This window comes from Ammospiza caudacuta, chromosome 6, assembly GCF_027887145.1.
Source record: "Ammospiza caudacuta isolate bAmmCau1 chromosome 6, bAmmCau1.pri, whole genome shotgun sequence".
Classification (NCBI taxonomy): domain Eukaryota; kingdom Metazoa; phylum Chordata; class Aves; order Passeriformes; family Passerellidae; genus Ammospiza; species Ammospiza caudacuta.
The window spans coordinates 56,511,760-56,655,938 of NC_080598.1; the positions used below are offsets into that span (position 1 = coordinate 56,511,760).

At 42.1% G+C, this 144,179-nt stretch overlaps 1 protein-coding gene across 1 annotated transcript; it reads left to right on the forward strand.

Moving 5' to 3' along the window:
- Positions 1-4,706: 4,706 nt before the first annotated feature.
- Positions 4,707-99,399, forward strand: KIF26A (kinesin family member 26A). The gene is made up of 14 exons (XM_058806600.1): positions 4,707-4,931; positions 35,593-36,093; positions 52,227-52,384; positions 70,929-71,112; positions 82,985-83,194; positions 85,163-85,256; positions 85,747-86,009; positions 86,258-86,441; positions 86,736-86,895; positions 88,600-88,762; positions 89,319-92,703; positions 96,103-96,293; positions 97,167-97,317; positions 97,912-99,399. Exons 2-14 carry the CDS (start codon positions 35,728-35,730, stop codon positions 98,085-98,087), a joined length of 5,685 nt encoding a protein of 1,894 aa, XP_058662583.1. The 5' UTR covers positions 4,707-4,931; positions 35,593-35,727; the 3' UTR covers positions 98,088-99,399.
- The last annotated feature ends 44,780 nt before the right edge of the window (positions 99,400-144,179 follow it).

The following is a 144,179-nucleotide window of genomic DNA, read 5'->3' on the forward strand; positions in this document are numbered from 1 at the left end:
CAGTGCCTGACATTCAGGGCATATTTTAGACCCAGACCTTCCTAGGAACTTTGCCAAGAGTCAGGGAAGAGGGATAAACTGTGTTGGGGAAGGAAGTCATGGTGGGCTGTAGGTGGCATGAGGACAGGGAAGGCTTGGGCTGTCTTTGAGCATGGTGTGAGTGCTTAAGTTTGGTTGGTCTGAAAATGTGGGGGATGGAGACAGATGCCTCAGGCCTTCCCCAGAGCAGGCCACAAGCCTTCCTGACCTGGCTGAGTTTTTCTCTGCTGTTGAGAGTTTCCAAACCAAGGTGGGAAAGACTCCAGTGACTGGGAAATGACATTTAATGCTTCTGGTTCTGGTGATGGGCACTGCTCTACCTCATGCACCTGAACTGAGTGCCTGGGTGGGGACACTTTTTACCTGGACTGCTGATGTCCACACCACAATTTTGCTTGAATAGCTTTTCCTTCTGCACTCCTCTTCACCCACTTATTCCTACTCCCTTGGCAATGTGAGACCTTCCAAGCATGGGGATCTTCTGTGTCCAGGAAACATCCCACTTGTGCAGGGGAGGGTGGTGGAAGACAATGCATAGTGGTGCACAGCAAGACAGGAGGCTGAGACAGGGTTGGTGGGGGTTGAGAGGGTGAGTCTGGGCAAGGTGGCCCAGGGATTTATTCTCTGCAAACACCATTCCCAGATGGCTTCAGGGACCAGCTAACACACTGGCATGTCTGGTCTGATAGCTGGATATCAGGAAGGAATGCAGTGAGGAGCCAAACAAATCCTTGCACCTTTGCTGTAAGCATCTCACCACTCCCACCCTCCTCTTCTCCCTCCCAGCACTGCTTTAGTGCCTGCCTGTTACATCTGTACACTCCATCCTACAGAGACACCCATTAACCCACTTTCTTCATCTAACACACAGAATCATCATGAGCTGGGAAGGCCAGAAGAGACAACTGAGCAAATTCAGAATAAACTACAGTGTCCTTTCATGGCCATAGAGACTTAAGACTTCTCTCTTTTGTCTCTTCTCTTCTCTTCCTCTATTTCCTTGTTCTCCCCACCTCCCTCCTCCCTTCCCTCAATTCCCAGTCCCCTTCTTCATTTCTATCCCTCCTTCCCCCCCAATCCCCAGCAGCCGCTACGTCCCGTAGCTCCCTCCCAATGTGCCGGGCTCTGGCCAGGTTGCGGGGCAGGAGCTCAGCCCTCCTTTCCTCCTTCCCTCAGCCCCCCGCCCAGCAGCAGCCGGTGTCCGGGCGGGGCGGGCGGCGCGGAGCCGGGATAAATGGATTATTCACCTCCCTTTCACTGCGGGCCATATGAAGCGGGATAATGCTATTGTCGGGGGGGAATTATTTGTTTAGCGGGAAAGTACGCGGGAAGGGATTAGCGCTTTGCCCGGAGCCCCCTCCCCGCTTCCATCCATCCATCCATCCATCCCGCCCGCCGGGATAGGCCGCGCCTCGGCGGGGACCCCCGAGCCCTGCCCGGCCCCCAGGCTGGGAGAGGCGGCCTGCAGGGAGGGCTGCCCGATCCGGGAGCAGCCATCGGGCACCTGTGTCCCGGCCCCGCGATGAGGAGGAGCTCGCTCCCTGCTGCCGTCCGCACCCACTGCAAATACAATAAAGCAGTGGGGAGAAAAGAGGGGGAAGCTTTTTGGAGGAGTGAAAGACCGCGTCCCTTCCGGAAAGTGCTTTACTCTGCTCCCTCAGGCTTTCCTTATTTTTTACCTTCCCTTATTTTTGTGCGTGTCTCTCTTCCCTCCTAAACTGACTTTCACCGGCAGCTTTTCCCTCCTTGCGCTCAGCCCGGAGGAGGAGGAGGAGAAGGAGGAGGGAAACAACAACCCACCAACCCAGGCACTAAACCCACCCAGCAGTGGATGGGGGCAGGCGGGAGGCTCGCAGCGCGGGTTGCTGGCCAGCGGGCGGTGCGAGCCCCCTCGCTGATGGCCGGCGGCGGGGGAGCAGCGCGCTGCCGGCCCCGCGCACCCCGCGCAGCGGCGGCCCCGGCGCCTGCGGGGCGCTGAGGGCTCCGCGCCCGCGCTCGCTCGTCAGGCAAGGTGCGCTCAGAGGGGGATAAAACGGGAGGAGGGAGAGAGGCAGAGCGGCAGGGAGAGTGGCGGGTCTGCCCGGCTGCTGGCTACCGGCTACCTCATCCTGGCAGATGACGGAGTAACTCACCCGCGCCTGGCTTTTTTCCCTTTTTTTTTTTTCCTTTTTTTTTTTTTTTTTTTTTTTTTTTTAAGGGGTGGGAGGTGTTTGCTATTTTATCCCTGTTTTTTTTTTTTCCTTTCCCTCCGTGTGCGTGTGTGTATACAAATACATCGCCTCCGCTCAGGGAGCAGGAATATTTCAAACCCCAAACTATGGCTTTTCAAAAATCGCCCGATGCCTCCAACGCCACGAGGAAAAATCCCAGCCTCTTGGAGATAGGAGCCTTGTGCTTGGACTCGGAGATCATCTTCGGCTTCACCAGCCACCTCCTGCGGAGGAAAGCCAGGGTAAGGGCATCTTGCTGGGGCCCGGGAGGGGGTCGAGGGCCGGCTCACGGGAAGGGGGTGTCAAACTTGGCGGTGCGGAGTTGCGGGCGGCGGTGCCGGGCAGGTTTCAGCACCACGAACAGCTGAAACCGCGGAGCGGTGCGGAGGGGCGCGGGGGAACCGCGCTGCCGGACCCCGCCTGGGGCTGCCCCGTGGGGACCGCGGCACCTTGTGTGACCCCGGTTTCACATGGCGAGTGGTGGCACCGCTATTTCTGGGAGGGTTTTGTACTTACTAAGAAAAGGAAATTGCTCAGCCCAGCGTCGGCCGGGGAGCCCACCCCTTTACCCCCCGCCCCGTCCAACCCGAGCCTTGGAGCCGCGGGAGGGTTTGCAGACGTTGTTTGGGCACAGGAAATTTCGGAGCAACTTCCCGGAGAGCAGCAGCAGCATTACCCCGAGCGGGCGGCCGGGAGAAGGGAGCTGGGGCGCGGCGCCTGGTGCGTGTGTCTGTGCCAGTCCCGGTTCCCCGCCAGCCCCAAGAGGGGCACACGGCAGCCCCCGGGTACCAGCCCGTGTCCCCCGTGTCTCCCTTTCCTCCCGCACCCCAGCTTTCCCCGGAGTGCCGGCGGGCGGTCCGGACGGGCAAGGGCAGCGATCGCAGCGCAGGGGGGCTCTCTCTGTGCCCGCGGTGCGGGGCTGTGCTTGTCGCCCACGGCCCCAGGGCATGCACCCTTAGGGGTGGGGCCGGTGGGGCGCTTCACACGCGTGCCGGGAGAGCCAGAAAAGTTTAAGCGGTGGCGGAAAGATGCCTCCTGGGGCGGGATTATTTTTTCCCCCCCCACAGATGTGTTTCCCCACTCTTTGTGCTCGGCGATGCCCACTTCACCACAGACCCCACCCCAGGGGCCAGCAGCACCCACTCGCGCGGTGGCGGGGAACGGGCCCAGGAGCCGCGCTGGCATCTCCGGGGAAGCGCGGCCGTCACCCGGCGCGGCCCCGCGGGACTCGGGCTCGGCTCGGGCCGCTCCGTCCCGGCGGGGCCGGCAGGGGGCGCTCTGGTCACAGGGACGGCGGCGGCGCCGAACGCGGCCACGGCCCGGGCCCGGCCCCTGCCAGCCAGCGGCGCGCACTCCGCTCTCGGGGGGGAAAACTAAAAAAAGGAGAAAAGTGCTAAATATACGAGCCGGAGCGGCAGCCAAGTAGACAATTAGCTGCGAACGTTAATTTCTCCATCTGTCAGGTCAATTTTCGTGTGTAGGAGCATCCCGTCGTGCCCGCCGAGCGGCGGGAGACTCTGCCCGGGGGGCCCGTGCCCCGCGGCCCCGCGCATCTGCCCGCGGAGCGGGGGCACCGCATCCCAGCCCGGGCAGCCGCGGGGCGGAGCGGCCCCGGCCGGACCCCTGACCCCCAGCCTGGTCCGCGGCCCCAGCGCCGCTTCTCTGACTCCGCGCCCTGCGGCGGGACCGCACTCCGCGCCCAGCCCTTTTTCCGACTCCCGAGGAACTTGGGTCTTAGAGTGTGAAGGAAGCAACGACTTAAGTCACACTGATTTTGGCACTGTCCCGTAGGGTCAATATGAAACGGCATCTTTTTACCCCCACCGCTATCCCAAACCTAAACCCGAACCCCAGCCCGCCCCGGCCGCGGCTCCCCCGCCCCGCTTACCCCACCCCACCCACCCCCGCCCAGCCTAGCCCAGTCCCTCCTCCCCTGCCCTCGGAGCACTTTTCCAGCTTTTTTTGTCGGCGTGCTCCCGTGCTCTGGGTCGTTTCCCGTGCCGCCGTGGGGAGCTCACTCCTCCCTCTCCAATCCCAAACTTCGTTCCCGTTTCACTATGGGAGGCAACATCACCTAGAGCGGCAGCCCGGGCGGCGGGGAGCCGGCGCGATCACTGTTGGCACCGCTGACCCCGGCCCGCGATGGGCGCCCCGGGCCGGCCGCGCCGCCGGGCCCCGCGCCTCCCGCACTAACGGAGCGGGGCAGGGCAGCATCCCCCGCTACCATGATCGCGGCCGCCGGCAGGAAGGCTCTGGGACCTGATCCCCGGGCTCCGGGGGTAAGTTCCTACAACACTCATAACACTCATCTCCTCCCCGCGGTTGAGCTTTTCCTTAGTTTTTTCCTTTTTTTTTTTTTTTTTTTTTTTTTTTCCCTCGCGAGGAGGGTGGGAGCAGCAGCGTTGCCTCCGCGTCCTGCCGCGTTGCTGAGCTGTGCTGTCTCCGCAGGTGGCGGAGGGGAGCGGGGTGCGGGAGCTCTCCCCGCGGAAGAGGCCGCCGGCCGCGGCCGAGGAGGAGCGCTGCGCCAGCCGCCCGCCGCCCGAGGGAGCGGGAGCCGCCGCGGGCGCCGAGCCGCGGCCGCTGGAGCGGGGCTGGTGCCGGAGCTGCCAGGCGCAGCTGGCCGAGCTGAGGAGGCAGGCGGCCCGGCTGGCTGCCGGCGGCTGCCCGCCCAACGCCCCGCCGGTAAGTGCCGCTGCAGCGCCCAGCAACGCCGGGAGGGAGGGCGGGGGGCTGGAGCCTGGCCCCGGCCCGCTCGGGGTCACAGGTACATCCCCAAAGGATTTGGGAGGGGAGCGTGGCGGCAAAGCCGGAGATTTCCTACCCGGGAGGGTTCTTCAAAAGTTCAAGGGTTTTCCGTCCCGGACTTTTATCAAAAAGCGAAACTGTGCGGCTGGACGGTCACCCGGTGCTACAGCCGCTAGGAACAGCTAAAAATGAAATAGGGACTTTGGGAAGAGGAGGTTCTAATTTTGGGAAGAGGCGGCTGTGCAGGTGCCGTGTGGTTCGCACTCAGAGCCGGGTGCCGGGGGCGCTCCCCGGGTCGGTCCGCAGCTCCCCGGGCCGCCCAGCCCTGCTGACACCGCCCCGGGGATGCCGGCTCGGTGCTGCGGCTGGGATTTGGCTTCGTCCTTACTGAGAGAAGCTGCCGGTGGCAGGCGCTCAGCTCCTCCTTCCGAGAAGCCCACAAAGTGCAGCTGAGAATCAAACAGTTGTGTCTGTGGCGCTGGAGGAAACTTTGAGTGGGCTGGATGATTTTTGAGTGGGCTGTGCTTTTGCCCTCGGGGTGTTGAACGTGCCTGCCTGGCTGATGGGCTGACTCCTGTCCTTAATGTCCCTCGGGCAAGCACTGCCTGTGTCATTTTCCTCCAGTTTGTGCTGCACGGTGGCACTTAATACCTGGTAGGGAATGGAGAAAGTGCATGAGGATGCCAAGAGTTTCCCTCTTACACAGGTGCAGCTTTATTAGCATGTATTGTAATTGTCTGCACAGTTTTTCCTTTCCCTGTTTGTTTTTTATTTTCTATCAAAGGCCTTTATTACCTTGTTGCTTTTCCTTTGTCAGAGCAGGCACCAAAGATTTTGAAAGGTGAAAACAGACAGTCTTGACACAGACATCTAAAGAGATCCTGAGAATTAGCTGATAGGGCAAAATGCAACAGAAGGCCCTGAGATTCTGTTTCAGGACACACAAAACCTGTGTTGGGGGTTTGATAACATTTGGAAGTAATGTATTGTTTTCTAAACAATGCTTATCTGGATGTTTGCAAGAATGGGGGGGAGGGTCTGAAGAGGAAGCCAAACCCTACTGACCTTCATTTTCATTCAGAGAGTTCCTGTATGATCTACAGAATTCCCATTGAATCTAAATATAGTTTTGTTTGGAAGTGCATTGTGGAGCAGTGTCCGAATGCACAGTGAGGTTTGCATTTTCAGGCCAGATCCAAAGCCTTTTGAAATCAACAGGAGTCTTTCTTTTGGCTTGCTGGGCTATAGGAGTGGGCTCTTATTTCTGTGCTGTAAAAGGTCACGTATCTTATCTCATTGGATTCAGGATTGTGGACCTTTTGTTTTCTGGATTGCTGCAGATGGTGGAAATAAGTTTAATTTCCCTTGTGAAGTGCCTGAGATTGGCTGCTTCAGTGAGGGGCACAGAAACCCCTGTTCCTGTCTTGGGGTGGGCCTCTGCCATAAAGAATTGGGTCCTATCTGTGAGCGGATCTCTGCCATGGGAAAAAAGCATTCCCAGTGTAGGAGAGTGAGGGGCCTCAGCCAGGTGTGCAGGTGAGCAGAGCTGTGAGCAAAGGCCTGTTTGTGTGGTCTCCTTCCTGCAGCTCTCCAGGGACTTCCTTGGTAAGCACTCGATGACGGGTAAATGAATCCCCCTTTTCTGCAGGTTTTCAAAGCATGGAACGTAATAAAATAGGAATCATCACAGTGTCAGACCCTCAGCAGACCTGAGCACAGAGTTACAGATACCTGGAGTTTACTCACTGTGCAGCATGCAGGGAGGCTTGGTGGTTGAAATCTCTTGAAAACTGCACTCTCTGACACTTGTGAGACCTGGAGCCTAATTGCAAGCTCAGATTGCCTCTAATGCTGGTGTGGTGACCAGCTCCTCGGGAAGGAAGATGCAATAAACAGTTGTCCTTGCTGCCTTGTGAGTGTGAAGTAGCTTAGGGGGAGATAATAGGCAGGGGTTCGGCTACTCAGCTGCTGTGGATTGGCCTTGCAGTGGGAATCTGATGCAATATGCTGGCAGGGTGAGCGCTGTGTAATGTTTGTGCCAAAAAGGCAGCTTGCTCGATCCCCCCCCTCCCCCTTCTTGTTTAATTATATAACAAGACATTTGAAAAAGCAGCTCCTCTCTGTTAGAGTTTCATGCCCATACAATGCAAGTCCAAAGTTTCCTACAGGCTCTTCTAATGCACTGTCAAACTAAGCAGCCACTGGATGTGTAAACAGCAGAAGGCTACTGCTTACAGCATGCTGCTCTCAAAGGATTTGCCTCCTTTGCCATAATAATTAAGAGATCTTTCAGCACAGATTCAGAAAGGCTTCCACACCTGGTTGAAAACCCTTTGGAAAGGTGGGTGGGTGCCTCAGAGATGAAAGAAGGGCTAGTTTCCTGCTGTTGATATCTTTCCTGATGAAAGAGTGGAGGTGTATTCTCATGTGTGGGGCAGCTGACAAGGGATTGAATTCATATTAGAATAGAAAACCAAGGTACTGTTTGCAGTCTGCAGGGATAACAAATCTAATTACTTGAGAGGGCTATGATTCATACAGTTTGTGTTGCTATTCTTTCAATTAGGCATATTTAAAATATAGAAATAATTTAAAGTTTCATTGTCAGATGATGTGCATTGATTACAGAATACTGTTAGTTGTTTGTGTCTCTTCAAAGTCCTCCAAAACTCTGTGGACAGCTGATAAAAAGATACACCTCTTTGCTTAGGTTAAAACTCTTTAAACAGTCTCCCAAGCAAAAGATTTACTGCATCCTACACTCTCAATTCCCTTCAGTTTACTGCTGCTGCCTTTACAGTTTTCTACCACAGTGAGGCCTGTGTGTGAATCAAAATGTGATTTTCATTAAGTGTGGATGGGGGCCAAGTAAAGTTTAATCTGAAATTATCCCAGATTAACATTTTGGTATTGCAGTGTTGGCATCAGTTACTGGGTTATGTACTGAACTAATGTAGGAGGGAAAAACAAGGTGTCTTGGTTTATCCCTAATTGAAAGTTTTGCAGGCTGTGTCCTTGGAGAGTTGGTAATGGGATACAGCATCTCCTACTGCCAGAGGGGAGCAGGTTGCTGTGCTGGAAGTTGTTGCTCTTGGCAGCTGTGGGACAATCCATGGGAAATGAGTTGGTGGTCTGTGTTTCACTCCCAGCTGGCAAATAGCCTTGTCACAAACCACAATTACCACTAATTGGCATCATTGTTGGCAGTTTCAGGGAGACACTGAGGGCTGAATGGGATGTAAATTAAATTAGTAATAATATTTCTTAGCACCTAAATTCTTCGTTGTGTTTCACAAATGCTAATTAATCAATCTGTGTGATTGCCCTTGTTAGGTAAAAGCCAGACATGCTGTCATTTCTGCAGAGGTGATGTCAGACTGAGGTGTGTGTTTCCACAAGGAAGTGGAGAGGCAGGGAGTGTTCAATATGAGAGATGTGCTCCTGTAGCTGCATTTCTGGAGGTGAACTCTGTTGTGAGCCTCTGGCACAGGCAATAGCCTTAAGGATATACAGCTACTGTAAAATGGTTTTAGCTAATCTCTTATGAGCAGAGGAAAAAAGCTCTCCTGGTGTTAGGAATACACACATGGATACAACTACACCCACAGAAGGGATTTATGCTGGTGTAAATATTTTGGTTGTAGAAAAGTAATGCTTGTGCCCAGGTATACTGTATTGAAAGAATTTTTTATTGGTATTGAAAGGAGGCCAAGACCAGCAGAAGTTCACTTTGAAAGGGGTTAGCTTTGATCATGTTTCTCCCAGCCCAGGGATTCAGACACCACATTTCACTTGTTTCTATCCACTGACACCCCAGACAGCCCCAGTCTGAGCAGTTTATGCTGTACCTACTGCCAGTGCAGGCAGGTGCTAGAGGCAGCATTAAACAGGGCAGAAGCATTAATTTTGTATTACAGCTTGAGTTCAGGAAGTTCTTGCTGCCTTAGTTTTTAGGAGCTTCTTTTCTTCCCTGTTCTGTTTTGATTTAAATTTTTACCCCCATTGCATTATCTGCACTGTGTGTTACACAAGGCACACAACTGAACGGCTTCCAAGGGCCTGAAGGACAAAGAAGAGAGAGTGTGGCTCTATTTGTGGCTCTGTTGCTGGTGGAGTTGACAATTTTTTGTTCCTCAATACCTCAAAAGTCCTGTATTCCCAGCTGCCCAGTAAATGCAGCTGGGTACAAAGGATCTGCCAGATCTGGTGTGCAGGGAGCCTCAGTGACCAGGACAGGTTAAGCCTTTGTTGCTGATGAACCATGAATCATTGGAGGGAGCTAAGCAAGTCCTAGCCTGCTGTATCCATGTCAGGGCTCAGTGTTACACCAGCCAGAGCTGGAGGAAGAGCTTTTACAAGAGCTGGTGCTCTTGGAAAGAAAGGAAGACGGCGTTGGCTTCAGATGAACTGTTTGCATGGATGTGTCTTATCTGTGCACGTGCCAGGCAGTGCTGGAGTGAGCTCCCATCACTCCTCCTTCTGTCAAAGTGTTTATCTCTTGGTGGCACAGCTGTGTGTGCTGCTGATTGCATCACCTGGAGGGGAGATGAAGAACAGAGTTTTGGGATGGGCAGGCTCTTTGTTATGGGTTTCTCCTGTGTGCTAAATAACTCCCCCCCCCCCGTTCCCACCAGCAGCAGAATAGGGAAGGAGGGTCTGGTAGGATGGATGTTCACTGCATTTGTTCTCCCCATCCTTCTGCATTAATCCCAGTTGTTCCATCCTTGTCCCAGCTGACTCCACAAGAGGCAGCATCTTCTCTGTAGCTGCACACACTGGTTGGTTGACATTAAGCTGGTGCTTGGACATCTGGCTTCTACCAAGGAACTAATAACATGTGGATACTGCCCAATTTCTCTCACAGTTTGTGGAAGTTGTAGGAATTTGTTCTGAGCCTTGTACCTCAATTTTAGATCATTTGACAGGTTCAAAAGCTGTTGAGAAAGGCCCTAAGTAAGAAGGATGGAAAGAAGGACTGTGCAGTAGTTCTTAGTGCTTTGGAAAACCAGGCTGAGAGGACAAGCATGGGATTGAGGGCTGTAGTCTTTGATGTGTGAGAGTCAGGGATGCTTTGTAATTCCCACCATGGCCACTGTGATGGCCTGCTATCAGCAGGAATTGAGGCAATGTGATCCCTGGCTGCAGTACCTGTCTCCTCACTGTGCACTGTTGGGTGCTCCAGGATCCTGTGCTGCATGTGGAGGACCCTGGGAGAGGGCTCTGTGTCCTGTGTTTGCCTGCAGGGCTGTGCTTCCCTGAAAGAATGAGGATTCAGAGCATATGGGGGCTTCTTGCAGCACTTGAGGTGTATGTGGAGTTGGTCTAAGCTTTCAGGAGCAGTCCCTGCTGAGTTTTCCTGCCTGTGCTCATTGTTTTCTGTTAGTGTGTCAACCCTCACTGCTGGGGTAGCCCTTACTGCCTGGAATTTGGGAGTCACAGTGGTGACACAGCTGAGTCTTGGCTAAGTTTGGGGTCCTCTGTTACTTAGGGGCTCTTTTATTTTTGTGGGAGGTCTCTCTGCGTCTGGGTTGATATGGATAAGGGGAATAGAGTGGGAGAGCTGTCTTTTAAAGATTGCTCTCTAGAGGAACCCAATTTTCATGGCTCTTCACAAGCACTAAATGCACCCTTAAAATGTTCTATATTTAACATGTGAAAAATGTGTAAGTGGAAAAGCAATGTCTTAGCTAATAAATATGAAACTACGGGGCATTTTTTTAAGACGCACATTTAATATTTAATTTTGTGAGACTCTTGCAGAGACTTGGCTGTGGAGTGCTCCAGGCAATGAGCTCAGATGTGGATTTCAGGTAGGTGTGCAGTGTAATAACAGGGTTAGTGACAGCCCTGTGTCAGATGTGTTGACACGAGCAGTTCCCCTCTCTGGCTCAGTGCAGTTGTTCCCTGTGACAGCACAGGCTGCGGAAACCAATTGCAATCAGTTGGCTTGAGACACTCAGGATTTTCAGGCATGCCCTTTTAAAATACAGGTGAGAGGGATTATCTTGCAGTTTGGATGCTGGAGGCAAGAGACCTTCTCTCTGGGGGATCTGGAGTGGGGGAGTGGGGATTGCACGATTAGCTGAAGGTGCTGTGGTCTCCCCAGGAGCTGAGGGTAATTAGTGCTTCTCTGGCTCTTTCTCTGGCTAATTCCTTCAGCACCCTGCCCTATTAGGGGAAAGGGAGGAAACACATAAACCATTTCAAAATCCCAGGGGGTGGAAAAGAGCATCTGCTGCTAACATCTGAGGTTACTTTGAACCTGTTGAAATATGTAGTAGCTGCTTTATTGTTTTTGCCAAGAGTTTCCACCTACAGTGATCCCAACCTCTGACTTGTTAACAATGAGGTTGTTGGAGGCAATAGTCATCCTCCTCCTCATCCCTGGCTCACAGCAGCTGATTGTGGCTGCTGCTGTGGACCTGGCACTGCAGGGTATAGGAGTGGGGATGACTGAAACCACCAGGATTTTCTTTCCTTTTTTCCCCCCTCCATGACCAGGATTACCCACAATGTTCACAGCTGCTGCACGTGTCTCCTGCTGCTCAGGTACCCCAAAATAGCTGCACTCTTTGGGCCTGAGTTGTCCTTGCCACAGTGAAGATGCTGATGTAGGGAACAGCCAGCTAGTTTTTGGGTTTTCAGCTGGCAGATGAACGTTTTGTCATGAAAAGTGAGCAAAGCTTTTGCTTCACCTTGCTTAGACAGGGAGAACCTCTCCGAAAGTGTCTGCACGTCTTATGGAATATTTTTCCATGCCAGTGCTGTTTTCTTTCTCAGCATTGGATTACCTTCAGGAATAGATCTATTTGGATATTGGTCACACTGAGTATAGGCAGCTGTCCAGTTGGAAGTACTGTATCTGCTCTTTATTATTTACTGGAAATCAGTGGAATTTAACTTGTCTGGATTTGTCTCCTTGTCCTCTGACCACAAACCTGCAGCACTGGAATAGTTATTTTGTATTTACGTGTCCAGTACATTCCCAAGTAGAAGACATCATTGGAAAGGTGGGAATCTTGTCTTTTGCTGACTGGCCTTGTGATTGGAACCAGCCTGGCTTCTTTTATAAGTGTCTACTAATTTTGTATAGTGACTTAAGGGAGAAAAATGGGGCCTTACTTCAAGAAGAATCGTACCTCCTGCTGCCTCTGTTAACAGGAATTGTCCCACTGCAGGGATGCAAAATCTGAATTAATCCCTGCATCTGTCACTGAGTTTGTGAATTTGGCTAAGAAGTTTAAGGGGCTTAATTTCTCCTTTGCTCAGCAAAGAGAAAATGCTTCCATCTTTTGTTCACTTGCAGTGAAACTTTTTTTGTGGTGGGGACTCTCTCTTGCTTGTATGGCATTAAATATCATCAGTGCTGCTGTTAGTACAGCTGATTGCTCCTGTAATGTGCATAATAAGAATACATAGCACAGGGACACAGAAAATTGTGGGCTCTGACTTCCAACTGAGCTTTGAGGTCAGGTGTTGGGGAGGGGTTTCTGGAATTGGGGTCACTGCAACAGCAGAAAGAGCTAAAAAACGCAGAGACTTCAGGTAAACTGTAAAGACAGTAACAGGTAGTCCTGAAAATCTGCTAGCTTACCAGGAGAGGAGTGGTGAGGCTGTGGAAGGAGACTGAAGGTCTGTGGTGTGTGTTAAGTTGAAATGGAGCTTCAGTAAGCAGCAGGTGTCAGATCAGCTCAGGGAGCAGGGGTTAGAGCTGTGCTGATAGTACCTAAAAGGGTTTTATCTGCATGCTGTACAATGCCTCCCTGTGATGGAACTGGAAAGCTGATTGTGGAAATGTGATGTGGCCTTGTAAACTGGGGGCTCTCAGTGGCTTCAGTCCCTCCTACTGCTGTTGAAGTTTGTGCCAAGGTGTATTAATTATTAGTTTTTCAATAAAAATGTTTCACTTTTAAATGGAAAAAAAAGCTAAATTTTATAGAGGAACTTAAGAGCAAAGCTTCAAATTATTATTGCTATCATTTGGAATATGGTGGGAATATGTCACTTAGCTGGAGTAATGTGTTCTTCTCTAGGATAGGCTAAAGGGAATGTACATCTTTGGCATATAATTCTTTGGACTGACTTTGCTTTGAAGCTGCTTGAGCCTTTAAGACCTAGCTGGCAGATGTTCATTCTCACGTTGGACAAAAAATGTTTAGTATAAATATATCCACCTATTTTAGGCAGCATAATGCCATTGTTGTGTGCTTGTTTTATCACCAAGAGTTGGACTGCTGTATAGTGAATCAGAGAAGTCTCAGCTCTTGCTCACAAAAAGAGGCTTAGGTGAGCACAACCTCCTTCTTTGAGTCAAGTCTTACAGTTTGTCCTTGATCAGCATTCCTGGAGTTTGCAAGCTGCTCAGAGTTTTGGCTGGGGCTGGGCTGCTATTACCAAACATCAATACCTGGGCAGGATTGACTGGAACACTGGACAGCTGTGGGAAGATGATAAATTTTCACTTTGCTCTTAGCAAATCTTCCCCTGATATTGCTGAGGGATTTTACAGTGCTGGGTGAATGGGATGGGAGGCCTTCTGTACAAAACTGAAATGTGATACTTCTGGCTAGGCTGGGCATTGAGTTGGCTTTCAGCATGAAAGGTGAAAGAGAAGAATTGGTACTGGTTCTCACAGCAGTCAAAAGGTTATGTTTAAATGTGTTTCCTGCTTTATTGCAACATATAATTTGTTACAATATGGTTTTTGTTGCTGTCTGTGTGTATAAATTGATCAGTGCTGATTGTTCTGTACGTGGGCAGCGTTTGGCTTTGTGTTTGAACTCATTTGGGATGTTAAATCTACTCAGTTTGTATTGTATTCTGTTTTTATTGCCTTATGTTGTTCTCACTGTATTGTATGTTGTAGCACGTATTTACTCCTTTTGACATTGCTGCTTTTCTCCTTGATCTCAGAGTGGAGCAGTTTCCTGCAGCTTGCATATAGCTTTATCAAGTAAAAATTTCTTTCTAGGGGTTGCCTGGTGCTTTTGCATGGCTTTCATGTGGCTCCTGAGGAGTTCAGGAATGGTGTCTATGCCCAGGGTACGTCACATGGCCTTCAGCAGAGTGGTGCTGCTGGGTGTTTTGGAGGAGGTGACACTGCTGAAGTGGTTGAGATCAATGGCACTATGCCAGCCTGGTGGCACATGTCCAATTCCCACCCCAAAACAGGGCAGCAGGAGCTGTCTCTAGAGACTCTGTGTAATGTGACAGTCTTTACAATTGTCAGAAACTTGAGGACTAACGAGTGGCTTGTGTGATCAGGAAGTGTGGCCATCCTTGTTTCAATTACTCTGCTCCTTTTGGGTCACCCATGGTGTTCCCATAGTGCTGCCCTGGGAAACCTGGTTCCAAGGAAACACTCATTAATCACAAGACACAAATTTGCTCTACAAAATTTGGCCTTTGAAGGATGGAGGTGAGGGATAAATGTCTTTGCCACTGTCATTTCTGGGCAATACGTGGTGCTGCTTCTGGTCAGTGAGCAGAAGATGGAAGGGCTGGTTTGTCCCAAATACGCTTTCTAGATGATGTTCCTTAGACTTAGTATGATCCACAGGCACTGCAGAGCTTTTATAAGATGTCTTGAAAACTGTGCTGTGGGCCAGACATGGGGCAGGATTTGGCCTATAACTATTTTGCCTGTAGCTTGAAATTCAAAGTTGAACCCAGAATCTGCAGTTAAAATGTTCAGGTGTTAGTGTAACTTGTGTAACTGTAAGCTGTGAACTATTTGTCTTTCTCTGAAGATTTTGTTGCAAAGGCAGGCAAATACATTTGACATTCCTCCAACAAGCTCTCACAAGGGTAATTTTGTGTAGATGATTAAGTGGCATGGAAACGCTGTAAGATACTGTCCTTTTGTGGATTTTGTAAAGAGGAGATACAGCTGAAATAATTCATAATATGCACAGAATCTGAGCAGACTGCTGAGAGAGCTTCTTTCAGCAATTACCTGTAAGAATAAAGTAAAAAGCATTTATTATTGATACTTGCTTTTTACATATGAAGAAATATTTCTTCTGATACTTTTAATTTTTTATTTGTAGGCTCCAAATGAGTGTAGAGCAAGACAAATGTGTTCAAGGAAGAAAAATATATGAGTTAATGTATTAAGTTTACATATTTTTCGTTTGATGGATTTATGGTTTTTAATTACATCTTCATGTCTTGCATTGGGATCCCTGGGGGCTCTTTCTGAATTTCATACTTGTACTCTTGTACACATGAGATGCTTTAAACCTGCCACCTCGAGCAGCCTTACTGCTGCTTGACTGACCTCTGCTGAAGTTGCTTGTTATTCAAGTTTAAAATCTGAGACATCCACCAAGAGCTAAATGATTAGAAGAATATTTGTGTGCTTGAGAGAGTTTCTCATGCTGACATGTCGTGAAACACAGGCTGTGAATGGGTTTCTCTGATTTTTGTGTGGAAGGTGGAGTTTGCGCTCAGCGTTTGCTCAGTTGGTCACGAGGAGCAACACCCTGGCTGAGTGTTACTGGGTCCCTAAGGGCAGTTTGGCAGTGGGAAGTGGTCATGTCTTTGGTAACAACCCTTTGGGGAGCCGTGGCTGGTTTTAGGGAAGAGTATTTCCAGCAATACATTATCCTGAATGTACATCTCCCTACTTCTGTCTCCGGTTGCATGCGACACTGGATTTTCATTTCATAGCAGTTTGCATCGTGGTTCTTTTATTGACAGAGGAATCAATAACCTGTGTTAACAGGTGGAAAATGAAGCCTGTTTGCTCTGTGCAGTTCCAGTTGATTTACATGGGTGAATTGCAGAGGAAGCCAGGCTGCAGAACTGGTCAATGTCTGTGTTCCCAGTCCATCTCTCTGTGTTGGTATCATTACCTCCGTCTGCTTTTCTCCAGCACGTCCTCTTCATTTTTCTGTTCAGTGGGAACATAATTACCTGTTTATGTCTGTGTGTGGAAATAGTGCCAGGATCTATTTGTTGTAACTAAGATGCAGCTTACTGAAGAGGCAAAAACCTCTGGCTGACAATATTCAGGCTTTCCAAAAGAAACTTGCCTTTGGGACTGACAGGGAGTGTGAACATTCAGACACAACTTGAGCTCCTGTTCTCAGATTTGTGCTCTTTGTTCTTTTATTATTCTGGTCATGGCTGCTCATAAGCACATGCAGCTCAAGAGTAAAATAGCTCTGTTTATGCTGTAAGAATTTAGTTGGGTTTAAGCTTCTTATTGCCAAGTCTTTTGAAGACATGAAAGATGTGTTATATACAGGGTTGGCTTTCCTGACTCACCCTGAGTTCTTCACTGAGTGTTTTATTCCTGTGGGAGGGTTTGGCTCTTGGAGGATTGGGTGCAGTGAGAAGTGTGGAGTAGATAGTTAAAGAACTGAAATGCAGAACACTTAACTCTGGTAAGTGAACACAAGTGAGAACACAAAGACATTGTCCTCTGAGGTGATTCATTGGAAGTCCCTGCTTTTTTGTTTTATTTTTACAATTTTTATTTTAATTTCTCTTGCTAGAATCATAGAATATCCTGAGTTGGAAGGGACTCACAAGTCCCAACTCCTGGCCCTGGAGAGGATCACTCCAAGAATCATACTACACTGGTCCAGGCTCAGTCTGATTTTACCTTCTTGTGACTGGATCAACAGTCCTGTTTGCTAGTGTTAGAAAATTGCCCATGGCATTCTGTCCTTCCAAGAGGCTGTGCTTGTGCTTCCTTTGGGAAAGAAAATTGTCCATGGCAATCTGTCCTTCCAAGAGGCTGTGCTTGTGCTTCCTTTGGGAAAGAAAATTGTCCATGGCATTCTGTCCTTCCAGGAGGCTGTGCTTTCCTTTGGGAAAGCTGTGTCACTAAGCATAATGGTAAGAAACCTGCTGCTAAGGAAGTGAGCTGAAAAATGTCTGGTTATTCAACAAGAAAAAACATAGATTCACTGAGTGCAAAACATACTTCTTTCTGTACCTGAACAGGATTTCTGAAATCTGTGCAGCAACAGAGAATTAAGGTAATCCTGATCTTACAGAGTGAGTTAACCCAGGAGTGATTCTTGGAGTGATCTGTCCAGTGAGTTAACCCAGGAGTTTTGCAGCTCAGCTGAGCACAATGCAGGAGTGACATCAGTGAGGGATTAGAATAAGCTTTGTTATCTTCAAAGGCTGTTTACTCAGTGGCTGGGGAATCGCTGTGTTTGTAGGCAGAGGTAGGCAATGTCCTGGGGCAGGTGGGAGCTGACAGCACTGCAGAGAGCCCGTGGTGTTTCTCCTCCTGCATCCCTGCATTGCCTCCCAACCTGCTGGCTGCCACTCCTTCTGTGTACTCCACCCATACAGAGGCCTTTAAGAGATTGCCAAGGTTATTTTGGGTGCTAAACACTGAACCCAAGCAGTATCCTTATTTTCTGTAAATCCTGGAACAGTATCACTGTTGTATTTTTCTCAAATATAGGAAAACCTCTAAGTTTTCCTTAAAATAGTGGTTATATAGGTACTTTAAAAACCTCAGAGTTGAGTTATGACGATAGTTACCTACCCTTGGGTATTTCAGCTATTGCTTGTTATCACATGGAAGAAATTTGGATATAGGTTTTTGGAGGATTCTCGTGCAGCTCTAGAGTCTTTTCTGCAGAATTCCTTTTGACAGCAGTTAAGTTACATCTGATCTCCAGAAAGAGGACAACCTGATTTGCAGATTTATGTATAAAAACAGCTATAAACTTAATTTGAAGCCCACTGGGATGCACATCCCACATGCAAGTGTTTTGCAAGTCCTTTTTTCCTCAGGAAGACATCCCTGTAAAAGTGGTCTTGAAAGCGAATTTTCGCCCCATTGGCATTTTTCAAAAGACAAAACACAGATGCAGTGTTCCAGGCAGATATATTTTTGTTCCCAGCTGTTTTGAATGCTCATTTGATGTTAAGTCTTTGTTCAATCCAGTCCTATGTCATTAATGACTCTGGAGTAAGTAGGTATGCAGAGCTGGAGGAAATCCTGTTTTATGTGTTCCTATTTCAGGAGAGCCCCAGAAAGACTTAACAATAATGCAGCTCAGTGAGGTAATGGGTAAACAGTAAGAAATAAAAGGTGCTTGTTCCTTACTGAAGCAGAAAAATAGCTTATGAAGCATAATGTTGTCTTTGATAAGTGTAGATAATGTGACCTGCCTCAGTCTGTGGATTAAGACATGAACTGGGGAAGGTGAAACGGCTTCTCATAAAGAACCTGTCCCTCTGGTTGTGAAGGAGGTGTCAGCAAATGTTCAGCAGGAGCCCAGCAGAGTCACAGGAAAGGCTCGCCCTGCCCTCAGTGGTCAGTGAGCTCCCACCTGAGGTTGGGGTTGTGTTGTGCATTCAGCCTTACCCTGACTGCCAGGTGGGCTCTGCTTTCAGTGGTGCAGAGCAAAGGTCTGCTGGAGCTTGGATCTGTAGGTGTCCTCTTCATGGTCCTCCCAAGATGCTGTGGGAAGGAGAAAGCATCCCCCAGCTTTTCCTTCCCTTTGCTGAGTGAAGTTTAGGACAAGTGTTTGTTTTTAAGAGGAACCAGGGTTCTTCTAGGAATTTCTTCATCAAGTTCTTGAGAAAGTTAAGGCTGGATGTAGAGCTTCTGATCCTGGTCAGTGGATGGATAGCAGGTTAAAAAAAAAAAAAAACAGGATAACATTTTGTGGACTGTTTTTTTTTTTGAGAAGAAAATGTGAAATTGTTTCGTTTTCCCATCATCCAGCTTCCACAGCAGCATGGTGTGAATACAGCAAAACATCTGAGCTCCAGCCCACTCACGCTGTGCTGCAGGCCTTCCCTAGGGGCCCAGGGCAATTCAGCTAGCATTACATTTTTAGATAAGCTTACCCCATTTAGCACATGCATTTTGATCAGCCTGAGATTACAGACTGGTGGCTTGCATGAGCCCTGGCGTTGGTGTTCCTTAGACATGCACTGGTTTTATTAGCATTAATCTGGTGTGTGCACTTCAAGCCAATTTTGAGTCCCTCTCTATCTTCATCTTTTTGCTGCAAAACCAGAGAGATCCCCTTTCTTTGAGTGAGTAGGCAGAATCATACTTGTGACATATTTTAAGACTGCTTAGAAGATATAAACTTATTTAAGTGCTTGTGATTTATCTGGTTGTGCTTTATTTGATTCCTTAAATGTCAGCCACTCTGAGCAGTTCTAGGATTTTCCTCCTTTATTTGGGAAGTGTCAGTTGATGAGAAGGCAGCTGATGTGCTGAAAGCATCACTCCCTTAGGAATTTGGTGTGTGAAGTGTTTAGCTGGGAAGAAAGCCTTGTGACAATTACCCTTTTGTTTTTGTTTTCTTTGCTTTCCCCCCAACCCCTAAAAAGCTTGGGTTTTGCCCTGCTGGTTTAATGGTTAAAGAGTGCTGCAGCTCAGCTGTGCAGTGCCTTTCAGGTAGTGAGAGGTATCTGAGGAATGAGAGGGATCCCATGGGAATGCCTGGCTGGCCCTTGGTTGACCTAATCTGGTCTATAGATAGTCCCAGTTCCTGCCAAGGGAGCAGCTGCTGGGGTGTGAGCCCTTCTGCCGCGTGGGCATGAGCTCCCTACCTGCCTGAGGTGTGCCTGCCTCCAGCTCTTTGCTCTCCTCTGCTCCTGGAGAGGGCAGCTCCTTCAGGAGACCTTGGCAGAGGTGGGAAGAGCTGTTGGAGCCCCGATGGCAGGAGGGAACTGGGGTACTGTCCTGGTTTAGGGCAAATTTGGGAGAAAACCTCCAAAAGGGACCTCTCCAGAAAGCAAACCCACACGGCACTTACCACCAACCAGTTTGGGAAAGATTCCTCAGAGAGAAGTGAAAAGAACCTGTTTATTTAACAGTCACAGCACCCCCAGCACACAAAATGAGCAATACTGGATGACACCACTCTTTCACTGATCTGAAAAAAATGACAAATTCAGAAAGTCTCTCTGGGGGTGCTCGCTCTGTTCTCAGTCCCTCAGTGCTGGGGCAGCTGCTGCCCAGAGTAGGCCCCGCTGGGCCACAAGGTGCAAACTCTCGGGGTTTGCCAGGGCCCAGCCCGGAGCAGGTTTGAGTAGGTCTGAAAAAAGGAAAAGAAAACAGTCCAGGGAAAAATTCAGACTGCTTAGCTAAGCTAACTAATGAGCAGAAGCAAAAAGCAGGAGCAAAGCAGAAGCAAGAGCAAAGTGAAGAGCCAAGAAAAAGCAAAAGCAGCACCATGTACTGCCCCGTCTGTGTGTCCCACCAGATGTGGGGGAGCAGGCTGCAAACCAAACCAAAACATTCGCTCTTCAGAGCCAGTTGTGATGGCACAGAACATGATATCCAGCATAAAAAGAACACACAGATGGGGATACAAGCATCATAACGTCACCCTAGGACAGGTACCTGAGCCCATATTCTGTAGAGGAGCAGCTGATCTGGCTCCCTTATGCACACAGTGCTCCTTGGTGCAGTGTTTAGGGGAAGGGAGGGAAGGGCTGGGAATGCATTTGGCTCTTGTGGCTCTAGGTGGTCAGAGTAACCCTGATGTAAGTTAGAAAGTTTCTTTTCCCAGCCTGGCGGTCAAAGAAGGAGTCAGAGCTCTTAATTTCTCAGTCTTAAGGTTGTTTATTGTTTCTTATCTATAAAATTCTTGCTCCTGACCTGCTGAGGTCCGCTCAGCAGGACAGTCAGAGGCATTCTGGCGACCTCCAGGTGGTGTTATCTTTTTATACTAAAAACTACATGTACAGTATTTACAATTACTTTCTAATACCAATCGCCTATGTTGAGCTCAGTGAACTTCTACTCTTATCCAATCTGTAAGTGCCAACATCACAGCAGAAGATGGAGGCTAAAAAGAGGAAGGAGAAAGGCTGGACATGCCCAGGTTCCTCCATTTAGCCCCCTGAACCCCCATTCTAAAAACCCCAAAAATCTATTTTTCACTCTGTGATAAATTCACTGTCATTCTACTTAAACTTTTGTGGCTTGCAGATCTTCATATAAGGTTGGTAATTTGCTCCATGGGTCATAATCAAAACCACAGGGGTCTTGGGCTCTGTGCCAGGGTCTCTGAGCCCCCTGGCAGGGGTCCTGGCATTCCAGGACAGCCAGAGGGATGTCCTGAATTCTGACATTTGGCATCATGAGCTTGGTGGAGATGCCTGGTGGAACGTGCAAGGTGGGAGGTGGCTTGAAGCATCTCCCTCTCCTAGACCCCACTGGCTGTGTACCGGCTCCAAGAGGGGCTGCAGGAAGGATGGAAACCATCCAACTGCTGCTGCTTTCCAGAAACACTCGAGATCAGAGTCTTACGAGTGTGTATCACCTCTCATGTATCTTGCTTGTTTCAGGCTATGTTGTGATGGCGGTCCTGATCATTATCTCATTTTAATTTTCAAGAGCATGATGTATGTGGATACACCTACTGTGCTCAGAGATTTCTCTGTGAGATTAGAGACGTGTTTAGGAAATTAGTAATGAGAGAAAAACACATAATTAAAAATGATATCAGTTTGGAAGCTCATCCATCTTCAGGCAGCTTGCTGGAAGAGAAAGGAGTCTTACACAATACCTAGTGGTGGGAAAATGCATTTGGCTCTCTACATTTTAAACAGGAAGGAACTATTTAAGTGACAGACTTACAATAGTAATTGGGGCATTTACTTGAGAACACTGGATAACATTGTAGCTGAAAAATATTGCAGTAATTCTGTATAAAGTTAAAGTAAGTAGCTCTTGTTATATTTGTTTACTTTGAATGATGCCTTCACACCATTTTAAAAAACTTATTTGGAGGCTTTCTAAAACAATTGGGTAATTGTACTGAAAATAGCATTCATATTTTGAGGTAGTCATATTTACATATGCCAAATATTGTCTGCAACATAAGGATGCACACGTAACAATTAATTTGTTTCCTGAGATATGCAATTTTATGTGAAATGTCTTAAATTCAAAATATGCAGCAGAATTCTAGCTCTTCATCCCCAATGAGCATTATAAAGTTGCCATATGTCTTAAAATGTGCTCAGCACAACTGCAATTGTTCAGACTGTGAATTTCCTCTCATTTTATGATGAAATCCTTAGTTTAGAATAATTTTATTCCTTAGTAGGAGAAACACCATTTGGTCATATATGGTTCATTATAAAATGTGGTAACTTTTGAGCATTTCAAGCACTACATGTGCTTGATTTGAGTTTTTATGCCATTTTTCATGAACAATTAGCAGTACCTTGTCATTTTTGTCATGAAATGCCCATAAACTTAATTATCTTCCTGTTTGGTCCCACTTATAAACACAGAGAAAACTTAAGCAGATGTCAGAGCAATAACCAGGTGTACGTTGTAGTACTTTGCAAACTTTTAATTGCTGCAGGGATGTTTCCTAGTTAATGGTTGTGTTTAAGTGCTCCTATCTGTTGTGCCTTGTTCAGGGGTGTACCTTACATGTGGTGTGCTCAGGCTGGTTTATCCAGTGACAGCCTTGGAGTAACCTTGCAGAGGGATGTGCTTTTTCAGTTGTGTTGTTTGTAGTGTAGTTAGCAAAAGTGCTGAGTTGCTGGTGGTGTAGGGTCCTGCGTGATCAGGTACTCTGTGATCTCTGGGTGGGTGCTGGTGGTGGCTGATGAGTGTCCACCTCTCCAGAGGTGCTGATCTGGGAGTGTTGTTATCTGGGAGGATGGACAAGGAGGATGAGGATGGTGTGGCCAAAATGACTCACCAAAGGTCAGCAGTTCTTGATGGTGCTTGGAGCAGGGGGCCATTAGTTGGTGGCTGAGGGACCCTTTGTGTCTCAGAGCTGGAGGTCAGCAACTGACCTGAAACAGCCACCACTGGCACCCACCCAAAGATCACAGAGTACCTGATTACACAGGACCCTACACCAGCAACTGTGGTGGAGAGGGTGGGCAGCTCCTTGGCATTCCCTGTTGTGCTTACCCATGGAGAACTGGCCTTGCTGGAGGGCTGTGAGGGGAAGCAGAATCTTTCTTTATAGCCTCCTTGGGGTCTGTGCTGTTGTGCATCAATGGGGAGATAGAGATATGGACTGAGGATTTCTCCAGTTGCTCTGTGTTCACTGCCCAGAAGCAATGGCAGTGCAGGAAAAGGAGACCCTTGATTCATGACCCTGTGCAGTCCTGCAGATTTGTACCCTGCCCAGGCCAGAGTGCCAGGATTGGTTCTGAGATATATTATGTATTGATGAAACAATGACAGACATCATCTTTTCCCAGGAATTAAATAATTGCTTCCTGGATGAAAGGACACAACATCTGGCTCTTGGGTTTCATGTATTTTATCATGTAGATGTAACTGTTTGCTTTGTTCCTGCAATAATGTTAACCTACTAATGTATGGAGCTGTTTCAGGTCAGTGAAAACCTGCATATAAATCTTTATTATATGCACTTGATTGTCTTTAACTCTTTATAAGATATAATTAGCACCCAGTAATCATGTTGTGGTGCTGTTTCTGTGATTACCCTGGTAGTTAGTGTGCAGTGCAATCTTGGTTTTATAGATGGAGCTAATGCTAACTTGATTGGAATAAAGGACAAACAGAGGCCTGTGCTGTTGGCCAGGTAGTTTTCTCACCTTTCTGCTGCCCAGTTCCATTGCCTCCTGCAGTTCTGAGATGTGGCTTCTGACTCAAAAGCTGTGATCTTCAAAATGTGGTGCTTCAGGTTGAAGTGGGGTCACTTTCAGCAATGGTGTCTGTGGTGGGAGGGAGGAGGATTGTGGCAGGTCTTCAGGGCTGGTAACTTGGCAAAGCACTAGTGCCTAGAAATGTTTTGATCCTATTGTAGTGAATAGCTGCTAGTTCCTGTTGTTGTTTCTGTTTTGATTGAGTGCCCAGCTGGTGTGTGGTGCAGATAGGATGTTGGGGCAGGGAAAGGAAGTAACTGTCAAAAGTGCATCTCCCTCAGGAAAGCAAGAATGTGGAGGCATGGTAGAATTGGGGTTTAAATAGCACTTATTTTTCCTTGGTTTTCATAGTGCACTGACCATATGCAATTTTCCACATGCTGGGTAATGGAAAATTGGCCCCAGAGGAAGCCACTTTGTAAGTCAAGTTTGGGATTATAAAATCAATCACTCTTGGGTCACTAATTGATGTGGAAGATAGGAATTTCCTATACAGTATGATAAGTTCATTGGTTCTCTGGCAGGGTGTGTACAGTGCTCTGTTTAGCCAACGATATTCTTTCCTGGTTCTGTTGTTAACTCAGGAAAAGCATCAGGTCATTTACAGCTACACCCAAATTGTGGGTTTGTTTCTGAGTAGTAAGTGGAGGGTGGAGGGAATTTCTCATGTAGGATCTACATGTGCTTTATGCAGTTTGTTTTCATCTCTTGTGGCATAAAAGCAAAGCTTGGCAGCTGCGTGGGAATGATCAAGATTGATTGCTCTTGGTGTTAAGCATCTTGTATCTCTGAGTTTATATCAACACTACCCTTTTTCCAGCAGCAGCATCTGGCTCATTGGCAAGCTCTGTGGACAGTTGTTTTGACCACTCTGGAGATGCCTCTGGCTGTCATGTGGCTGCTGCCTTGGCTGGGCTGCTTTGTTATTCTAGCTGGTCCCATTTTCATTTATTTGATTCTGATGAATTGCCCCTGAGACTGTAGTCTTGGATAAATCTTGCCTAACACTCTCATGCAGGAACTTCTATGAGATGCTGATGTTAATTTATTTCAGTGACTTTGCTGATGGAGCTTGGAGCAGTAACATCCCAGCCTGTGCCTTCTGTGCAGGTTTTCCCTGTGAATCACAGCATCAGGCATGTGGTGTAAAACACACATCTTTGAGCATATCCTGCAAAATGGCTTTCTCTGAGACTGGAGCTGCAAGCATACATCAGATATTAAGAGTGCACAGTGAGTGCCTGGAATGGTGCTGAGTGTCCTGGAATCAGCCACTTGGATTTTTCAAGCTGACCATTGGGAGCAGGGTTTCTGGCCTGGCTGATATAAACTGTCACAGCAGCAAAGAGTAGTGTGTGTCAGTTCTGGATTTATATCTTCAATTGCTTTCCCTACCTGCTTGATTGTGTTTTTTATTCATATACCGTGTACTTTAAAAACATTATTTTTTTCAGAAGTACTGTGGGTCTGGAAGACACATGGGCTTAAATAAAAGTGAGTGTTTCTTAAAATATTAAAGCATCTATTTTTGTTAAAGAAGCCTGTCAGGTTCACTACTTCTCATGATTGAAATTAGCAGAGCTGTGATGTGCAGGAGGTGGGACAAGGTACTTTTCTTCACTGCCTTTTAACTCTGGTGATCTCTAGAACTGCTTCAGTGCTGTCCACAATGGGAGCTATTTGACAAACTGCAAGATTTTACAAGGATGTTAGCAAAGATTACACAGCTGGTTTTAAATGTGTATTTACATCTGTAATGATAATACTAAGGCAACTTGGGTGGCAGGGTTTTTTTAATGCTTTAGAAATGCTAGAAAACCTTCTTTTAAAAAGAATGGGGAAGTTTTCACACCAAGATTTAACTTAAGTCATCACCCATCAACTATAAACATGCATTTCATGGGCATTTTATGAAATAGAGAGGCAGGCTGGTGAAAGAGTTCGCTGCTAATTTGAAATTAGGAACGGGGATGTTTCAATTTAGAGGGAGATTTAATGACTTTGCATTCAGTGTGAATGTTGCCATGGATTTCTTTAGGGCCCAAGTCTCACTCTGGGGCTGTAATTTCTATTCTTAAAAGAACCCTTTCTTCCTCTGTACTTGGCCTTTTCCAGCAGGTGATGAGGCAGCTTCTTTTCCAAGGTCCCAGAACACAAATTAAAATAAAAACATCCTTTTATGTTGTACCTTCAATTGAGCGGAAACATAAATGTATCCTATGATGTTAGGCACTGTCTACAGTTGTGGAATTTCTATAGAGGTAATGTAAGATACAGTAAATGTTTAAGAGCCTTGTTAAGTGTGACTGGTAGGATAGCTAGAGCCTTTCATCTCTTAGCTGTTGGTTTTAATAGGATCTGGCTTGAAGGGTTTTGAAAGTTGTTGCCAGGTATTTGATTGCTTTTGTGTCTCAGGAGACAAGGCTTGTTTTGTGTGTGTGTGTGTGTGAGGAGCCTGAGAGAGTTTGCAGAGGTGTTTTTGCCAATCATCTCTGGGCATGTCTACGTGTGCATGTGTTACAGGCAGACATAAGCTCACTTTGCCCTTGGGTTTAATATGTTTATATCCCGTGCCTTAGCACAGTTTACAAACCCTATTACCAAGGCTTTTGAGATGCTTTGAGCATGGGCAGAGTGGGTTTTTGTCTGCCTGGGGGCATAGCCCCATGGATTGATGTTTGTAGAATACAGACCTTGGGCAAAGGGAGCTGCTCCTCTTTGATTACACCAGTCCTTTGCATGGTGAGAGGTTCCACATCTTGCAGTGTTCACAGGACCACTGCAGGGCTTCCTGACAAGAGGGTTACAGGTGGATATTGATCACCAGACTGTTGTCATTCCAGTCATGTGAGTGTGATTTGTTGGCTGATAGAGGCAATTCTTACCCAAGCCCTTCTGAGAGCTGCTCTCAGTCTGTTCATCCCCACCTGGATTGGTCCTGGGGCTTGTCCTGACCCAGGTGCAGCACCAGCACTTGGTCTTGTTAAATCTTGTGAGATTCCCATTGAATGGAGCTTGTGGAGCTCTCTCTGGATGGCATCCCATCCTTCAGGTGTGTCAGCTGCACCACTCAGCTTGGTGTCATCTGCAGACCTCTGAGGCTGCCCTCAACCAGCCTTAATGATGTTAAATAACACTGGTCCCAATACAGACCCTGAGGGACACCACTTGTACCTGACAGATGGGAGTAGCTGGGCTTGCACCCTCTAATTTAGGCATCTCATTTAGGCAGCTCTAGAAAGCTGCTCCCTGAAATTGTAGGGAACAAAATGTAGCAATACTATGTATCTGTAAAGGAAGATTGAAAGTGGGCTATAAATGTAGCATAATTAATAATAAAAGATAGTTTTGGGTGTGGTGATGGTCGCTGTATTTGACAGAAGAATTTTTCAAAGTGTATAGAGGGTCACAACGAGGACAAGAGGTATGAAATTAATGTAGCGATGATGCAAGTTGGAATACTTGCTGTGAGCAAGATAGATGCCTATTAGTCACTATCAGTAACTTACACTAAGTAGAGCAGTATTTTGAACTCCGTGGCACTTGGACCCAAGCAGCAAGTCTGTGCAGAGCTATGTTACTCATCTTTCCAAAACTAGAATCACAGGGCTGGGGAATGATCTTCAGATCTTTAAAAAGTAATCCAGCTTTCTCCAGTGGAATAGGGTCATCTGTCTCTTGATCACCTCCCACAGATGTTTTTCACCTGCTCTTTAGATACTTTCAAAAGAAGAAAATTTCTCAACACCATTCTGTAGCAATTGCCAGTGCTCACTTACCTTTGATAGTTTTTCTTGAGTTATCTTTGCTTAAAAGTAGAATGATTTCCTATTTTCCTTACCCAAGTGGATCTAGAAGGCAATTTTTTACCAAGCTGGATGAACAGCTTGGACAGGGAAGTAGTGTCTCATACATGCCACCTAGTAAGCCAAGGAACTGAAGCAGACTCTTCAGGCACAGTGTGGCCAGCTTGTGGTTGAGGAGTTACAGATGCTCTTCATCATTCCTTAACTATTCATTACTGTTAGGTTTTTTTTTTCCTTTTTTTTCCCCTTGCTTAATTCAAGGAGAAAAAGTTAAAACTCAACTCCACTGCTGTACTTCCTAAATTCAAAATGTAAACCCAAAATTTTTCAGCAAGAATTTTTTTTTTTGTGAAGCAGTCAAACTGAGGCAGTGAAACTTAATTAAGGTGAAGAATAAGTGCAATCCAATTTTGTAATAATAAAAACTGCCTGGTGTGCTAACTGTGCACTGTGTGCAGTAATTTGTAGCTTGCAAGGAGTGCACAATGGGGCAGCCTTTTGGTTGTGAAGGCTAAATCGTTTCTGTATGGTCTTCAAGTATTCATTTGCCAAGTAATTGATAAAATGAACAAGTGAATGAGACACTGAGAGAGTGTGATCCAATGCCAAGTGCTGGTTTCCATAGTTGATTTTAAATCTCCATTATGCTAATGATGTTCATTTGGAAAATGTGTCCACTCCCTAACTTCTGCCGCTCAGTGTTCTGTTAATTGGATTCAGATGGTTGGGCTGAAGCAATGGTAGGGTTTGTACACAGAGGGGTGTTCCAAGCAATTTTTTCTTTTTCCTCTGCAGTCTTTGTAAGTTAGAGTTGCTTTCACTGTGGCTGGTGTCCAGCTGTTCTTGACCTCCCTCGTCAGAGGTCTGTCTGATACAAATGGGCACGGTTCTCCTGGGACAAATGAAGTTATGATCATTTATTTAGAGATGCTGAAGATCTCATCTGGGGCGTGACTCCTCTCCCAGGGCATTGGGCTGGCTGGGCTGGGTTGCTGGTCAGAGTTCATCAGTGAGGGAGTTCTCTTCACCAGGCTCACAGTGCAATTTGTAATTCTGGAAACAGAGAATGTGTTGACTGACTTCTAATAGTAGGAAGAGCCTTTTGTTTCCCATAAAATGTTATTAAGAGTTGGTGTTTCTGAGGCATTTTGACAAGGCAGCATGTTTCTGTGTAGTGGTGCTGTGCTCTGATTTTCATCCCCATGCTGAAATTCAGAGCTATTCCATTATCTGGGCAGCCTCACTGAACTCAAACTGTATGTGGGGGTTGGTGGCATTCAGTGTGATGAAATCAGCATCAGTTTCCCAAGTAGCTGTTCTAACCCATGAGCCCTTGGCTTGCTTTGAAGAGGAAAGAGAAATTGTGACTTTTTATGCAGTTGTGACTCTAATAAGCAGAGTTTTTATAATCTGATTTACTGTGCTCATAGGCTAACCAAAATTTATTTCCTGGTTTCAAAGAAAAAATAATTAGGGATGGAAACCTCTATCTTTTAAACTAAAGTGTCTAATTTCTGTAAGCGGATTTTGTCTGAATTTCTGAAAGTCAGCTTCATCCAAGTGGTTATTTCTGAAAGTAGAACCAAACAAAGGCTTTTAGACATCAAGTATTGTGTGGTGATAGATATGCTACTGTTTCTACACATACTTGCTGCTGTTCCAAGTGATAATTCTTTTCTGAAGGTTTATAAAAGAAATAAGAGGGAAATTAAAAAAGACACAACGTGTGTTGGAAGATGGTGTTTTCACATGAACAAAATTAGTACTGAATTTACATTGTGAAGTTATAGTAAGCCTCAGAGCCAAGAGGGAAAATTAAAAGATTACTTAAAACCAACAATAAACATGCAAATTAAAAGTCATAAATTTTAAATGAAGTCATACACTATTAAAAATAAGCATAAAATTGCATACTGGTTTGGATGTGTAGTTTATAGAACACACCAAATGTTAAAATTGGATGAAATTAAGAAAAACATTTTGCAAAGGCAAGTAAAATATCTGTTTAATTAGATTGTAAAGAAAGAAGATTAAAAGTAATATTTTGTGAAACAGTAATTACTGTTTTTCAGAAGTAGTCAGGTTGCTGTGTGTTGATCTAAATTTACCGGTGATAGCAGATCTCTTTGGGGTCTTTTGTTTTGCTTGTGTCTTTTAATTAATTTAAATGGCAACCACAACCTTTATTTTGTTTTCTTTGCACTGAACACACTGCATGGCTGTTTGCTCCAGCACTCTGCCAGCTCATGAAAGCAAATCTGGGAGATCAGCTCATCCCCTCTGGTTCTGAGAGGTTAAAAGCCAACTCATTGCAGGGGACTATCCAGCAAGATAACAGGAAAGGCAGCTGAGGCCATTGGGAGGTGGGCTGAGGTGCTGATGGGAGCCTGAGATGTAAATAAACCAGATTGCTCTCATTTCCTCTTTCCACTGTATTATGCATTCCAATAGCACCATTCATCTTTATGACAGACACCTATTGCTTTAACTTTACTGCAGGCCACTGAAGTACATTAAAGTGGGCAGGAAATGGAAATAAATAGAGTTCAGTGGAGCTGCCCAATATCTGAACACGGCGCAGTCGTTTTTAGTGCGGGGTCACGCGGTTTGGAGCAGATTTATCCTATTACCTGGCTTTTCTTAGAAAGATGGGCCCTGTTTACAAGAGATACCCTGTAATTTTTTTTATAAGTAAGAAAATGTGCTTGGATTTTTATTTTTCTTCCAAACTCTTTGGGATGGCAGAGATGAAAAGAAATTGGGTTGGGTAGAGTCAGGGGGATATGTCTGTGTGCACAACCTCAGGTTGTGGCTGGAAACAGAATAATGGGAGTGGGATTTGAAGAAATCCTGCTAGGAGATAGAATGGGAGGAGGGCCACAGCCCACTGGCTTAAGTTAACCTTCCACCTAAAGGTAGTGAGACATTACTGTAAAGAGGCCAAATGGAATTAGGCCTTAAAAATGTATCTATGTTTTTTCCTAATTCCTGCACATATTGCTCCCTTTGGAAATGTGCATTGCTTTCCTGCTTGTTCAGAGGAATGCTTTCAAGGACAGTGAAGTTACACTGCAGGTTCTAGTGGAGTCCCTTAACTCCCAGGAGATGGGACTTCAGGTGAATTCTGTTTTTGTGAAAGCTTCATGTGTTTGTTTTTCCTTGATTGTTTATATTCTGATAAGATGAGGTCAGTGACTGAATGAATTAACAACATGGGTTACTTGGAGACTTAAAGCTCATATTTTCACTCCCTTGAGATTAGTCAGATAGTTGGAAACTTCTCTAAAAAAAAAAAATCATTAGAATTGTTTTTTTTTTTTTCCCCCTTGATTGCATTGAACGCTCTCTGGGTTTGCTGAATATAGTGCTTGCTTTTTTTTGTTTGTTTGTTTTCACAATGACTGCTATATAGTTGAAAGCAGACATCAGCCTTCAAGGTATTTGTCAGTATAGAAGATACAAGGGAATATTTCACAATGTCTTGTAAGATAAAAACTAATTTGTAAGCAGCACGGCAGAGATCTGGAAGGACAATTAAGACAAAAAATCATTAACATTGATTCTTGTGCACTGGGATAGTACATTCCTTTCTCCAAAAGCATCTTTTTAAAATGTTGTTCACCTCAATCTGTATTTAATTATATATTTCAATGTGACATTCAATGCTTCTTCTTTCTCTTAAATTATATTTATATCAAGACTTTAATTCAATTCAGAATACTGCTCTGGATACACTCTCACTGCAGAAAGCAGTGCCAGGCAAAATTGTGGGTAATTACTGAGGGTGGTTGTTGGCAATTTGACTTTTCATCATTTGTTCGTCATCGTTTGTTCACACTCTGTGCATAGTTCCTCTCAGAAAGGATTAGGTTACAGATGGGTGGGTATTACTGCAGGGACTTCTTAAGTGAGAATCCAGATGCTGTGCTGCCTCCTCTTCTCTTGCTTAGTTTGGGAGTTAGCAGTCAGTAGCTGCAGGTAAGATTCAAAGCTTGTATCTTTGTTTCTCTTTTTCAGTGGGAAAAACCTCTCTATTCTTTCTTGTTAGTTGAACAGAAAATCTAACTGCTAACTCTGAGTACATGGGAAATTACAGATTGAGCTATAATTTCAAAATAATTTAAATGCATTTATCAGTGACAAACTGCTTCAAGTTCTCAGAATAGTTCAGGTCCAGGAAGGTAATTTGGTGTTTCATGCTTTGAAAACCTGGCTGTGACTTTGGTGTCTAAGCTGTAGCAGGGATTTTTGGTGACACTGGCCTCTGGCCATGTCCCAGTTGCTGTGAGTTATGTCTGTAGTTTCAAGGGCAGTGGTCTGGAGATGTGATATTTTACAGTTGTGAAATGTGGGTTTTGTTTGTGTGCCCCACATGCAGCACGTGGTGTTACCCCACAGCTGAGACCCTGCTGGGTCCTCCTTGCTCTCATGTGGAGGCAGCAGAGCTGAGCTCTTGCATCAGAGAGGGAAACTTCAATTACACAGACTGTTTCCTTCCCACTGTTGCAAGCAGCAACTTCTGATGTGCTTTCAAGTCTCTGCTGCTTTTCCCTGCTCCTGGTTTCAGAGGTAAAGCCTGAAGGCAGGCTTTGGGCTGAATGTTCCAGTGCTGAAGGAAATGGGTGATTTGCCAGTGTGTTCTAGCTGGAGCACAATCCTGGTTTTCCAAATTTGCCATCCTGAACTTGCAGCCCATTTCTGTGAGCTCCTCTCCCGTGGGCAGTTTGCATGTGTGTCTCTAAGCTCCCAGCAGCAGTTGGCAGCTGGCTTGTGCCTGTAAGAACTGCTTGCTGAAAAGCAGTGGTAAATTCAAGCATTCAGGAAATTTGTCCTCATATAAGGACATGTAATTATCTCATGCCCTGACCTTGCTGGGGGCTGCTGGGCTCCTCAGTTCGTAGTGGGACCATTTATTTTACAATTCTAACAGTCTGTGATGTTTGAATATCTAAAATTTTTATGCAAAAGTTAACAACCTGAGTCTGAAATGAGGGTTTTGGGAGGGGAAGCTGTGAATGTTACAGCATCACAGTGTTCTGCTTATCCTGCGTGTTGAGGGGAAAGAAGAGCATTTGGAAAGTAGGTGTCACAAAGACAGCATAGTTTATTTATGGTGTGGAGGAACAAAAGAGTCATGTTCTTTGTAGCACAGCAGACTAAAGAGGTTTTGGAGCAGTGTTTGGAACAGAGGCTTATGTTTTGTATGTTTAATTTTTGTGCCATTGCCCTCAGCAGTTTGCACACCCCCTTTGTTTGGCCGGCCTGTCTGCTGGTGGAGCTGCAGCAAGGATGGCTTTGGCTGCCTCACCCCTCCCACGTGTGTGTCACACATTTGGTCACTCAGGTTTTACTTCTTCCCTCTGTTAAACACGAGAGTGTAACTCCCAGCCCAGCCTTGTTAGGGTGTGAGCTGCTGGAGCAGGGGCTCCCCAGGATCAGGCATTGTCACCAGGCAGGAAAACCTCTTTAATGAGGCTGGCTAAACTTTTAAGTCATGGTTAATGTTTTTAACAGTAACTTGTGTTTCCTCTGGCCTTCACGCCCAACCATTAGCCAGGTGTTTTTGTCTCTCAGAGTGGAAAAATAAAAGTAATCTAACTCTCCAGCTGGGCCCTTACTGAGGTGGAGAAGGTTCTCCCCAACTGGAGAAGGCTGGCCACAATGCCAGCTGGGGGTCACAGAGGCTGCATGTGTGGGTTAAGAGGCTCCTTGTAAAGCTTGGCAGAATATAAGCATTGGAAATGAGAGGCCTTTTTCTTTTACTATAAATAACTTAAGAGGTTTAAATTTGGCATGCTATGTGCCTATAAGCTTTGCTCTGTGTAATTTTCTAAATATATATTTTTTAAAATTTATTTTTGTTCCCCCCTTTATTTCCCCTTGATTTCTTTGTAACTGTGAGACAGGCCTGACTCTGATCTGCCTTATGCTGTAAACTGTGTTTATGGAGCTAGAATTGGGGTCATTAATTTTCTTTACATCAAAAGAAGTAATTTCTTTTAAATGAGAAGCCTGTTTCACCTAGTAATTCGCTTTAATTGCTTATTTGAAACTTTTGACATTTGATAGCAATTTAAACATTGCCAGATGAGGCTCCTGCAGTTGGGACGTGCAGGTGCTTCCTTGTGTGCCCAGCTTGGATCAAAGGAGTGAGCCCAGGGATGTGCCTGCTGCAGATGGGGCACCCAGTGCTGGAAGGTGCTGTGTTTTTGGGCTCTGTGAATGGATGCTGTGTGTCAGCCTCAGCAAGTATTTGCTCAGAGGGCTCTCCTCCCTTGGAGAAGTTTCTGAGGAGCACTGAGCACGGTGCTGTTTGTTTTTCTTGGGAGATCGACTGCACGGCCTTTGTTTTCCCCGAGGCTAAACAGAGCTTGCAGCACTGAGTCTCTGTTGTTTTTTTTTTTTTTTGAGTCTAACCAATAGCACTTTCTGCTGAAGGGATAGAAAAAAGTTTCTAAAATATTAATTACTATTTTTTTCTGACTAATGTGTCTTAATTTAGTATTACCATCTTCTGGGAGATTTGGTGGGAAAGAATTTGCTCCTCGTGAGGATAAGCAAATGGTGCAACTTCAAAGGCATTTTTAGCAGGATCCAAACCTCAATAAAGAGAAGAGACAAAAATGAAACAGTGTCTTTCACTTCACTTTTTATGCCGATTCACTGTTGTGAATCAATTTATTGTTCAGCCAGTGGCAGGAGAAGCTTTTCTTAGCCTCAGAAGTATTTTTAATTTTAAGTCAATAAACAATAATTTAGATTATTGCAGAGAGAGCAACTTTGATCAATGGCTTTTGGCTGTGGAATAATGTGATGCTAGATATACTTACAGTGGTTTCTATCCACACAGCACTGTGTCTTGTGAGAGATTAAAACCATTGCAGGAGTAGTCCAACAGCTGAACACGAGATAAATTCTGTGCTACTGCTGCAGAAGTTAAGCAGTATTTTAGTGCTTTCTGAATTCAGAGCAAAGCCAAAGTACCAGTGCCAAGACTTCTTTAAAGAGTTTTATTGATGTGCATTGTAATTAAAACCAGAATGAGTTTTCTAATAGGACATTCATTTCCTAGAGAGCAATTGCAGCTTGGCATAAAGTAATACATTTTTAAAAACAAGTGCCAATCTGGGGATATCCCCAGCATATGTTGGATGGCTGATTTACCAGCTATGTGTGTCCTACTTATTAACAAGAAAATTAAATATTTTCATTTGAAATAATTATACAAATAAACCTTTGGCTGTGCTGTGATTTCATTAAAACCTCAATTGTTTAGAGAGCTCTGTGAGGGTGTGTGAAGTTGGGTCAGTTTTGCTGCCTGGTGTTAGGCTCGATAGCAGATTTACGACAGGGCTGGATTTAATCTCTTGACTAATCTTTACAGTAGCAGGCCTGGGATGGGAGGGCGTTTGTGTGTTGCAGGAGATAGGTAACTCTATCTCTGAAGTGGAAACACAGTGCTGGGTTTTAAAATGTCTTAGCAGCCTTAAAATGAACTAGCCAGGGGCTGGTGGGGAATTGCTCTGTGGAAACTAAATAGGTGTTGCTTTTAAATCAGCGTCTTAGTGTGCACATTGTCACACCTTCACACATGGCTGTAGGGTCAAATCTATTTGTCATTAAAGCAACTGTAGCAGAAGGGAATATTGCAACCATCTGGGTTGCAAAGATCAGAAATAACAGTCCTGTGGGCAGCACCATGTAAACTGGCTTTTATGCCCCTTGATTCATCATTTCCGAAGGTAAGGGCAGCAGGACATTTACCAGGTCACACATTAATTTTTCAAAATACTTTCAAGTCTAATTTCCCTTGGTTTCTGATGGTGGTATGCCTTTGAATCAAGTTATATTTGTAGGTTCAGCATCTCAACTAACATTGTTCTTGAGCATGGGAAACACGGGTGCTGTAGATGTCTCCAAAGGAGAGTTAATTAGAAGAATGGGCAGTTATCAGGAACGCTGCAGCTCCACTGTTTAATTCTGATGATAATTTTCATGCTGGGTCTAATACAAATGAATTCACTTTTGGTTTATTAATCCACTGTGGACCTGTTAGGGTATTCAGCAGGAAAAATGCTGAGAGTTACAGAACAGATTTAAAGTACTTCCGTGAGTGGAGAGCAAATCAGAGAACTTTGGTTTTTCCTCTCATTTTTATCTTTAACTGACCATGTTTTCCCCCCGTTTCTTCACTTCTTTAGGACCCACGATTATCAGCTTTAATTTTTGACAAGCTTCAAGTGCCTGACTACTTACAGAAGAACAGGAATGAAGGAGAGAGCAGATGTGAAACCTGTGCCACTCACTTGAACCAGCTGAAGCAGGAAGCCATCCAGATGATGCACACCCTCAGCCAAACCAGCTACCCGGAGATGCCCGACCTCCCGCCCGGCGCCACGGCAGTGACCAGCATGGTACCCAGGATGGTCACTGTCTCTTCCCAGAGGGACCTGCCCCTCCTTGCTGGGCAGGTGGGCAGGCAGCCTGGGAAGTCTCCCAGTCTCTTCTCTGCGGCAGAGAGGAAGAAAGGACTGGGATGGTCTCAAGGCGTGGGCGGCTTTCCCAACTCCAGCGTTCAAGTGACGGTGGCCCCCAGCGGCCTCAGCGGTGCCCTGAGCTCTGTCACCATCCAAGCTCAGCAGTACCTCGAGGGCATGTGGAGTATCTCCAGAGTGAACAGCTTCCTGCCTCAGGCTTGTCTAGTAAGTTCTGATAATTCAGCTCCTTTGGTTTTGTTTGCATGTGTGTGGACATACGGAGAGATACAGATAAAATTTGAGATCTATACATATTTATCTTTGTGGAGATCAGCTCATGATATTCTAATCCATTTTTTTCAAGCTCTGAAGAGTTAAAGAGCTTTGGAAGATGTTCTGTCAGATGTCACAAGGAATTTGCTTTCTTATCTCACGTGGTGGAATCCTTTCCTCAGATGTTTTTGCACCTATTTTAGCTTCATGTATGCAGGTGATGTTATTTGTCTGTCACATACCTGGTAACTCCTTTAGAAAAACACAAAAGGCCAAGTTTGTCACACATGAAGCTCTGGGAGCTTCATGGGATTATATCAAAGGTAAACTTGACCCTCAAGTCTAGTGCAGAGCTTCTAACTCTGTGTGCAGTTCAGCAGTTGCTGTTGATGGGCTGTGATGCACAGCATTAATCTGCAGCTTAGATGTGTTGCAGAACAGTTTGCTGCTGAGGAAGGGGCTCAGGAGGTTGCTTCAGAGCCACATGCCTGTAAATGTCACTGCACTTGGATTTTCAGCCTTGATGTTGTTTCCCCGTATTCTCTGTACATTGTAAGAACTCTTGTGGGAAATGGAAAAGCTTTGTAGAGGTGCACATTACCTTTAAAAGCAAATTCTTTATGTGGCTATCTAATGGGACTGTGCTAAGAAGAAAGATACAGTGCATAGCTGGTTTTGACTGAGATTTATTCCTGACCAGTTTTCAAGTAGTGAATGGGGGAGTGTATGTAGTAATGAGATGTGTACAATTTGAAGTAAAGGTTTTCACTTAAAGATGACATAACAGATCTTGTGGGATCAGGTATTTTGGTGCCAAGCAGCTTTAAATTTAACATGATGCCTTATGTGCTGTTCTATGTAAACACTACCTAATATTGCTCGATAGCTTCAGCTGGTTGAGCTCCAAGATCATCAGAGATAAATATTTGAGTGCTGCTGTGTAACATTACTTTTTCAGGCTGACTTGTGTTTCCTTCCAGAAAAGGCTTGGAGGCTTGATTCCTCCCTCCCATACTTTTCTCTCTTAAGGAAATTTGTGAATTCACATAAATTCCACCTCTGAGGGACTAAAATCCAGTGAATCTCTACTGACATCAGGTCACTCGCTAAGAAAAGGGAAAATGGCCAATTCAGCTCTTCATGGTTTATAAGGAACTTCTGCTATGAGAGCTTTTCTCTAAAATGCTGCTCCATGCATTAGGAATCAGTTTGGCCATGTATGGTATCTGATGTTACCTTTAAATTGCCTTCTAAGTTTATTGTATATCACAGAAATAGGGAAGGAAAAATGGGAAGGCTGCTGGGCTAAGAAGCCTGCACTCTGAAAGCAGAAGTATTTCCATTTGTCTACTCATTCTTTGTCTGCCCTTATTCTTGTCCTAAATAATTCAGTAACAGCCAGCTGCAGATTTCTTCCTGCTTAACCATGCTGACTGATAGATGTGGTCTTCCCTAACCACTATGCTATTCTAAGATAAAACTGTTGCCTCATTTAACCCCTGTGAAGGAAAATGTGTATAATGCAGCAGAGCTTAAGTGTGATTTAGAAATGTGCAAAGAAACTCAGTAGCCTGGAAAACAGTGACCTTTAAGGAAAGGACAAACACTCTGAGTGTTGGAGGCAGCTTGGATGTGATCCAGTCATCTGCAAGGATCATTTAGATTTATAAGCAGTTTTTGGAGAGAAGCTAGTCTTCAGTTGTTTTATCTCTCCTCTCTCTTTATTTATTTTATTCATTTAAACCCAAATGTAGTGACTGCAGACTGTGAGTGCATCTCTTTCCAGATGGTGCTTCTTGTGTCTGTTGGAATTTCTTCCACTGCCTTGGGTATTGTTAAGGGCCTTGTGTCTGATGAAGTTGTTTGGGTGGGTGAGGCAGAAAGTGCTTCCCCTACGCTCTTCCCTTGAGGAATCACAGGTGTTGAAGGAAACAGGACTGGAGAGATTCCAGGAAACAGCTAGTCTGGCCCTTGTCTAGGATAGTATCCACTGCAGGACATTCTTGTCCAGTGCTTATCTTACATAATTTCACAATTATTCAAAGACAGGGATTTTCCCAGTTCTATTGATTCTCACATCTGAACTTCCTTCCCTATTAGAAAAGTTTATTTGGTTTATTTACTTTTTTTTTTTAACTGGTTAGAGAGATAATTTTGTCTTTTCTTTTCTGAAGTTAGAGGCAGGGTTTAAGTTTGAGATTAACCCAGAACAGAACTGTTCATACACATACTTTTAGTGATGTCTGTCTTTAGTAATACTTCCTGTCTTGTGGAGCAAAGCTGGTCTGGCTGGAGGAATTCTGGAGCAGGACTACTGCAGTAGAAAGAACAGCACTGAATGTACTATTTATTAAGTGTGACTGGATTTTGAAGACTTCAGCCCCCATTTGGGCAACATACTGCACAAAAGCAGAAGTAAAAGATGGCTCTTTTCTCAGGGAGCTTCCACTCTTGGTTGTGACACCATTTATTTTTACCACTCTGTAAATACTCCTGTTTCACTGGGGATCTGTATTTACTTATACCTTTTTCCCTTACCAAAGGGTACTTGAAACAGGTGCTGAACTCCCTGGTGGGAGGCTTCTACCCAATGCCTACCCTCCCAGTGATTTAACTCACTGCTGCATATGAAGTGGACATGATTAATTTTGCAAATCTGGGAAGACAAAAGTAAAGGCTGGGGTTCATCTCAAGTATTTTTAATTGTCAAAACCCCAGGTATTTATTATAACCTGATTACTGAGGCTTCCTTTGGGGCTGTGGAAGACCAACAGGCACTTCAAAGAGATGCTTTGTCCTTCTCATCTTGGATGTCTGTGTTGGCTTGCCTTGTCCACCAGGGGTGCCTGTGGCTTCCAGCTGGTGCTGGTGGAGCCCAGGTAGGTCATGTGGAGTGAATCCTCTTTTGGATGCAGCCTTCTGTGTCCCCAGTGCCTTCTGAGTGTGAAAACACACCCCAGTGTACATCTGCCAAAGCTCAGGGGACCTTGCAGCTGCACACATTTCTCCAGGATCTGTATTTTTTATTCATGGTTAGTTCTAATAGTGACAGTAGGGAAATTGTCTGTGGAGAGGAAAAAAAAAGAGATTCCTCTCATCTCCCTCCCTAAACTCACATGTATTACCTTGTTATGTCACTTACAGTTGTGAAAACACTTCTGGGCTGAACGCTGGGGGTCAGAAGTGCAGGACATCGTAAATTTTTAATATGTGTTTGGAGTTCAAGTGTGAAAAATCCATTATATAGATTATAAATTTCTTGAACAGGAACGTGTGTTTGAAGCGTAGTGTGGGTGCTGCTCAAATGAAAATAATAACCATGGGCTTTGGGAGCTGTAAAGAGGAACAGTAATTAAGGATCTGGAGGAAGGTTCACGGAGGGGAAGCCTAGGATTGCAACCAAGGTGCTAAAGGTGAAGATGTAATCAGCTGCTTTACCCAAGTGGCCTGTTGTGAAAAATTACAAAAAATAATCACCAGCAGCAGTGATAAGTTGTCTGAGCAGACAGTGAACACAGTGCAGGGGAGGGAGCTGGTATAACTCTGGGTAAAGCAGCTTATTTGTGCTGGACACCTGACAACTGTAATTAATAAATATTTTTATATTGATGTTTTCAGTTCTTGACCTGACAAGTGACTATAAGGTTACTACTCAAATAAAAAATAACCCATTAGCAGTGCTAAGCACTGCCACCCAGTTTAATGGAAAAGGAGAGGACTGAGGGGAGTTTGGGCTTCCCAGATGTGTTGGAATCTGACTGAGAGGTAGAACATTAAAACCACTGAAAATACCTTGTATGCCTATTAGAAATATCTGCATTTATTGTGTATTGTAGAAAGAAAGAGGTCTTGCTGTATATTTAAAATTGACTGTGTTATTATTATGCAGTGTTATGTGCTGCATAAAAGTGCTAAAGTAGCCATGCCATGTGCTATAAAGACATCTCAGTGAAATAGGGCTTATTTGCAAATTGCTTTTTCTTTCATCTTACACAAAATGAGATCCTCATCACACTGTATTTCTTACTTGAATATGTACAGTTGGCACTGGTTATAAGGCAAAGCATTGTGGCTCCTTGAACACATACCAATTTGTAAGTGGATTTAAAAATATATTAAAAAAGGCACCATTAAGAAATTGAAAAAGTTGGAGCACTAAAAAGTTTGAAGAGCCTTAAGTAAAACTTCTAAAGCCTATATATGCAAAATTATCAAATGTATGTTCCTGAGAGTATTCAAAAATTTAAATTTAGGTTTGAGCTTATTGCTTGTGTCTGTGAAGTTCAGAGAGGGAGGATTCACCCACAGCACAGCACATGTAAATGGGTGCACAGACTCTGAAGTTAAAGAAGTTGTGTTTATTTGTCTTATGTGAAAAACCTCTGAGTTATTTTAGTCACAATTCAAGCTTTCCTGTAGTTTGAGTAAGTCTTCTGCTTACCCTAATCTAAACCAGATGATTTTGTCTGAGAGTAGTTCAGCCTCTGTTGACTTTCCTTAAAGCCTCTTTGTTTGTTTATAGCAAGGGTGACTTACATTTTGTTTAAAAGATGCAATAAAAAGCTGACTGTGGAAAACAGAACAATGACAAGATTTACTTTCCAGCATTTACTTTTTTTACTTTGATAAATGTCATGCCAAGTGGATTTTTAAATTAATTTTTAAAACCCTACTTGATAGCTTTCTCAGTGACCTTTTATTAATACAATGTGGGAAATATATTTTGTAATGAAACAATTAAAATACAGTACATTGACCATAAATCTTGTCCGTGAGACATATGGATGTCTTTGAGTTTTGGGACATTCCTCAGACTCCACGTAAAACATCTTGATCCTCAAGAAGTCAATGTCAGACAGATGGTGAGGCAGGGACTGCACGGAGGCTCTTCTGTTTTCTCTTTAGCTCCAGTAGTGCTGGTCTCACTGCTTTTGTAGAGGAAGTAAATAAATAAAGGAAAAGAGAGTGGCAAAAAATAAAAAAAAAGTGTTGGTCACTCTCCATAACAAGTCTCAGCAGCAGAAGGAAACCTTTTGGTCCAGGTTACTAAATGCCTTCTCATACTAACCTAATTTATGTTCCTGTGGAAAGCCCTTTGCTGTGGCTGCTGCATGTCAGCTGGGCAGTGATGCCCTGCTTTGGGCTTTGCTGCCTTGCACATGCAGAGGAGGGAGGGGAGCTGTGTGAGGACACACTGCCACTGCCAGGGAGACCCTGCCCCAGCAGCCAGGGAGCAGACTGCCTTGGGAAGAGTTGGCAATTCAGCTTTAAACGTGCAGCTGGAAGCACAGCCCTCTGCTTTGTGTAGTTGATGGGACCTTTGTGCTCTCTTATTCTAGACTGTCCCCAGTGTAGGGTGATAAGGTGAAAATGAGGTTACTTTTTAACATATTTCCAGGTATCAGAGTGATACAGGAAAAATACTGAGTTAAAAGAGGTTATTGGCTACAAGATGGAAATGAGACTTTTCTTGGGCGAGGGTGTGGACTGAATTTCTTTTTATTGTGTTTGACACTTCCACCATAGTGTTGGTTTTACAGTTGTGGGACAGGGTAATCATTTGAGGACTCAGACCCTCTTGTGGCTCAAATTACCACCTGAAAGCAGTTCTTTTGATCTTTCACCCCTCCAGGCTAAGCAGTTGTTGTTACAGCTCTCATGAGGAAACAAGTCCATACATGCCTCTGTTGACAACTGAAGTCAACAGGCAATAATAAGGAATGTTTGCCCAGACTTCACCTGTAACTCATCAGAGATAGATGTAAGACAAGCAGACTTTAGAGATTATGTGGAAATGATAATCCACTGGATTTACCTTTGGCCCACAGTGCATTATCTCATCTGGCAAATGTACATAAGCTACAGAAAATACCCCAAATACTCAAATTTTCTACTCTTGCCTTTGAACTTGTTTCTTTGGCCTTTTCTGTTCACTTTGCTCCCCTCAGCTTCTCTTGCTTCTTGCTGGACCATTTATACTCTGAATTTGCTCCACTACAAATCCTCTGGTGAACTGATAATCAGGGCATCTCATGCCACCCCAGCACTAGAAGCTGCCATACAGGGAAGGTTCATGCTTTTGGCTGAAGCTCAGAAGTGGTGTCATCCAAGATTTGAGAAAGAGCAGCTTTTACAAGGCTACCATTGCAGGGGCTACATGGGTTAAGGGTGGGCTGCAGATGAATAATAATGCCCTTTGGCTTCAGAAGTTAATGCAGCAGAGAAACCAAATAAATTCATGCTGAGCTCAGACCTTAGTTGTATGCAGGAGGGTGGAGGGGAAAGTCTTGCAGTGGTGTCTGTGTAGTGCATGAAAGGAACTGATTTGTACAGCTGTGGTGTGCAGGTAGGATTGCCCGGTTGTTGTCTTGCCTGTGTAGAATGGTATTTGAACATAATCTGTTTTTTTTTTTTTTTTTTTTTTTTTTTTTTGGAAACTGCTTTGAATTTGACATTTTCTCAACAGGCTGTTTTCCGGCATGTTCAGGGTGTGGGCCTTCAGATGGTTGAGAGATGTGCACAGTACAAGCATTGGTGAAAACATCTCCTCTTGTTTTGTGGCTGAGCATGGGGCAAAAATTGGTGCTCTTTGTTACTTGCTAGAGTCACTGAAGTGCCCTGCCTGGCAGCTTCTGACAGGAGGTTTAAAAAGCATAAATAGAAAATGATGTATCTATTTTTGTGTTTCAGCACTTAGGAGAGAATTTATGATGTATGGATAGAGTTCATAGATATTTCAAGCATTTCATATGTGTGTGTTTAATGGAATGGATTGCCACTTTAGTGAACATAGCATCAAATCAGCTCTGTTAATTGAAAAAGATTTTTCACATTATTGCTAATGATGTGACACAGTTTTGTTAGAGATGGTGCATAAAATAGCACTACTTCAAGTGACATTAATGTATGCATTTAACTTCCTTTTTTCCCATTTACGTGCATTATTGATTTTATTTCATTGTTGAGCAGCTAATGGATTTATAATTTGAATACAGTGACTGTAATCAATGATGGGATTACTAGACTTATAAATAGAACTTTAAAACTCCGATGAGATAATTTCACAGTGACATTATAGAGAGTGATCTGCCCAACCAGGAAGAATGAGTGGGTGAGGTCCTCCAAAGACAGGCAGGAACAACCTCATGTTCAGAAATCCTGGTCCTCATGAGGGACAACACAGCAGGGCATAAGCAATGTAGGAGGTTCCTGAAATGTGTTAATGATAATTTTCTTCTCCAAATGACAGAAGAGCCAGCGAGGAGAGGTGCTGTGCTGGACCTTGGTTGTGATCAGTGATGCAGAGTCTACCTGGAGCCCTGTAGCCAGGGCTGATTCCCGTTTAATTCATCATATTCATCAATGCCCTGGATGGAGGGACAGTGCTCAGCCTTGGGAAGTTTGCTGAGGAGGAATGGCTGGTACCACAAAGTGTCAGCTGTGTCATCCAGCAAGACCTGGACAGGCTGGAGATGTGGATAGAGAGGAACATAATGAAATTCAACCAAAGCAAGTGCAGGGTTCTGCAGCTGGGAAGGTTTAACCCCATGTACCAGTGCAGACCTGGGGGCTGACCTACAGAAAACAGCTCTGGGAGTCCTGGTAGACAGCAAGTTAACCACAAGACAGCACTGCCCTTGTGAACAAGAAGGCCAATGGTATTGAGGGCTGCATCAGGAAGAGCATTGCTGGCAGATCAAGGGAGGGGTGACCTCTGCTCAGCCCTGGGTGAGACCACATCTGGAGTGCTGTGTCCAGTTCTGGGCTCCTCTGTTCCAGAAAGACACAGAGCTCCTGGGGAGGGTCTGTGGCGGGGCTGTGAAGATGGTGAGGGGACTGGAGCATCTCTGCTAAGAGAAAAGGGAGCTGGGCCTGTTAGCCTGGAAAAGAGACAACTGAGTTAACTCCTCTGAATTTGAATGGCTGCTACTATTTCAAATCTGGATGAGTTTGTTCTTTTGTGATACCTTATGCAGAGGAAGAATTTGAAAGGTGCTATAGGCATGAGTCTATAGCTGTGTTTTTGGTGGTGTTAGATAATGGAGCTGCCATTTAGAACTGTCTCTGTTGTGTAATGAAGTTGTTCAAGGTGATGAAGTTGTACAAGGGTCAGGTGGCAGTGGAAGGATAAAGAAGGGGAGAGTGGCCCTTGAGATGCCTTGAGAAAGGTCTAGGTTTAGTTTGTTAATGCAAGGTAGCTGTGTGGACATCCCCTTGAGTCCTATCAGCTTCTTCCTGTGACTCTGAAGTACTGATGGGGGATGTGGGAATAGCACAACCTCCTGTTGCTAGTTATGGTAAGATTCTCTTGAAAAGATTGAATGGGAATGATAAGAACATTAGTAATATCCTGCTGGGTCTCAGCTGCAGCCTGTCTAGCCCAGGGCTGTCTCCAGCAGTGAAGCTGGAAATGGTATTTAGGGAGAGCTGTGGAGCCTGGCTGCTTTCTGCAGTCTGCTCACACTCCCCTGCATGCCCAGTTGGATAATTCACAGGGGGCACATACCTGTCTGTTCCCTTTAGGATCTGTTTAGGGACTTGCTGTTCAGGAATTTATCCAAACCCCTTCTGACCCTGAAATACTCTCTAGCTCCACAGCCTTCTGCATGCCAGCAGGTTCCATGAGTTCACTACCCCAGTGCAAAGAAGTATTGGCTTTCTCCATGACTTTGTAAAACTCAGCCAGGCTGTTCTCAATCTTCCCTTCCCCAAGCAAGAGAAGGCTCCCAGCCTCTTTTATCTCTCCTCCTGGGGCAGCTGCTTTGCACAGTCACACTTGGGAATTTCTTCTGGAATTCCTTATTATTGGCATTTTGTTACTTGAAAGAGCTTTGGGACATCTGCAGGCTTGCAGATTTCACTCTGGTCATGGTGAATCATGTCTGGGTTACATGGCCCCAGCACTGGGGGCAAACAGGGGGGTCAGCAGGAACACCCACCCACAAGGAGAGTGTCATCTGCACAGCTCTATCCCTAATTTGGGACCTTGGTGTCCTTCAGCAGTGATTCCAATGATCACAGCTGTCCTTGTCTTTGCAAACCTAATGCTGTTTCATGAGCTTGCCTGTAACTGAGCCTTGTCTCTAAATATGGGTGTAATAAAGAGCCAGTTTTCCCTTCACATAATGAGGGCTTGTACCTCTTCAAGAGAGCTGCTAGTCAGTGGGTGCCTTCCATGTGGTAGCTGTCAGGCAAATTGATCCCAAGGGATGTTCTTTTTAAAGCAGCTACATCTAATATATAAGCAGCTCAAGTGTGATTGAGATAGAAATTAAATATGACAATCTCTGTCCACCTTTGCTTTATTTGGTGACATTGTATGTCAATCATTATAACAATACAGTGATTTTAATGAAATTGGGAACATGGTAATTTCTTTTGCTGAATAGAGAGTGATCAAGATATGGTGACATTTTTGTTGAGTTGCCCAAATCATTGAGAAATGCTGTTGTGGAGTCAGGGAGGTGAAACAAGTTCTCCCATTTCAAGGCTCTGCATGTCTCCTGTGTTTAGTGGCTGCTAGAAACACATCTAGCCCATGGAAGTCAGTCCTAATGGAAAAACATTTGTCTTGTTGTAGGAAACCCAATCCTGAAATGACAGAAATTTGCATTATTATCAACCTGTTAATGAATTCCTTTGCTTGCTCTTATCAGCCTTTGACAAAAAGCAGGGATTTTTACTGTATATTTGTCCATTTGAAGCAATACCCAGGGAAGTACACAGCTAGATTTCTTGGCTTTGGAGGCTGTAGCTATTGTAATAGAAGTCAACAGGGAGGGCTCTGGGCAACACTTTCTGATGCTTGCCTAGAGGCATTAGAAGAAACAGTTCCCTCTAGCCTGGCTGTTTTAAATGCAGTGCACATGAAAAGTCCTGATTTGAGAGTGTTAATGTGCAGCAGGATCAGTGTCCTTGTGGTAGCTCATTTCATGCCCTCCTGACTTTCCAGGTGGTGGGTTTGCATGTGCAGATAGGAGTGTGTTGTTCATGTCTGGTGGTCAGGTTGCTGTGAAAAGGGAAAGAAAAAAGAGCATTTCTTGCGGTGTCTTTGGTATGGGTGTCCTGAATGGCTGAAATGTGAAGGAATTGTTCTGTCACTGCCTGCTGACATCTTTCCACTAGCAGAGCCTTGCCTGCAGGGATTGCCCACATTCTCAATCTGAAGGAAGGAAGAATGACCTTTCATTTTGTAGATTGAGGCCTGCTCAGAACCTAATAAATTTTTCAAGGACCAGGTAGCATGGTTTAGGAGAGATCTGGGTCAGATTGAAATAAAATCCTTAGTCAGAAGGGAGAAGCTACTGATTCTCCATCCTGGTACTGCCAAGGATGCCTGTGCTCGATGAAGCTGGGTGTGTGCCCTGCCCAAAATGTTATCTCCTTTCTTCATGGAGCACAGGCTGCTAATGATTCTTGGTGGTAAAGATCCAAACCTTAAACCTGCTTTAATTATTTCAAAAAGCAAGTGCTCCGGAGTTGCCTTTGGATTGCCTATATTACTTTCCAGTCTGTGACAGCAGATGGGCCTCCTCTTTCTATTTAATTCTCCTTCTCTATAATTTTTCTCCTTCTGCCTCATCTTCAGAGATTGATCATAAGCCAGGCATTAGCAACTCTTGTAGCTGAAAAACCTTCTTTGAGAGAAGGGACATCATGCTTTGCAATTGATTTACTTTGAACATGAGATGAATATAAAAGTCTGAAACTACAGGTTGAGGCATTCCTGTTACCACATCCCAGCTGCAGGTTATAAATGACTGCAGCAGTGTATTGTAGTTATAAAATGCCCTGCTTATTTTGTAATGAGCCCTGGCAGAAGCAATGCCAAGTGGCAGTAAAAAGTTTATCCAGAACACGTTTCAGTTCAGCCTGGCATATGCTGCCCTGTTAACTTTATGTGGTGCTCGTCAGTCAGGAGGAGACTTCTCTCACAGGAGATGCATGCAGGACTTGCCCACGCTTATGGGAAAGAAGGGTTTATAGTGTGAGCATTACCCAGCTCCACATTTACGTCACATTTGTTCCAGTCAGTGCTAGTAGGTCATAAGAGCCTTTTTTTACATGAATCATTTAGGTGGAAAATTATTGTTTTATCATATATAAACAGTAGGCTTAATATTTTGCAAAATCGTTACATCAGGCAGTTGTTACAGTTTAATTGACTGTGATGTTCTAGGCAGAAAGGGGAAAATAGGAAGTTAGAGCAAATTCTAAAAATCCTCTGTCTGCCTGCTAGTCAGAAACGGGTAAAAAAAGTTAGAAAAAATTAGGGGGAAAAAATCACCAGTACAGATTCAGGCTGTCCCAGAGCACTTAGTGCTTCACCTGCACTGCCCTGTTAAATGCTTTCATTATGGGACCAATTTTTTTGAATTAAAATAAATTACATTCAGTTGTGATTCTGATAAACAGATGTGTGTTAGATTCATAGAGGCTCATGTAATTTTCTTCATTCCCTCATTAGTGATTCTGTTCTCAATACTCTTTTGTAGCTCTATCCAACCTTCTGGTTTTCTTCTGCCATGACAGTATTATCCTGGGACTGATCTATTTTTATAGGTTTTTATAGTCCTGTGTTTTCCTTTCCTGTCACCAGACACATATTTTGCATGCATTTCAGAGACCTCGTTTGGCGTTTTTGGATTCCTGGACATTCTCTGAACAAAGGTCAATGTCCAGAGAATGGAAATATTCAGAAAACTGGAAACATTATGGCTTAGTTTTTGGCTCTGCACTTCAAATGTGTAAAGAGCTTGTTAGAGTTGTAATTGTCCTTTGGATGGTAATGGCCAGACAAAGTCCTGTGGATCTGGAAATTTCATCTGGGGCCAACTTCTTTATAGTGTAATTTTGGACTAGTCTGACTTGCTTCAGCCTGAGCAGATGTTTCCTGCCACCTAGTCACAGCAGTGAGCTCGTGTGCTGGGAATCAGGGATGGGGCAGGGGTGCCCCTCTTCTGCCCAGGACACTTCCACCACCACAGCCTGGGGATGCCAGGTCACCTCCATCTCATGCTGCCCTTGCCCCTGGCATTTGGCCCTCTCAGCTGGGATCAGCTCATGCTGTACCTGCTTGTTGTGTCCCTGCCAGCTTCAGCTGTGTGTGTGGATGCTGCCAGCTGGGACTGCAGTGTGGCTGACTTGCCCCATGTCCTCAGGATGGGTGCTGGGCCCTGGACCCAAAGCCCTCCTGTCCATGGCACAGGCAGTGACACGAAGCACCAAGACATTGCTCATTCCTGCACGTGCAGAATGCTTGGTGTGACATTTTCAAATGTCATCCTTGCTGTGCTCTTACTGGTGCCAATTTTCATGTGGCTTTGGACGGAGTGGAGGGAAGGGGTCCTATAGAGCAGTTTTGGAAATCCTTCCTTTTGAGGTCAGCATCTTTCCAAAGGGTTTTTGGTTTTTTCCAATGGCTTTTGTCCAGCAAATATTTTCATAGAAAATTGAAACAAACATTACTCTCTGGATGTGGAGCCCTATGACATTTTAAATATTCAGTGTAGTCAGTAACATTTTGTAGTGACAAGGTTGTGCTTTCTATATTTGATCATTAATGATTTATGAAAATTCATTAGATGGAGAAGCACAGCTCCCTCTCAGCTGCAGTCTGGAGCCTTCTCTCTGTGCTGAGTTGAATACTTGGAAAAGTCAAAAGTTGCTCAAATTCCTCTAAAAAATTCTGTTTTCCACACACAGTCCTCAGAAAAAATATTTGTTGAGATGAGGGAGGTGCATTTAGTTTAAAAAAAAAAATAAATTCCCCTTTCTTTTTTTGTGGTGAGGCACACTGGAGTGTCCAGGCCCAGGAGGGTCCCATTAGTTGCCTTTAGTTTTCTTGCCTCAGGGTAAATGACCTGGACCTGACAAATTTCCTCATACCTGAGCCTTCCTCATCACCTGAGGAGGTAACTTCTCAGAGAGAGCTGCATGTGGCTGTGCTGGAAAATCCTGTCACCTTTGGATGGTGCAAACAGTCCTTGAAATGAATCCTAAACTTGGAAGAACTTTTGTTGTTTTTCAACTTCTCATCCTGCAGCAAAACTGATGTTACCTCTGTGTTTAATATTAATTGGGTAGTTGAAGACAATAAAAATTATATGGGGTGTCTTCTGCAGTAGTCTTCTGATAGTTTTATCTTGTATACCTTCACTTTTTGTTCCTTTACAAGAATCAGTGCCTTCTTATTGGCTTCCCCTCATCCTCTTTTTATGTTCGCACAAAATTCAGAATAAAACTTACAGAAAAAGAAATTACAGTATGAGTTTTCAAATGTGTTTAATGTGGGAATAGCAATTTATTCAACTTAGATACGTTGCTTTGGAAAGCATATTAACCATCTGCCATCTGAAATATCAGGTTTGATTTGGGTATTTCAAGTTACATGCCTGATATGTCCACAATCATCAGTCTCTTAGAAATGTAGGCTTTTAACTTCTCATAGAAATAAAAAAGTGGTGTAAAAGGAATGTGTGTTACACATGGCTTATATTTTTAAATGCGAATAGCTTTTACAGGAATTGATCTATTAACAGATTCCAGTCAGTTCTTACAAGTCTATTACACTTTGCTGTAAAATGCAATGAAGTTTTGTGCTAACTCTAAAGATTTCATATTTAGCTTTAGCTCATACCATCATTTAGATTATACATTAATTAGTGTGATTGGTTAGAAACCTGTTGCTCTTCCTGTCTTTTTTTCAAAATGTTGCTTGAACACAATTTTCTTTATGTCAAGGTCTCTTGTCTAGTATAACCCTTGTTGAAAGTGAGTGAAAAAATTTGTCTTGGGAATTCGACTTGAGCCTGTAATTTTGAATCTGAGACAGCAGTTTCTGTGGCAGAGGGTTATGGTTGTGTCCCTGACAGAACCTGGGCACGTTTCAGACACAGATGTTCTCCTGCCAGGGATTGCAGGTTGGGTCCTCCTCTTGCTGGCCACCCTGCCACTGTCACTGAGCATGTGGGCCACAGTCCCTGCTGTGCCCCTCTGTGGGCTCCATGTGCTGCCTCCAGAGGCTGTGGTGTAGATTTTTTTACTTTGTAAATTACTGAAGCCGTATAAGCTCATCTTGCTGTCAGCACTTTGTGCCAGTTCACGTAACTCTGAATTTCAGATGTCATGCTGGATTTTACCCACCTGCATGTTGTTCCACGTGCCATATTCTTTCTGTGACTGGTACAGGTCAAGACCGCACATTTGTTGCTTCAGTGCATTAATGATCAAATACCTGCTTCATCGACCCCCTCAGGGTTCATTACTCCATCACTTAGTTATAAGCAATTAACCACGAGTGGATCTGATCCTTTTCCAAGCTTCTCTGTTCCTGGCTGTCATTGCCAGTAGATCATGGATAGGATGGACAGACAAACTCCTTTTTTAAAGTACTTTTTCCTTCCACACCATTTCTTTTGTGCCTGTCTTAATCTCTAGCAGTGCTTGGTCTTTCTGTTTTCATCACAGAGAAATCTGATCTCATGAGATTCCTGTATTACAAAGTGAAGGGTTTTGCAGAGGGCCGTTCAAAGTTTCCAGGTTGGCTTCTAGCATGAGTAGCTTCACTAGGATTAAGTCAATCTGCATGAATGAATTTTGTGTCTCAGCCTCAGATCTCTTTGGTCAGCTCTATAAAAGTCCTTTTTTAGGTGTAGCACTCTATGCTAAAGCATTACTCAGCCACTCCATAATACTGATAATAGTACTGATCTTGAAAGAACAGACCTTCAAAAGAGCTGGGTACACTTTTTTCTTCTTGACTTTGTTAGGAACTGGGAATACAGCACTCAACCTATAGGAATGAGTCCAGATGAAACTCCGGACAGGCTTTCATGCACCAGTTGAGCATTACTTGGTTGGCAAAGTTTTTTTCCTTGGTACCTAATAACCAGGTTGCCTCAGTTCTCATGAGAAAATCTCTATTTGTATTGTCAGTGTATGAGAAAATTGAGGGTGTGTATGTAACTGGGAGTGCCCCATTGCCATGTCTGCATATCTATAGTTGTAAAACATGATCTATGGCAGCTCAAAATTTAAAATTTGGTGGCATCCTAGGAAGTACCTAATTGTGCTTGCGCTTCATTACAAGGCTGTCTCCTTTCCTGGAATCTGTTTTAGCTAATTAGCTGGAAATGTCAAAGTAGTATTTCAGATGACAGAAACATCATATATTATCATACATGAAGCAATTAACTCTTTTGACAAATATTTATTGTGGTGTCATCTTTAATTAAATCCTCAGGACTCCCAGACAGAGAGCAGGTTCTTCCGAAAAGGAGCCTTCCCAGCACTGTCAATGAGCATTTGACTGATGGAGCTTAATTGAACTCAGTACTTGAAAGAGTTAGTGGCTTAAACATAAAGATATAAACCTGACACAATTTCACAATACAGATGTCTGAAATTTTGACAAAATCTCAAAACAATTACCTCCTTCCAAACTGTGTCTCAGACATTGCAAATGCTCTATGCTGGAGAAGATGCATCTCCAGTCTCTCCTGTTCTTCCACTAGAATGGTTTGCAGGAGAAAAGTGCTGTACAGTTGTGCCGCTAAGAAAAATAATACTGAAAAACAGGGCTGTATATATTTTTCTAAAAAAATCAATTTTCTTTTATTTAGTTCTTGGGGTTATTCATGTGGAAACATATTACAAGTGTGACTGTTTGGTTAGTTCCTCTTAAACAGATAGGTCTTGTAGGTGATGTGCCACTGAGAAATAATTCTTGACAGTCATAACTGAGCCAGATAAACAGTTCTGCTTGCTCCCAAATAGCACTGTAAGACAAAAGGGTTCTGCTTATCGTTTTGCATTTCTTCATGCCTGTCAAACTGTTTAACTGTGCATTACTCCTCACAAAGGTTCTATGTTTTTCTGCTCCTCCACTCTGGTCATGGTTTTTACTTTCTCTGTTGCTGAACCTCCTGTGGTACACTTGTCCACCTGTATCACTCCCCACCTTCCGCTGATCTTCGCCTTCACCCTCGCAAAGAGTCGCTTTGGAAGCGCTGTGTGGAATTTTTCCCCGTCCTGGCCATGTATTGAAGTGTGCTAACCTGTGCATATGTTTTTATTTTTATCAGGGAGAAGCAGCAGCAGAAAGTGGCCGAGATGTTCCCAGTGCTCAGCTCGGCCCAGGGCAGCCCAGCTCCGACCCCGCGGGCCCGGCGGCGCCCCAGAGCGCGGTGGCTCCGGCCGCGGTCTCGGCAGGTACCTCGGCTGCTGCTTCCTTCTTCATAAGGTAGTTCCTCTTTTCCTGCTTTCCACAACTGCTCGTGGGTCCTCAGACAGCTGGGAAATGTTATTCAGACTTTGCCAAGGTGCTGGTTGCTGAGGGGTGGAGTTGGTGCCTTGGTCATGGCTGTGGCTTTCTGCTGCCGCTGGAGAGCAGGGATGGGATGGGGACACCCCGATTCTCTCTCTGGAGACCTGGAACCTCTATTGACCAAAAACCCAAGGAAACCTGTGTTGGGCTTTGTCTAGTCCTTAATGGCCAAAAACCCAAGGAAACGCGTGTTGGGCTTTGTCTAGTCCTTAATGGCCAAAAACCCAAGGAAACCTGTGTTGGGCTTTTTCTAGTCCTTAATGACCCTCTTCACCACAAGTCTGCTGTTCTGTAGGTTTCCTTGGGGCAAAAGCTGAAGTAACAAGTTTTTTTTCTCTCAGATCTAGATTTAAAAAAGGTATTTTTTATGCAGTAGCATGGCCTGTATGTCCCAATAAAAGTTTTTCCATGGTTGGTAGAAACAGTTAAAGCAGTTTGACGTTCTTTTAGCAATAGCCCACAACAATCTTTTTTTTTTTTTTTTTCCCTGTTCTGGTGTCTTATAAAAAATGTTAGTTTTGTTTGGATGTTTGTTGTAATTAGCAATGTTGATTAAATGTAATACACTGTCAAGCAGATGGTACTTAAAACAACAAAACTCAGGGCTTTGTACTTGCATTCCAACTCCTTTTTTAATTCTGAGCTGAACATATTTTGAGACAATATTGAAAAGCGTATGTCTATGAATGGCACTAAAGTAAAATTTATGCATTGAGAATCCCTCGTAGAATGTAATTACAATGGTAATTGTATTGTTTCCTTTTCATTGGTCTTTAAGATGTGTTATACCATTAAATAAATTATGTTTACTATAAGTTACAATCTGACCTCAGAATGAGCTTGACTTTCAAAGTTCTGTTTTTTTAAAAGAATGTGGTACAATGATTTGAAATGTCAAATGCCTGAGTGTCACAGTCTGTCTGTACACTGGAGGTTGGGAAATGACTGCCCCAAGAGCACTGTGTGCAAGTTAGGGGATTGTCTCTGTGCTGAGGGTTTAAATGAACACAGAGCAGTGGTGGCCTGCAGAGGATGATTTGTTTCATTCAAACACAGGTATCTGAAATAATCAGTGGGAATGGAAAAGAAAGGTAAAGGGAGAAGCTCAGACATCTCTTTTCTTGTTTAGTTGCCTAAGCAAGGACAGATGCATCCTTTCCAAAGTATTTAGATGGGATGGAGCACAGCTTTTGTTACTGTATTTCATATTGTGGGTATGATTTTAGCTTAATCTACTTTGGATTTATTTCAGTGTTAATTTGTATGTCATAAGAAAATGCAAAGATTTTTCTCTTTCACTGGGGAAGCCAGAAAATAAAATACCTTCCTTGAAACAAAGAAATCAGTGTCTAATAGTATAAAATAAGACCCAAAATATTTTCTCTCAGTGATGCTTTTGTCACTGGTCAGCAAAACTCAGTTCTGTTTTTATTGTGAAGTGAGTGTCATTGACTTAATTCAAAGATTCTTGAAGTCAGCAGCAAGACTGCAAATGACATCACTGTATGTTGGATCAGGCCCTAATTGCTTCTCATGAATCTGTCTTTGTCTTGAGTGAATCAGAATTTTATAGCTTTAGCAGCTCTGTGCTAGCTAAAACATTTTAAAACCCCATTAGTACATTGCTTATTCCCTACCCATGTTTCCTATATTCAAAATTGATTCTCTTGAATTTTTCAACTGATGGACAAAGCTGATGGAAATTTTTGTGCACAAAGCACTTCTGTTTCTTATTCTGTTCTTGTTGAAACACAAGAAAAAGAATATCTCACAATGATTTTGTGGGGGAGAGAGATCCATCATTGGTCCCTGGCACTTGTAGATAGGTTGAGCAGACTCTCAGATGGGTACAAGGGCATGGCCAGGCTGCTCCCCCAACTTTGGGAATAACCTCAGGAGAGGTTTCTGTTATTCCTTCTCTTTTGACTCTTCTGCCATTGGGACCTTAATGGATCAAAGTCTCCATGCTGAGTCCTCCACCCTCAAGCCATGCAGTTTTCTCAGCAGGAGGGGAAGGGAAGAGGAAGAAATCTTCAAGGGTGAGTGAGAGATGATACAGATACTGGCAGAAATGGCTTATCCAGGAACCACAGATATTAGGATATCCCCACTTTGGGGGGTTTTGTTCAGTAAATTGGCACTCAGGCTCCTTTGCTTCAACTCTCCCACTCCTGTCTCCTTCCCTTTGCACCATCCAGCCTTGAGCTTGTTGAGGAAGGTCATCCCTGCCTTGACTCTTGCGGCAGCATTCACTTCTCCCTCCTTCATCTGTCTGTTCAGCTAATCCTCTCTCCAGAAGCACCTGGAGATGAAAGAAGAGTCATGGCTGAAGTGTCATGCTGTAGTCCCCATTCATTGTATTTGCTGATTTTTTTTCTGTACTGAAACTCCTCAGCCACTTGAAATCTGAACTTCATAGCAAGGCCAGTGTGTTACTCATGTTATGCAGAGCCTGGCAGATTTTGTTTTGTTCTCTACTGGAATAAATGCAGTTAATATATCGATAGTCACACAGACACACATATATTTAATTTTTGGAAGCCATTGGCCTCTCTTTGACCAAGTCTTCTGAGGACCTTCAACTGTTTACGTCCTCCTTTTGCAAGAGATGCTGTGGTTGAAACTTTGGCTTGTTAAAAGGGCTGTTTTGCCTTAGGAATAAAATTTCTAGGCAAAAATATGCCTACATGTTAATGTTCACTGTATTTGGGTGCAGGGTTAGTTACTTTGGAAGAAAAAGACTTCATAGGGTGCTTGTGGAAACTGCATCTGTGATTTCCTGAGCCACAGCAACACTAGATACGTTTTTTTTTTTTTTCCCACATTAATAAAGTATTCCAATCTTATTTTTCATGAAACAGCATTCACTGTGTTTGTACAGGTCCTAGCACAACCAACTTTTTGGTTGGGACATGGTTTCCTGGCCACATAAAAATGCCTTTTTCACATTAAAACTGGAGTTTCTGTTTGCTGAAATAACACCCTTATACTCTTGCTTGTGGACTGTTTTGTGCCTGGGAAGGGAGATCCATGCTGGATTTGTTGGTTTGGTTTTTTACTCCAGTTTGTTCCTTGATGAGAATCAGTTTTGTATTTGTAAGGTCACAAACTCTGAAGACAGGACAGAGAGTTCATGTCCTCACTTGGAAAAGTTTAGCTAAGAGATGCCACAAAAAGGATACCTGGGCATAAGAGGTCCCCATGGTTAAAATGAGTATCTTTAAGATATTCTTTGCAGGGAATGCACTGATTTTTTAATATGTGCAGCCCAAATCTACATATTCATCCAAAGCTCTTTCTCATTTGAATGTCATATTTAATTTCTTCAAGCTTAATTATGTTCTGCTTAAAAAAAAAAAAAAGTATTTTATTCATTACCAAGAAATGCAGAGAAGCACTAAGTATTCAAAATCAAAGCCAAATATTAAAGACAGCAGACAGAAGCGTATTAAGAAATTAAATCAGTTTTAAGCTTTTTTCCTCACTGTGATCTGTCACAGAAGGAGGAAGGCTTTGATTAACATCTGACTGTGTCATGCAAGCAAATTGCCAGACATTACTCAGTGGTTGTGTTACCAGAGGATTTAGCAGAAAATGGAGATTCTCAGTAGGTCACTGGCAGAACGAGAGAGCCAGGGCAAAAAGCACAGCTTATGGATGCCTGTGAAGAGACTTCCAGTTCACCCTTACATTTCAAGAGAAGTTTATTCTTGCATTCTTCAGATTTAAGAAGAATGCAGCTGGCTTTGTCCCTTGGTGGGGCATGAACTGTGCCTTGCCTAGTGCTCTGCACTTTACACCTGTTTCCAGGTGGGTTTTTTGTATAAGGAACCTGAACAAACTTTATATTACTAAGGGAAAATATGTGAGATAGTTGTAGGACCCTTCTGTGGGCTGTGCTTGCAGCTAAGTAAATATTGGCATATTTTGTTATAAAGCTTTATAGCAAAGTTGGGGTTTCTTGTCACGCGAACATGGGGGGAAGACAGGAAATGGTGAAAAAAATCAGGCAGGAGAAGGGCAGCAAGGAGGAGAATGGGCATGCACTTGGGACGAGGTTAATGGGCTCTGTGACAAAAGAGAAAATACCACTCCCTTGGGAGAAGAATCCAGACCCCCAATAAATCGAAGCTGTCACCATTAACGTGCCGTTTCCGTGCTGGTGACAGTGGTGGCAGCAGTGGCTGTGCAGCTGGGTGGGGGGGTGGTGTTTGTGGTGTTTTTACCTGCCCTCGGTGCACAAGCTCGAAGGAAGATTTGAGCAGTGACAGGGCAGTGAGGAGGAATCAAAACTGTTTAGAAGAAAATAGGTATCTAAGCTAGCAACCCTGAGCAGCACTGAGCAGAAGACAAACTGCATTAAGTCCCTCTTCTGAAATTCTCACCTTGTTTGATGTTGATCTTTTCAAATTGGTTTGCATTTGCTGCTGTGGGACTGCTGCCTTTGAAATAGGGAAATAACTGTATAGTTGAAACTCCTTTCCCTTGTATCCACCTGCTTTGGTTTGAAAAGTTAATCTTCCAAACATAGCACTCACTAGTTTTCAGGTTTCTAAATTATTTGCGATGTTGCTGGGCTTTGCAGAATTAAAACCATTTAAAATAATAAATCCAGGGAATCACAGTGGTGAATCACACCCATTATCTTTCCTCTCTCATCATCCTCCTGCATGTTTGGAAAAGCTGTGTCAATTTAGGCATGATATAAAACATTGCACATGATATGCTTTTTGAAAGCAGATTTTCTTAACAAAATATACAATCTCTGAGTAATGTAATTGAACATCTGAAGAGTTAAAATAAGCATAGTTGTCTTTTACTGGAGTCAGGATATTCCATCATATTTTAATGCCTGTGAATTTGGATTAAAGAATCTAATTATTCACTAATGAGCAGTAATGGTACATATAAACTAAGGGTCACTATCCTATTACAGGCACCTGATGGTTCACTGATAAGCATTTGGTCATTAGATTGACCATAAAATACAGTCAATAATTGAGGTTACTCATAGAGCAGACACCTTATCAGCTTTAGGCATGGTGGGACAGCTTGTCAGTACTCTGTGTCCTGATTGTGCTGTGACTGAGCATATGATTAGGGTATTGAAGCAGTTTGTATCTAATGAAACTGCAGGAAAGGCATAGCAATATTAGCACAACCACTAAATGACTAATGTGTTTTTGTTCCAAGCCTTAGACACTTCAATTAGTTCCAATAAGCTCTGATCTAGTGTAGTGGTAGGCAGAGAATTCAGATATTTTATGTACAAGCTTTCATTATACTAGTCAAAATTTGTAACATTTTAGTGGACAGATGAAATCTGTGTGGCTTTGAATAAGAAATGGTGGAAATAATGAAGCTTGTCTTTACTGGTTTTACTTCATTTTTTTCAGTTTTATTTTTGCATCTTTTAAAGGTTGTATACTGAGACAATGCCTCAGTGCCTGATTTAAAAGATGAAGCTGCTGGCAGCAAATTAGATGTCCACATTTTGCTTTAAAGTCCATTCATGCAGTTCATGTAGGCTTGTGCCTATAGATCTAAACTTAGAATGTGTTCTTTAGCATTTTGTACCATATGGAACATTAGTCAAATAGTCCCATCTTGAAAGCTTTTGTAGAGATATTGATTTTGCTGTGCTTCAAACTGTTGCAAAGAAAATAACCTCAGAACCTATTCTTTTATGATTTTTTTTCCTTGAGGATGCCTTAACTTTCATAAATTATTTAATATGGTGAAAGATGCAAAATGCCTTTTGTCTTCCTGAACTGCTGTTCAGGCTTCTCTGATGCGACCTTGGAAAGTAACCATAGAAACATGTTAAAAGCATCAACTGAAAATCAGTAGTTCAGTTTGACAGTGATGCAAATTCTGTGAAAGAAGATTATGATGTATTAGGAACACTTGAGGCATATATTACTGCTAACCTGTTAAACCTGATTATTCCATGACTATCGGTACTTTCAGAATTTAATGCAGGGGAAAAAAGCAAAAAAAAAGATGAACAAATTTTTTTTAATAAGTTGCCATGTTTAAGATTTTTCTAGGTAAATTACTTCAGCCTGTCATTCTCTGTCCTGTTAAAAGCAAGAATTATATTTCTTCTAAGCTCATAATGTAGTTCACAGTTCCCTGGATTTAATAGCTGTAAACTTCTGCTCAGTACCCTGCTGGGGTGCACAGGTATGCTGGCTTTGTGCAGAACTGGCACAAATTAAACCTCTTCGACAGATAATATGAATAACTGGGTTATGAATAAGTAGTAGTTCATCAAAAGGTGAAGAAAATCTGTGATTCGTTGGATCCTGAGTTAGAGATTTTTGTGCCGACCTGTGGTAGTTAAGCTAGTCTGTGAGGCTGAAACAGAAATCTCTGCTGTAGTTGCAGGTAACCACAGTAAATTCCTGATGAATCATGGGTCAAGAGTCAGTCACTTGTTAAAGCTCCCTCAGTAAGCATAGCCCACACCCAAGAAAACCTGTGTTGATGTGATGGGGGAAAATTTAATTTGAACTAGTGACCTCAGAAAGTGGGGTACAAGCCCTTCCTGATTAGGGCTGCTTTGCTGGCAGATACACTCAAACCTTGTGCATGGTTTGTCCCTATTTCACAGTGCCATAGGAGTTGCAGGGCTCCTCAGGGATGTGATGGCATTAATGCAGCCCAGCAGCCCCTCAGTGCATCATCCCTTCCTTGTTAAATGCCCCAAAAGTCCCACTTTCTCTTGCTACCATTTGGTCACTGCTCAGGAGTGGTGGCTGAGAAATTTGGAGCTGTGGATGTGCAGATGAAATGGAGCATCCAGCTGTTTCAGGGGCAACCAAATACATAATTAAAATTTCCTCCTTAATGAGTCCTTACTCTGGGTTTAGAGTGGAGGACTGGAGCAGCCTGATCCCTGCAGGGGGATGTGTGGGGCTGGAGAGGGGATGCCCTCCTGTCCCCCTTTTGCTCTCTGCATGGAGCCAGGGAGAGCAAGATGTGCAAATGGAGAGGGAGCAGGTGTCACAGGGCTGGCCTGTGCTGTGCCACGCTGCTGGAATGTGGCTGCTCCCTGTCCCCAGAGAGCAAATGTGACCCAGAGGTCTCCCAGTGTGCTGTGGGGATAGGGGATGGGGCAGGGTGTGAGGCTTTGTGCAGTATCCTGTATCACTTAGGGCAGCTTAAGCTTTCCTAGTTGCTGTGGCAGCATAATAGTGCCTATAATTAAGGACAAACAAAGAGTGTGTGCTTTAGGTATATCCCATTTCATGTTAGCCCGTGAGGAGGATAAATTAGGAGATAAGCCTGAATTTATTAGGCTTTGTTCTTGGAAGCACAAATGACTCTCAGGACAGCGTGTTTAACAGCAGAACATCATTACTGGTATCACTGCTAATACAGCATCATGCATTTACACACTGCATTATTGGTGTGTGGTGAGCCAGGCTCCCTGCTAGGAACAGCTCATCTGTGATACTGTGAGATGAGACACTGAGCTGGGCTTCAGAAAAAGGGACAGGTGAGGAACCTGGAGTAGCTGAGAGAAGAGGGGAAAGTGGAGTTTGGACATGAATAGTGCTGAGTTAGAACACTATGCAAAGCATGAAAATGTCCCCAAGGCCAGCAGATCTGGGGTCAGGGTATGCCTGCTGGTTTAGAAGGGTGAGGAACTGAAGATCAGCCAAGGTGGAGAGCCCAGGGTGAGGGTTTGACAGAGTCTCAGAGGGAACTGGGTGGTGAAGCAGGACTGGGCATCTGTGAGTCATTGCTTTGGAGGACAAAGCTCCTGTATGGAGTGTTAGGGATCATGGTATGGGAGAGATGTGCAAGACAGCAGTGTTAAGGATATGTTTGGAAGGAGAAGCCTCTATTGGATGACACAGGCTGTAGGATTTGTGTGGGAGCAGGTTTGACCATGCAGGAGGTGGCAGATAAAAGCAAGGAGGGAACTTGGTGGCAACCGGATTGGCAAGAAATATGAAAAGGAAGAGGCGGAAAAGAGAGGGAAAAAAAAGAGAGGGAAAAATGGATCTAGTAATGTGGAGACCATGTAATGAGGTCAGGATTTTGGAGGGGATGTTCTAGGTCTTAACTGCAGCTTGAGAGCAGAATGGGGGCACAACAAAGCACTTCCTGTGTTTTCTGCTGACCAAATACCTTAAAGATCTTTATAATTTGAGGCTACACCTGAGGAAGCCTGAGTGCTTTTTTTTTTTGTCAGCCCTGAGTGCTTTGAATGATAATACAAGAGGTTCTGGAGCAGCAGAGGCAGCCCTCCCAGGAGATGTGGTGACTTTTTGAGCTGCTGTAGATGGTTCAGTGCAGACAGTGGTTGCAGTGGTTGGGTCTTGGATTAGCTCTATATACTGGGGCATGCTTCATGCCCATGAGGAAAAGAAAAGAAGAACGATTTAAAACAGATGTGCCTACAAGGAGGGGAGGATCTATGCCTTCAGAGATACCAAGTATTGCATTTATTTATGAGCATAAATGGTGGTCAGTGGATTTTAAACTAGGAAAAGATCTGAAGTACTTGCCTGGAGTGGTGCAGATATTTCTTCTTACTTTGTCCTCTCTTGGATCTTCTGCTCACCTGGACTTAATATTTTCTCCCTTAATTTTATTTGTTTTTTTCCCTTTTTTTTTTTTTCTATATGACCCTTTATTTTCTCCTTCCTCTCTAGCTGAATGCACTTAATTATTCTGTTTTCCTGAGTGTATGGAATCTCATTGCTGCCTAGCTACCAGCATCTCTCTTCCCCCTTGGATTTTTTCCTTTCTTTCTGCCCTTCCTAGCTTGTCAAGAGGAGCACTTCTCCTGCCTCCCCCTCAGCCCAGCCCTCCCAGTCTGCCTGCTTTTTTGGTTCCTGGATCCTGAACACCAGCACTTGCTCTGACTCCGTTATTTGGGGCTCCTCAGCCTGGCAGCAGTGGCAGCTGCACTGGTGGTTTTTCTGCACTGGGAACGGAGCATTCCATAGGTAAAATGATAATGGTGACTTTCCTGTGGGGATGTAATTTGACAGTTTGCACCTGTTTGTACAACTTTATTAGTGACTTTCAGACTCTTCCAATAGCATATTTAACTATTTTAATACCATTGTTAAGACAGGGAGACTTAGCAGGTGAAATAGTTTTAAATCAGACTGATAGTTAATTGAAGATTTCGTTTTTGTGACTGACTTGGAGTCACTCTAACATTCAGTTTATGGTGTACAGGATGTGATTTGCAGGGCAGATGGACTTTGACGTGTCACTGTCTCTTTTCAGAGCTTTGCTTGCTTGTGCTTGTCGCAAAACAAGACATCCCACATTATCATTTATTGTAAAAATAAAATGTCAAGCCAAAACAATGCACCAGCACTATAGCTGCAGTGCTTGATCAACTGCAGGAATACTCTGATGCTACTTTTTAATATTCTATGAAATATTGAATTTTGGCTTTCTAAAACTCTCTTCATCCTTCCTGCTGGAGTATGGAATCTGTTCTTTTGGCAGGACATTTCAAAAAGCTTAGCCAGTGTCTTGCTCATCATTAGTTAGTGCTGCTGTTGGGCTTGCTTTCTGCTTTGTTTGGCTTTTTGTGTCCTCAGTGTTGCAGCTCACTTATTAAGAAGCACTTGGCCTCTGGAGGAAAGGACTCAATGGATGTTAATCAGCATATAATAAATCTAATCTAAATGTTATTAGTGAAGCTTTCTGGACTTCAGGGCAAGCTTCAGAATATTCTTTGATAATGTGTCTCAAGCAGGTCTTCAGGAGTTGCTCATTTTTACTGAAATTTGAAGTTACCATCTTTGGGTCAGAAATAGTCAGATCTCTCCATCTGCAGAGATGGAAAAATATGCATCTCAAATTTTCCTGCAAAGTGTTATTTTAAAGGGCTCTGCAGTATCAGCCTGTTATACCTCTGAGAAATATCACTTCAGAACTGATGTCAGTTAAATAAATCATAGTAACCCTGGGTTTAGAAGCCCATGTGTCCCTCCTCTGTTTAAAAATACTCATTTTATAGGCATACCACTTCTGTACTTGGATGATTTCCACTGCATCATTTAGTGCTGTCAGTGACCATTTAACTCCCTAACAGTAGGAATAAGTAAATGCCCCCCTGAGAAGTTATTTGGTTGGCAGTATAGGTGTCAAGCCTTTGACTAAGCATCTGAAATAAAACTCAGCTGAAGTGGGAATGGATCCTCTGTGGATTTTTTAGATGTGCAATAAAATATGGAACTGAGGGATCTGGAATTGAGGAGAAAGGTATATCTGTGGGGATGGTGTGTTGGGTCAAAGGAAGGTAACAGGAAAATGTAACCCACCTCAGAGCATTTATTGTAAAGAAGGCCTTGTATTCACAGGTGGTACCTTGTGTTCAGACCACTATATGCAGTCAGGAACATGGAGATACTGAATTTCCCCTCTTTTGCTTCTCCTCTCTCCTGTCAGATATTTGTCTGAATCTGGTGTTTCAGATGAGCCCTTGTTAGCCATGTCATGTATTTAATCTCTCATCTTTTCCACTTGCAAATACATCTGCCTCTTCCCTGGAGCAGCTTGAATGAGCAGAATGATTTTTGTACACCAGGAGCTGATACTGCAAAGCAAAATTTTAAGTAATCAATTTCAGTGTTACTTCAGTAGTGAAGGCCTAGTTAACACCATTGTTTCAGGTGCATTACTTTGTAGTTTTAAAAATATCTTTCTTACTTTTTCTTGACAGAATATAAATGAGACTAGAATTTTATTTTGCTCAACCTGTTTCATGCATCTGTGTCTTACTGGCAAATAAGTCCAACTTTTTCTTTTGCCTAAGGAGTGAGCTTAGATTGATGTGGCTCTGCCTGCTTTAGCTCAGTTAGCTCATGAAACAGAGTGGGGAAATATTGCTGACATTCAGGTAGTTGTATTTTCAGTGCACAGCTATCCATGCAGTGTGCAGCCCAGGAACTGACATTTCTGTATTAAGTGCTGACAGTCTTGCTTACTTAAAGATTAACCTACCCAGGTTTTCAGCAGTTTGTTATATGGTACAGTTGTAAACAGCAAGTGTGGAAGTGCAGCAATATGTTCATCAGCTCTTGCTTTGTTTAACATCCTTAGTGAGCAGAGCTGGAAATGGTATGTGGCAGGCTGCTGTGACTAGCTGTTATTCTGATATATTTATATATCTATATATATAAGTCAGTTCCTGAACACTGATTCTGGCTGCTGAAGCAATGTTCTTTGGCCAGAAAAATGTCTTAAATCTACAAGCTGAAGAGAACATGGAAGTGACAATTTTGTAGCAGCAACCTCAGAAGCCACTGGTTTGGGAGAGCAGGAAAAATGGTTGGAGTGCAATTGTCAGTGCTTGTGAGGATCTGCCCTTTGGTGTTTCTTAAACTTGGGGAAAAATTACAGAGAAGTGTGGTGAAATTTTCTTCTTGGCTACCTGTATGCAAATTGCTTGAATGCTTGAAGATGAGCTAGATTGGTTGCTTCTGTTAAATTAAAAAGCAGCAGAGTGGAGGGACCATCTCTTGGGTCACTACAGCATGAGGGAGCTCTGCTGATGTCAGGAGTACCTTGCAGGTTTGTTTTAGCTTCTCATCTTCTGGAGATTGTTTTGAGTTTATCCCAAAGTGGCTTTGCTTGGTCTGCACTGTGCCTGAACTCAGGTGAGCCTTGATTATTGCTCACTGGTGCACAAAGCCTTTATTCCATACTTCATGGAGTGTGAATAGAGCTGGGGACAGGCAACAAGGATGGTCGGAAATCAATGAAGCCTGACCTGTGAGGAGAGGTTGGAAGGATTGGGACTTCTTAATTTGGAAAGAGAAGACTGACTCTGGTGTGGTAGTGGTTTTCATCCAGGTAACAGCTGCTGCAGGAGTTGGAAATAAGCTCCTCTGCATGCCTACTGGTGAGGTGGGGGGAAATAAGGAATGGGAGACACGAGATGTGAATTTTCTAAGAGTAAGAGTAGTTAAAAACTGTCTGGTAAAAAACTGTGAGACGGTGATGTTCCTCATATGTCAACACTGCTGATTTCTATTTCTGCCTTGCTGATTTTAATAAGAGATAGTAAGAGAAAATTACAAGGTCAAAGTGAGAGGCTGAAATTCAAGTCTGAATTGCAAGATTATGCTATGTGCATGAGGCAAGGCATGAACTTTGTCTCAAATTGGATATACTTGCTCTGACACTGTTGGTGAGGTAACATCCTTGAAATATTAAATATGGTTTGACATTTTGGAATGTTTCAGAATAATGGGTTTCTATTGAAACTTTATTACCCTCAGCCATTATAAAAATGCCATTGTTTGAGGCTGTGCATTATGATCCAGATGAACTAATTATTTATTGAGGAAGTCACAACACAGAAATAAGGAACATTAATTGTTTGTTCTTCCTGGCAGTGCTTCTCAGCAACATTGCTGGGACAGCTAAGCAAACAAAGGTTTGGTGCAGAACTTGTGTAATGGTACAAAGTTGGGAAAGTGTTATGTCCTCCAGAAATTGGACATCCATCACAGGAACCTAGTAAGCTTGGGGGAGAAAGAGACCATACCCTCAAATTTATCATATCCTTTATAAGTGGCTCCTTGGACAAAATTTACTCTAGAAATACAGATGGTGCCTGTCCTTTCCAAACCTTCATGATGTATTTAGATATTCCTGGTTTTCTCTTTAAAGTTAGGTTTTTTAGATCTCATTATGTTTTCCAAGGTGAATGCTGTTAGTGGAAACAGATACCTTGTTGGTTTTTAATTTTCCTTATGGTTTTGGGTAGCAACTGCATTTTTTTCATTGTGCTACCTTTCTAGTTTTTGAACTGCAAATCAAACAATAGCAATAATAAAAATAATAATGCCAACCAAGTTTATGCTGCGAGTTGTGGAAGGCTTGGGACAGGGTGCTGGAGGATGTATTGTAGGACATCCGTCTATTTGTTGCCTGTTTTGATGAGTGATTAAGGAAACAATAACTGGAACTGCAGATAGGATGACAGGCTGTGACTTTCCCACTGCTTCCTTTGGAGCTGGTTGGCAGCAGGAAAAGATTGGGATATTGGTTATGTGGGGGGATTTATGCCTTGTTGTGCTGAGAACTGGGAAAGTTCAGGAAAACTCTGCTTTAAAGCTGACTGGTTCTCAGTGTAAGCCTGCATCCATAACTTTCCAAACTTAGGAGATGGCTCAGAATCAGGATAAAAATCACTTCCATGATGTCTGTCAAGGTCAAACCAAAAGTCTTGAGTAAGCATACTCTTGTGTAAAGTCCAGAGTTCAGGATATTTAAGGCTTGACTGTGCACTTGTCTGGCCTTGACCCTGTCAGTGAAGCCCTTCAGCATTTTCACAATGTGAATAATGATAGTGATCTCTGAAAGATAAGACTGGCCAAGAACACTAAAACTGTTAATATTTAATGAGTCATGTTGAAATGAATGTGCAGAAGTTTTCTTTTATTATTCTTGTCAGTGGAGCTTAATAATGGGGAGCAGTTCTATTTCTGACTTGTGGCAGTTTGTCCATAAATGCACTGTGTCCGTTAAGTCCTCTGCCTTTATCTCAATTGACTGATTTGTAGTAGGTACCAAAGTATACTTTGTAGCTCTCTTCCTTCTGAAGGTTAATAAAATTCACAAAGTTTTAAGAAAAAAAATTATAACTTTGCATAGTTATGAAAGTTTCAAATCTAATTTTCTTTTTTTTTTTTTTTGGAGAAATTATGCTCAGAAGGAGTGATTGAGGGATTTAAATTGTGCTGTTTACTTTCACAGCTATAATGTGCAGAATGTGTGCAGGGAGTGTAAGCTAGAAGCAGCTTGCTGTACATCAGAATATCTGAAATGTCATGCTAACAACATAGGCAGAATTTAAAATTAAAAATGGCATGGCTGTTTCAACGAGCAGGCTTTGTAGCTATTGTTGTTGCACAGCCTTGTTCCCTAGGTGCTGAGCATTATGTAATTGATCTGGCTGTGGTTTTCCTCACTGGTCTCATCCGTGCATGGCAGAAAACCTAGTAATCTGTAAATCGTGTGGGGGAAAGAGCAGGTTAGAGACTGTCCCTTGTCATTTGATATTTGAGTGCCCCTGCATGTGCCATATATTAGTTTTATTTTCTACCATGACGCCTAGCTATGAGGAAAGAACTCTCCAGAGTGTCTTAAAAGACATCTTCTATTAAAGAGGGAAAGAGTTAAGCAAAATGCAGACTGTAGATCTCACAGCTGGAGGCAAAAGCAATATCCATGGATGTCTCTCATGCTTTAATTGGAAGAAAAGCATGAGAGTGTGGGTTTAGTTTGCCTTGTAAGACTGTTTTGTAGAGGAGTGGTTGTGGAGGCTGAATGGGGAGAGAGAAGATAGGTGGAAAGTGTAAAACGCTAACAGAGCTATGACAAATGTTTGGCACATGCCCGGAGAAACAAATGAGTGAAATGCTTATGTTTTGTGTAGAATTCCCTAAAGGGAATAATTTTCTCTGGGAGGAAACAGAAGTTGATACTGAACAAGGTCAGGCAGCCCATTGTGGTGCTGAAAGTGTGTGTGAGAGCCTCCTGTGCAAGATTAAATATGAGAAAAAGAAGCAGGTCAGGCAATGGATGTGGCACCAAACAAGGCTCCCTACAGAAAGTGAGCTTGAGTTCTTTGTGGTGCTAGGCAAAAAGGGCCCAGTTTAGGAGAGCTTTTCCAACCCTGTCTCCTTGGAACAAATACCCCCTGAGGAAAGGAATTCTGGAGAAAAGACGCAACTGAAAACTGAAGTGTAAATTCAGGAATGTGTTGTTGGATAAGGACTGCAGAAGATCTGGCACTCTGGAGTGTCTCAGGACTGGCTCCATGTAAATCCATCCTCTCATGAATTTTACTGAAGTAAAGAGGTTTCTGAAGTTGGATTTTGCTTGATTCATTTGGGCCCATGTCCAGACCAGCTTGGCCCATATTTTGGCCTAATGAGTAGGTGGCTGGCATGCCACCAAGTGTATTGTTTGTTCTGCAAGAAGCACGTAGGGATTGATGAGTGTTTCTGTGGTGCTCTTTGCCTGGACCTGTCCAGGAGCCCAAGCAGAGCATGTGAAAGGGGCTGCCCAACTGCTTTGTATAAAGAACTGACTGTGCTTTTTATAGGAGCTGAGGATGACTATTACTTGAATTCATATTCATAGTCTGCAGTTTGATAGTGATGTTTTGTTTTTCCTAAATTGCCCTATGCTTTCAATTAGATCCTCACCCTTTCCCTTTTAGAAAAAAAAACTCAAAACAACAAACAAAATCAAACCCAGCAAGCTGTTTGATATTGCATTTGCAAGTTGTCTGTGGTGTTCCAACTCCAGAAATAACCTTGTTTTAATGTCAGGCAAAGCCATTCTTGCATTCAAGCACAGAGAGGTTGTAATTAAGCTTTGTGCACTGTTACCTGACAAGAGATGCTTTTTAAGTGTGAACCACACACATCATTATTAGTGCAGTTGGCTGGTTGCCCATCAAAGCACTGATTATTTTCTACAACAGCTACTCCAGTTCCTCTGCTTTCAGTTTCCTGTTATCTCACATGGACATCAACAGTCCCTTTGCCAAATTTCTTAGTAAAATCATCGCCCTCCAGACTCACAGGAAGAGGATTTATCAGCACTACAGCAGTTAATTGCTTTAGGTAGCATATGCCACTGTCCTTTGAACAGTGGAGGTGCAGGAAGGTTACACACACTGTCAAAGTGAACCAGTTTGAAAGTGGCTCTGTCTTGGTGCAGAACTTAAGGCAATTAGTAACAGATTCAGTATCTTGGATCTGCTTATCAAAATGTCTCACAAATGTGCTGCTGAGGTATTTTGAGAAATGCTGTACTTGTAGAAACTGGCATTTCCTGTTCATTTTTTATATGCCTTGCTTAGTTTGGCCTTTTTGGGTGCAGTTAGTAACTGAGTGTAGTGCTTAAAAGCAGTTAGCTGCTTGAGCACACAATTCCTGAGTAAATTTGTCCTTTGTATCTCATTCTCTTTCATGTATGTTTCCCAGAGGAGCTCCTTCAGCCAGATCTGTTGCAGGAGTAATTATTTCATCAGGATTTAATGTATATCTTGATTGCACTTTGAAGACATTCTCTTGAGGAGTTTTTATAATTTCAACAAGGGATCATAGCATGTAAACAAGAAAATAAACATTATCTTTCATATTAATCAACAAGACAATTAAATAATAAGCAGGATTGTTAATTGGTACTTGGAGATAGATGCTAATGACTGTCTTGAGTTCCACAATGACAGTGCCAACAGGTAGAGACTCTTTTCTGCACAGTAAAGCTACATATAATTTAGGAGGCATTACAGCTTTAATGTGCAGCTGCAACCACAGTGAAGCTGTGCAACTGTGTTCCTGGTGTCCTATTTCAGCATATGTTTTCCTCCTGAATGAAGTATTAGCCAGGGGATTTGAGATTTAGGCAGTTAAATCTGTTCTCATTGCCACCAAACTCTTGAGGTTCTGTATAAACCCATGCTTGGGGTGTTTTGCTTCACTGTGGGATGCAGTTCCTGCTGGTTTCAGGATGCAGTAGAAGTCAAAAGCTGCTTCTTTCCTCAAAGGCAAAAGTCCAGCTTGTTCCTCAAAAGACAGTGGCTTTGGGCTCCCTCTGAGTTTGGAACTAGAGCCTCATTTTTTCATCACATGAATCTTTGTATTTTTTTAAATACTGTAGTGTTTATATAGGGAGAAGGAAGCATGTAGGGGGTCTGCATCTGCAAAAGTTGAAATACAAAGGTTCAGGAGTTTAACACACACACAAGTTTTGGAATATAGAGAAAAGGATGAGAATTTTGGAGATCTGTATTGAGAGTCCTGCTGTTGTACTAACTAGCTGTCTAATTTTAACTCAAGTACTCAAGTGTCCAATTTTGCTCCTCAGACACAGCCAGTTCTTTGCACTGTTGCTCACTTGAAGCCAATAGTGCATCTGGAAGAAACTGTGCAGCCCTTCTGCTCTTGGTATCAATATTTTCATTTAATCTTGGTGTTAATTTCTCACAATGAATATAAGCAAAGGAGCAGTTTCCCTCTCTGATCAGCTTACTAAGCCTGAGGCTGCCTGACAATGATGACAAAATGCATGGCAAGGTTGGGGTTCTAGATTTACCCTAAATTCATTATGACAGCAAACACTGCCTTGGTTTCTCCATAGGTCTGTTGCTTAGAATACTTCACAGATGTTAGTGCCAGTTTGATCTCGCTGAAAAGTACTTGGAGATCTTGGGCTGAAAGACATGATGAAAATATAAAGTAGTCATTTTATAAAGATACTTACTAATTTGTTCAAAGTGACAAGCCCTCATCCTGCAAGCATGGAGCAGAATAGTGGTTTGTCCCCAAAAGAACTGCTGGCATCAGCAGTGTGGTCTCAGCAGGTCCCCAGATGCTGGCAGGGGGACACCCTGTGCTTTTGCTGCCCCAACAGCCATTCAAAGTAATGGTATAAGGTAACAATTTGGATGCTTTTATGATATTTATCTGTGGAGGGACTGTCTACTGACAGTCCCAGGGTCAGATCACAAGTGTCTTTTTCAGGTGGTAAAGCTCTCCTTGACTTTGAGAGAACTGAGGTTTCACTCTCACTGCCTGCCCAGCTGCCCAGCATGCGCTTGCCAACATATATATTTTATTCTGCTTAAAATAATCACTCTGCAGGGTGAATTTGATTTTCTCATGTGGGTTTTGATGTAGGCAAGAGTTTCTGTTTTGGTTTCTTGGTATATTGTTTGGTGCTGCTGATGGGGAATAGCAGAAAAACCAGATTATGTTCCTATTTTTACTCACAAGGAAGAATGTATAATTTTAATTGTATGTTCTAATTTTTGCTCCTTCTTCATCTTTTATGTTTTGAAATTCTACATTTCAAAAGCAGGATCATTATCATTCAGCACATTAAAGCGTGTCTTGTTAATAGCTTTCCATTTTAATGCAAAAGAATGGAATTGGGGAGGCAAAACCAATTTGTCTTGAAGGAAATTTCCTGTTATCCAAGGATTTTCTGTGCAGCCAACAGGAGAGGATCTTGAGCTTGGCTTACTTGGAGTGCTATCCTCTGCCTTGAGTAACTTGTAGAGTACGAAGAACCACTTTCATAATGTTATTACCAGCAAAGTCCATCTGGTTCTGCCAGTGACAAGGGGATTTTTTCAGTTTTTTATTACATCAGTGAGATGTTAGTTTTTTTAGGATTCAGATGTCAGGCTGTTGGGGGAAAGAAAGACAAGTTAGATTATAATTGACATTTTGTTGGTGGAGAAATTAACTGAATATTTTGCCAGTAATTTTTCTACCCATATTTCCTTTATTAGTGTCCTGATGGCTTGTCCTTCTGAAATCAGATTAGAATGCAATGACTTGATTTGTTAAGCAGGCAGTGATGACAATGGGCATCTGTTTGTCTGGTTCAGTTTCCTGTTAACACCTAAGTAACATTGTCCTTTCTTGCTGTTACTTTTATACAGAGCAGCACAGAAGCTCAACCTGTCTTCGAAGAGAAAGAAATACCATCCACCCCTGCCACACACACACGACTTCTCTATTTATGCCACTAACTTTAGTGGCATCCTGCAGCTCTGTCCTCCCCCAGCACCACCCTGCCTTCTGAGAGCTGTGTCCAAAATCAAGGACAACCCTGGCATTGGAAAGGTAACTTTGCATTTCAATATTTTAAAATATTTTTCTAGACAAATTTTAGCTGGGCTGGAAGCTTCCAGCCTGGAACAGAGCTGGATCAACTCAAGAAAAGGGTCTGGGGATAGAGAGAGCCTCATCCACTTGAATGTGCCTGGGTGCTGTTTCCTCCTATGGACTTTGCAAAGAGTAAGAGACAAAATTTCCTTTGACATCCAAACCCAGTGATCCAAACCCAGTGCCCACAGAGGCTTCAGCTGTGGGAGAAGTCTCTGTGCTGCCAGCAGGACTCAGGCACTGGTGCTGACTCTCTGCTGAGGTTAAGGGAAAATGCTGAGGGGGCTTTGTTTCCCTCTGCTTCACATGGAAATGGAGTAGCAGTCTCACCAACTTAGGAAATGCAGCACCTTTGAAATGAAAAATTTGGGCTAAGTTTATCTAAAATTAATTAAAATACAACCCAATTACTTGGAGCTTTATTCATATTTATAGCTGTTTAATCACTCACACAACAGACTCTGAATACTTATTTACATAGGGTACAAGAGATTAGTGTTTGAAGATAGAATTGAAGTATGTAGTGTGCACAGGAGAGCTAAAATATGCACCTAGGGTAGCTATACAAATCAGCATTAACATGAAGAGTTTGTCAGCTTAAATACCTGGAGCTGACACTTGCTCCCAGAGAATACTCTGTATTTCCTAACTGAGTTTGTGCTTAATGGAAAATAAAGGAGAAATTTGGGCTATTTTAAGAAGGTGAGAAGTCACAGAGTAAAATGGATTGTTTTTTTTTTCCTCCTGCTTTTCCAATGTCTTAGAAAAGAGAATGTAGTGATGGAATACAGTAAACCTGGCACAGTAATTTAGACATGCCCAGGTAGAGAAGGGTTTGCTAAGGAATGTCCTTTCTATGTATGAGTTTTAACAAACCCATTTCTTGTCCCTGGTTTGTTTTTTTTTTTTTTTTTTTTTTTTTTTTTTTTTTTAATCTCTGTGTGACTCAGTACTTGGCACCAGGAATAACAGGGAGCATTGGCATTTCTGGGGCACTTTGCCTTAGGAACACCTTTAAAGTGTGATTGTATTTCCTTATGCCTACAGCTCAATAAAAGTGTCTCTGCCCTTGTGTGCCTGCAGCTGAGTGTAGCCTAGAGCCCACAGCCTTTTTCCTGTGCTTTGAGGGCAGCTGGGGGAACTTCCCAGCATGACTTTTGTACCTCATGGAAAGCACTGGTTTATCTGGTGTCTTCAAACAAAGTCTGTGATCAAGTGCATGATTCCGGAGGACAGGAGATGATATGCCTTGGGTCACGTGCTCTGTCTACTGTTTTCATTAGTAAATAGAATGGAGAACTTTGCAAGGGAAAAGCTGCACCAGAATTCCAAGGATATGGCAGGAGCCTGATCAGCTCAGCTGTGGGAGCTTCTCCTCCAGCACAGGTTATGTCTGTCTGTTGACCCTCAAAATGTCTGTTATTTAGCTTTTGGCTGAAAACATGAAAAACATAGAATCACAGAATATCCTGAGTTGGAAGAAATCTACAAGGATCATAGAATATTGAAGATTCTGTTTGTTGTGATCCTTGGGGATGGTCCCCTGCAGGGCCAGGAGTTGGACTCAATGATCCTTGTGAGTCCCCTCCAACTCAGCATATTCTGTGAATCTGTGAGGGTTCTAGCTGGTCCTTCTCACCAAGTACTTGTTGACCAGAATTTGGAAGAATCCTGTGCTTTGCTGGAGAGGATGAGAGTTCTCTGTTAATTGAATCAGCCCTTTAGTCCTTGAGTTGAGATTTAGAGCATCCAAATGGTGATGGAGTAGTCTAGTTACCAGTTTTAATGCTCCTCAAAACCTACTGTGTTTCAGCCATCTCTGAAACACAGTGTAGTGCAGGACCTACTAAATGTCTCTTAACCCATCCCTCTTTTGCAACTTCATAAATATCAGTGTTTGCCTTAAAAAAAAACCCTCCAGCACTACAGCTTTTTCTAAAAATTATGAGTCAGCACAGATGAAATTTCATGTGTCTGAATTCTTAGAACATGTGATCCAAGAAGTGTCACTCCTCTATAGATGTTGTTTAGTACTAAAATTTCATAGTTTCACCTTTTCTGAGCAATGCCAAACAGCTTTTGAAGGCATGTAGCTCACTATGCATTAGCACTCTCCATTATTTCCTACTCATTGGCTTCTGCTGATCAAGATTTACTCAGCTGGTGTCTCATGATGAGGGTGACAGGAATAAAGCAATTACTTTTCTTCCTCACTGCTTTAAGTATCCCAGAAGTGGAGAGGACAATCAGTAAACACTGGCAGTTGTGCTGTGGTCCTCAGTTAACATCAATCTCTCTTCTAACAGCTTTTTACTTTAAATTCCTCTTGTTTATAATTTTCCTCACCTTCTTGCAGCCTGTCCAATAATGAATATAAGATACCCATATGGAACAGAATCAGTGATGAATTCTGGAGTCACTTTTTCCTACCCCAGCATCTGTGGCTGTGGTTTGGGTGATCATTCCCCTGTCATCAGTGTCCCTCACTATCACTGTGTGGTTACAGTGGGTTAAACAGCTGGTGAGGCAGCCTTTCCCTCCCTCACCTCTGAGGAGAAGTTCTTGTGCGAGAATGAAAAACACAAGTAACAAACTGGAAACCTTTGCAGAGTCCGGGATGCTTCAATGAGAGGAATGTGCCTCCCCTTATGAAAAAATGAGGAGATGAATGATATGCCAACTGTGCCAAAATACTATTTATTCTACATGAGTAGTGCCTGAATACTGCAGTGACTAATTATTGTTTGTACTGACACATTCTGTGCAGTCCCATTTCTCATGAATACACTGGAAGCTTAGAGTAAAATACATGTTGAAGCATTTACAATGGCAAATATGACTGGCTTTCTGTATTGTCTCTGCAATAGTAATTCTTAACATTTTTTCCATCCACTGATACTCAGGGTTGGTTCAATACACTTTGAGACACAGAAGCAACATGGAAAATATTATATAATTTTTGGGCCAACAGAGAAATAAAAGTTATTCTGAACTGGGTGATGGGACAGTTGAATCTAAGGAACTGACTGAAAGCAGCGTCTGGATTGTCTTGTGTTCTGCTGTGGTGTCAGGAACTGAACAGGTCCTGCCAAGGGTTGTGAGACCTTGTCTTGAACATCTGAGCACACATCTGGGGAAAAGAAGAGACTTGAGCTCTTGCTTTTCATAAGCCCCATGGCTGCAGCAAGGGCAGTTACTGTGCATTGTGAGCACTGCTGGGCGAGGCAGGAATGTGGAGAGATTGTGATGGCCAGTTCTTGCACTTGCACTCAGTTATTGATTATTTGGGCCCAAGATCTAAATTTATTCTGAATTTCACATCATCATCTCCATGCTTATCATCCAGTTCTTCTGTGGTGAAATTGCTATACAGCTTTTACGGTTGAATACATTTGTTATTAGAGACTTACTGCAGCAGAGAGCCCTTAAATATCTCTTGCAATTTGTATTTATAATTTCTCACTGTTTCAAGTGGTCTTCTGAAAGGTGGAAAATCAATGTCTTATTAATTTTTTTTACATTTCAGAAATACCAATTTTTTCTGCTTATAATAATTTCAGCAGCAGTGTGTGGACTTGTTCTGTGATACAAATCTTTAATTAAGCCTTTTGCTTAATTTTTTTTAGTAGGACTGCAAAATGTTATACACTCTCACAGGTACTTGCTGGGGTTGTCAACACACAGGAATACCAAGCAGGGAAAAGTTGAAAAAAAAGCAACAATTTAGAACAGCAGGTCTGCCTTGGACCTGTGTTTCATATAATCAACAGTAATCAAACTCCTGCACAAAGGAAGATCCCACTATCAATTCAAACTGGATACTGAAAGGGATTTTGCACACTGGCTGATAAATGTTACGTGGCAAAATTCATACCTTTCTCTTGAATGTGCCAAAAGCATCAGAGTCCAAACCATTTAGTTGAATCCTACTTAAAAGGCAATGATCCAGTGCACTATGATTCTTGTAACTGAATCATTTTTGTGGTCTCTCTGGGTGTTATTAAATTTAATGTCAGAATAGTAGGAAAGACGTCTGAAAGCCATTTAATATTGTCACTGGAAAGAAGTTAGATTATACTCAATTTCTGACATTAATGTGCTACTTAAGATAATTTATCATATTGTGGTATTAAGAAAGACATCCTTTTTACAGTGGCTGCTGTATAGCATTCTAATGGGCTATTTTTCTTTAGCATGGTGGGAAGCCTTTTTCATGCAAAATGTTATTTTCTGGGGTTCTATTCAGCTCATGCTTTATAATACTGCATCACTTACAACAGCAACTTTAAGTGCTTGTCTCTTCCAAGGATTCTGTCAATTTTTTTAATGTTAGAATGACAGAATGCTCCTACGTGAGACAATTGAAGTGGAGCATTTAGAGAGAGCCTGAATTGTCAGACGTGTTTCTTGGACAGGTATATGCATACTGCTCTCCATTTATGAGTTTTAGACATTTACTTTCATTTATGCTTTACTAAGCCATAGCTAAGGTACTGCTAATATGATTTACTGATCGTGCAGGGTTGTCTTAGGCGTGCTGTGTCCCATTCACTGGTTCTTATGGTGGTTTTATGATGGATAACAAATAGGTACTTAATTTTGTCATCTTTATGCTCCTTGTTCCCTAATGACTGAAGCATTATTTCTGATATAAGCCATAGATCACAGTAAACACTCACTTATCCATGTAGGTACCACTGCATCATCCAAGGTAATTGCATCCCTGCCAAAACACCTTGAACTGCTTAAACAAAATGTGGAAAAGTGAGATAGAAATACATAAGTTCTTGTACTTTGTTTTCACCTTGAAAAAATGAAATAATTTTCCTTCGTGTTTTCTGAAAGTACAGAATCAATTTTTTTAGCAGAGTACTACATAGAAGTGATTTTATTTTAAATTTTTGGTTTAGGTTCTCCCAAGGGAGCTAGATGGTCTATGCTAGTGTGGCAGTTTTGCATATAAATTTGCCATCCATTGGTAGTGGCAGTATATGAAAGGCTTGTAAGAACCACCCACGGTAAAACAATTTAGCAAGGGTTATATATCTGTCAGTTACAATTAAATCCATGAAAAATATTGGCTCTGAACTAGGGCTTTCATAATGTAATTTACACTATAGTTGAAAAATAAGTGATTTCATTGGAAAATGGTCTTCATTCAACAGAATCTGAATTCTTTGTAATTTCTTGGTGAGAAATCTTAATTCAGAGTGGTCGGTGTCTTAATGTAGTTATTTAATTAACCTGCTGTTATACGCCATTTTGTGAACATTGGACAAAATTAACTTCCTGGCTCCACAATGCCTGTCAAGGATACACGTTTCTAGGGAATATTTAGTGTCCATTCAAATTTGTTATAATGACATTTATTGCTAAAGACCAAATTGCTTGTTCATTTAGGGATTATGATACTGCTGTAATGCAGAATTTGACCAGCAATTATAAAATGGATTCCAGTATAGTGCCAGCACCTTCCCAAAATACAGACAGAGTTGATTCTAGTAAAAAAAGGCTTGAGCACATGTATTTTAAAATTTTACATGCTTTTTAATCCATTCCTTTTCATTTTTCCCTTCTCATTATGTCTAATATGAAACTTGACAACTCTATAAGCATCAGATGCTAACAAAGCATCACTACAAAAACATAAACACTGCACATCCATTGATTTTGAAGGAGGTACCATATGTTACACTTAGGCCTGTGCTAACATACTTGGCTGGGTCAGGACTTGTAATTTCCTCAAAATTCAAAATGCCACGGAATCTAGTCATTACCTAGAGAATTAGTGGAGTCTTCTCTGTCTACTTGTCTTTCCCTAATTAAACTGTGTAAAGTGTTTGGCACCCTCCACTAAAAGATGAATGACCAATTTTCTAAGATATACATATATACTTATATATATAAATTTTTTTTTTTTGTATTTTCTGCCTAAAACATGTAGTAGAGGTCCATGATAGTCTTAGGACCAGAATTCAAATTTTCAAATCATCTTGTTGTTTAAGTGGGAGATGGTCCTTCCCTTTTCTCTGATCTCAGAGTCTAAAGCCTTTCTGTCTCTCTTGCTTATGGGTTAATAATCTATGAGAACCTGATTGTCAATCTCCTGACTGTTTCTATCTTGGATGATGTAGGATTGTGTCATTCTCTCTGTTGATCATTGGCTCTTTTCTCTGCAAATTGAGGCTTGCACATGATTTCTTCTGGGACAACACATGCCTCCCTCGTCTTGGAGTTTTGTATTTTTTGATGTGTGGCTTTGTGATACCTCCATTCAGTTTGGATCCAAACTATTTGGGCCTCACTGGATAAAATTGCCAGCTTGCTTCTGGCCATCCATCTCACCTTCAGCTGTCAGTTGCTTCAAATTTTGGGTTTCACAGGTTTTTGGTCTGTCTCTTCCTTTTTCCAGACCTGCTTTCTGGCACTGACATACTCTTGATGCTCTGCAGTGTCCTGAAGCCAGCCCATTGCTTTGCCTGGTGTGACTCCTCTGTCCTGTTCTCCTCCACTCCAGCTGGTTCAGGGTGTTGGGGAGATCTGGAAATTATGAGCCCACACTAATGGGTCACATGGCAATGCTGGAGAAGGTCACAGCATGCAAACAGTGACTCCACGTGACAGTGGGACAGAAAGTCTCTCCTTGTGACCCTTTGGCGTGAAATGGAGTAGCCAGTATCAAAGGAGGAGGAGTGCTGCAAGGGGAGGAAGGGCTGGTGCCAGCCAGGATGTACATCCCTCAGTTTCTGAGATATTTTGGTGTTCAGGTGAAAACTGTTAAATATCCATCCAAATTTGACTTTCATAAAGGTTAAAGTTCTCAAGATCTAGAGTTTTGTCTCTGGACTCCAACAGGTTACTGATATTTGAGTGGATCTGTGGTTCATTAGTGATCTCATAGCCTTGTCTTCCACACAGAAGACTTTTCTTTCTTCCCCTCTTTTTTTTTTTTTTTTTTAATCCACCCTTTTGCCAATTTGTCTCCTTGAAATCCCATATGTTTGCATAAAACTGGTGATTTTTGTTCCTATGCTTCAGCATCCATCCCTTAGATTTGCCCTTGCATAGCTGGAGTAGATGAATTCTAGTAGCTGTTTTCTTTTGTCACCTTTCTTTGCCCTGGCTTCCACTGTAGGCTGACAGATAAACTTTAAAAAAAATAAAATTCTTTGATTGCTTGGAAACTCTCTCTCACCCTTGCCAGTGAAGGTTAAAATAACACCAATTGTTGGGCTGTGTGAGGAGCCTCTGACCTTATGCCACCCATTTCTAGAGTTTTTCCAAATTAGATGCTAGTTTATTTATTTTTTTTGAAATTTTTATCTTGTAATGACATATTCAAGATATATTTACCATCTTCTTTTCCCAAGTACTTTTGATTTTAATAGGATTTCCTTCAGCCGTTCTGCTGACCTCCTGGTTTCTGCATATACAGGAATTTGGAAAGTTCAGTAATGGAGTGTGAACCCTCAGTGTAGAAACCCCACCAGATTAGAGTCAATTAATTAATGAGATACTTCAGTTGTTTCCATGACTTAAGCTGTCTTCAGGCACTGAGAAAATGTTAATAATGTGCAAATATTGTGATATTTATGTTTCTTTTATTTTTATTTACAGAAATTGAACTCAAATACAAACCTACTCTCTTTTTCCATCAACATCCTCATTAAAATAGAGCCTCTATCCAGTATTCAATGCCTGCATGAATGTCTATGTACAAAGTCCTATATACTTCAGATTTATAAACTTTCACTTGTAATTCTTTTTTACTTTGCGTTGTTCTTTGCATTGAAGAAGAAACAACAAAAGGGGGAGAAAAGGAAGTAATAATACTGAATTTTAGCAAAAAGGGTCATTCCCACCACAGGATGGATGTCTGTGTTAGCTCTCCTTACGGAATATAAAAGTTGTGGGATGTTCTGTGTCTGAGATGACTTTTCTGAAATCACCAAATTTGTATTGTCTTATCCTTTTTTGTGCTCCCTTTCTCTCCCCTCACCCCCAATCCTTTTAGCTCACTTCGGTTCCCACCCCTCTGACCTGTTCTTTTTCCTTTAGACCTGTCCTGTTCTTCCATTTCTTGATTCATTCTCCTCTAAATTTCTTTTCTTGTGTTTGTTTGCTTTGTACAAATGTAAGCACTAGCTGGTACCATTGCAGTTGGAGTTGACTCCAGAAACCTGGACATGCTGTCAAATAATTGCCCACAAAAGGTGTGATTTTGAGTGGGCCTGAAATTAATTTTACCTAATTCTAATAATTCATTTTCATAAGCAAATAAAAGCATTTGAGTGCAGTCATTGCTGATTTGCTCCCTAGTTATGGGCCAAAGTTCCTTTCAAGTTTATGGGCCCTGTGTTATCCTGAATCCTCCCCTCTCTGCGAGCCCTTATTTCTGGATGATTTCCTGCACCACATATTGCTGTCTCTACAGGTGAGCATGCCTTTTGTATGAGGAGTAGATAAAGAGACCCAGGAGAAGCTGCAGTTAAATTGCAAGAGCCTTGCTGGCTCTCTAGTACTCACACTGTACTGTTTCCCTGCAGTATTGACTCCAGAAGAATACTGGGATGAACCTTGGAGCTGAGAATATAAACCTGTCACTTAAATTGGTCCTCAACCACAGGCATGCAGGAAGTGTGAGAAGAATAAACAGTATTACACCAAACCTTTCCTTTGTACACACAGAAGCATGTGCATGCACCCAGGATCTGCCTGCTCTCAGTTTTTGCTTTTGTGAGGGGATATGTTTGAGTAATCTTTGTGCTTGATGGCACTTCCATGAGCATTTCTGCTTTATTTCTGAGTGAAATGAGCCTGGCTCAGCATCATGAATGAGTGTGGCACATTATAACTCTGCAATTACTGATACATATCACATACAGATATATTTAGTGGGCAGAAAAACTAAATGTGAAATCTGTTTTTCTACTCTGAAAACCAGCTTTTATACACGAAACACTAAAGGGGGAAGTCCCTCAAGCTGCTTTTCTCTTCCCCCTCACATTTGTCTTGAAAGCTCACTTCCATTATAAACATGAAGATGACCCTTGAGTCCTGCTAAGTTTGGGATATGATCCATTATGGGATCTGATCCATTATGGGAAGCTATTTTAGTATCTTTCTGATTCAAAGAGTTGGTCTTAAAAAGCTAATTTGTCACACAAGGATTTTCTGTGGGTGAAGCCATCACTGTGTTTAGGGGGAGCAATGCTCTGATGGAGGTAACTTGCTGTTTAGGTCAGGAGCAAGCCAATTTTCCTCTTATCCAAGCTCTGGCTGCTATAATCTAATAATAGATGAAAGAGAGAACAGAAAGGACTGTTTAGATAAGTGCTTTGAAAACAGCATATATTTTAAAATTCATTTTAATCAAGTGACCCTGAAGTGGGCATTTATACTTACATATATTTATATATTTAGGGTTTGTTTCTTTTTTTTTTTTTTTTTTCTTTTTTTTTTTTTTTTTTTGCCCTGAGGGAGGTTATTTTTTATGAGCACCTTGGTAGCATGTCAAGGTTGAGCTAGCAGGCTAATACACAAAGCTGGCTTCATGCAGCTTTTATGGGGAAACAGCCTTGAGTGTGTGTCACCTATGATGCACTTTGCTTTTGAGGCAGCTGTTTCATTTATCCTAAGGTTTGCTTGTTTTCTGGGACTGTATTTTCATATTTGTATTACTGTGAAAGGCGAAAGAAAAGAAAGTGTTGAATCAGGGGACACCTTAGTCAATAGGTAGAAGAATTTGCTGCTATGTTTGATGGAGCCTCCTGCAGTGTTTATGGGAAGAGTTGGTTGTTTCTTAACCTCTTTGTTTAGAAGAAATGTTGGGGAAAAACTTTTAGAGCTGCTTTGTGGAAAATATTTCTTTTGAGGGTGCTTGAGGAATTGTGTAGGGATGCCTGTGTGCAGCTTAGCCCCCACAGAGAAAAGAAGATGGAATAATGGGACAGTTGAGAACTTAAATATTTGAATTACCTGCCCTCCCCAGCTGGTAAAGGCAGGGACAGTTCAGCATGGTGCTTCCTGCTGCTCCCACATCTGCTGTGGATCATCCTGGCTTGGCCACTGCATTTCACTGCACACACTGGGTGCAGATGTGTCTGCTGTCACCTTCTCATCTTGTCTGGTACGAGTGTCCCTCTGTCCCTGAGGGTTGCTCAGCCTGCTCTGGTCTCTGCTTGTTGCCTGCATTTCACATGCTGTGCTCTGCTGAAGGAGATTTTCAGCTTTGGTTCTTCCTTGCCAGTATCTCTTTGGACACAGAAGTGAAGTGCTGACTGCAAAATCCATTTTTTGGTAAAGACACAAAGAATGTGTTCATGGAGTAAGTGCACACCATTTTAATGGCACAACGTTCTTGAAACAAAGTAAGTAGGAGTCAAATTGTTCTGGCACATTTAAGGTTACATTTAGCAAAAATCTTACTGAAATGGAGAATCATTCTTCATGAGAGACAAGTGCTTTTAAACCCAGCGTCTACATGCAATATCCAGCTGAGGGCTAAAAGTGAGCCTGACCCATAGAACCACAGAATTGTCTAGGTTGGAAAGGATCATTAAGATCAAGTCTAGCTGTTAGCCCAGCACTGCCAGGCCCACCACTAACCCATGTGCTTTAAAGGAGTGGATGTCCCTGGCTCAGTAGCTGTGCTGCAGAAGATGAAGGTGCTGATGGGTGCTGTGGACAGTGCATATGTAAATTGTTCCAGCAATGGCATATTTCAGCCTCCACCTGGTTAACTCTGGTGCTGTGAGAGTTGCTGGTAGTTGAATAAGGAGATCGTACTGTTGTTCAGCTTGTTACTGAAACATTTCATACACCATGGAAAAAGCAATTCTCACTGAACACTGCTTTTCTCTGAAGTCTGTGCCAGTTCAGAGTTGAAGCTGCACCTGTAATAGTAATTTTCTTCAGTGCAAGGTATATAAAACATGCTGGTTCTGACATGGGAGCATTTCATAAGGCTAGATGGTTGTAAGTGGGTGCGAGGCAGTATTTCACAGGTTTTTAAAGTAAGAGTATGATTTCCAGGGAGCTTAAAAGAAGCAGGTGTGCAGTTGTTGCTGAATTTTCCTGAGACCCAGTCACTTGGCACCCTTAAGGTGCTTTGGAAATCACAGCCAACAAGTTGGAGCTTTCTAAAGATACTGTCTTAAAAACCTCTGTGTAGGATACCATAATTTGTAGTGCTGCAATAGAAGTGTACCTTTGTGAAAGGTTTCTTTTCCAGCTTTTTGACCTTTTAGTGGTTTGTGGTTTGATTTCTTTTCCCTTCTTTTTTTCCCCCCATTAAATCTGCAACTAAGCACTGAAGAGCCTAGCAATGACAGCATAAAGGCAACTGCCTGGGACAGGTGTAAGAGAGACACCTTTTTTATTAGAATAACATGAATGAGAAATTGAAAGTTTCTAGACTTATTTCAAATGCAGTAGCTGTCTGAGCCTTGTGTTATTCAGACTGGTTTTCAAAGTGTCCCTTCGGTCACATTGAGTACTTGAAAGGCAGGAGAATAGAATTTTCTTTTCTTTGGCATCGTGTTACACCTACAGTGGATCATACTTGCAGATCAGACATTTATAAATTGAATTGGTAAAACTGGAACAGCGTCAACTGAAGAGACAAAGTGCACCTTTGAAACCTAATTAGTTCAGTGAAGACCCCAGGCTGGAAAATCTGGCTCTGTTTTTGTCCCACGGTTGTTCTGACACACCTAAACATGACAAACAAACACATCATGGGAAGGGGAGTGGGTTTGGGAGGAATGCTTTGCATGTGTTTATCTGTAGCTGGGAACTCAAGTTGTTGCTTTCTTCTGAATCCTTGCAGGTGAAAGTGATGGTGAGGATTTGTTCCTCTCAAGGGACACACGAAACATCTGAATCCATGTCCTTCCTAAAGGTAGACCCACGGAAAAAGCAAATCACATTTTATGATCCAGCAGCCACTGGGCCCTGCAATGCAGGTCACAGAAGAGGTGTTGTTGCTGTCCCAAAGATGTTTGCCTTTGATGCAGTTTTCCCCCAGGATGCTTCACAGGTACTGGAGTCACTCACCTAAACCTCTCGAGTCTTGGCCACTGCATTTGATTGCCTGAGGAGTTCCTTCTGTTTCTGGGGAATTTTATTTGAATGAGTTGCCTTAATACCTGGAAAAAACATGGTAATTAATGGACAAGTAGGTAAATTCTTACATCTTCTGTTTAGTTGAGATGTAAAATAAAGGAATAATACCTGGGGAGATAGATTTGCTGACCAAATTACCTTCTTGTGTATTCTCTTGTTAGAGAAAGGCACACAGCCAGCTTGAAATCCAGTTTCCATCCAGCTAGGTTTTAAGCCATTTGATGAGACTGAAATGAAGTCCTTCCCCACAGCTTTCAATGGGAAATGAACACGTGCTTAATGTTAAACTAAATGCTGTTAGGAGGAAAGATGAAGCTAACCTCTTGAGACTGTTATATTGGAACAGGGAGCTTTAATATTATCTGCACCTTTTCCAGTTTATTTATACTGTGGTTTTGGCTGATTATTTTATGTTGATGGTTATGCTGATGGTGGTGCTTGTCTGTCTGTTGGCCTGCAAAAGGGAGCATTTATTCAGTAGTAGCCTTAGACCTGAAATCTACTATACAGACAGGATGGCTGGTCTTTGAGAGGACTGGGTCTGCTGTATATTCAGTGAGGTTGCACTCATGGACATCTGATAAGTCCTTCTGTGAAAAAAATCTTTGGTTCAGACAATAAAATCCTAGAACAGCTTTAAAAAGAACTAATTCAACAGCATTTGAAGAACTACACCAAGTCTGAACTGCTGGAAAAAAATAGGGTGAAAAATATAGTGTAAGGTGAAAAAAGTCTATTAGTGTTGACAAAATATGATAAGGTCTAGTTCATAATCCCCTCCTCAGATCTTCTCCTAAAGTTTTGTTTAATTTTTTGGGTCCCAGATTGTCGATAAGAAAATATCTATTGAGTCTAAATTCTAGACAAGCACTTAAGATGAGGAATAACTTCCCCCACACATCAGGGCCCAAAGCACCGGTGGCCACATCCAAAAGCTGTTTTTAGATCCTGCATAAGTTCAAGCAGGGTCATTGTGCAGAAGTATGCAACAGTGATCTCAACACGAGTCCAGAACTAGAAGTGAGATTTTCTTACTTGTGCTGCCAACCCTGCTGCAAGGTGGCTGGTCACAGCCTGCATGTCTGCTGGTTTTGGCACCAGTCCTTCAGGCTGTTGAGCCCTGGTTTGGGATCGATTTTCAGTTCCTTGAGGCAGCCCTTTTGGGTGGCCTGTTGTGATGTTTTTGGGTGACGTTGGCCACTGCAGCCCCTTCTGTGGTGGTGTTATTGCTGGAGGGAAGCTTGCTGCCATGCACCTGCAAACAGAGCCTCATCACTTCACTGTAGTTACATATTTACAGCAGCCCCCTCCCCTGCCCCCAGTTGCTGTACTTAATAGATCATCTTATTGTGTATTTGAAACCTTCCCTGACGTGGATAAACTGGTTTTAGCACAATCAAGTATTTTAGCAAATTTTCTTTATTGATGATGATGTTTCCACTGGAAGAGGAAAATGTAATACTATGAAATCTTATTCAGGGATCTTAATGCATTTTCTACAGTATGGATGTCTTTTTAATTCCTCTGAGCACTCCTGAGTAGCTTAATTTCAATGGAGTTGCTACTGTTACTGAATAGCCTTGGCTAAGCTATTATACCAGCAGGAAGCCTGGTTGGATAGCATTCAGTTTGCTACATTAGTCATAGAATCAATATTCCAAGAGAATAGGTTTAATAGAATTGAAAACTATTTTAGGCTGTAGTAGCATATTTTATTATTTTTTGAGATAGCATAGTTACTAAAATAATAGGACTGATGCCATAAAAATGGGGAGAATATTGCGCCTCAAAAATATTGAGTCATTCATTTCATTACAGAAGAACAGTAAAATCCACAGCAGTATATGCTCTTTCACTTATTTGTCTCCAATTTTCCTTTCAGGCTGAGGTATGCTCTGGAACAGTAGCAGAAGTAATCCAGTCTGTTGTGAATGGTGCAGATGGTTGCATATTTTGCTTTGGTCATGTCAAGCTTGGTGAGCTCCCAAATTCGTTACAGTTAATTACTATGTCAGTCTGGTAATTACATGCTGTCAGCTCCTGGAACAATAAACCTGGAGTATATGAATAGATTAGAATTTCTTTTTAATTAGCTTTGCAAACTTATCACGGTTTATTTCTACACTGTGATTGTAAGTTTTAATTTGAAAAGGTAAAATGTAGCATCAGATTAGCTTATTCAAGAGCAAGTTTATGTAGGTGCATTGTGATGAAAATCAAAAGATCAGAGATGTTTTTAACATTAATTTGCTGTGGGTCTGGCTTGCAAAACTTGCAAGCCTAATTGAATAAATAGTAATGGATTATTAATTAAATACTTTGAATTTTTTCATCTGTTCTTTCCCTTATCTGTGCAGCACATGGCATTATGTGTAATGTACCATGATGATATCAGGTAGCAATATGAAGACATACTGCCTTGTACAAGAAAGGTTAATTGTGTTTATGTTTGTCTTTTCATTCTAGGAAAATCTTTTACCATGATTGGGAAAGATAACTCCACACAAAGCCTTGGTATCATCCCCTGTGCAATTTCTTGGCTCTTCAAATTGATCAATGAACGTAAAGAAAAAACTGGAACTCGTTTCTCTATTAGAGTATCTGCTGTAGAGATCAGTGGCAAAGATGAAAACCTTAAGGATTTGTTAGCTGAAGTAGCCACTGGCAGCCTTCAGGATGGCCAGTCTCCTGGGGTTTATCTGAGAGAAGATCCAATATGTGGAACCCAGGTATAATGAATAGCACAACATAGATTTTTCTGAGCCTGACTTTCTTCTACTTTTTATTTCCTTTTATCTGACAACAATTATGACAACTTTTAAGCCAGTAAAAAAAATTTATTGCTTTTAATTTATAAGCTCATCTCCCATGGTGTACATATTTGTTTCTCTTAATGCCCTGGAGATTTAGCATGTTCAGCAAAAAATAATAAAAAATGCCCCTGTGCTAATTAGTCATTTTCTTGTTTATATTCAAGCTTCAAAACCAAAGCGAGCTAAGGGCCCCAACAGCAGAGAAAGCTGCCTTTTTCCTTGATGCTGCAATTGCTGCCAGGAGCACCAGCAAGCCTGAATGTGAGGAGGAAGATAGGAGGAATTCACACATGCTCTTTACTCTTCACATATACCAGTATCGCATGGAGAAGAGTGGCAAAGGAGGAAGTATGAATGTTCTTACCTTATTGTTTATTTTTAAATGATGTGGTCTTGCATTAGTTTTAATAATAATTTGCAGTTAAGTTAAAAAGAAAAAAATGAACTCTCAAGCCAGTTGAATCACCTTTAACTTTTGTAGCTGTGACTAATATCTGGTTTCCTTACAATTAAATATTAATTTAGCCATTATCCCATGCTGTATTCATTATTCTCCTCATTTGAATGCATTTTGAATACCAGGTTTGGCTTGAGTCCATGCAAGAACGTGATGTACAACTGTTTTTCCCCTTTTTGTTTTAGTGTCTGGAGGACGCAGTCGTTTGCATCTCATTGATCTGGGGAGCTGTGAAAAAGTGCTGAGCAAGAGCCGAGATGGAGGAGGCTCTCTGTGTCTGTCTCTCTCTGCCCTGGGCAACGTCATTTTGGCCTTAATTAATGGTGCTAAGCATGTGCCATATAAGTAAGTGGATTCTAACCCTGCATTATCTTAAATTTGTGGCTGGTGTTACCTGAGAAATGGATTGCATCAACAATTTACTGTTCACCTAATATGAAGTTGAAATTGAACAATTTACTGTTCACCTAACATGAAGTTGAAGGCAGAGAGGGGTCTACCTTCTTTTAAAGCCACTCCTACAGATGCACGTATCTTTTGTCTGCTTGTCCATACCAACATACACACAGGTTTTCAAATGTTCAGGTAACATGAAATTCTTAGTTAGATGGTCAAAAATGATATATTGGTCTACTGAATTTGGGTGGAGTGTTGAGGAGGGTTTGATTATTGAAAAAAGTGAGGGGAAAATGGCTAAGATGTTTTCTTTCCTTCTCTCTCTTTGTTTCCTGGATTTGGAATTTCTGGCTGATCTCAGCCAGCTGGTCTTAGTGAATCATTGAAACCAAATTTCATAGGATTTTATCCTCTTTTTGGAATTGTAAAAATTGTACTGAAATTTTGGAAAATAATTGAGTATTGATCAAGTATGGTCATCAAAGGTTGTTATTTCTGTGTGTCTTTTTGGATGATACATCTTTTAAATTAAAAAAAAAAAGACTACCATGTTGCACATTAGTTTAGCAGAAGTGAATGTTTAGGTGTGTTCCTTTGTGGAGTGTCTGTGACAACAATTTTGTGTCTAACACACCTGTGGGGAGCCCCAGCTTAAAGACAACAGCCACATTGTAAGCACCCTTACCAGAACTTGGCCTTCAGTCCTTAAATTTAATTGCTGCTTGTCTTAACAAAAGCACAAAGTTATAATGCATTATCAATCATGTCATTTCACATATTTATCTAGTGATGCATCTCAAACAGGTGGTTTTTCTTCTTTTCTCTGCATTAGACAGAGAGATATTTTCCTCAGGCTACCTGCCAGGCTTGTGTATGGAGTAGAGGATGGATGGGTTAGAATAGGGAAGGGCAGATCCTCACCTTGGTCACCTACTGTGGTTTAGTGACCAGACATGACAGGAGTTCCCTCAGGTTGGAACTGCTCAGGGAGCAGGGAGCTTCCTACTCCAAGCAGCTGTGGGGAAAGATGTCTTGGAGACCAGTGGAGGACGAAATGTCACTTGTCTTGTCAGCTTTACTGTCCACAGTGGAGGCTTTACATCACCAGGAAGGCCTTCAGAGATAAGTTCTGCTTCCCTTTTGCTATGTCAGAGCAGACCACAGGTGGCAGAAAGGAAAGTAGGTTAGTTGGGGTGACACTTGTATTTCTGATATCTAACATTGTTACGTCCAGTTAGAGATTTCTTACAATTTCTGTTGACTTCTTATATTTCTTATTGTTAAAATGTTTGCATAGAACTCACAAAGTGTAACTATCCAGGTACTAAGTCTGTTCAGCTGAAAATACAGCAGTCATGAGCAGTATGACTTAAACCTGAGAAAACTAATTATCAGTCAATTGGTTTACAATTTTCTAAGCAACAGAATGACTTACCATACTGTAAATACACAGGCAGATAAATTAAAATATTGGTACCTTGGTATGTGTACACTTAGACACATTTTAAGTGTGGTCAATAACAGGAGCATATTTCTTATCTACATGAATCATGAGTGCATGAGGGTGAAAGCACAGCTTGTGGTGTAGAATTCTGCAAAAAAAAAGGTGGTGGTTTCTTTAAATAATCTAGTGTTTTTATTTTTTTTGCACAGGGACAACAAGTTGACAATGTTGTTGAGGGAATCACTTGGGAATATCAACTGCAGGACTACTATGATTGCACACATTTCTGACTCCCCAGCCAATTATGCAGAGACTCTCACAACTGTTCAGCTCGCATCGCGAATCCACCGCATGAGAAAGAAGAAATCCAAGGTTGGTTCACAAACAAGCAGAAATTAATTCATTTGAAAATGAATTTTCCTAACCTCTCAGTAGGGGAACATGGGATTTCTCGATGGTAGGAAGTAATACAAAATGCATAAAATCTCAGGAGAGGAACTGACAAATGACTTGGCACTGAGCCATCATCCTGCCCCCTATCCTTAATCCTGAAATTCCCTTCTTTTTGTTTCAAACACGTATTATTTCTTTGCTTACATATGGAACTATCTCAAAAGCTTCTATCAGTATTAATTAAAAATCAATAGAGTAGGAACAGAAAACTATTGAGGAGAAAGATAATGCATAATATTTAATGGAAATTATCTGAAAAGGTATGATTGTTATATTATTAATAATACAGTAAAATCTATGTAGCACATTATTTCAATTTACCCTCCCCTCTAATATTTTCCCACTAGATGTAGTTATGATACTATACACAAAGCACAGATTATATTGCAACCTGACCTTTTAATCAATTTCTGTACATGTATATACTTATTTATGAATTGCTACTAATAAATTTACTGTTACTTGTCATTTGCAGTATGCATCCAGCTCGTCTGGAGGAGAGAGTTCGTGTGAAGAGGGACATGTCCGGAGACCGCCCCATTTGCGACCATTCCACCCACGAACTGTTGCCCTTGACCCTGACCTTCCTGTCCTGAACATATCCAGTGATCCTGACTATTCCTCCAGCAGTGAACAGTCTTGTGATACTGTCATCTATGTTGGTCCCAATGGTGCAGCTTTGTCCGACAGGGAATTGACAGATAATGAAGGTCCACCAGAGTTTGTTCCCATTATCCCGTCCCTAAATAAGAAGAGAAATAAAGACAATTCTGCTATTAGTAGGAGTTCTGACAAGGACCATTTCAAATGCAACACTTTTGCTGAACTGCAGGAAAGGTTAGAGTGCATTGATGGAAGTGAGGAACCCATGAAATTTGCTTGTGGAGAAATCTCTGTTGGGTCCAATTGTAGTCCTGTTCCTGGAAGTACAGAAAATGCACAGTCTAAGTTGATAAAGGAGAAAGTATCCTCTCCTTCTGGAGGATTTAAGAAACTGATTCCACAAGAAACTGCATCTCCCAAAAAAGGATATAACCTTCCTTTCCAGGCTGTTGCACCAAGGGGTGGCAATGGCAACTGTCAAGAAAATAGCACACCTCACTTGAAAGCAGAGCTTTCCAAGCAGCAGAGCAGAGCTGACAACAAAATAATAGACTCTATCCTAGAGGGGGAGAGAGAGACAATCATGGATTCCCTGCAGACGTCAAGGTGTAGTCCTTTGAGGAATTCAGAGCAGAATAAGGGCACAGCTGAATGTGTCACTAAGGAAAAGTCCTTGTATGTGAAGAGACCCTTGCCAAGCCCAGCGCCTCCCCCTCCACAGCAGAGAGAACACTCCCCAAGCTCCAAAGCTGAGAATTTGGAGCCAGACAATAGTAATGCAGTTCGGACTCCTCCTGTGGGAATGAGCAAACAGATGGGAAACAAACCTGAGCAAAACCCTTTAGGAAGCACATTCCTTGTTGGTAGCAACACCCAGAGTCAGTCAGGTGCGATAGAGGTACACAGCTTCAGGTCAGCATTCAGAGGGAAATGCTTTGATCGGGATATACTGACCACCACAGTGACTTTGCAGCAGCCTGTTGAGCTGAATGGAGAGGATGAGCTTGTTTTCACAGTGGTGGAAGAGCTCTCTATCAGTGGAATTATGGATAATGGGAGACCTTCCAGTATCATTAGCTTTAACAGTGACTGCTCCCTTCAGGCCCTTGCATCGGGTTCAAGGCCGGTCAGTATTATCAGCAGCATAAATGATGAGTTTGATGCTTATACCTCACAGGAGACTTCTACTGGTGTAAATATTGATATTGTTGTGCCCTTTGCTAAGGATCCCTTTACCAGCAGCAGACGTTCCTCCATCAGTTCGTGGCTTAGTGAAGTCAGCATTTGTACAATTGAAAGTGATGGAGCCCAGTCTAGTGACAGTTTTGTCGCACAGTCATCTTACAATTGTAATAAGTCCGAGGAACCCTTCAATTTGGACTCCTCCCATTTATGTGTCCCCCTGAAAAGTGCTCTGAATGACAGTGGATTTTGCTTCTCTGAGCTGGAGAGTGAGAGCTTGAGTTCCAGCAAGCTTTCCTCAGGCATCAGTAAAAGCCCTCAAACCTCTGAAACTACCAAAGCATCTCAGATAAAAAGTGCTTTTTGTGTCACTGATCAGCCAGTAAAAATCAAATTTAGTAATTCTCGTGATGCGCCTGTGATAGAAACAATACATTCTAGTCTTCCTAGGAAAACAAAAACTACCTCTTCTCCAATCCACAATAATACTGTCCTCAGCTATAAAGAGCTGCAGAATCCACATGGTATATTTGAAGATCCTTGGCTGTTACGCACCGATTATCACTTGGAAGCAAAACCTGCAGAGTCGCTGCTGTCTCCAAAACCTCACACGTTTGGTACTGAGAAGCAGCCAGAAAAAGCTGCCCAGGGTTTTGGCACAGTGTCCAGGCCAACAAAGTCACAGACTATGCTTGCCTGCTCGCAGAGGGTTGTGGATGGTTGTGAAATGGCCTGCAAATCCTCCAGCGGAGCTGCCAAGAAGTCAGAAATTGCGATGAAGATGCCACAGCTGAAGAGAGGAGCCACCACGCTGGGAGTGACGCCAGTGTCACACGCTAACAGTACTTTGCCAGAGTGTGTGACTCGAGGGAATTCCGATGCTCCCCTGGCCACTGGCAGCTTGAAATCATCCCTAGGAAAGAAAAACACACCACAGAAATCAACCATGTTGCCCAGACCAGGTGGGCCAACACCTCCAACACCTCCTGTGCGTAAATCGAGCCTGGAGCAGAAACCTGTTGGTCTGGGTAACGGTGGGGGGAAAGCTTCTGGCCTGGACTTTGCCAGAGCTGCCACGCCAAAGGCTGAAGACGAAGCAGATTTGCGGTTGAAAGCTGGCTCTTACTTTAGTGAAAGTGCCAGCTGCAAAATGAACTTGAAGGGTGACCACTCTTTGCCCAAGATGACATCCAGCTTAAAGGTGAAGGCGTCAAAGAGTGAAACTGTGCACCGATACGGGAGCCACATGTCTCTGGAGAGGTGTGACAGCCTGACTTCAGTTGGATCCAAAGCAAGCGTGGTGAGGGACAGCGGGAGCACTGGCAGCAGCCGTGCAGGGCGCTCTGTCCCCAGGCTGGGGGTCCCTCCTGTTGCTTCCAGTATGGGTTTACCTCTGCCCTTCCCCACCCCTGCACCCGGTAAAAACAACCAGGCCAAACCCACAGCTAACCAGAAGGTGCAAGCCAATGGGAATAAAACCCGGGGCCTCTCTGCCAGTGGGTCAAAGGCTCTCAGCTCCTCTGTGAAGTCCCTGGCACAGCCTGCAGGGAAGGGCTCTGGCCTGGCCCCTGGTGGGAAGGCAGCCCCCCGTTCCGTCCAGTCCGTCAGCGGCAAGCCCGGCCGCGGCACCATCATGGGCACCAAGCAGGCCATGAGGGCCGCCAACAGCCGCGTGAACGAGCTGGTGTCGGGCGGCTCTGCCAAGGCGGGACACTTCCGAGGCTCCACCGACTCTGACAGCGGCAATGACAGCGGCATCAACCTCAGCGACGAGAAGTCGCAGATGCCGGTGCTGCCGTCCCCCTACAGCAAGATCACGGCGCCGCGGCGGCCGCAGCGCTACAGCAGCGGGCACGGCAGCGACAACAGCAGCGTGCTGAGCGGGGAGCTGCCGCCAGCCATGGGCAGGACGGCTCTCTTCTACCACAGCGGGGGCAGCAGCGGCTACGAGAGCATGATCCGAGACAGCGAGGCCACCGGCAGCGCCTCCTCGGCACACGACTCCATGAGCGAGAGTGGGATGTCCTCCCCAGGCCGCATGAGGAGCCTTAAATCCCCCAAGAAACGGTCAACAGGTGAGACATGGAGGTGTTCGCTGGTGCCAGGTGTTCACTGGTGCGGCACTGCATCCCGAGGATGGAGGCGTTTTGTGGCATCTCTGACAGAGAGGAGAGGAGGCTTGGAGGGAGCTCAGAGCAGGGAGGTGGACTGGCTGCATGCACTTGTGTGTGCATGTGTATTGCTGTGACAGCAGCTACTTGTCATTTATTTTACTTCAAAGCTGCAGGTGTGACACAGGTGCTGTGGTGCAGAGGGCAGGAGAGGTGTGGGTGCCCCGGGGTGCCGGCAGCCTCCCTGCGAGGGAGGAGGCAGCAGGTGGCTGCCGGCAGGTGGGGGACATTCCTTCCTCCCTCAGCAGGGCCAGGGCCAGGGTGGCCCAAATAGGAGGGTGTTATGGCTGGGCTGGGAAAAGTGAGGTGCTGGCTGAGTGCTGATGAGTTTTTGTGAGGATCGAGTGAGTGATCCTGGAAAACTGGTGAGAGGAAGGGCAGTGAGGAGAGGAGGAGCTCTGCTCCTAGGTGTCTGTGAGGGAATGCCAGAGAGACAGGCTAATTTAGAAACAAAGGAATAGGCTGGGAGGGGAGAAAACTGTTTGTGAATTAATGAGGATTGCTAAATATGCATTAGATTACCCAAAGGTAAGGCATAGAGCAGTAGGGTGTTTGTGTGAGATGCAGTGACTCTTAGGTGAATGCTACTAGCTAATCACAACACTATTGTATTGCACTCTAATAGTATTTATATTAAGAAATTTTAGGCTGTGTGTGTGGATACTATACACAGTAGGAAACTGACTGGGAAAGTTGCTTGAAAGAGGCAACTCTGGCTCACTGTGTATGACCACACCATGTAAAGGTGGGCGTATGGGGGCCAAGTCCCCTTTCCTTCTCTCTGGTGCCTTTTCTTATTGCTCTCACTGCTGGTGCTCATGTAAGTGCAGCCCAAGTGTATTTGTAGTCAGCTTCAAAATCTGGCTCATGTGGTTGGTGTTACAGCATTCATTTCTCAGATCTAGGTTGAGATCCTGTGGTATTGTAATGAACCAATGGCAACCAGTGCCATGTAGATCAGGACCAGCAGCCTCCTTCAGCAGCCTGGGCATACTGACTGCTGGAAATACAGTAGGAACTAATATCAGCAATGTGCTGGGTCTGAACTTCTGGTTGGACCATGGCAATTACTGCAATCCCTGTAGATACCCACGATGCTCAGGTCTGGCAGTAAAACCAAATGAATGAAGTTGATCTCGTGGGGCTTTCTGGTGAAGGAAACTGAGTTGCTTCAGCAAGTGATAAATTATTTTGGAAACTTAGTGTAACATTTGCTGCTCTTCTCTTTCCGTAGCATATCTGCCTCTTAAACCTTTCCCACAAATCAATATTAACAGCTATGTAAGTTGCACACATATTGAGAAGGCATTACCCACTGATGGATTTCTATTTGTTTTTGCCCCAGGAAATACTTATAAAGTCTTTAAAAATGACAAACTATTTCTTTTTCCAGTTGTAATTGCTCTATATCAGTAAATTATGTATTACTTTTTTGGAGTGCTGTAGCCTTTGAGAAAATAATGTGTTTTATGCATGAAATGCGGCTTGCCAGGAAGAGCATCAAATATTTCTTACGAGAAATGTTTGGTTCAGACCTATTATTGTTCTAAAAAAATTGTAATCTTTGCACATTATTAGAAATTCTTGGAGTGACTTATATAACACTGTTATAGATATTGGAGTCTCTGGATTTAAGGACACATCCTACTGCCATGTATGTCACTGTAAACCTGTTTCCTTATCCTGTAATGGAGAAATGGTGTTGACCCTGGCTTGTAGAGTGGAAGGAGATGAAGTTTGCCTGCGTATTGCATGTTTGACCACATCTGTTTGGTGTCCTCCTCAGAGGGATGTCCTGTCAGCAGTTACAGGGTCATGATTACAGTGTATGGCTTTGTCCAACAGGACTGCAGTGGCTTTTCAGGCTGAATGGATTTGGGTTGTGAGAATGGTTTTGTAGAAGTGGAATCAAGGCTTCCCCTTTTGAAAACATTCCCATTTTGTTCTTGTTACTTCGAAATCAGCAAGGATACAATTAAGAATGAGAGATGTTTTTCTTAAGGATATGTAAAGCAGGTAACTTTTGGGATATCAGTGGAGGTGTTTTGCTTTGGGGGTGCCTGCTGGGATTTTGTCTTCATTTGATTTCGTGTTGGAGTTTATGACAGGGCTTATCTGACAGCCTTGATTTGTGCTTACATCTCCTGTAGAGGTCTTAGCCCAGAAGTTATTTTGGCAGCATTGTCCTTTGAGCGGAGCCGCCTTGTCTGTTTGATGTGTTCCCTTATGAAAATCTTCACCTCTGAGTTATTTTTAATAAGAGGAGGCAATTAACTACTAAATTTATTGTCACCAGTCACCTAAAGCCAGCTTAAATTTACTGCTGCCTTGTGTCATTTCAGCTTGTTTCTGGTGGCCTTCAGCTCTCCTGTTAAGGATTGGGCTGCAAGATTGTTAATGTTGCCTGAGCAGCTCTATGCATGTACTCATGCTTGAGTCATGTACTGTAGAGGTCAGAGTTTTAGAGAATAGTAAGAGAATAATCACAAAAAATGCTGGGCACTTGAGTGCCAACTCTTGCTATCAAAAGCATCAGCATTTCTGAAGGATATGTCAGTCTCTGCTTCATGAAACTTGAATTCTAGCAGAAGGATAATGGAGCAGTAGGATTTTCTTGGAAAATCTGGGAGCATTCTATTGAAGGCTCCCAGAATTGGTGAGTTTTGTTATGCACTGAGCTTCTGGGTGCTGGTGCAAAGGTGTGAGATGTCTCAACATTAGAGGCTCAAGTTGCAGCTTGGTTGATGCCTTCTGGATGCCTCTCAGTCCCACAAAATCACTGAAAACTGATGTTATTTAGCACCCTAAAATAGTAGTTAGTTCTGGAGGGAACTGTTTGAGCTTTGCAAAGATGTAGGGCAGTGACAGGGATCTTAGGTAGCCTTGCTTGGCTTTAAGTGGGAGAGCAGAAGATTTCCAGATAAGTAAGTCATTATCAGTATTAGTTTTAGATTATTCACTATCTCACTGCCTTTGCAAGGTAATGAACACCATTGTAGTCCACCAAAGAAAAATCAATCCAGCAGAAATATTTCTGCAAGGAGAGAATAAAGAACTGATGTTCAGACATCTGCTTTGGGAGAGGAACTGCTGTTGCTCCCATCTGGGAAGCAAGTGAAGCCTACTTTGTCAAGGCAGTAACTCAATTAGCAGCCTGAGGGTATTTTACTAAAAGGAAAAGATCAAGAAAAGCATTTCTTCCTAAGTACACTGAGAACCTAGATCTTTCTTTAATCCCCTGCAGTGTGTTCTGCAGCGTGTTAGTCTCCTGGAGCCTGAGGAATGTTTGGTTTTGTGTTTTAGGTCTCCAGCGTCGCAGACTGATTCCTGCACCATTGCCCGATGCTGCCTCCTTAGGAAGAAAACCCAGTGTCACTGGCCAATGGGTTGATCTACCACCTTTGCCAGGCACTTTGAAAGAGCCATTTGAAATTAAAGTTTATGAGATTGATGATGTGGAACGATTACAGCGACACAGACAAGAGGAAACTGAGGTCAGCACATATTTTACAACTGTAGACAACTTAAATTACAATATACAGACAAACTCCTTGCTTGAATGCCAGAATGGTGTTCAGGAAATTGAGTGCAATTAAAGTACTATAATTATTAATTTTAGAATTCATATGTTGGGGTACCCTTAACACAGAAAATGAAAATGATTACTGTCTAAAATTAATTGTGTCTAACATGACTGATGGTGTAAATGGAAGTTACAATGAATACATTATGAGAAGACTTCATAATCCCTAGTCTGGCTGATGGAACCTTACAGCCTCCCTCAACCATAGGGTCATTAACTCTTTATGTAAATGATAGGATTCTATTAAATCAAGGATATACTGAGTTTGACTTACTTGTAATTGGAAAACACTTCAGCTAATTCTATTTTAGAGACCAGAATTCTATGTTCTACTGATGCCTTTTTCCCCTTTCTTTTGTAAAGCCTTTCCAGGATGTTGAGAAGGTAGGAATGCTTTTTAGAAAATAAGAATTCATGTTTTAGTATTAAATATAACTCTCACATTATCATTAGGCTGTGTTTATCATTTTCACTACTGGAAAAAGAATTATCTACAAACAGTAGTAACTTCAGAATGTATTCAGAGATGTTTGCTAATTCAGAGAAGTGCAACAAGTGCTCAAGTGATATAGCTTGCAGTTCTCTAGATTAGAATCCATTAATGTAAACTTCAAATCAAAAGACCCCCCAAAAACACATAAAAACACCACCAACCTCACAACCAAATAAAACAACCCACCTGCTCAATCTTATGAGTAGTGAGCTGGGAGCAATTTTTGTCAGGCTGTTATGGGCTGGCTCACAACAGGAAAATTCATGGAATGGTCTTTCTGTGTCTTGAAAGGGTCTGATGTACTTCCATACCAAGCTGAAGATACTGGAGAGGCGCCAGCAGAGAATCAGAGAAATAAAGGCAAAGCACGAATTTTTGAAGGAAGAGTTGGAAGAGACAAAGTGCAGGTTGATGATGGATCCAAATAAGTGGAAAGAAGACTGTAAGTATTTTGCAAAAACAGGAGTATGATCAATCTCTAACAGATTTTCAGCATGTCAGCAGTCCCACTGAAGAACTTAATCATTTGCTAAGATATTTTGCTGAATTGAGTCCTAAAATACTCTGTGACTCAATCTGTGTTTCTGTAATATGCTATTTGAACAAAAAAACCCATCTAAACAAACCAGAAGAGAACATTTAAATGGTGCCATTAATATTAAATGTTATTTTTATTATTCTTTTGTTATTATTCTTTCCAAAGAAGGAAAAAAATCTCTCCATATATCCATGTTATAGCTGGGAAATTGAGGCATGAGATTTGTTCCCAGACTGAGTGTTGTGCATAACTGAAGCCTCAAGGTAGAGTTTTATATCTGCTGAACAAAGTGGGGGAAAAAAGTCTTAGTTCAAGAGAAACTAAATTTTACCATGTTGGCTGCTTGGTGATGGAATCATGTTTTATGATAAGCTGTTTCTCTTACTTCTCTTAGTTCAAGAGAAACTAAATTTTACTCTATCACGTTGGCTGCTTTGTGATAGAATAACGTTTTATGATAAGCTGTTGCTCTTACTCAGTCCTTTTTTTGTCTGACAGTTGAAGTGGATCCTGATCTTGATAAGGAGTCGCAGGAGTACCTGGAGGCACTGGAACAAGTGACAGAGGAGCTGGAGCAGTGTGTTAACCTGTGCAAGTCACACATCATGATAGTGACGTGTTTCGACATCGGGATAAGCGATGCGCAGGATGCCGTGCGGGAGGTGGAGGTCTGAGGAGAGGTTTCTCAAGGGACTGAAGGAAGTGAGGCTGGGACGACTGACATGAAGAAGTAAAAGGATAAAGTAGCTGGGAAGTGAAGGAGGAAAGGTGAAGACTAAAAAGCAACAATGAATGTTGTAAGAGAAAGAAACAGCTGAGGAGTGGGGAATGTTCATAAATCATTTGGTGCCTCAACGTGACCTGAGCTGTACAAAGGTAAAAGTAGGAACAAGTATTGCTTCTACCAGAAGGAAGTGAAGAAATTTAGTACAAACCCTGATTTTAACTAACAAACAAACAAACAAACATGAAATGGAAGTGCCTTTAAAGTTCATTTGATTTTCATTTTTGTATTTGGTGCTAGAATTAAAGCCAGCAAACCTAAGCAGACCACAAAATGTATTCCTATGAAATATTTTATACTGTATAGTGTATTTATGACTATATGTAAAAACAAATGACATTGTAGCAAAAGCAATAAGTAAATTATGTTTTCATACCTGAACTTGCCTTCTTGTTTCATAGAAAAGCTGTTTTATGTAGCAGAATTAAAATTGTATTATAATTGTTTTCTTGGTTAGGGTTCAAGATATTTTTATGAACATTTATCTATTGAGAAGGAGTATTATGGCATTTTGAAATGATTGTTTTACCTTCAGGTTTTGTATTATTACTTTTCCAGATCAAAATAAATGTTTGTTTTCCATTTTATATATACATATATAGATATATATTAACTGCTTACCTATTTCCTTGGTTACTAACCTCACTTTTCACAGACCTGGTCTTTTTTGGAGTCGTAAACTTAATGTGAGAAAGTCTACAAAGGGCACTGTGGTTTGTTTTGGTTTTCTTTTTTCCTCTCTGACTGCAGGAATTGAGAATTATGTTTATTACCAAAACCATAAAACAAGCAAAAAAAAAAGGAGCAAAAAGTTTTTGTAAATGTTAAGTTAGGTCCATATTTTTATATAGTTTTGACTATAAATATAGCATTTGCATTTTGAACTTTTAAGACAAATAGTATATCTTTTTACAGTTTTTCTAAGGAAGGCAAACCCTCAGGATCAAGTTTATACATGCTGCATGAGATTTGTGCTTTTTTGAAGGAGGCCACTTAAGTGTGGAAACTATTGATAAATTGTTGCCAAACAAATACTTTTGAAAAGGTTTAATAGTGTATGTAATACCACATTTCATAATGAATCATATTTTCTAATCATCTTCCTTTTTATGGTTTTTTCAAGTCCTTTGTATAAATATGTATTATAACAGCTTGCTTCAGTTTTTATCTGTGAATAAAAGATACATCTATTGTTACAAGTGCTTTTTTTGTGTATGTGATTTTAGTATTCAGCAGAGGGAGGATGGTCTCTGGTACACTGTGTTAAATGTCACATTGCATTGTCTCTTTGCCCAGGAGGTGTGTAACTGGGAACAGAGCTCTGACATTCGTCATCATAAACCAATCAGGAAGGAGAGACAAAACACCAAAGGGTGAAATAAATAGCAGTGATAATACTTATATTCTCTTAGCACTTGATAGTTTACAGAACAAAGACCTGCAGCTCACACACTTGTTTTCCCTGATGAGAAAAAGCAATTAAAAATGGGTCTGAAACCACAATAATGTTAGGAAGTGGAATCAAGCCCTGGGCCCCACAGGTCCATCATGGCAACCTGCTACATTCATTTCTCTGTGGCACTTCTGTGTTTGCTGGACAGCAGCTGTGCCTGGTCCTCAGCTCCTGGTGCTGGCTGGAGCCTCCAGGCAGGGTTAATGTAAACCTTGTGCTTCTGGTGACACCATCTCTGTTTTCCAGCCATTTGGCCAAAAGGCAGATCTGTGGGAAGTTTTCCCCTCCTCTTTTTCTCTCCTTGGGTAGCCCTAACAGCGTGGCATCCATGCCCTGTTTGCTTACCCTCACAAGAGGGGGGGTAAATTCCTTCCTCCTCATTCTGCAGCTGGAGAACTGGGAGAGTCAGAGCAGGAGTTTGATGCTTAAATAGCTTTTTGACTGCATGGGTTAAAAAGAGTGCCCTTTTCAATCCCTCTGATTTATCCCTGGAAAAGAGTGCACCGTGTTTGTTTACTGATATTTGGCACCGTGTCTGGTTGTATGCAAGGGAATATGGCATCTAGAATTTCTGGAGGATCCCTTTGCTGATACCCTGGAATACCAGCTATATTTACTAACTTGTAAATTCCATCTAAATTTAATTTCTGTGGGCAGAAAGTCACAGTTCTTCAAATATAGAATCAAAACCATGTAGTGATTCAATACATTGTGGGCTTTTCAGAGCAAGTATTAGATAAATAAAAACAACCAAAATTAAAAAAAAAAAAGAGCAGCATGCTGAGGAGCAAATATTTATAAGCAAAAGGGAAAACCTCCACAAACATGATGGCAAAAAGAGAATGTATTGATGAGGAGCTCTGCACATGGCCTTTGGTTTTGCACTGGTGCCATTGCACTGTCCTCTGGAGATGCACATCTCAGTGGGGCTGTGGCAGGATGAGGTGACCTGTGGGACCTCTGAGCCCTGGGCACAGCAAGGCTGGGCACACACTCTTCTTCAAGGCTGCCTCTAACACCATCTTGAATGGACCCAAGGAGGTTTTTTTCTTTTATTTATTTGCCAGCCACCTCATCCTCTCCTTGGAGGCTTCATTGTTTCTCCCTCACCCTGGCAATATTACCATGCTCTGAAATTAAAGTCAAGCTGCTAATCATCCATCCATCCATCCATCCATCCATCCATCCATCCATCCATCCATCCATCCATCCATCCCAGTTTTGACAAACCTGATAATTTGTTTAAATATTCCCTTGTATAGTGTTTGCTGATCAGACTTGCATCCTTTGCTATTTTCTCCTTCTTTTCTAACTATGGTTATGTTTGCCACAAAGAAACAAATGAGACATTTCAGGGCTACTGAGTTCCATGTCAGCATGGCAATAATATGCATATTGAATGCATTTAGCCTCTGGCTTGGTGGCACAAAGCAAGCCTGAGATGCAAAATAAGGTGAGGCACTGATGGATGAAATACAGAGTTTTCCCTATGCAAATACAATTCTTTATTGGTGGTTGGGGGTAGTACATTTTCTTTCAAGACCTGAGATAATATTTTAGCTTACTATTTCAGCTGTTGCAGTTCAGTTTGTTGCAGCCAAAATTTACATATACTTAGTTTATTATTTGAGTCTATTTTACAAAGACTTAATTATATCAGATTACACATAATAATTTCAAAATTAAACTGGGTGCGTTACTTCAGTCCTTGTCTATTTAAATCTGATGGTTTAAAATAGCCATTAAATTGCACACTCAAACACCTGATTGTGTTTAGCTTGTTATGGTATCAAAAAAACTTTATAAACCCACTGGCTTTGGAGACCTGCCTGAATAACTTTTGGCAGGGATAGTTCACACTGGAATTCTTTCTCCTTTGCCTGCAGTTTTTCCCATGAAATCCCTCACCTTCTCTTTGCTGGGCCAACACTTTCTAGGTCCCTTGATAGCCCAGTTTATCAAGCAGCTCACATCACACCTATTTTTCAACAACAAGGAAAAAAATTACTGTCTGCTGCTGGGTTTTTTGGAACCAGTGCAATGGTGATTCAAAGCTTAAAGATTAAACTTCGGGGACACAAATTCCCTTTTCCTCAAACTTCACATCTCACTAGGTTTCACAAGGAGGCCAGAGGTGAGCTTGCCTGTGTGTGAGGGACAAGGAGAGGAGAGGTCCCCACATGGTCAGGCCTGTTTCAGGAGGAGATGAAGTATGGACTGGGACAGAAATCAAGTGAGAGAGCAGAACTCTCATCTGGTGACCAGGGACTGGAGAAAGTGAGGAGGAATTTGTTCTGGACATGGCCTCCAAGCTTACTTTTGCCTTTTCCCATTCAATGATCATGGTTCAATGCGTAAAAATACTCCTGGGAGATGAGATTTCAGCTGGGGACATTGCTTTAAGTGATTGGAATTGCAGTTAGTACAAACAGATTCCCTATAGAGAAATAAGATGTTCTGTAGACAAAATCTTGTTTAATGTATGTGTAAACCCTTTTCCCATGCAGTGCTCCTGGTCTAACCAGTTCCAGCTAAGGCAGTTCTAGGACACTGTGACTGCAAAATTGAAACATCAGTACTAAAGGGAATGCAGTAGAAATAAAAGATTGTGAATTCTTTTCTCAGCATGCAGAAAATGTTACATTTATTTCTATTTCAAGGTACTCTTGTATTCTCTTTCTAGTTATAAACCCATGTTTTCCAGTCACTTGCATTTTATTTTTAAAGTTATGTGTGGAACATAACTCCACAGGCAGCTGTTCTATAGTGTGGCTATAGGCAGGGTTTAAGACAAAAATGTTAGTTAGCTATAAGATGACCTCTGTATCAGATGTCCAAGCTGGCAGAAGTGGACATAAATAAAAAATGCTTTCATATTTGGGACCCAGTTCACTACAGCACTTAGGCACCTGTTTAAGCAAGCAAGTAAATCTGGTCTGCATCCAGCAAAACACTCCAATTTTGGCTTATATCCCATTGACTTGGATACTTTTTTTTGCTCCAGGGCTTCAGATGGTGTAAATTCCTTTAGCAGTGGTTCAGCGGAGCTACCCTGACTTTCACCAGATGAAAATCCTGCTAAAAACATTTTATTTATCAGTAGTATTTAGGAGAAAGGAAGGATATTGATGTGCAATGATATCACAAGTGCAAATTAGAAAGCAGAAACTGCCTTCCAGGCTGCTCCTGTATGCAGCATCTCATGGCTTCATGCAGAATTTGACTTGCAGAAATATGCTTGTGGAATACACAGAGTAAGACATAACCCTTGACAGTGAAAATGCTCAGAGATTTATGATCACACCTGAGGGGAGCTGCTGGGTGACAGGGTGTGTTTGGCATGACTGTGACCTTAGAGTCGCTTCCAGGGAAGCCAATGGCTTCACTCCCTGTTTCCCTTCCCAAGAGCCTCCCCACACACAGAGGGTGGGTGGGACAGCTGGAGCATGGAGCCAAGAGGAGGGGAATATTTCAGAGCAACCCACACAGGGACTCCAGGTGATGCACTCCCTCAGCAGCCTGTCTTCAACCTTGTTTATATGTCTTTTGCTTCTGAATTTAGATTGACATAATTCATTCCTGGTTTTAGTATTTTCCTGGGACCCCCATATGAGACACTAGGGCAGGTAACACTGGGCTGCATCTCACTGTGGGCTGGAGAGTAAAGGGGGGCTCTTACAGCAGCCACAAATAACATTTCTGCCATGTCTCCACTGCATCAACACTTATTCAGAGGCATAATTCACTTGCTGCACTTTTATAGTAATATTCTCTCTTGAGACTAGGACCTTTCAAATCTTGATTGTAAGCAGGTCTCTCTGAGACAGGTTTTGTTTGTTTGCTTTCTCTTCCAAGTGGACAGCCCAGGCCCTGGCATGAACCAGTGCAACTTCACTCTGCCAAGGTTTTGCTTCTTTTATTTCTTTAATGTAAACATTTCTTTGGGAGCTTCATATCAGGTCTGGAAAAGGATGGCAATAGCTCCTTTCTTGCTTGGGCTTGCTGGGACAGCTAAAATAGCTTGCTTTGACTTTTGAAAGACTAGGTTTTGGAGTTCTGCTGTTGACTGAGTAGGAAAAGAACCAGGTCACTAGTTTAGTCCTGGCATCTCTGGTGTTAAAGCAATATTAGATGACCAGAAGGAGCAAAGCCTTTATTCCCAGGGTAGGGAAAGAGAAGGTCCTGCCTCCTTGTTACTGGCTTTCCTACCTGAGGTCAGCAGATTGTCTCAGACTCTGCCCTTCAGTGTGTCAGGGATCTAATCAGGCTTGGAGTTCCTGCACATGGCTCTCGTGACTCTATTTAAAGCACATTTTAATTGATCTGACCTTGTATAGGAAATACCTTTGGAGTCCTGGTGTGCTGCTCTCTGGGAGGCAAGCACAGTGCTTCAGGGCATAGGCAGTAGAGAAATAAGCAGACATTTTAGAGTTTGGCCTTTGACTGGAAAAACTGACTTTTAAATATTGTCTCGCTGAGACCTTTCCCTTTGCCTGCAAGCATGACCCTCCATTTGTCAGCACCTGGCAGAGATACACTTACAAATGCTGCTTGTTTTGAAGAGTGCCACTCATTTTGTTGTATATTACCATTTAAATGAGTTACATTTGTACCTAAAGGCTTCAGTCTCATGGGGCTAAGTGCTGTACAAACACAATTTTTTAGCCTAAATAGACAGGGAACAAGAGGGAAGGGCAAAGTGGGCTACTGTGTTTGCCTTCAAATTGAGCTCATAAAAGTTCTTAAAAATATGTCTCTTCCAATGTCCTTTGCTAAATACAGAGAAAAACATTCATCTGTGGCAGCTGAAACCCTACAGACAGGCTCCAATGGGCTGCCATTTTCAAACTGCTCAGTTTTCAAAGTGAGGATAATGTTACTTACTTATGCAGCAGGAAATGAGGGAGAGCTTTGATTTGGCTTTTGGGGAGAGAAACAGAAGGAGGAAAATGTAATGATGTATACAAATACATCCATAATGGAAGAAAATGCCAGTACATGGGTTGTGCCCTTCTTTGCAAAGCTGTTCATTCTGGGCAAGCACAAGGGAGTGGAGTGTGTTTCTCTCCTGTTTATATCCTTGGTCACATTTCTGCTCAGCCTCATACCAACCAAATCATTTGCAAACCCCCCATATATGGCTTTGATTTAGCAATTTTTGAAAACACTTTTGCAAACACAATGTTTCCCTGTTTTCTCCTTTTCCCAGTTTTTAAGTGTTCAAGTGTCAGTTCTTGGTTTCCTCTTTGGATGCCTCACTTGGTCTCTGATCTGCTCTTTAGAATCTAAAATCTTTCTCCTTTTCTCTGCTCTTCTTAACTAATAATTCTGTTGTAAATGCAGTTTTCTATTAGCTGTTGTGCAATGGTAGTGAAGTTTCTTCATGGAGTTGTCCTTGAAAGACAAGTGACCCAACACCAACCAAGATTTGAAACAGCATCAAAGCATTAAATTTCAATGACATGTCTCACTTATTTTTCCTTCAAAATGAGATCTAGGAAATTTCTCCAGGTCTAGGTAAGGAAGGTCTTCCAACATACTGACAACACACTGACTAGCTTACCATAGCAACTAAAGATCCCTTTTCAGGTGCGTAAATTGTAAATATAGGATTGAATTTTTTGTAAAATTAACCCCTCCACAGTGTGCATGTGCTGTTTGAATCACTGATGTTATAAAATCCCTTAATGTAGTAGGTAGGTCTGTATATGTTGGGAATATGGCCAGGAATCTTGGCTCTGTGTGCACCAGGCATGCAGCTCTACAGTCCTTGTCCTCCCAGGCCTCTCCCCATTAGCAGTGTTAATAATCAGGCTGGAAAGGAGCACAGCAGCCTGAGAGCTGTGTGCAAACTGGGACCCTTGGAAACACTAGGGCCCTGCCTCCCTCTCCCTGGCAAAAGCCTCTCTCTGCCCTTTGCACGGATGCAGCTGGTCAATAGTTCTCCAGCTGATGGTCGCTGAGGTGCAAGGCTGCTGGCAGCACTCGAGGACCAGTGCAAGTTGTTGCATGCATTTCAAGTGGCTGCCACTTGTGTTGCTGCTTGCACAGAGCCCCTGATGCTTTGCAGGGGGTGATTTATCTGCAGCCTACCCCAGCAACACACTGCAGTGGTTCTGCTGTTGGCATGCAGGTTTGAAATGTGGCAATGCTTCAACAAAGCTCTGTGTTTCACTCTGTGTTGCATCAGCCTTGCCTTTGCTGTGCTATCATCTTATCAGAGTGAATGAGTGATGAGTTTTGCCAGCCTGCAGCGCGCTGGCACGAACTCTTCCAAGGAATCTGCTGCTCCTTTTCCTTTCTGAGGTGCGCCCACGTAGGCTGGGGAGGGTCAGTGCATGACTGAGCAGCTCCACTGGCTGGCAGAAATACCTGTGGCAACCAGACCATAACTCGAGCTCTCCTGCTAGTTCTGGTCTTTGGGAAGTCCCAGGGCTAGTTTAGCAATGTCACAGATGTCAGTGCCAGCATGGCAGAACCCTGCAGGCCACCTGAAACCTGCCAGGTTTTGTCATTACTACGCTGCATTTGCCATTTTATAGGTTTTAAGCCATTTAATGTCAAGATGGGAGTTTTGTTAGCATTTACATGCATCAGATGATGAGCACTCCCATTGCCCGGGGGATGTGAGCCTGATGAAGAAATAACAGATTTTCCTGTGCGTTTGGAAAAAGGAGTGAAAAGGCTGTAGTCTTTATTTGCACGCAGAGAGGGAGTGGTGACCATGTGGAAGGACCCAGCTTTGTACTGCAGCCAGCTAAAGTGACAACTTGACAGCCCTGGCAATGTGCTGGTGACTCACCACACCTATCAATCCAACAAGAGCTGGAGATTTGCTCTGTACAAAAAGAAACTGCTCATTTTATTTGCTTTATGTTGATTTTTTGTCTCATCTAAGATGCATGATGAACCAAGGATGGTGGTAAGATGTTTCATACAGGTTAGCAAACAGGCACCCATTTTGTCCAAACCTGAACTTGTCCAGCAGCCTTTGAATAGAAACACAGTTTGCTTTTTATTTTGGGCATTTCAGACATGTTCTGACTGCATCATGAAATGACAGTAGAAAAACTGCAGAAGACTAGAGGAGAAGACAGCCTGTGCCTATTTGTAACTCTCTCTGAGTTGACTGTTCTTGTAGGGGGATACAGTATGGGTAAATGAAGGTGGTATAGAATGTAATCTTATCCCCTAAAGAGTTGCAGCTGAACCAATTATTAAAGATTAGGAGCAGGCCTGATGTGAATAGGCCACATCTGTAGCGAATAAGAACAGTGTTATAAAAGAGTGGATTGATAGGCACTGCAGTCAGATGGCTACTGCAAGGACCAGGAACAGTTGGTGCTTAGAGGATTAGAGGAGCTGCCTATGAGAAACATTGAGGGGGTATGAAACTCTGGGAATATGGAATCCTTGCACTATAATGGTAATAGAACTCTTTATATATAAGATAACATGTTCTGCACTAGACCACCATCATTTCCACACGCACCAGTAATAGTCTCAGTATTGATATTAAAGCAAGAGAGCTTTGTCCCATAGCTTGTACTCCAGTCTGTGTACGGTACCTGGCAGGAGGAGCAGATGTAGCATGGTTTCTTATAGACTTAAAACCTCCTCCCACTAAAGATGATCCCCTGACATGCTCCCAGTGACAGTCCCAGCAGACAAAAGACATCATGTGCCTTGGCTAGTGCAGAACAAATTGTGTGCTGGCTGCCTGACCAATTGCTGCCACAGGGATAGCGAGATGCCTGACTTGCCTCCCCTTAGTGGAGGAGTTAATTTCCTCCTCTATCTCACTGCCAGTTTTCATGAAACCCTGTGGGAAATGTAATTATCACTGAGATTTCTGTCCTTGATCAGATTTGTTTGATGTTGGCCAACCCTTCTCCCAGTTACTGCAGAAAGGGGGGGAGTGGTGAGATGTACAGTGCTGTTGAATAATAGGGATCAGCAGTTAGATGCATTCCTATGTGCAGTATTTTTCTAAATAATTTGCTTTCAGAGCTGAGCATGGTATTAGAACAGAAAAATACACAATGAAGCTACACAGTCCTGAGTGATTCAGTGACATCTTGTCCTAAACCTGGGGTCATCTGCCTATAATGAGATACATCTGGAATAGGGTTTTGCTATTCTCAGTAAATAATGCCTTTCTCTGCTTTATTCCCAGGAATGAATTGTAAGTAGCTGAGAAGAGAGAATATCAGTGCAGCCAGTCATTCTGTGCTCTGTGGGGTTAGAAAAGCTGAAAAGAGCACTGTCCCGCCATTTGCTTACGAGGGTTTCTGACAGCTCCAGATTCTGGTTACAGATTATGCTGGCATAGGTTTACCTGATAGTACACTGTGGTAAATGTTTGAAGTTACATCAGTATTGATGAAAAGAGGACTTGGTCCTCATTCCTTCCTTCAGGAAATCACCTGTGTTTTAGAAAGGATGCTCACACACTGTCTCAGCTTCCTGCCATGCTCTGGGAGGCGCTTCTCTAATTTACGGGCTCGGTGCACATTATTGAATGGTACGGAATTAACTGGAGGTGAAAACAATTCTAGCACATTTCTTCAGCTGCTGGCAATACATGTAACTCCATTGTCTTTAATAACAAGTGCTAATTTTACACCTGTTAAGGACTTGATAAAGAGCAGCTTGGCAGCGCTGTGCCTTCTGGGGTAGATAATGAGCCATTTTGTATCTCTCAGTCCTGGCTTCCTCACTTGCTTGTGCTGGCTGGAGTGCTAGGAGGGTGAGATGTGGATTTTATTTGCTGCCAAGGCTCTTATGTTATTGTTCTGCCTCTCCCTTGCTGCTAGGAGCCATATGGGTGACTCTTCTGGGAACGTGTGGGCACTGTGTTTTGACTTACAGCCCTGTGTGAATGGTTTTCTTGACCTGCGTGACAAATCTTAATAGGAGGAGAACATTTGGAAAAAATGTCTTGACTTGCACATACCTTTGTCTCAAAAAGCGAAGGGAGCCTTGGAGGAGTTTTAGTGAGAATTTTTTGAAGTCAGTAATTGTATGGGCCATCTGCTGTGAGGGGGAGAGCTGAAAAATGGTAGGTATTGTCTTAAGTGTGCGTAATCCAATTTTTTTTGTGAATGCAGCCTTTAATCACCACTCTTGCAAAGTGAGGCATCTGCTTCTGAATTTAAGTAGCTGAGACTAATCAGACTAATTCAAGCCTTTCTGCAATAGGCCTAATTGATCAACCTAATATCTTTGCAAAAAAAAAAAAAAAGGAATAATTGTTTATTTATGTTACTCTTTACAATAATGAAGATGAATATTATAGTCACTTTGCAGGGTAGTCTTGAAAGTTGATATAGAAATTTGTTTACAAAATACACCTGCTCTTATTTGTTGCTACTTCAAAGCCTGCACTGTGCTTAAAGGGAGAAGAAAGTGCTGATGTATGTACTTCCTACTGGAGTCCTCTTATTCTTGTCATAGTGGAAAAAGTTATGTTAGTTTGGAATACAACTTAGCCTGAAGTGTGTGTGAAGTATTCTAATGCAAATTGCTAATTTGAACTGAAGTATTTAGTCTGAGGAGAAGTTTTCCGTTAAGCCTTTTCTCATGTATGTCAAGCCTTCTGACATGCATTCAGTATGTTTTGCAAATATTAAAGCAAACTATTATTAGGAGAGTGCTATTGAGAGTAAACTGAGGAAAAGCAAAGGCACATGAGTTAGCAAGGCAAATATGTCTTGGCTCCTTGTTCCTCACTCTGGCTCTTGGAAGATACAGCACATCCCACAGCTTCCAGTCTAATATTGCCTGGACCTGCCCAGATGTTCTTGAATCAAATACAGAAATGTTATTTACAGGACAAAAATGCGCTTCTGAGAAAAGTGTGCTTATCACTGTAACACTAACAAATCTGAATTCTCCTCAACTTGCCTCAGGTAGGAATTCACTGATATTTTTACAATTGGATATTGTCACATTCCTGAAGAAAGTTGATATGGACAAAATGATTAATTTTATTATACATATAGACACACATTCAGGCAGAAAATTGTGGTAGCAACAACATTGCATTGCTCTGCTTTGTGATCTTGTTAAAATAAGGTGTTTTATTTGCTGGTGTTGAAAGCTAGGACAGACCCCCCCCTTATAGCTTCAGATAAATCCTGACATTTCACACAGACCTAAACCCTGGGCAGATTATTAACCCTTGAGTGAAGTACAATGCATAGTGAAAGTTATTCATACACCTAAGTCTTTATCTTAATTATTGTTTGCCTGCTGTATTAGGGAATGGCTTACTGTGTCAAGTGCAAAAAGCATTTCAATTCAAGTGCCCATGGCACCAAAACTTCTTCTTAAATATAGAGAGAATAGCTCTCCTCCCACTGTCCTTGTGATGGTAACAGAAAAGAGAAGAAGCCATAGTATTGTACACAGCAATAAAATAATTCCCATTGGTTTGTAAGGCTGTAGTGGAGAATTATCAAGGGAAATGGCAAGAGTAAGCCAGTGAGAGTTAACTTAGAAAAACCTGGCATTATACAAGTCAGAAACATATGAAAGCTTCCAGCTCACTTTAGTTAATGTTTTGCAGAGTGTTCTCATGTGTGGTGCTGATCTGAACTAAGATCTAGTCCATGGAAGCCTTTCATAAGGTAAATAAACCAACATCCTCCAAAGGGTATTTAAGCACAGATAATAATCTTGGCTTAATATGTCATGAACATTTGTTACAAGTGTTCTCATCCTTTCCCCTCCTAGCTTTTACAAAACAAGCCTATTAACATTTGTAGGATGTATCTGGAATGTTTCTTAACTCCCAGAAGTTGTAGCATAAATATTTTTTTACTAAATGCTGTCACTTGAGCACTCTTTTTGACTTCTCTTCTTTGATGTAGCCAGGGAGCACACTGCTGTCCCTGCAGTGGTAAAAAGGGATACCTTGGTCTCACAGGTGTTGCACAGCCCAAGATGAATTTCATCACTTTGAAAAATTAAGTCCTGGGACAGTCTTGGTCATAGTCATGGTGCTTTCATGTGGTTTGCTATCCTCTTGGTGGTGTTGTTGGAAGTCTATTACATTGTAATGCTGAAAGGAATTTTTGCTCTCGAGTGCCTCATCTATTAGTAAATAGAGATCCAGTTCTCTTTAGCATCTCATCAGTGTTCAGGTCTACCTGAATAAAGCCAAACAGATTTGAAAGTAGCATTTCAAAGCCTGCTCTACTAAATGCCTTTTTTGAGGAAGCTCTAATCTGAGCATTGCTTCATAAATATGGTACTGTCTGCAAGAGTTCATGAGGTTCTTCTTGCATATAATTTTGCCCATGAATCACAAATTCAAACCCTGGCATTTAGTTAGGGAATTGCAAACAAAACCTGCACACCTGCATAGAGGTTTAAAAGAGGCTGCATAATCCATTCACTTTTGTCCACATCTTGCAATTTTCCTTGCTGGTTAAATCCATTCTCTGTTCTAGTAGTTCAAGTCTACAAAGGGTAGGGTAATTCATGTGTGCTTAAAGCCAAGGTTGCTTCTTTCACATTCTATCCAGGTTAATCCATTTCAGCCAAATTTGTTAGCTGAGGCATTTAGAATCCTTCCCTTACAGAGCACCGTTTGATTCTGCAAATGTCTTTGTAGGGATTGTGAGAGATGAGTATCTGGTTAAGGGATAAAGGCAAATAAAGATCTCCTTAAAACTGTTTTAGGTATTCCTTATGTTGGAATAGTTTTGGTGTTGAAAATCTTTGAGAGCATTAGGCAAAATGGGGAAGAACTGGGATATGAGGACATACAATTATGGTTCTTTTGTTGGTTTGTGGTTTGTTTTTTTTTGAACACAGTCACTTTGAGATTTCCCATTATGGGAGAAATGTAGATACTTTGGCTGTCTCCTTTTTGAAGGTAAAGCAGTGTGGTTTTACTGAAGTTGGACTGATGCTGCTTCTATATGAGCTGTCTTTTAACTTGAAGTCTTTTTCATCAGTTTACAGAGCAAAACAACTGTTCTTCTAAAAGACCTTGTGTTCTCTGTGGAGCTTCAGTGCTGAGCAAAGAGAAGTATTTCAATTTAAATAACTATAATTTATATTGATGATAATATGCTGAATTCTGTAACCCCTTCCATCTCTTGGAAGGATCTTAATACATCCTTGAGTTTTGGGACACTGTTTTATCTGGATATAGTGGATGGATGCAGATGTCATGGGGTCTTTAATTTTGACTCTTTAGATTCATTCCCCTTTCTGATTAATTTCTCTATGGGGTGTCTGCCTTTTACATCACAGCAAATGGAGTGCCAGGGGGAGGGAGATGTAATGTTTCATCAGCAGCCTCTGTTTAATGTAACTGTGCTAGTCCTGTGAACTAAATATGCTATCAAATGTAATTCCCCTGGGATGAACAGACAGTGATACTGGGAGAGCTGCAGAAGAACATACACAGGGAAGCCTGAAAAGCCAAATCTTTCCTGTACCTTTTTTCTAAGCCTGATTCAGGGGGTCTTTTTTGTTAACCTTAAATTTTTCTTGTAGAGAAGGAAAGATATTTCAATGTCTGGTATGTATTTGACCGCTGGTTGAATGAAAAGGTTGAAGCTAATGTGTTATACATGCTGCAGCAGCCCTGGGAAGGTATCAAAGACAGGCTGAAACCAAAACAGTGCATTAGGAACCCACATGCATGAGGTGTGTTCTCTATTTAGCAAGCTTTTTGAATAAGTCTATTGATAGCACAGAACTGGAGGAATTGTGGAGTCCAAGCCCAGATCCCTCTGTTATGTCTCTGCTTTCACATCTTTAATTCAATAAGACTAAATAAGATCCATATTTCTGCTTCTGTAGATTCTTTCCCCCTTTGGTGTGAAGTGGGGTGGTGGCACTGGTGCTGAAGCCCATGGAAATGAACATTTATCCTGAAGCTTCTCCCTGCTGGCAGAGGTCATCTGAGTCCCACCAGCATTTACAAATCTTCCCGCAGAGCCTTCTGTGTGTATTTCCTGGTGTGTCCCAATGCCTGTGCTGCTGAGGCAGCTGCACACTCACCGAGGGGTGTGGGACAGTCCACATGGCCCTGGGAGGCACAGGCAGCAAGTCCTGGTGTGAGGCTGCAGGGCACCAGCACAAACTTGCCCACATTCGTGGGGCTCCCACACTGCCTGGATGTGAAGTCATTTATTCCACCTAGCTTTGAAAGGCTAGGTGGAATAAACTGCTCTGTGTACCTGCACTGGGGTGGTGTGTAATCTCCTTGGATTAACCTGTGCTTTAGCTCCTATTGTCTAGGACTAAGCAGTTGGCAATTAAAAGAGGAATTTTTTTTTCCCCTTCTTACATATGAAAAACAACATTACTGCACAAACAGTTCTGGCTTGGCTGTGTGTGGCTGGGTCTCTTTGACTCTTTCTGTATTTATATAACTCCTGTTTAATTAGTTTCACCCACTTGTACTAAGGATGAACCTGGAGATATTTGGAAGCATGCCAGATACAAAACAAAAGGTGTATGGGAAAGAAGTGACTTCAGATCTCCCAAGTATCAATCTGGTGCTCAGCTATTAAACTGCCTTCCTTTTCTTTGCTATAAAGAACACTTTGAATCTGCCACAGACTATTTAAAGGATCTGAGGGCAAGATGCCTGGTTTCTCATCTCTGTTTACTTCTGCTACAGTAATAGTAACTGGAATATTATGAAGCTTGTGGTGATTAATCAACATCCTTGAGAAACCCAGTTGCAATATAGCATAGCAATGGTATCTCCACTGATCAAAAGGTGATAAGTTTTAATTTATTATAGCTAGACTCTGAATTTCTGTAGCCAGTACCAGCAGAGTTCATTGCCCAGAAACTTCCCTGCTCTATAAACAAGCAGTTTGGATGCTGTGGGGACAAGGCAAACTTATATTAACTAGAAGTATAGTCAAGAACTTAACATGTCCCTAGCCATGTGTAAAGTGTTTTTAAAAGAAGGTAACATTCTGTGAAGAGCTAGTAGCTTTTCCAGTTAAAAGAAGGGGAAAGTCATGCCTACAACTGCAACTTCCAGTTGAAATTTTGAAATTTAGGTCCTGCATGTGATGTTGGAGCTGAGGAAGTGACTCTCTCATGCATACCTCCCTCTCATGACAAATGTTCCAGTAAACACCCTACCCTGCTTCCATCAGTGATTTAACACCATGGCTCCCACTGGTCTCTGCTTTCCTGAACCAGCTGCTGTGATGGTATTGTGGTCAGCAGGGAAACAATTGATTGATCAGAACAGTTCTATCACAAAGAGGCCTGATTCTTGAATGGCATTTTGCTGGGATTGTTACAGGCACTCTGCAGAGGAGCTGCTCTCATGCAGGGGCATCTGTGGTCCCTGACAATTCCACTCAGTTTTTGCACTGTATCTTGTTTCATTCTTGTAATTTTTGTCTGCACTCACTGTCTCAGCCTTTAAAGCAAAAAGCCAGGAAAAACGTGGGAAGAATTGTTCTTTCACATGCTGAGATTTCTTTCTCAGTGGGTAGAGTTTCTTAGGCCCTCATAGATCCACTCAAGTGTTCACAGAACCCACTTCTCATTTATTGTTGATGTTCCTCTTGGAAAGGAAGAGGGGACTTCTGATGTTTGATTTCTGATATCTTTAGATTTGAAGCAATGAGTGTACCTTCTCCTGGAGCCAAACTGCTGTTTTGGTGTCTTGAGGGACAAGGCAATTGATATTCTCAGTAGCTTTGCCTGTGGCAATAGGCTGGATATAAATCTGGAGTCGTGTTAGTAACTGTGCTTTGCAATAGCTCCTCCTGATACACCATTCAGGGAGTGCTTGTTTCACATGGGAATGTCCACCGTGTGCCATTCACATTCTCTGAAAAAATTCCTTCACCCAGGATTTTTCTCCTGGGAAGCTGAGAAGCCTCAGAGAAAAGGAAAACAATTCTTATCTCATTTGCTTCTCCTGTGTTGTGCTCAGATGTGGAATGTGTTTGGAGATTGTTTACCCACAGGTGATTGTTTCATTGGATTCTGGTGTGAGTTGTTTTGGCTCTCTGGCCAAGCTGTGTTGAGACTGGAAAGAGTCACATATTTTCATTATTATCTTTTTAGCATTGAGTAAGTGTCCTTTCTGTATTCTTTAGTATAGTATAGTATTCTATAATGTAATATAGTATTATAAAGTAATAAATTAGCCTTCTGAGAACATGGAGTCAGATTCATCATTCCTCCCTGCCATGGAAGTCCCTGCAAATACAGTGCCCTCAGTTTGGGGGAATTAGACCCTTGCACATCTTAAAGCCACAAAATCATACACTGCTTTTTTTCCCTGTTGTGACAATGTAAGGCACAAAATTCAGCAGGTTTAAACAGTGAGGAATTGCAGTGGTGACCTGTTTGAGTGGGTCATGAATTGTTCTGTGATGGTGACCTCTGTTGCCATTCACCTCTGTGGCACCTGAAAATAGCTGACAAAGTGGGCACTCATTATGGGCCAAAACCTCAGCTACTTAATATGTATGGTTTTCCTGCTCAAAGGTATTTAAACAAGAAATATTTCTTAATGAAAGACTGATGATGCCCCCTAAACCTTCTGTGCTACCTCACTGGAGTAATTTTGACTGAAAATAAGGCAGGTTGAGACTGGAAAATGGACACAATATGTGCTTTATTTAAGAAACAAGTCAAACCACAAGCCAGAAAAACCCACTGCATTGTGTATACTCGTCCTTTTTCTCGATGCCCAAATTAGTGTTCAGAAATGTGTATCATTTAGTAAGAAATGAAATAAAATTCTCCTGACTTTTGAGGGTTCCTGATGACAGGAGGAAAGGTTAAAGCTGGTAAACTTGTTTTAAAAGCATGCTCCCAGATCACAAGCCTCTGAAAATGAGTGTTGGGTGCTTAGAGGAGCTTTATGAGCCTGCTTTTGTTAAATAGCTGCTCTGATCTTGCTTATTCAGTCTTTAAATTAATGTGTAAAGGATGCCCATAAGCAACCAGCAGCTGAATTGACTGTGATTAGATGGATTATTACTATTACTCAGCCCAACAAGTTGCTATATGTTTTGTGTACTCAACCAAATTTTGCTGTGCAGGCAAATGGAATGATATGCACATGGGCTATCATAAAATCCCTCAAAATATCCCAGGATTAGCCAAACAGATTTATGGAGCTGAAATAGAAAGGAATTGCCTGTGTTTCTAAATTAGGCTTTCTGGCATTTATGAACACAAATAGCTTCTATCTCAAAATACTTTGTTTCAAGCAAGCATCAAGTCAGTTGCTCGTTTTTTTCCCCCTGCTAGGAAATAAGAGTCAATTTATCAGAGCATCAAGCTGATTAAAAAGGCATTATCTGCTTTAGGGGCTCATTTAAAGAGGTCTGGAGCTTCCACTGGGTTGCAGTGTTTGGTAGAATTCATTTCACGCAGTAAAACTCCAATCTCTTGGCTTCAAAATGCTTTAACTCTTTCTTTTGGGGTGAAATAACTAAGAAGTTGTAAAAGTTTAGAAGCCATGCAAATTGCAGGGTGTTGTGTGGTGCTAAAGCAGCCCTGGAGGGTTTGCATTATATGATGAGGAAAAAACTTGGCAATATGGACTGTGAGCCAGGTCCCAGAACCAGGCACTTCTTCCTGTGGCTGGGTGATCCAGACTCTGGGATTCCCACCCCTGCCTGCTTTAGGCGCCACTCAAGGGATGGTGTGATTCTGAATTTCTGAGTTTCTTAGCTCTGTAATTCCTGGAGAGCTCTGGAGTTCAGCTGAGGTTGGAGCTGAGCCCTTTGGGAATGGCAGGCAAGCCTGGCTTTGAGAAACAGATGTGTGGGTTTGCCAGCTGGGATACTGTGATAGCATTACCAAGCAGGAATCAGAGGAATAAGGCCAGGAACAAACTGGGAATGAGGAGAACTGGCAGGCCCTGTGGACTTCATGTCCAGCTCCTTTCCAGACCTTGGGGTTGGAATGAAATGCCTAGATACAGAATATTCTCATATACAGAATGTGTTTTTAATAGCTGACTGGATTGTTTAGATATCATGTGTTTTTGAGAGAAACTTGCCTTGCTGCAAGACTGGAAATGGCCATTTAGACAAATTCTTATTTCATAATTTCCAGGTGTTCTCTGAGGAAACTCCATATGGTAGGGAACTCAAGCCATGAGTCAAACAGTTATAACACAAACAGCATTATTCTAACCAAGGAAGCCTCTTCTGAAATAAACTATGAAAACAGAGGAGAATATTTTATTTCTTCTTTAAGCTGTTGTTCAGGAAAGCATTTAATAATTTTAGGGCTCAGTGGCTGCAATGTGTTTTACACATATGTTAAAGTGTTTTCTTGACCAGAGGCATATTCCCAGTGAGAGGCAAGCACTCATGCACTATGTGCCTTGCTCCACAGGCCTCCTATTTGGTCTGAATCTGTATTTGCTACTGCAGTACAGTGATTTTTTTATACTTTTTTCGTTGGTCTGTTGGAGCCTGATGGGTTGCTGCTCTGACTGCTGGGTTTAGGAAGAGAAGGAAATTATTGCAGCCTACACTTTCCCTAATCTCTCTGAGTCTGGGAGAATGTATTTGCTGATGGTAGTTTGGGTAGGTGATAGCTGGGGATCAAGAAGGCATGAATTTTGTGAGAACACAAATGCACTGAAATGCTGTGGGGTTTTTTTATACAATTTTATAGCAAGGCTGGATCACATTGTCATTAAAGCAGCATCTGCTGGATCTGGAGGGGAGGGCACCAGTGTAATAGTGATTTTTGTCCTTTGCAGTGATTTCTGACCAACAGCTTACAGAGAAAATACTTTCTATGTATTTTTCTAGTCCTGTAAATCCTCTGCAGAGGTGTTTGTTTTCACATTATGCTGCCCTTGGGAGCTGAGATCTCCCTGGTCTGTTGTGAGGAGCCCCAAAGAAGTTTTTATAATCAAAGTAGAGCAGGCAGAGAAATGGTGGGAGATGGAAGACATGGAACAACAAATTCAGAAAGGCAAATTATTTCTGACTCTTCTTGTAGCACACACCTGAGTGCCTCCTGCATAAGCTCTTTCCTATTTCAAAAGGATATTCCAATGTATGCTGCATAAATGTGAAACCAAAGTCTAGGCAAAAGCTTCTGACTTGTTGGCCCTGAAGAGAGTGTGGCAAGCTGAAAGTGGTGCTTCCTTGCCTGAAATTCTTATCCTTTAACACTATTGTGGTTTGCTGTGTTGATAAAGGTACTAAGGTGAAAAAAGTCCAGACAGTGCACTTGTTTAGCCTGAAGAACATCCACTCAGTTGGTAAATCCTAGCTAAGTGGGTCCAATGTCTAAGTGAATCTTCAGTCATCTTTTTAAGCTTGGAGATCAATGTGTTTTAATCATATTGCATGCTATCAGTCAAGTGTAGAAACAAACTTCCCTTCTAAAAGATTAATTTACTTCATTTGCAAAAAACCATGCACTTAATGTTGAGGAATTTTGATTTTTTTGAGTGCTCTTTGAATGCTAATTGAAGTAAGATTTCTATTTATGTTTTCCATTTATGTTTTATTAGAGCTGACAGAGGGGGAAAAATGAATAGCCATCTGCTAATCAGTTTATTTCCCATAATGAAAACAAATGTGCAGTTTCCCTAATCTGAAGGGCATAGAGCACTGACTTTACAGGGGGCCAGTTACTCCCTGGCCAGGGAGGCTGCTTTCATCTTGCAGCAATAGCTGTTTGTGCAGGACCCTGATTGTGAAATGCTGCTGCTAGAATCACCATGGCTCTTGTCTGAAGTCAGAAGAGGCCTTGGTGGATGTTGCAGAGTGCAAGGCCTATGGAGCAGATATCAGTTAGCATTGTCACAGGCAGAAAGCTCTGGACCTGTGTCTGCAGCCTAAAGGTCACTCAGCTGTTACTGACACTAACCCAAAAAACCCTGCTGTGAAGAAGTGTACAGCACACTAAGGGATGTGATGGTGTGAGTGTGGAGATTTTGAAGCTGTGGGCAGGCTCCAATAGCCTCAATTTCTGTGACTAAGATGAGAAAAAAAAAAAAAGAGACTTATAGTTCCCTCTTCCACTGCAGCTTGTCTAATGCTACAGGAAACATGGACTACAAACTAGAAGCTGTGTCTGCTGTGCCAGGTGATGTCTGAGCAATGGGAGAAGTAAGCTCTTGCAAATCCTCCTTTATTTCAAGTACATTGTAAAGTGGAGGTTGTTTTTCTCTGATCTAGTGGCTTGTAGCATGTTAGCAGCAAAGCTCAGAATGTTCTTGCTTCAAAATTGAGTTTGGGATCTGGATTAAGCAGTAAAGTTAATCTGGACAGACAGGATGTCAGTGACAGACCCTGTACAAAATTAATCTCTCTGCACAAAACAAAATGTAGCTATCTCCTAACCTCATGGTAGAACAGCTCTTATACCTAAGAATCTGTCTCTATAAAGGTGATAGTGAGAGAGGTAAAAATTCATGTATTGAAAGCAATTCTTATTGAGGTTTAATGCAGTCAGTGAAGATGATATTGAAAGATTTCAGTGTTACTGTCAGGCAAATAAAAAAAAGGGCAGCTTTAGGAAGCCTGTGGCTTGTGTTAGTCTGGCCAGCATCCTGTTGTAGGAAGAATTTCCAATATGAAAGTGTTGGTGTGAGAAGGGGAAAAAAACTTCTTTGCCAACATGTTGGTAAAGGGAACAATTTTCCTTGCCAGCATCCTGGAGCAAGGATTTTTTGTTTTCTATCTGTACTCACTCTTGCAAAGACTATTTCAGCATGTAAAAAGCGCATGCTGAACAGTTGTACTTGTGACCCCTTTTGGTGCTGCTGCTCTCCTCAGAATCAAGTGAGGAGCTGGCAAGGTAGTCTCAGATGAACCAGTCCATGAGTTGTGGCTCAGATGCTGAAAAGCAGCAGAAAAACTTGGTCTGTGTGGAACTGCTGCTCATGAGAGCTGTGCTGGTCCAGGGGAAACTTCCAGGCTAGAGCAGATGGAAGGGAATGGGGGCCCAGGAGCCCACAGAGAGCTTGGAGAGGGAGCACTGTAGCAGCTGGGAGGGAGGTAACATGAGACAACTCTTTCCATAAAATTTTGGGTGCAGAAGTTACATGCTGCTGTTGAATTGTATGTTGTGCTGCTTCCTGCTTTTGAGTCTTCCTGCCATGGGAATAAATCAGTTTTCTGTCAATTTAGCATGATGACTGTGATTGTATCAAATGAATGCTTGAGTGATGAATACTGAGGAGCGAAAAATAAAACCCTTCCAAACAGATTGGAGCCCTGTTATTTTTCCCCTGGCTGCTCTGGCAGAGGGAAGTCTGTGGAGCAGGGACAGTAACTCATGTCAGACTTGGTGGCTTTGTGCATCAAGCCTGTGTGAGCTCAGCAGTGCCATTTGGACTGGCCTGCTGAGAGGCTGGATGAGCCTTGTCTTTGGCACAAACTGAGAAAAGAACCATCAAATTGGAATAGAAATATGAAAGCTCGTTTCTGTGTTGAAAGCTTTTGGAAGCTGCAGCTTTGTGCCGTGCCTCCTTCACAGCTTTGTGCTGTGTTGGTGATGTTTCCTACATGGAATCTGCAGTGAGGAAACAAGGAAACACATTTGTCTCTATGAGCACAGAGGTGTTCACAGGCACTTGTTAAGGAAAATTTGTAGCTAAGTGGAAAGCTGTGGGCTTGGGAAAATATTTCATAGACTATGAATTTTGAGTATTGAGCATCAAAGGCCCTCCTGAGTCCATGGAAGGATATGGCTTTATCAGAGATCTTTTAGAAAGATAGTAGTAGTATATTTTCAGATTTGAAAATATGTCTATGCATACAACCTACACAGGTCACTTCTTAGCCAGTAACTGCTGGTCTGTCCCTCTGTGGAATGTTAATATGGAGTTTACCTGGACTGAATATGACATTACCTTAAAATCATAGTGTTTGTATAGCTTTTGAAATGTTTGCTTCCTTTTGAAGTAACTTATCAGACCCTTCAATTCCACTAGGAAAAAAAAAATAACTCTTCATTCATGATTCACATTAGCAGCTTTGATTTGGAAGGATGTAGATGAATATTTGAAAGCGATTGTAGATCATCATCTCAAACATGCCAGGGTTTGTTCAGCCTTTCAAAATCAGTGTATTTTTATATGAACTCTGCTTTAAGTGCTACATAAGCAGAAAAATGAGCTTTGTGTCAGTTCATATAGGAAGAAAACTGGCCAGGACATCCTGAACTGAAATAATGTGATGTACCATGGATTCTTGCTTTAGCCTGTCTGGACTGGAGTGCTTTCTAGTCTTTCTCCTTTGATACCTAATTTTAAGACTTCTCTCATGGCTGTCCTGGTGTAACATGAATGAAACCATTCTTGTGATCCCTGTCAGCTCCCCAGGGGTTTCTCTCCCTTTCCTGTGTTTTAGGAAAGTGCTGATGAAGGAGCTATCACAGAAAAGAGATTCTCTCTTAAGTACTTATTGGTAGAGACACTAAATCAGATTCTCTACATAACTCTGACTTTTAGAGCTAAATCTTGCAGAAAACCTGAAATGCATGGCTGTTTTCCCCAGAGTGAATGAACCAAGTGCTAAATTCATGTGCAGTCCAAATTTGCCTGTAGCTTTTGATTTGAGCTACTCAGCTGATGCCTGTTGCTGACATTTGATTTGGCTCTAGCCTGTAACACACTGATATTCAGGTATCTGTGCTTCACCAGGAAGCTCAAGGGCAAGGACACAGATGGATGCAGTAAACCTTTCCACAGAGGGACAGACCAGCAGCTGCTGGCTGAGAAGTGAGCCATGGAGGTTGTATGCACAGGCATGAATTCAAAATTCTGCATGAAATTCTGGCTCAAGCACATGCTCTGTGTCCATGTGCTCAGTGTAAATATTTTTAAAGGTTGATTTTGGCCCAGCCAAAATCACAGATTCTGTGTAGAATAAGCTGGTAGGTGAAGTTTTGGAGCTCTTTGAAATTGTAGCTCCAAGAGATTTCATTTTTACATCAATTAAGTTCTGGTAATATCTTCAGCTTGTAAAAAGGAACCTTGTAAGGAGAGGAGTGGATCAGTTTAATGTTCATGTGGTAATTACCTATTTTGGGGTGACATTTAGTAGACTGAAGTTCACTGCTCTTCATTTTATCCTTTTGTATGAGGATTGCTGGAAAAGAACCTGTACTTAACATTTTGGGATGTGACAAAGGAGGAGAAAATTATACCCCTTGGCTTTGCTCTTTTGATCTTGTATTTTTACCAAGGTGAAAATGTAGTGTGAGTCATATGTTAGCTACAAAGTACATCCAGGATATTTTTGGGTGGGACTTGCAGAGAAACTGGTCATTCAGATAGCAGAAGCATTAACATTTTTCAGCACTGATCAGTCCTTTGAACATTTGTGGTTATTCAGATTATGCAGCTGCTTTGCAGCAGTCAGGAACTCAGTTAAGTTTGGTGAAATTGGAAATAGAGTGAAGATATTAAATCCAAGTTGTCTGATTATACCTGAATGTCAATTTCATCTTTTCAGCAAAATAAAGGATCTGTGACTTGTTTTATTTTACTGTTTCATATGAAAGCCACATCAACACATCCATGACTTTTAAATGCAAATAATTAACAAAGAATTAATGTGTCCAAAGAATTATAACAGGGGTACGAACCTCAGTTTCAACTAGGGAAAACTAAAACCAGTAGTATTTACCTCCAGTTTTATCCCTCTTAATTTTAGTATTGAACATTTGAGAATCAGTGATTTCAGTAACAACCCAAGTTAAATTTTCTGGCACCTTGGGAGGATATGGTGTGTTTGAAACAGAATAAATGTCTCAAGGCTTCATGGGGGACTACCAGAACTAAACCAGATGATCATAGCTGTTTCTTTTAAAATAAGTGTTGTATACTCATCTACAAAATATGTTTTCTGAACTAATCATAAAAGCAAAGCTTGCTGCTCAAATGAAGTGCCAGAATCTGTCTAGTGCAAATATACCAGCCAGAGGAGTTACTTTGGATTATACCAGCTTGAGGATCTGTTTCAATTTTTATTGTTCTGGTCGAGGTTTTCTCTGAAAAGAGAGGCCAGCACAATTGGCTGCAGTTTAAAGGAAATTTTAATGTAAATTTTTATTAAGTGAACTGATTTGCTTTAAAAAACATCAAATCTATTGAAAAGCCAACCAAATTAACCAAAACTGTAAAAAAATTGGATTATAGCTGTTGATTTCATCTAGCTGAGAATTTTTACATTTAAGGATTTTTCTAATTTATCTAAAATTGGTGTTATTGGTTTAAAAATTAACAGCAATAACAAAGAGAAACTTCACAGGCTTACATCCAAATTCAAGTAGAAATGGTCACTTTGAAATTGAACCAGAACTACTTTTAAAACTTGTACTTCCTCTAATGTTATGGGATAGTTTGTGTTAGTTAATTTGAAGTTCTGCATTGATTTTTTTTTTTTTCATTATGAAAGTGAGAACTGATTGCTCACTATATTTAGCACATCTGTCACAGTAACTTCAGATGCAGTTTCTTTCAGACTCTGAAGCACCCCTATTAACTAAGGAGTGTAATATAATGTAGAGATATTTGCTGAATAGAAATGTACCACAGTCTCATCTCTAAAAACCTACTGTACCAGAAGGGGAAGATCAGACTCTTTCTTCTTCTCTAAGAAGAGGAGTTTTATTATTAAAATGTTTCTTCAGGGTGTCTTGCAGTGTCAGAAATCAAAGGTCATGAAGGTAGAAGGCAGACTTTATTTCTATTTATTTCTATCCTGCTGCTCTAATTAAAGGGTCAGAAGCAGCCAGAGTCTCACTTCCTTTTGGTTCTCAGTAAGCCTCTGCAATTTATCCTGGAATGGGTGGAGAGAAGGGAGGATAAAACAGACATGTCCTTCCAGCTGCTGATCTTCTAAAGTCTTTGATCACTGTCTGCTTGATTTTTGTCTCCTTTGCAAGAGGAAGGAACAGTAAATTAAATAAATGAATTTAAATAATCATCCATCTTGTGTAGAGAGGAGTTCTGGAAGAGGAATGAAAGAGTGCTGCTGCTGCTATGAGTTGCAGAAAGAACCATGTAGCAGTTTCAGTTCATAATTGTCTGTCTGATCTTGATTTAATGTTTGTCTTTAACATTAATCAAATGTATGCATGCTTTTAAAATTTCTTTGTTCTTGTTTTTCTGTGTAAAAATGTGCTGGAGAAATACACTCAGCAGGTGGCTGAGGCAGTGAGTGTAAGTGCAGCTGCCCCCTGGGCTGTGCAGGGCAGCAGGTGAATCTCAGGGTCTGAAGGGAGAGTTTATGGACCAGAAGGTGATGTGTGCTCTGCACCAGGGCATTTGACCCAGGATTTCATGGTCTTAGGGTGCCCTTACAGGCTGGTGTGCTGCAGGAATCCTGGGGCTGCCCTAATGTGCAGCAGAATTGTGCCCACTCTCCTTTCCTTGCACTGAGTGCTTGCAATTTTTTGCTTGTGTGACGGAGGCTGTGTTATTGGATTTCTGCGTATATACATGAACATCTTCATGTAAGCTTGGCTGACTTTGGTAGATAATTGATTTACCTCACTCGTTAATTTGCAGAACCCATTGCCATGAGGGCTGAGGGCTTGGGCATTGCTGAAACAATGACACTGTCATGGCTAAATCTCAGCTGTGTGCAGGCTGAGGCTGGAGAAGAAGCAGGACTTGGCTCAGTTAATTGTGCTCTGCTTCCTGGCTGCCACCTGGGCTGTTTGGTTACTCTGTTCTGTACTTGCCATAGGTACCTGGGTGAATTGCTTGAAATGAAGGCTAGAGAGGCAATTAATAGTTGAAGATTTGCTTCCTAGTCCCATCTTCAGAGCATCAGGTTGCAAACGCTCCTTTTTGACTGCAGAACTGGTAGCATGAGTTATGTCTGGAGTCAGCTCTCTTGCTCTTACAAGGAAGCTCTGGTGTTTTCAGTTTTTCAGCTTTCATCATGGAGCTTAATACCTGGTGTCAATGTTAAAGGCCTGTCAGCCTTATTTCAGCCTACTATTTGAGATCCTTGGTTAAGCTTTTTGGTAACAAATTTGAAAAAGCGGTTCAATTACTCAAATAATGTCTCCAAACACATGTGAACAATGATGACATTTCTAACTGCTCCCTGAGTGTTGGAAACATGGCTCATTAGGGTCTTTTTTTTGAAAGTGGATGGCATTAACAGTACCAGCTGCGGAAGACCTGGCATCCAGCCTTTAGTTGATCTGTGAAGATTGTCTTAAATTTTATTTTCTTTTAAAAAAAATTTTAAATGAGTATGTGGTCTGGGTCTGCTTCTATTGTTTATCAAAGTTCCTTTTGAATAGAGTAAGCACAAAATTATACATTAAATTAAGCTCTTTTCAGTTATCAACACTTTCAAGCCTCTGAAACCATTATTTGGGGAAGGAAGAATCAATACTTTTTTCCCAAGCATTGATTGGGGAAAAATTTTTTGGGAAAAGATTGATCAGATCTGAGGTAGAGGGTAACTTTAATGGTGGACTGAAGGCCTGAACATGATGAAGATGATTACTGTAGGAAGTGATGATAAATGATGCTACACAATGCACAACAAATATTTACAGCCAGGCGTGTGGCTGATTACAGCCTCCTGGAAGCATTAGAGAATTCGTCTTTTAATTTTAGACAGAACCACCTGGGGACAGTGACTGCAGCACCAGGGAAGCTGCTGGAGTGCAGTCAGTCCATGGCCAGGTAGCTGATGTAGACATTGCATTATATCACCATTTAAATTTGTGCAGAAATTGTATAGAAATGCCAGATCCCCCAACCAGCAGTGCTGAAAAAGATGAGCTTTGTGTTTGATATGGGGCTCTAAGTGGCATATTACAGAAAGGTAAATGCAACTTCTCTCCTAAGCAGTTTTTCTAAACCTTGTTAAATGCTGATGTTCCATCCTTTTAATTACAACAAGCTGGCATTCATGGTGGTGTGTAATCAAGAAATGGAAGATTTTACAACACCTTTTATCCCCTGACATGTGGTGAGGGAAAATACCAGTCTCTTTTTATCCATGTGCTTCATCTGTCATAGGGCAAGGTTTGTCCAGTTTTCCCATGCACGCACGTTTTCATTGCTGGTGCAGTTTCTGTGAACATCCACATTGCCCATCTGTTTTTGTTTCTGATGTGAACCTAATTGTGCATTATTAGGTGATGTGTACTAATCTACTGGCCTGTGCATAATAAAACAACTGTGCATGCATTGTAATGGCAAATTTAGCTGAGTGGTGTTGCTTGTTTTGTTGTGCTTCTGTTGTTGCCAGTAGTTTTGGGATGCTGTTAAAATGTATGTGAATCATCCCTGTTCCCAGGCCCCCATCCCTACTGCCAGACTTTGTGTGGGGCTGGGGTGACAAGTTGTGGTGCTTTATGCATGATTAGTTACTTTAAATAGTTTTCATTCCTATTTAATGTCTATTCTAGAATGGTCTTTTCCTCAGTTTTTTGCCCCCTCTTTGCAGTACACCTTAATCCCCACCTCTTCATTTATAATCTTTGTAAATGATCAACTGTAGCCCTCCTGAAATGCTCAAGATTCTGTGCTCTTTGTGTTCAAGGATTTCTAAGCTGAAAAATCAAATTGTTTCTTGGTTTTGGGCCAATGAAGAGTTTAAGTGTCACAGAAGAGGTATGTTCAGACTTAAGGGATAAAGCTGGTCTACTACTGCTTGTACATATTCAGTGCTGGTTGTGAATGAACTATTAGCAGCTCTGCTTTTTGACTAAAACAAGAATCAAAAGTAAAGAAAAAGGAGACCAGTTAAAAGCACAACAGGTAAAATGTGATGTCAGTAACTTGTAGTGTAGGTTTTAACCCGTACTTTTAGATGCAAGAGACTTATGTTCATTAGAGTTTAAGGATAAAGCTGCCATTGCTGGTATTCAAAGCAGAATTAATTAATTTTTATTAGGTAGAAAAGGTAGGTACTCAAGACATTGTCATCCCATTTTTACATTTACCCATTTTTAGATTTTATTTTTATAGTCAGATTGACTGAAGAGCTATTTGTTTTTGTTTTTAGGCCGGGATGGGCAAATGCAGATGCCTGCCTGAAATTTCACAGGTTGCTGCTGCCCAAGAGCTTCCCACACTTTTCTGTAGTCAGAAGATGTTAAAAACACATAAATCTGCTTGAAGGTACATTTTATTGGGTAAACCAGAATTAAGTTACCAATAACCCCCCTAAGGGTCCAGTTCCCAAAACTCCTCTCAGAACAAAACCTATGGATCCTCCAGGGATTCATGCCCTAAATTGACAGTAATTCTTTTCAGAGGTGTGTCCATAAGAATTTGGGGTGAGATGGTATTCAAATGTGGGTCTCTAGACATTTGACCATGTCTTCATGTGAGATGGACTCTAACAGGATTAACATGATGTTTTCCCCTTCCCATGACAGCTGTTTTCAGGAACAATGCTACAAGGAGAAGAGTCAGCCATTGCTGGGGCTGAAAGTCTTGTAAAGGGTGAAGCAATGCAGCATTCTCAGAATAAAGGGAATAAACCATAACCATCCTGTACATTTTGGCTACCAAAGGTTTGGTTGCTTGTAGAGACATCAATTAAAGGAACCCAAGAGCTGTGACTGCTGTTTACACAGGGTTATAAGTGAATGCACCGTGTGAAAACCCTTGATTAATTTTACATTTAAGTGATTCTACTTGCTGGGCTTTGAACACCTTCTGCTGAGATCTGCACATTTCCCTACTGGGGAAAATCTTCCCTGTTTTGCCAAAGCTTTTTAAATTAGAGCTTCTGATTTCTGCACACATCCTTCTATTTGGCCTTGAAACTACACAATGCTATTTTGCTTTCTTTGGGCAAGAATTATTTTCTGTTTATTCTCACACAAAAGCAAGAGAATGTAGTGATAAAATATAGTCAGTTCCTCAGCTGGCATAAATCAGCATAGTTCCACTGGTTGCCCTCATTTAAATCCAAATTTTATCAAATCGTTTCAAATGGGCTCGCAGAATGAATTAAATTGATAGGAAAAAAATCCTTAGGTGCTTAAAACCCAAGTCTAATTTTCCAGCAGAAGAGCATCAGCTGCTGCCTTGTGCATTCACAACCTTGAGTTGGCTGCTTCTGGCTCAGTAACTGATTTTGGCTGTGAAGGAGGCACTTGGCTGCTCCTTTGGCCAGTGGAGGAGAAATGTTGGCTCCTGGCTCTTGTGAAAGAGCAGAGCTATAAAATGAGGAAATAATAAAACATGATGAGTAGGTTAGGGTCACGAAATATTGTAAATAGAAGCATATTGGCCTCTCTGCTCTTTTTAAAGTACTTTGCATGTTGGCCTGGCAGCATCCTGGATGTCTGCCTCATTTAACCCTTTGGTTGTTAAAGGTGACATTGGTAATCAGTGACATATTGGGGGGGGGAAATAAACTGTTGGTGATCTTTTGTGTAAACTGAGGTTGAAACAACTGTTTTCTTGAAATAGTTTCCTTTCAGACCTTTATCTTTGGCAATGATGCCTGCTCTATCCAGCTCTCATGCCCAGAAGTCTTGGTATATAGGGCAGTACAGATGTAACAGTGTATAGGCCAGAACTTCCATTAACATGTTTAGACTGGAAATTTAAACCTATCTAATTTTGTGCGATTTCTGGTTACTTTGAGAATTACAGGGAAGCAGATATGAAAGAATAGTGTAGCTTGTCAGGGGCTGCTGTGCCAGGAAACGTGAGCAATTGCCAGCAGGGATGCACAGCCATGGCTTGGTGTTTACGTGTGAGCTTTTTGCTTCACGGGGGTAAGCTGGCCTGGCTTTTAGCAACCCTGAGCAGTCACAAGATATGGAGTCAGCAGGAGTTCTGTTATCAATAGCTTTGAATATCAGATTGTGTGAGCATTGAGCAATGCTGGGTGTTCCAGGGTGAGGAAAAAGGAGGAATAAATGTAAAACTGCAAGTCAGGCCCATTGCACTCTATCTGTAATTTCTATGTGGATTTCATAGGAAAGTTGAACAAGAATTTGTAGGGCTTTACTGCTGAGTCTTATATGGATGACCTTGTACTGTGTGAAGGATTTGATTTCAAGCAAAAGCTTGGAAGTGTTATGTATCACTATTCTTTCTGCCCCGAAGCTCAATATTGTAGATTCCGCATTGATTTTTGTGGATTTTTCCTGAGCTTTTACAAGCTAGTGTCTTGTAATTTTTTGTGGGTAAAAATATTTTTTTTTTTCCGCCCATTTTGCTGCTGCATGCAAATACCAGGGTAATTATGGGATTGCATGGACCATTGTAACAGGAAGATGTATTTGGTACACTTAGCTAGAAAGATTAAGTGGCTTTTGAGCTTGGTGCTCAACACCAGTCAGTGTCCATCCAGGTGGGTTGGAGAGATGGGTGAAAGAGATGTCCTTCTGTGGACACAGACTGAGGGAACATTCTGTGTGAAAACTCAGTAGCCTGTTATTAGGGCACAATAGCTTTATGAGCCATGAGAAGCTCTTTTGCCCATTCCCACCCAGGAATGTCCACCTGTGTGCAATTCCACCAGGTCTGCGGCTTAACAGATGGTCTGGACTAATGAAAAGAGTCATTTTAATTAGTCCATCTAAAGACATTTATTCACACTGGTGGGCTCTCCCAATAAAGTTTCAGTGGCTAGGATCTGTGTTGCTGGCTTCCAGCAGTCACCATCTGTTTGGTGGCAGAAACTGGCTGTGGTATCACTGCACGTATTTCCCACTCCAGTGGGCTGGAAACAGGTTTAAAGCGTGGGGAAGGAGGGGGAAAGGTCTCCTGGTTGCTGCCTACAGCAGTTTGAAAGATGTGGTATCCCTGCTTCCAGACCTAGGATTACAACAGCTTATCCTGCTATCTCTAGCAGCAGTTTCAGAAAGCAGCTTTGGAAATCATGATCATTTCCTCTGGCAGCAGTTTTTAAATATTTGAGAATACCTTAGGTGTATTTGCTAAGGCTCTCTCTTAGGCTGTTGGCCTATTTCTTAATTGAATATAGAAAATCCCTCTATTTTTAATGACTGTTAGAAAATAATCTAAAATAATTAGAATTAGAAATGTCGTGCAAGTAATGCTTATTCTGGGAGTACAGTAGTTTACATGTTAAAGGAACCTCACTGGCTGCATATTAAAGTGAACTATTTAATGGCAACCATTCAATTAAAAATTGGAGGAATGGTGGGGAGTTGGAGCAGTACAATAGAAGATTTGCAAGGCTTTATTGCCCATGACTAGTTTATTTGTGTCCTCTGCATATTGACAAACTAGTTTAGTTAAAGGGATAATTATGCCAGGGGGAAATTACAAAATTTCTTGGAGAAGAAACACGGCCTATTGATGAGACAGGAATTGTGGGAGTTCAGAATTCTTTAGGATAATTCTGACAATGTTGTTTACATATTTGATCTACTTACAGCCCTTCCCTGAAAGACTCCTAGATCCTCCTCATTCCCAAACCCTACACAAACTCTGTTTTATTTAAGCTTTAATTTTCAGGTCTGTTTTAATGAAAACTTTGTACAGGAAAAGAACAACAGTTATATTAGATTTAATAAAAACTTCTGGATAAGGTTTGATCAGGCAAAGTCGGAAGTTTGAGAGACCTTCCAAATCATTGTGCCAAGTAAATAAAGGTATATTCAATTTATTTTCTGATTTATGTGGTTTGATTTTCATTTTCAGCTTTTGCTGAAATTATTTTTCTATGTAAAAGCTAAGGCACTGATGCCAAAACCATTTCTCTAGGAGATGTCACTTAAATAATCACCCAAATCATGAAACATACTAAAATAACAAGGTGACATTATTTTTATATTAGTCAAAAGCCAAGATCTGGTAAAAAGAGTGAAACCCCTTTTGGATTAGTACATTTATTTTGATATCCCCTCCCTCCCCTGTGTTAATGTGATCAGATTTCTGTTGCTAAATCACCTGCCATTCTCAAATGGCCTGAAGGGCAGCCTTGAGGTCGTGTTCACTCCAGCTGTCAGTATTACTTGTGGAACTCCTCCTCCTTCAGACTACATTTGCCTGTTGTTGTGTGGGTAGTTGCCATTTTGTTGACACTCAGAGTCTGACTTTTGGCAGATAAATGTGGCTGACCTTTCCTAGGAAGGACCCAGAGTTTTTTTTCCTCAGAGACAAATTGGTTTAAAAGGCAGACTCATGCCAGGATGTGTGCACATCACTTTACAGATGTTTCCCACTCCCAAACCCCTATAGCTTGGCTATGCAAGTTGTAATTTTTTTTGTTGCTGTACTGTCGAGTCATGGGACAGCATTCTTCTGTTTGTCCAACACAGATCCAGGGTGTCCTCACCCTAATGCCTCTGTTGAGAACAAGATATCAACAGATTGGCAAACAACATGATGTAGCTCTGGGCAGAGCAGATGTAGCTGCAGGCTGCTGCCAAGCACCACACACAGCCATGGTTACACAAATGAAAGGATGTGCACATTGGACATGAGGGGCTTTATAAGGGAAAACAGAAGGATATATGGGAGAGCTCAGTAATGAGTGTTAGATTGGCTCGTGGGCACATTGCAGGCAGAACACAGGGGAGAAATTACATGTGAGAGCTTCAGAAAAATAGCCTTTATATAAACTAATGGGAGAATATCTCATAGGAACTCTTAAATAAGAAAAGAAACCTCTGGTTCAGGAAGCAGAACAGTAAAACTGGAGAAATTTGACTATAGATTTTCTCAGTTCTACTGTGTTTCCTGTGACATCCAGTGCTAGCCATCACCTGAGATAAATTTACTTGCCTTGGTTTGTTTGAGTAATTTTGATTTTATATTTTTATGTAGGTAAAGTCTGCTTAAGATGCTACACCAGACCCAGGGCCAGACATGCTCTGTTGTCCCAGATGACTGGGACAGTTGAAGGTGACACTTTTAATGGCTAAAAGGAGGATTCATCAGAGGGTATCTGCCATGGGCCACCTCCTCTGCCACTCACACAGAGCCCACCAAAGGCAGTCCCATGGTTCCCACACAGTGAAGAAATTCCAGAAGCTAATGTGGGGAATGACTGGAAAGGAGAATACAAGCATAATTTGGACACAGTCAGAGATGCTTTGTGAAGACCAGATAAATGGGGGAAATATTAGGCTTGATGGTTGTTTTCAGGCAAGCTTTAGCTAAGAATTATTGGGAGACTCTTTGGGGTGGTGAGGAAATGTAGGGAGCAATTCAGGTTAAAGCAGATAAATGGTTTTAAGACAAGTTTTCTGTTGAAACTCTTCCTGTCTGAGGCCATCTTCATCTGAATGAAGCATTTATGGAAGGTTTTTCCCCAGCTCAATATTACTTTTTGGGAGAAAGGAAGTCAAGTGGTGCTGGGTTCCCATTTTAGCCCTGAGCACAATATGAAAATCATTAATCTGGGTGATCCTTTGAAAAATTCCTATGCTAATTAGGTAGACTGAGATGTTCCCAAATGAGTACCTTTGCAAGCCTTATTGTCTAGTCTGAGATAGATATCTCTGTCTCTGATTTTAATAAAAATATCAAAAGATGTCAGTTATATTTGTTATATTGTGGAACAGCAAAAAAGAAGGCAATTAAAGCTCAGGATCTTTCATGGCATGGGAAAACTCATTCACATCCAGTTCTACTTCAGGCAGACTAGACAGCACAGTTCATGCTTTGAGCTTAAAAACAATATCATGAAAAGAGTTGGTAGCTGGATAAGAAACTGGACTGAAGGGTGTATTTTGTAAAGGCTTAAATCTTAAAATGCTTGTGACTTGGGAAAGAAGATCCTTATAGGGAGAAACATTCCTAGGAAGAGGAGAAATGAGGTGAATATAGACATGAGGGAGATGGGAATTTACTGAGGAAGTAATGGGCTGAAAATTAGGAAGCCAAGAGAGATCTGTGTGATAAGAGAAGTAGTGGAAGGTGAGCTGCAGGTGGGACAGATTTCAACAAGATCCTGTGAGAAAGGAGGTGTGATGGCAGGAGGAGGAGGAGAGGCACAGCAGAAGAGATCCCTGGTTTGAAGATCTGTCAGTCCAAACACTGGATCCAAAGGTCATCATAGTGAGAATTTTCACATAGGCTTTGTCTCAAGCCTTTAGGATTCTGAGGTCTCATCTAAACCAGACTGATTATTTATTTATTGAAAGGCAATGCAGTTACACCTGCCATCAGTTGCTTTCCATGGTATTTAAGTGGTTCATATTCTTGCTGTTGTTGCATTTCCTGTACCATATGTCCTCATTGGGATGTCCACCTTGTTTGAGCATCCTTAAATTCCTTCAATAACCTGTGTTGCCTCAAGTGCAAAGACTGAGTTCAAGTGAAGCTGTTCCTTTCTTTCCTGATGACATTTATGGTCTAGATTAAACAAAGGTCCTCACCTATGGCTTGGGTTGGTCTCTCAGGCTTGAAGCTCCCTTTACAAATTCCCTGCTGAGCAGAGTTTGTTCCTAAGCCTTTTACAAGGCAAATCCTGTGTTGTTAAAGGAGAATTTCGTTTTAATCCTTATAGTAACTGACAACTGTGAGGATTCTGTGTATCCTATCCACACAGGACAGGTGTGGCACTAAGTCTGACCTTCACCTATGCTCCCTCTGATATACTAGAATAAGTTTATAGCCTTTTCTCCCACAGTAAATTCCTTCAGTGCATTTAGCCATGGAGCTTCTTTCTACAGAAAGGATGCCTGGAAAACCTGACTGAGATAATGCTCTTGTTGCATCTGTTTGGGTTTTCTGTCTCTATCACTATTTGAGCTCTGAAGATTATAGCAAATTGGGGAGGTTTTAGTTGAAAAAGCCTAAAATTGAGAATGATCTGAAGACATAAGGATCAGAAAATCTTCTCAATAGATCTTTATGAGAGATGCAGCAATGCACATTTGTTCAAGTTCTTGGAATATCAGACAAGGGTTCAACTCTGTTCCCTTAACTGCTTCAAATAATAGAAGATGTAATCTCTGATGCTTTTAGCTCAAGCTGTAGGCATTTATGTTAGTGATATCTGAGCAATTTGTCAAAGTAATAAAGGTTTCTGAATTTTCTTCTGCATTTCACTGAATTCCTGTCATGCTCAAGCACCCAAGTGTCTACATTTTAAAAAGCTGATTCTTGGTCTGATAGAGACAAGTCTTGGTCAGAGAACACATTCTGATGTTTTAAAGTTGATTTTACTTTATAGCAGAGCAAAATGCATCTTTTTCTTGTGTGAATTGAAGCTGGATTGAAGCGTTATTTTCCAGAAAAGGCCCTACTCTGAAAATTAGAGAAAATTTCATCATGGACCTTGCCAATTCTATGATCAAAAATGTCATTAAAATCAGTAACATTCTATGCAACATCTTTTAAGAGAAATTGCATGGTCAGAGCTTCTTTGAGCAGAGCTATTCATTATTATTCCAGCCTGTGTACTTCATTTTTTAGAGTTTTTGTGATTTGAAGTTTTCCAAATGATTAAGTTCCTCTCTGAAGGAGCATAAATCAGCAAAATGCAGAACAAAAAGAGGAGGGAAAGGGAATGTGAAAATGGGTTGCTGAGAGAAATGGAGAAAAAACCCCCATCATAATTACAATGCAAATTGAAAACCAATGTAAGGATATATTTTTCTCTTTTTTTAGCTATCTTCATCTGGGTTACCCTTCCCTTTTCTTTCATGCACATTGTCTGAGCTTTAGTTATAAAGCATGAAAAACAGAAGTTAATTTTAGCTTTTCTGAGTTATGGTTGCGCTTTCATTTTCCTGCAGGTGTTCTGCACAGCAAGACAGGCTTGTTTGGTCTGTTGCAGACTGCCCACAGAACATTACTAACATGCAGCTGTGCAGAAACATCTGGACAGCTTGACTTAAAAGCACTCTGAATGCGTGCATGTGGATTTTTCCTCTAGTCATGTAGGCATGTAGTGTTTTCCATGGGCCATTGTTTCTCTAGCCTCAGCAGTGGAGGACTTTGATGTCTTCTTGTTTCAGGTTTTTTTATTTTTGTCTCTTGCAAAATATTTTTTAAATACTTCCTGCCTCTTCCGGTAAGGCTGGAGCACACATGAGCTTTATATCTGGGATGGAGAAATGGGAAGCTGCTTGTTCCCAGCTGTCTTGCAAGCTTTTCTGTAATTAGAGAGAACTTTTTTGGGAACTCAGCAGTTCCTGATGCTCCTCTAGGTAATATCAAAATTAAACTTATAATTTTTTTAATTGCCTTTCCCCCTTGGATCTACAACCAAACCCCAAATACCTGTGTTTTGGACCCAGAGGTTTGAGTCAACCCTCAATCCTCTTGTCCAATATCTTGTAGGAGAGTGTTTGAAGTTACAGTTCATTACTATATATTGCTTATTGTTCTTTGAGAGTGGGCTATCAGTTACAACAAAAGTTGATGCACATGGACAGTACCTGGAGAGGAAGTTCTGGGTTAGCAAAGTTTTACAAATGTAAGATAAGCTTTTGATGGTTTCAAAGCAATTTGATGGCTGGCAGTACGATGTACATGAATTATTTCTGTGAGCTCATGTTGCAGGACAAAGCATTGACAAATCCACTCTGGATTCCTGTGCCATTTTAGGCAAAGACATTTTTAAAGCCCAAGAATGGTGTCCTTCTGTCTTATTAATGGAGCAGAGTTTAAATCCTGCTTGACCTGTGAAAATCTGAAGACAGTCTCAGTGACTGTGTTAGTGACATCCAGATTGGATTAGAGTAAGTCCTTGTTTGTAGTTCTGCCAGCATCATCATTCAGAAATTACTGCTCAAAACACAGGAACGAGAATGATCTCTGGATCTGCAGAAATAAGCAAGCAAAACAATCCAGACTTCTCTCTTCAGAGGCTCCCAGCTCTGACAAAATTGGCTGGAACATCTGTTTTCTGTCTTAAACTCTTTAATGATTAGGTTCCTAATTGTTTGACTGGGTGTCTGTGTAAGCACAGACCCATTCTTGAGTTAATGCTGGACTTCTGGCACTAAAAAGCAATACTGAATAGATAAAATACAATCAATTCATATGAAGCACTTAAATAATGCCTTCTTTGCTGTGGATTTTCTGGGAGAGTTTAAAGAGTTGCAGCCCTGCTTTGGGATATCTCCTGGAGTTATTTGATATATAGAATCAGTTTTTGTAGATGGAATAGCTTTCTGTTCCTTACTTAGAACATGTGAAGACAGAGGAGTGTCTGTTCATTACTTTGTAGCTGGGGAAAGAACAAAAGCAAATGCTTAACTTCAACCACATGTTCTGCTAGAACATGAGAAAGTGTTCAAGTGCTTTCCTGTGCACTTCTGCATTTAGGTTGTATTGAAGTTATCCTTTGCCAACCTAAATGGGATTTCTGCATATTGCTTTGTGCAGTCCCCTCCTAATGAGAGCTTGGTCCAAAGGAATGCCTCCTGTTCTTTTCCTCAGTCATTGCATCGTTGCAGGTGAAGACTAATTTATAAATTTTCTTTTCTGAACTGAAATGTGGAAAAATCACCCACCAAGGAGAATATATAGCATGTGTTTCTAGTTTGTGTTGGCTCCACCCACAAAATCTAACTTTTTCTGTGACCTTTTTTTAAAACAACTAATACCAGAGGGTAGATCAAGAGTAAGCTCAGGGGAAAACACATTTAGTTTTGATAGTATCTTTTAAACTTTTGTTATCAATATAATTCTAAGTCTCATACAGTGAAACTGGTCAGCAGAAGGTTTTTAACCTTCCTGGGTTTAAAGTTGTGGATATTCTGTGGATAATTTGAGCAGACATAACACACCCTGTTTAATCTCAGTAGAAAGGAAACAGAGACATGGGAAGCTCCCAATGGGTTATTTTTTCCCTCTCATTTCAGGTGTGTCAGGCCACCAGTGTGGTGGCAGTTACTTGTGTAAGTACACTCCTACTTTCCTGATTCCAAAATATTCCCACAGCAGCGAAACTGGAGGATTTTAAGGCTGCCTGTGTGCTGTTACTTTTAGTGTTGCTTCTGTAATATCCATGTTTTTGAAGACTGTACCAAATACTCTTCTTTGTACATCAATCTTCTACTGTCTTGTTTCATCTCATTCATAGATTAATACTTAAGTTTTTTCTGTAGCTTTTCTGTGCAAGTCCAATATGCATTTTTGTCAAATGTGTTTTTAAAATTAATTCTGATATTCTTGTAATGCATAAGTGCATTGCACAGAAAGAAAACATTATTGGAGATCTGGGTAGAGAGAACAAAAGAATATTTCCTCTAAAAAATATGCCTTACTTATGTAATTTCTTCAGTATTATCATGCTTTTAATTCAGTGTGCTACACTGCTGAATAGAAAAGCTAAGTGTTTCTGTAAGATGTTTAATTTGTAGTTACAGAAGAAACTTTTTTAAGTGTCTGAAACATTTTGCCTTTAGGTGGGTTTAGAAATTTTAAGTAAAGTGTTCTGCTTCAAAAGTGTGAATCCATTGAAATAATTCATGTAGAAGTTCACAGAACAGACCAACTTCAGGGAAACTTTCCTTTGTTTAGTTTTTGAGAGAACTGGAAAGAGTGTGAGCCACCCTGAAGTGTCCTGGCATCCAGGAGAGTCAAGTTTAGCAATTTCAGGGAAGGGACTAGAGCCACATCATCATTATAATAAATTGTGACTAATTTAGAGCAGTCCCTACCTGTCTGTTTGCTGTGTACAGCAGAAATGAGAAAATGTGAATTTATTCAAGGTTGAAGCCACAGATATTTCTAATAATTTGATAGTTGGCTATTTATGTGGTTTGGGGAAGATTGAGGACAGAGACAAAAGCAGGTTACTTAGCATGCACCAGGCCACATTAACTGCTTTTAACACATCACAGGACTCAGAAAAAGCATGAATGAATTTAAAACAAATGCTGCTGGACCAAATTCTGCTTTCCACAAGAGGTTCCTTGACAACATTATTTCCAGAAGGGAACTCTGAACTTGACATCTGATCTTGTGCCCAGTGCAGGTGCCTGCTGGTCTCTGACTTTTCCACATCTCTTTTGCCAATGTGAGACACCCTGAGTGGATGACATACAATAAATCAAGACTTATGACAATCTTATGAGATCTTATCTGAGGTGGGACCTTGCTGTGATGCCTTGTGAAGGCTGACCTAGAGCAGAGACTGGATGGAGCTAAACAATAAAGCAGGGATTTATTAGGAGGCCTCAATGGATCCACCTTGGGCAGCACAAGAGCCCAGCCAGGGCTGCACCCCAGGTGAACCCAAAATGGTCACACAATGGACAACTGGTCACAGGGTCTCTCACCTTTTAAAGTCCATTTGCATATTGGAGTTAATTGTCCAATTACAGCTCCAGCCCATGCAGTGTCATCCTTCTTGTTTTTCTCTCTTCAGTCCACATTGTTTATGCTCTTGGTCCTGAGATTTGGATCAGTTGTCCTTGGTCCCCAGCAGGAATTGTTTTGTCTCCCTACTCTGTGAGGAGAGCTCAGTATCCCCTCATATGAAGCCCAGACCCACACCCTAAAGCAGCACAGAATCTGAAAAATAAAAAAGATAAAACCTGAGGCATCAGCTGAATCACAAACCTGAGATTTCTCATGGTGGTACAACATTATTCTGTCTCCCAGGATAGTGAAATACCGTGAATAAACTGCCATAATGGGCAGAAAAGAGAGCTTAGAAAAAACATGAATGGCTGCATGTGGATGTGGCTTCCTCACACATTTTAAGCTCTTCCTTTTGTCTCTGTTTTCCTTTAAACATGTGATACACATTGACAGCCTTTACTTAAAATTCTATTCCCCCAGATGATGTTAATATGTTGCAAACTATTCAGCTGGGAAATGTGCAGCACAATTTCATTCCTTTTAAGGGTTGAGAGGTCCTTACCTAATGTTTCCAGCAGTTCATCTGTGAGGTTCTCACTACCTCAGATTGTGCCTTTTATTTCAAAAGAAATTGCAGCAGATTTAATGAAGGGACCATTTTGAAACCAATTTCCAGTATTCTTTTCCTAAAGGGATTAAAGTACTAATGTAAATGTTCACAATAAAGCAATACTCACACTTATGACGAAATCTGAGATCCAATCATTCTCTGGCATTCACACACTTGGAAGGACTTGATTGAAATTAGTGCACCCTTCATGTGCCCCTGCCTTTTCCCTCAATTTTTCACACTACTGAGTGAATCAAATAGAAATTCCATTGGATTTTAACTGATTTAACCCCTGCAGTAGGCAGGTTAAAATTAACCCCAGTTTGGAGGATGTGATGGAGATCACACTGTAGACCAATATCAAGGTACAGAATTGAATGACAGGATGTATTTTTATGGTATAGTGTTCTAGAAACACACACTAAAAGCAGCATTTCTCCAAGTGAGGAGATGGAATTTTTCTCTTAATTTAGTGGCTCAGAGACCAGAGATTTTCTTCCTGTTAGAATTGTGAATTTATACAAGTAAGGAAATGGAATAACGGACTCCTGATTAGAGTCAGATTTAGACATCTTTTTGATGGGGAAAAGGCATTTTATTTTCAGAATTAAAGTGTTATGAAATATTTAATACAGCACTGAATTTTGTTTGTTGCTTTTGATTTTTAAAAGGAACTTTTCTCCCACATGGTTTTGAATGAACTATCATTTTCAAGGGTGTGATATCAAGCCAAACATCCAGGAAAGCTCTAGAGCTTTGAGATTTAGAAAACAAAACTGACTCTAGCAAGAATTAACACTGAAAGATGGCAAAGAATTTCCCAAGGGATGTACAATATGTCCCATAAACCAGAGGCAGTATGGAAAGAAGTTGATGAAAAGGCAGGTTGTTGCATAGACCCTGGGGGTGGTTCAAAAAAAATTGGTGTAATGTTTGTACCTATAAGAAAAGTACCTTAAAGAAGCCTTGGGGATTGATCATGAGGGATTTGAATTGCTCCAATATTGATTGCAATAATAACCATGCAAAATCCAAGGAAAGCAGGCTTTTAGAGCTACTCTGCTGTAGTGCTGCTTTCATAATGCAATTTGTTGAATGGTCAATATAGCCAGAGGATATTTTGGACCTAATCCCTGGAAATGAATCAAGGGCTTTATGATTTAATAAGGCTGGAAAATGGGTACTACTTGTATCTGAGTAAAACCTTCTAGAGCTATCATCCAATTTGAAATACTTGTTAAGAGAGAGCAGTAGATGAAGCAACACAAAAGTGACTTTGAGAGACTGTAAAATGCCCTGAGATATCTTGATTAGAATTCATCAGTTTACAGCACAAGAGTGGAGGGGTGGTCAGAGGGATTGCAGCTGATGTTGATCCCAGTTGTGGGGAATAAATGTGTGGGCAAAGGGGCAGCAGAAACCTTTGTGGGAAAAACAGCTCGAAGCAGGATGCAAGCAACAACTGAGCAGCTTCCAACGCACAGCTGGCTGTGTAAACAAATCTGCTTTAAAGACAATTGGGAGTAAATATGAATGCTGAGCGTGGAGAGCTGTGCAGTGCGTTCTAACCTGAGGTCAAGGGTTTTCCAAATATCCTGACAGTGGTGTGTGGGTATGCAGGGGGCTGGTTCCCTGCTGAGCTGGGACAGAGCTGGAGAACGAGGAAACAGCTGATACTTGTTTTATTTGGAAAAGCAAAATACAGCTTGCTTATTTATTGTTGGATTTTTTTGGGTCCTTAGAGAGAGACAGAAGAGTTGAAATGTGGCTCTGTCAAAAAAAAGGATAAAATTTGCTAACATTTGAGGCAGCAAACCAAACCAAGAATGAGTAGCAGGGACATGCTCCTCAAAAATTAGACACAATTAAGAGGGAGAGAAGAACTCAGAATTAAAGGAAGAAAAGGCTTCACATAAAGAATATGTTTCTGTTTTCTTAAATTTGAGAAGTAACCAAACCCACTAAATTTAAATGTCACACAGAAATGGGTTTTTTTCCCCAAGTGAGGAGCAGAGCATATTACACCCATTTTGAGGAAAGAATTTTGTATCTTTCTCTTAGAAATTTCCTGAGCCTTTGTCCATGTTGGCAAAAGAATCTCTGTTTGTTTCTATTTATTTTAGGGATAAAGCTTTGTCCAGTCTTTTTTCTTTTCTCTCCTGCGATTAAGGAAATAATACAGTGTGGGATGATGTTTATTGTATGTGTAAACCCTGTGGCACAAGCAGGCTGATTTTGGTCTAAGAGTATTTGTAATTCTTTGTGTGAATGTACTGAAACAGCAACCATCAGAGATAGTTTAACATATGTTTTGCACTAAGTGAAAGAAATTCCATGTGCTGTGGTAAGAGGGAAGAAAAGGAACCTGTAATGCTGGGTCATGGATAGCCTGAAATTGAGTTCAGGTTTATCCATATTTTGTTTAGACTTTAATAAGCCAGAGGCTTTATGGATTTTTATGTCTTACTCTATGAAATCTAATCTGATTGTAACATCTTTGAAGTTTTGTTTTCTTCTTAATGCCTGTCATGTTTGCCTAGGTCTTTTTGCATGATTAAAATTGTCAGGATTTCTAGTTAAGTGAAATCCTCCTCATATGAGCTGTCAATAGAGGGAAACAAAACAAGCCCAGAACAGTTGTGTGGCGTGTTCAGTACCAAATCATGTTTCAGTAGTGATTAGAGATAAAAGATTGGCTACTTGAAAATAAGTTTCCCTGATGGCCCTGCTATCCATGTCTGTTGGCAGACATTGTTCAGAGGAGAAAAAAAATAAAAGAAACAAATGCTTTGCAACTTCAAACTTGAAATTATTTTATTTCAGATGGAGAATTATGCTCCTGGTACTTACCCTGCAGACTCTGAAATGCTTGAAAGTTTTTCCATTTTAGTGTCTCTTGGAAACACTTTAATTTGTCTGCCCTGGCCCTTTATGTTTTGTGTGCACAATAAAGAAGCGATATCTTTTATTTCTTGAGCATAAAAGACTGGTTATGTAAAGTATATTTTTCCATCAGATCTCATGACTGCTACCTGATTTTTATCTCAGGCTAGTGGAAAAATGTGATTTCTTGGGTAATGGAGCAAACTAGGGAGTATGTATTGAAGGCAGCAGTCATGCTGTACTGACCAGGAATAGTATTAGGCGGGTCAGCTATAGAGATCTCCCTGAGGGCATCAGTGTAGTTTTATAAAAGTAGTTAAAAATAAAATAACAGGCAAACTGGATACTCACATCAATTTGTGGAAGCCTAAAATATGGCTACAAATGTGTACACTTCTGTTCCAAGTATGGTTTTCCTATGTTTTATGTATCTCCAGATTGAGTCATGTTAGTTGTGGAAAGATTTTTGATTTGAGAGAGGATGAAGAAGTAGTAACCAGCATGATACTTAGCTTTGACCATGTGAAGGTAGATTGCACTATATCTGTTTTATTCTTTTTAATCTCTCACAACATTTGCTGTAATTTGCTGTTTAAATTAGAGCTACCACAAGTACCTATTTTTTCCTTGTTTTAGTAAAATAAATAACTTCTTTTACACCCCTCTGTGCTCACCAGGAATGAAAACTGCATTTCACATTACTCAGGAAGGTCATTTTTGCAGCTGCAAAAAACCAAGCAGCACTGACCAGTTAATAAAAACGATGCTGTAATGACCTCAGGAAACTGAAGTGTGTACAGACTTCATCCATGTCTCAAAAATGAAAAACCATGGAGTGTTAAAGAAAAGCTCTGGTTCAGCATGTATTAGTGTTTTGACAGCACCCTACACTCATGCCAAGCCCTGTCAGCTTCATCTGTACGAATGCAGCAGCCCAGCAATGTCCTCACAGAGCCAGGGTGAACATAGGCAGGAGGAAATAATGGAAATGTCAGGCTGGAAAGGACTTGGAGAAATCCACTGCTCTGCACTGACACGGTGTGGGTCTCTTCTGGAGCTGTCAAAAATCTTCAGGCATGTGCAAGGGCAGTATAGGAGATTATATATATATTATATATGACCTCTCTTGGCAACCTTTCTCTAGTGTGTCATGAGCTTTAGTGGTGGAAAGTTTTCCTAGCCTTCATTCCAAGTTTTTTTAGATGTGGTTAAGCTGATTCTTTGTGTTTACCCTATAAACACAGGAAGATGTTTGAATAATTGACCTTCCTTTCTTAATTTTCTTAAAGTTACTTTTTTTTTCTGTTATATTTGGGAAAAAAATTACTTTAGTTAAAGGGCACAGATGACATATGTCAGAGATAAGCAGTGAAAACAGCTGAGTGACTGGAATTATTCTTCATTCTGTAGCTGAAAGGGGATGTTTTCTCATGGTATTTTTAATGCTGGTGGTCCATTTCCTTAATAGAGCAAAGTAAAGTGGTCAGCTTGCACACAATTTTCTAATTACATATGGGAATATTATGTTGACAAACAAGAACTTATTACTCCACCAACATTTTGAAGTACCATCTACTCTTCACAATGAATCATTTATAAAGCAGACACAATTTCCACAGCATTTCATTTTTGCATGACTAATTGCATTTTATAAGTTACAATGGCAACTTGTTTCTCTTGAAAGATGCTGCCCCCATCTCTCACACAATATATTGATTTGTCTGGAGATAGTTAATGAAAGAAGACTGTTTGAGACATAGTTTTATTTCAAAGACCTTCTGCAGGCGTGGCAAGAAGAATATAAATAATTGTAAGACAGTGGGGGGGAAAAAAAAGACAATTTGATAAACACAATTTCAGTTCTGGCTTCTTCCAGAGCAGCTCTCAGCTGGTGATGCCCAAACTTCCCCAACTGCCAGATATTCACATAAATGGGTTTCAAGGGTATCAAGAGCCATGTAGTTTTCTTACCATTGGATGGCTGGAAAACATTAAACTGAACTCAAAATGGATAGGATATAATAAAGTATATTTCTGAAGTTTTCAGAGAAATAATCTACCTACTAAAATTATTCAGCTCTTCACCATTTCAAGATTCTTTTTCCTAATAATAATGGGCTACTTGAACCTTCCCAAATGACTTGATAATACAGCTCACAGAAAGATAAGAGCTGTTTATAACTGCACACTCATTTCTGAGTGATTCCTCTATCTCCTCTCAGTTTTTTCCCCTTCTGTTTGGTTCTGACCTTTTTTCTGTTTTAAGCAAGAAACCATTTTTATTTGATTTTCAGCAGTAATGTGTGATTGAATGGGCACGCTGCTTGATTACTGCAGAGATGAGTGGCCCTCTCACAAACATATACAAGGGCACACAAGCCAATAAGCAATACTTTTATGCAAATAAAAGAAACAAAAATCTGATATAAGTTTCGTTCCTGCAACAGTGCCCTGTGGTTTAGTGTTAGATTTATTGTCCATTTGTTCATGATTGAAGAAGTATTTGCAAATCTGATTTCTCAAGAATGCCATCTGACAAGTCCAAGTCTAATGTATTTTTCTTGGGCAGAAATTTGAGTCATCAACTGAAGGATATGTGCTGTGTTATGATGTGAAGTAGCAGGGAGTGTGGAATATTCCTTTTGGGACCATTTTCTAAGAAAGGGGTGACAAGAGATGAGGTGAGAAGAGTTCATGGAAATCAACACAAAGAGTAAGAAAGCACAGCTAATGAAGGAGGGCTGAATAATTTAATTTCATTTCTCTAAGGATGGGACTGAGATGAAATTTAAGATACCATTGTGCACTTTTTTAGGACCTCTAGCTGGGGCAAATTATGTAACTG

What these genes read in the sequence shown, in the direction of transcription:
- KIF26A (XM_058806600.1), top strand. Translation starts at nt 35,728, where the DNA reads ATGATGCACACCCTCAGCCAAACCAGCTACCCGGAGATGCCCGACCTC. An exon ending in CTTTGGTCATGTCAAGCTTG is followed by an intron (nt 85,257 to 85,746) that starts GTGAGCTCCCAA and finishes TTTTCATTCTAG; the next exon opens with GAAAATCTTTTACCATGATT. An exon ending in ATCCAATATGTGGAACCCAG is followed by an intron (nt 86,010 to 86,257) that starts GTATAATGAATA and finishes TTTATATTCAAG; the next exon opens with CTTCAAAACCAAAGCGAGCT.